The sequence below is a fragment of the Pelobates fuscus genome, chromosome 1 (genome assembly GCF_036172605.1).
Source record: "Pelobates fuscus isolate aPelFus1 chromosome 1, aPelFus1.pri, whole genome shotgun sequence".
In the NCBI taxonomy this organism is placed as follows: Eukaryota; Metazoa; Chordata; class Amphibia; order Anura; family Pelobatidae; genus Pelobates; species Pelobates fuscus.
The window spans coordinates 265,209,346-265,324,809 of record NC_086317.1 but is presented as its reverse complement, the minus strand read 5'-3'; the positions used below and the strand labels follow the sequence as shown (position 1 = coordinate 265,324,809).

Here is a 115,464-nt window from a genome sequence, read left to right as displayed (position 1 = left end):
TTGACTCGTTTTGTGGGGATTCACTGTATGCTGCTAGGGACTGATTGCCAGGAGTGTAAGCCGCTTGGGAGCTTTTCCTGTTCGTCTGCTAGTAGCTATTCGTGAGGTTCCAGTTTGGGAGTTTGGAGTGCTACCTTATTCCCTTGTATTCAGTTCGGGAGTTTGGTGCATTCACTTGTATCCAATTCGTGAGCTTTGGTTATTCTGCAGTAGCTGTGCCTTTCTTTGAAAAGGGGATTATCGCCTAAACGGATTTTAACCCCTTGTCTGCTGAAACGGTCCGTTACATATGGATTGACACCTGTCCTCAGGGACCCTGATACACGCTGACACAGAGCAGAATAGGGACTGTTCCCCCTACATAGGGTCACTTGGCAGATATGGATTGACACCTGTCCTCAGGGACCCTGATACACACTGGCACAGAGCAGAATAGGGACTTTTCCTCCTACATAGGGTCACCATTTTTAGCCCAAGGCAGCTCATCTCATCAGGCCTTTTTTAGTCGAATGTATCGCCCACTGTCAGTCCCTTCGGGATCCATCCCTCATTCATCTTAATAAAGGTGAGGTAATCTAGACTTTTTTGACCTAGGTGACTTCTCGTCTCAGTGACAATACCTCCTGCTGCACTGAAGGTCCTTTCTGACAGGACACTTGAAGCGGGGCAGGCCAGAAGTTCTATCGCAAATTGGGATAGCTCAGGCCACAGGTCAAGCCTGCACACCCAGTAGTCAAGGGGTTCATCGCTCCTCAGAGTGTCGATATCTGCAGTTAAGGCGAGGTAGTCTGCTACCTGTCGGTCGAGTCGTTCTCTGAGGGTGGATCCCGAAGGGCTGTGGCGATGCGTAGGACTTAAAAAGCTCCGCATGTCCTCCATCAACAACACGTCTGTAAAGCGTCCTGTCCTTGAGGGCGTGGTCGTTTGAGGAGGAGGATGACTTCCACCTCCTCCCCTGTTAGATTCCCGTTGTGCTGTGACATCAGCCTTATACGCTGTGTAAAGCATACTTTTTAATTTATTTTGCAAATGCTGCATCCTTTCCGACTTGTAATTCGGTAACATTTCTGCCACTGTCTGCTTATACCGGGGGTCTAGTAGCGTGGACACCCAGCACAGGTCGTTCTCCTTCAGCCTTTTTATACGAGGGTCACTCAACAGGCACGACAGCATGAAAGACCCCATTTGCACAAGGTTGGATGCCGAGCTACTCATTTCCCGTTCCTCCTCCTCACACAGAGCAGAATAGGGACTGTTCCCCCTACATAGGTTCACTTGGCAGATATGGATTGACACCTGTCCACAGAGACCATGATACACACTGACACAGAGCAGAATAGAGACTGTTCCCCGTCCTCAGAGCCCATGATACACACTGACAGAGCAGAATAGAGACTGTTCCCCCTACATAGGGTCACTTGTCAGATATGGATTGACACCTGTCCTAAGGATGCCTGTATTGGGGAACATTGTCACCCAAAATAATTTATATGCCCATCAATTCCGAGCTACACATCCAGACTCTTTTTTGGCAAAGATACACACTGTGCCAGAATTTAAAAGATTCTGGGCATTGACTATGCTGATGGGCACCATAAATAAGCCCTCCATCCGCTCCTACTGGAGCAGTAGCCCCATCTGCTCTACCCCCATTTACTCCCAATGTATGTCGAGGAAGAGGTATGAAATTATTCTGCATTTCATGCACTTCAGCGACAACAGCCTGTGTCCCCCTAGGGAGCATCCCCAGTTTGACAGGCTGTATAAAATCCACCCCCTGATTACCCACTTTGCTGCCAGGTTTGCAGAGGCTTATACAACTGGAAGGAATATATGCGTGGATGAATCCCTGATGAAGTATAAGGGAAGGCTGGGATTCAAGCAGTATGTTCCTTCCAAGCGCTCTAGGTATGGTGTAAAGATGTATAAGCTCTGTGATAGCGAGACTGGGTATACTCAGGCCTTCCGGGTGTACGAGGGAAAGGATAGCCACCTTGACCCTCCAGGTTGCCCAGAACATATGGGAACCAGTGGCAAGATTGTCTGGGACCTGATATTCCCCCTGATGAACAAAGGGTACCACTTGTATACTGACAATTTTTATACAAGTGTCCCTTTGTTCAAGCTACTGTACTGTTTTGATACAGTATCTTGCGGCACAATTAAAAAGAACAGCACAGGTTTCCCAGGACAACTTGCACGCACCCGGCTACGAAGGGGGGGACCTCAGCTCTGCGCCAAGAGGAGCTGTTGGCAGTTAAGTACAGAGACAAGAAGGACGTCCTGTAAACCTGTGTACTAAGTACAAAGCGTTGTTCGATCAGATTACACACATGTGCCATGCACGGCACATGTGTCAACTTGCCCAACTTCAATGCCGCCAACAAATTTGTTCCGTTGTCACAAACCACTTTGCCGATCGCCAGTTGCTGCGGAGTCAGCCACTTTTCCACCTGTGCGTTCAGGGCGGACAGGAGTGCTGGTCTGTTGTGACTCTCTGCTTTCAAGCAAGTCAAACCCAAGACGGCGTGACACTGCCGTATCTGGGATGTGGAATAGTACCTGGGGAGCTGGGGGGGGGGGTGCCGTTGATGTGGAGCAAGATGCAGCAGCAGAAGAGGACTCAGCCGAGGAGGTTATGGAAGAGGATGGAGTAGGAGGAGTAGAGGAGGTGGCAGCAGGCCTGCCTGCAAGTCGTGGCGGTGTCACCAACTCCTCTGCAGAGCCACGCTTTCCATGCTTGGCAGCCGTCAGCAGGTTTACCCAATGCGCAGTGTAGGTGATATACCTGCCCTGACCATGCTTTGCAGACCAGGTATCAGTGGTCAGATGGACCCTTGCCTCAACACTGTGTGCCAGGCATGCCATTACTTCCTTTTGCACAATCGAGTACAGGTTGGGGATTGCCTTTTGTGCAAAGAAATTTCGTCCGGGTACCTTCCACTGCGGTGTCCCAATAGCTACAAATTTTTTGAACGCCTCAGACTCCACCAGCTTGTATGGTAAAAGCTGGCGGGCTAATAGTACAGACAAGCCAGCTGTCAGACGCCGGGCAAGGGGGTGACTTTCTGACATTGGCTTCTTACGCTCAAACATGTCCTTCACAGACACCTGACTGTGGGCAGATGAGCAGGCCTGACACCCAGACGCTTGGAGACAACTAACTGCTATTCAATCTATAACAGTGAAAAAGTTTTTTTGTTTTAAATGCACGCTATTGTGACACCAGATATGAGTGGCAAAGTACACTGGCAGAGGTCTGCAGAGCACACGCTGAAGGCCTGACACCCTCTTTAAGGACACTGACTGCTATTAGCTTACACTGAAAAACTTTTTTTCTTTGTAAAATAATTTTTGGGGTTTTAAATGCACGCTATTGTGACACCAGATATGAGTGGCAATGTGCACTTGCAGAGGTTGGCAGAGTACACGCTGTAGGCCTTGAAGACAACTAACTGCAATTCAATCTATAACAGTGAAAAAAAAATTGGGGGTTTTAAATGCACGCTATTGTGACACCAGATATGAGTGGCAATGTGCAATGGCAGAGGTTGGCAGAGTACACGCTGTAGGCCTGACACCCGCTTGAAGACAAGTAACTGCTATTCAATCTATAACAGTGAAAAAGGTTTTTTGGTTTTAAATGCACGCTATTGTGACACCAGATATTAGTGGCAATGTGCACTTGCAGAGGTTGGCAGAGTACACACTGTAGGCCTGACATACGCTTGAAGACAACTAACTGCTATTCAATCTATAACAGTGAAAAAAGTTTTTGGGTTTTAAATGCACGCTATTGTGACACCAGATATTAGTGGCAATGTGCACTTGCAGAGGTTGGCAGAGTACACGCTGTAGGCCTGACACACCCGCTTGAAGACAACTAACTGCTATTAGCTTACAGTGAAACACTTTTTTTGTTTTTAAAGGCACGCTATTGTGACACCAGATATGAGTGGTGGCACTAGGCAAATGGGCACAGTATCCACTGAGCCTGACAGACCTGGCAGACAACTAACTGCTATTCAATCTATTACAGTGAAAAAAGTTTTTTGGTTTTAAATGCACGCTATAGAAACACCAGATATGAGTGGCAAATTACACTTGCTGAGGTTGGCAGAGCACACGCTGAAGGCCTGACACCCAGACGCTTGCAGACAACTAACTGCTATTAGCTTATAGTGAAACACTTTTTTGTTTTTAAAGGCACGCTATAGTCACACCAGATATGAGTGGTGGCACTTGGCAAATGGGCACAGTATGCACTGTGAGCCTGACACAGAAGCTGGCAGGCAGGCAACTGCAATTACATTACACAAAAAAGATAAAAAAAATTCTAGCCCTAAAAAGGGCTTTTTTGGGGTGCTGTTCTTACAGCAGAGATCAGATGAGTCCTTCAGGACTGTAGTGGACACTGAATACCCTAGCCTAGCTATCAATTTCCCTATCTAATGAACAGCAGCTAAACTTTCCCTCTTCTCACTAAGCATGCAGCTTCAGAATGAATCTTAAATGGATGCTCGGAGGGAGGTGGGAGGGTGTGGACGGGAGGGTCTGCTGCTAATTTGCTGGAATGTGTCTGCTGACCGTGAGGCATAGTGTCAAAGTTTGCTCAATGATGACGAATAGGGGGCGGATCGAACCGCCCATGTGTTCGCACGCGGTTGAACGCGAACACACTATGTTCGCCAGGAACTATTCGCCAGCGAACAGTTCGGTACATCACTACTATTCAATCTATAACAGTGAAAACATTTTTGGGGGTTTTAAATGCACGCTATTGTGACTCCAGATATGAGTGGCAATGTGCACTTGCAGAGGTTGGCAGAGTACACGCTGTAGGCCTGACACACCCGCTTGAAGACACGTAACTGCTATTCAATCTATAACAGTGAAAAAAGTTTTTGGGTTTTAAATGCACGCTATTGTGACACCAGATATGAGTGGCAATGTGCACTTGCAGAGGTTGGTAGAGTACACGCTGTAGGCCTTGAAGACAACTAACTGCAATTCAATCTATAACAGTGAAAAAAAATGTTGGGGTTTTAAATGCACGCTATTGTGACACCAGATATGAGTGGCAATGTGCACTTGCAGAGGTTGGCAGAGTACACGCTGTAGGCTTTGAAGACAACTAACTGCAATTCAATCAATAACAGTGAAAACTAATTTTGGGGTTTTAAATGCACGCTATTGTGACACCAGAAATGAGTGGCAATGTGCACTTGCAGAGGTTGGCAGAGTACACGCTGTAGGCCTGACACACCCGCTTGAAGACAAGTAACTGCTATTCAATCTATAACAGTGAAAAAAGTTTTTGGTTTTAAATGCACGCTATTGTGACACCAGATATTAGTGGCAATGTGCACTTGCAGAGGTTGGCAGAGTACACGCTGTAGGCCTGACACACCCGCTTGAAGACAACTAACTGCTATTCAATCTATAACAGTGAAAAAAGTTTTTTGGTTTTAAATGCACGCTATTGTGACACCAGATATGAGTGGAAATGTGCACTTGCAGAGGTTGGCAGAGTACACGCTGTAGGCCTGACAACCGCTTGAAGACAACTAACTGCTATTCAATCTATAACAGTGAAAAGGGTTTTTTGGTTTTAAATGCACACTATTGTGACACCAGATATGAGTGGCAATGTGCAATGGCAGAGGTTGGCAGAGTACACGCTGTAGGCCTGACACCCGCTTGAAGACAAGTAACTGCTATTCAATCTATAACAGTGAAAAAGGTTTTTTGGTTTTAAATGCACGCTATTGTGACACCAGATATTAGTGGCAATGTGCACTTGCAGAGGTTGGCAGAGTACACGCTGTAGGCCTGACATACGCTTGAAGACAACTAACTGCTATTCAATCTATAACAGTGAAAAAAGTTTTTGGGTTTTAAATGCACGCTATTGTGACACCAGATATTAGTGGCAATGTGCACTTGCAGAGGTTGGCAGAGTACACGCTGTAGGCCTGACACACCCGCTTGAAGACAACTAACTGCTATTAGCTTACAGTGAAACACTTTTTTTGTTTTTAAAGGCACGCTATTGTGACACCAGATATGAGTGGTGGCACTAGGCAAATGGGCACAGTATCCACTGAGCCTGACAGACCTGGCAGACAACTAACTGCTATTCAATCTATTACAGTGAAAAAAGTTTTTTGGTTTTAAATGCACGCTATAGAAACACCAGATATGAGTGGCAAATTACACTTGCTGAGATTGGCAGAGCACACGCTGAAGGCCTGACACCCAGACGCTTGCAGACAACTAACTGCTATTAGCTTATAGTGAAACACTTTTTTGTTTTTAAAGGCACGCTATAGTCACACCAGATATGAGTGGTGGCACTTGGCAAATGGGCACAGTATGCACTGTGAGCCTGACACAGAAGCTGGCAGGCAGGCAACTGCAATTACATTACACAAAAAAGATTAAAACAATTCTAGCCCTAAAAAGGGCTTTTTTGGGGTGCTGTTCTTACAGCAGAGATCAGATGAGTCCTTCAGGACTGTAGTGGACACTGAATACCCTAGCCTAGCTATCAATTTCCCTATCTAATGAACAGCAGCTAAACTTTCCCTCTTCTCACTAAGCATGCAGCTTCAGAATGAATCTTAAATGGATGCTCGGAGGGAGGTGGGAGGGTGTGGACGGGAGGGTCTGCTGCTAATTTGCTGGAATGTGTCTGCTGACCGTCAGGCATAGTGTCAAAGTTTGCTCAATGATGACGAATAGGGGGCGGATCGAACCGCCCATGTGTTCGCACGCGGTTGAACGCGAACACACTATGTTCGCCAGGAACTATTCGCCTGCGAACAGTTCGGTACATCACTACTATTCAATCTATAACAGTGAAAACATTTTTTGGGGTTTTAAATGCACGCTATTGTGACTCCAGATATGAGTGGCAATGTGCACTTGCAGAGGTTGGCAGAGTACACGCTGTAGGCCTGACACACCCGCTTGAAGACACGTAACTGCTATTCAATCTATAACAGTGAAAAAAGTTTTTGGGTTTTAAATGCACGCTATTGTGACACCAGATATGAGTGGCAATGTGCACTTGCAGAGGTTGGTAGAGTACACGCTGTAGGCCTTGAAGACAACTAACTGCAATTCAATCTATAACAGTGAAAAAAAATGTTGGGGTTTTAAATGCACGCTATTGTGACACCAGATATGAGTGGCAATGTGCACTTGCAGAGGTTGGCAGAGTACACGCTGTAGGCTTTGAAGACAACTAACTGCAATTCAATCAATAACAGTGAAAACAAATTTTGGGGTTTTAAATGCACGCTATTGTGACACCAGATATTAGTGGCAATGTGCACTTGCAGAGGTTGGCAGAGTACACGCTGTAGGCCTGACACACCCGCTTGAAGACAACTAACTGCTATTCAATCTATAACAGTGAAAAAAGTTTTTTGGTTTTAAATGCATGCTATTGTGACACCAGATATGAGTGGAAATGTGCACTTGCAGAGGTTGGCACAGTACACGCTGTAGGCCTGACACACCAGCTTGAAGACAACTAACTGCTATTCAATCTATAACAGTGAAAAAAGTTTTTTGGTTTTAAATGCACGCTATTGTGACACCAGATATGAGTGGCAATGTGCAATTGCAGAGGTTGGCAGAGTACACGCTGTAGGCCTGACACACCCGCTTGAAGACAACTAACTGCTATTCAATCTATAACAGTGAAAAGGGTTTTTTGGTTTTAAATGCACACTATTGTGACACCAGATATGAGTGGCAATGTGCAATGGCAGAGGTTGGCAGAGTACACGCTGTAGGCCTGACACCCGCTTGAAGACAAGTAACTGCTATTCAATCTATAACAGTGAAAAAGGTTTTTTGGTTTTAAATGCACGCTATTGTGACACCAGATATTAGTGGCAATGTGCACTTGCAGAGGTTGGCAGAGTACACGCTGTAGGCCTGACATACGCTTGAAGACAACTAACTGCTATTCAATCTATAACAGTGAAAAAAGTTTTTGGGTTTTAAATGCACGCTATTGTGACACCAGATATTAGTGGCAATGTGCACTTGCAGAGGTTGGCAGAGTACACGCTGTAGGCCTGACACACCCGCTTGAAGACAACTAACTGCTATTAGCTTACAGTGAAACACTTTTTTTGTTTTTAAAGGCACGCTATTGTGACACCAGATATGAGTGGTGGCACTAGGCAAATGGGCACAGTATCCACTGAGCCTGACAGACCTGGCAGACAACTAACTGCTATTCAATCTATTACAGTGAAAAAAGTTTTTTGGTTTTAAATGCACGCTATAGAAACACCAGATATGAGTGGCAAATTACACTTGCTGAGGTTGGCAGAGCACACGCTGAAGGCCTGACACCCAGACGCTTGCAGACAACTAACTGCTATTAGCTTATAGTGAAACACTATTTTGTTTTTAAAGGCACGCTATAGTCACACCAGATATGAGTGGTGGCACTTGGCAAATGGGCACAGTATGCACTGTGAGCCTGACACAGAAGCTGGCAGGCAGGCAACTGCAATTACATTACACAAAAAAGATTAAAAAAATTCTAGCCCTAAAAAGGGCTTTTTTGGGGTGCTGTTCTTACAGCAGAGATCAGATGAGTCCTTCAGGACTGTAGTGGACACTGAATACCCTAGCCTAGCTATCAATTTCCCTATCTAATGAACAGCAGCTAAACTTTCCCTCTTCTCACTAAGCATGCAGCTTCAGAAAGAATCTTAAATGGATGCTCGGAGGGAGGTGGGAGGGTGTGGACGGGAGGGTCTGCTGCTAATTTGCTGGAATGTGTCTGCTGACCGTGAGGCATAGTGTCAAAGTTTGCTCAATGATGACGAATAGGGGGCGGATCGAACCGCCCATGTGTTCGCACGCGGTTGAACGCGAACACACTATGTTCGCCAGGAACTATTCGCCAGCGAACAGTTCGGTACATCACTACTATTCAATCTATAACAGTGAAAACATTTTTTGGGGTTTTAAATGCACGCTATTGTGACTCCAGATATGAGTGGCAATGTGCACTTGCAGAGGTTGGCAGAGTACACGCTGTAGGCCTGACACACCCGCTTGAAGACACGTAACTGCTATTCAATCTATAACAGTGAAAAAAGTTTTTGGGTTTTAAATGCACGCTATTGTGACACCAGATATGAGTGGCAATGTGCACTTGCAGAGGTTGGTAGAGTACACGCTGTAGGCCTTGAAGACAACTAACTGCAATTCAATCTATAACAGTGAAAAAAAATGTTGGGGTTTTAAATGCACGCTATTGTGACACCAGATATGAGTGGCAATGTGCACTTGCAGAGGTTGGCAGAGTACACGCTGTAGGCTTTGAAGACAACTAACTGCAATTCAATCAATAACAGTGAAAACAAATTTTGGGGTTTTAAATGCACGCTATTGTGACACCAGAAATGAGTGGCAATGTGCACTTGCAGAGGTTGGCAGAGTACACGCTGTAGGCCTGACACACCCGCTTGAAGACAAGTAACTGCTATTCAATCTATAACAGTGAAAAAAGTTTTTGGTTTTAAATGCACGCTATTGTGACACCAGATATTAGTGGCAATGTGCACTTGCAGAGGTTGGCAGAGTACACGCTGTAGGCCTGACACACCCGCTTGAAGACAACTAACTGCTATTCAATCTATAACAGTGAAAAAAGTTTTTTGGTTTTAAATGCATGCTATTGTGACACCAGCTATGAGTGGAAATGTGCACTTGCAGAGGTTGGCAGAGTACACGCTGTAGGCCTGACAACCGCTTGAAGACAACTAACTGCTATTCAATCTATAACAGTGAAAAAAGTTTTTGGTTTTAAATGCACGCTATTGTGACACCAGATATTAGTGGCAATGTGCACTTGCAGAGGTTGGCAGAGTACACGCTGTAGGCCTGACACACCCGCTTGAAGACAACTAACTGCTATTCAATCTATAACAGTGAAAAAAGTTTTTTGGTTTTAAATGCATGCTATTGTGACACCAGATATGAGTGGAAATGTGCACTTGCAGAGGTTGGCACAGTACACGCTGTAGGCCTGACACACCAGCTTGAAGACAACTAACTGCTATTCAATCTATAACAGTGAAAAAAGTTTTTTGGTTTTAAATGCACGCTATTGTGACACCAGATATGAGTGGCAATGTGCACTTGCAGAGGTTGGCAGAGTACACGCTGTAGGCCTGACACACCCACTTGAAGACAACTAACTGCTATTCAATCTATAACAGTGAAAAGGGTTTTTTGGTTTTAAATGCACACTATTGTGACACCAGATATGAGTGGCACTGTGCACTGGCAGAGGTTGGCAGAGTACACGCTGTAGGCCTGACACACAGTTGCTTGCAGACAACTAACTGCTATTCAATCTATTACGGTGAAAAAATTTTTTTTGTTTTTAAATGCAAGCTATTGTGACACCAGATATGAGTGGTGGCACTGGGCAAGTGGGCACAGTATCCACTGTGAGCTGGCAGGCAGGCAAGCAACTGCAATTAGATTACACAAAAAAAAATCAGACTGATGTTCTAGCCCTAAAAAGGGCTTTTTGGGGTGCTGTCCTTACAGCAGAGATAGGATGAGTCCTTCAGTACTGTAGTGGACACTGAATACACTAGCCTAGCTATACATTTCCCTATCAAGTGAGCAGCAGCTACACTTTCCCTCCTCTATCTAAGAATGCAGCTTCAGAATTAATCTAAAATGGATGCTGTACAGGAGGTGGGAGGGTCTGGAAGGGAGGGTCTGCTGCTGATTGGCTGGAATGTGTCTGCTGACTGTGAGGCACAGGGTCAAAGTTTAGTCAATGATGACGAATAGGGGGCGTATCGAACCGCGCATGTGTTCGCCCACCGTGGCGAACGTGAACACGCTATGTTCGCCGGGAACTATTCGCCAGAAAACAGTTCGGTACATCACTAGACCTAAACTTACATAATTCATCTAACCAGTTACCCGCATACACAATATTATGAATTTAGCCCACGACTCCTTGCCTCTGATAAAAATTGGATTTTTCCTTGACAGATTAGTTAAATTGTACACTGTTGCACTTTAACATATTTTGTTTCATTATCCTAGTTGCAGGTTTTTGAGCTCATAAGTTAAAAAAGGTTTACCTGCTGTTTATTTTACAAACCAACCAAACAGGACTCTTGTCTTAAACTTGCTTTAAAATGAAAACCAGAGGCATACATAGGGTATTTGGCACTAAAAGCAGAATTGTCTGTTGATATACCTTCTCACCCCTGAACCTTAAACGTCTTGTATGTCTGTGTGTGTTTCTGCTCTTACTGCATTTTTTTACTTCTCCTTATTCCTTTTAGTGTGTCTCTCTGCAACACCCTCACCGCTCGAGTGTATTTCCACCCCACTTGTGTGCTTTGCTAGGCCCCTTCACCACCTCTACACCACCAACTACCACCTTGTCTGTAATTCTTTATAACACCTTAACCCGTGACATTGCATATCTTCCACAAACTTGGATTGTCTCAGAGTCAAGTAGGAGTGCCGCAGATGGTTAGCAAGTTTGTATCTCTGGCCTGTCATTGAAACTGTGAGCAAATAGCACTATGTGAGTAAATCAAAGACTGATTATAGCATTAAAGGGACATTATAGTCATGAGAACACGAGTTTAAAGGGACACTATAGTCACCCAGACCACTTCAGCTCAATGAAGTGGTCTGGGTGCCAGGTCCCTCAGGTTTTAACCCTTCAGATGCAAACATAGCAGTTTCAGAGAAACTGCTATGTTTACATTTGGGGTTAATCCAGCCTCTAGTGGCTGTCTTCTGGACAGCCACTAGAGGCACATCTGCGATGCTGGAGGCACATTTCACCTCCATCGCGCAGAGCGTCTATAGGAAAGCATTGAGAAATCTTAAAGGAACACTCCCACCACCAACCCAACATAATCTAAATGAAGTTGTTATTGTGTTCTGGTGAGTACAGTCCTTCCCTGCAGAATTTTTATATAAACACTATCTTTTCAGAGAAAATGAAGTGTTTATATTGCTAATCCAAAGAACAATATTCCTGTGTTATTTTTTATTATACTTTTGATGTTTAATAAAAAATGCATTTTACTATTAAGGTGTGCAGTTGGTATTCTTTGTTCATTGGATTGTCTATGTGTGTCCAGAAGGGGGAGTGGTTATTCCAGTCTTTTAGCACCGTAAACTGTTTTAGAGGTAGTAACACCTTTAGTGGCCGTCACTCAGATGGCCACAAGAGGTGCTTCCTGGGGCAGTGCTGCACAATTTTATTGTAGTTATTTGGCCTAATATTCATTAATTATAAGGGGAAAATGGAAAATCCTGAGAAGCAGCAGTTTTTTTTTTACTATTGCAATAAATGTAATACTGTGTATTTCAATACAACTGCTACATCTCTGCATGTAACTGGCCCCTGTGTTTCATTAGCGCTACATTTGTGCTGTAAAAATTAAGTTTGTGCTGGTTTTATTAAGATAATTACCAAATAAATAAAGGTCACCCAGTCCCCTACAACAGCCGAATAACGTGAAACCAGGCTGGTTGGTTAATTTTGCATTTGTGCTGATTTGTGCCAATTGAAGATCCTTTCAATCTCATTTCATTTTTGAGTTATTAATGTTTATTAAATATCACAATAAGTCAACAGCCCCTCTACAACAGCCAAACAACATGAAACCGAGCTGGTCAGTTAGTGCTGTGTTTGTACTGTTTCAATTTTTATTTGAATTGCTTTGTTTTTTTAGATATAACAGGTTTTTTTTTGACAGGGAAAATTATGTATTTTGTAGGGGGTATGGGTGTCCTTTATTTAATCAGTAATTACAGTAATTACCTTAATAATAAACGCAGCACAAATGTAACAAGTACACATTGGATTTTTTATTAGTGCCATTTGTGCTGAGCGTAGCTTCACACAGGTGCAGTATTCTTGTTTAGGATGTGCAATTCATAAAAATCATAATAGGCTGTCATATACTAATTCAGTCAAACACCCAACACATTTTACATAGCAAGGTGCATCCTTCTGACATTTGACACTGACAAAGTATGTATACTGGAACAATCATTTCAGTCAATTAACTTACTAAACCTGTACTATTAGGGGCGGAGATTCACAACCTGTAGATTTACCTGCCCGAGGATAGTATGTACTATGAAAACTGTGAAGTAAGATATTGTAATGAAGAGTTTGAAGAAACACAGTAAAGGGGGCTGGCAGTCCCTGGAAGAGAGCTCCCCTCTAAAAAAAAAAAAAAACATGTGGCTCTACCAGAGAGTTTGCCAACTGCTGTCCCCTGGCTTTCTGGATGAATTGAAGGAGCAGTGTGTGCTGGCTGGGCCTGTGGTAAAGGAAGAAAGTGGTTTATATGCATGTAACACATTACTGAACAAAGCATTTGTAAAACCAGTACATGTATATATGTTTGTCTGTAAATAGTATTGAATTTGTATTGAAATATTGGACTACTGTTGGAAAATCAAGAATAGGACAATTGCACAAAAAGAGGGAAAAGAATTTACATGGTCATTTACTGTTATCCTAACTTCCCTCACCTGCATTTTTATTTATCAAAAACATTTAGATTTAAAAGGGCTTTTGAAAACGTTTATGTAGTTCTGTAAGTGATCATTATATCGATTGGATCAAGGAAAAATGTCAGCCGGGGAATTTTTGAGAAATTCATACACCTTTTGCTGCATTTCCTTTGCTGTTAATCCCTTCAGGATGGAAGTAGATGCAGTGTCTAATGACTATATTACAAATCCGCATCAATAGCCATATCAATAATGTTTTCTGACCAGGATCCTTAGTTCTTAAGGGAATAGCTATCCAAATTTTTCAGGTTATTGTCAGTTTGTTGTGATATAGACTTTGCTGTTATATTGTTGTGACAGTGTGTTACAGGGATTATGGACTATGGGTATTCCGGCACAGGTGAAATGGTTAAAAACGCGTATGGAGTTGACTTAAGAGTTGTTTTTATTTCTAATGAAATGTCTGAGTGTTAACTATCAGTGTGAATAGATATGCAACATATGTTGATAGTGTGAGAATAGCATAACTTTCAGTTCTTAAGGGAACAGCTATCCAAATTTTTGAGGTTATTGTCAGTTTGAGTAGTGTGAGAATAGCATAACCAAAATATTAAAGCATTGATACCAGTGGTGGCTCATTCACTGGGGTACTTAGGGCAGGCCCCCACCAGATAATGTTGTCATAATAAAGAAAACAATCTTTTGCCAGTTGTAAAAGATTGAATTACTGATATTGTTTCCTTTTGGGAAAGTGTTCACTTACATATAGCACTGTGGTGTTATATAAACGCCTCACACTTTTCCACTATAGCACAAACTGACTCACAGATAATGAATGATGTTTGTATGGATGCATCTTACAGCTGCTTAGTAGATAACTTCCAAAACGTATACCCTTGTGGGTTTCCATATATAAGGGTACTAATTAGACCAGGGTTTCCCAGTCCTCAAGTACCCCCTATCAGTCCAGGATTTAGTGATTAGTGATGTCCCGAACGGTTCGCTGGCGAATAGTTCCTGGCGAACATAGCTTGTTCGCGTTTGCCACGGATGGCGAACATATGCAATGTTCGGTCCGCCCCCTATTCGTCATCATTGAGTAAACTTTGACCCTGTACCTCACAGTCAGCAGACACATTCCAGCCAATCAGCAGCAGACCCTCCCACCTCCTAGACAGCATGCAATTTAGATTAATTCTGAAGCTGCATTCATTTTTATTTTTTTGTGTTTGTGTTTATTATACATTATCCTCAATAGCCAGTAACCTGTGTTTATTATACATTATCCCCCTATAGCCAGTAACCTGTGTTTATTATAAATTATCCCCCCATAGCCAGTAACCTGTGTTTATTATACATTATCCCCATAGCCAGTAACCTGTGTTTATTATACATTATCCCTCCCATAGCCAGTAACCTGTGTTTATTATACATTATCCCCCCATAGCCAGTTACCTGTGTTTATTATACATTATCCCCCCCATAGCCAGTAACCTGTGTTTATTATACATTATCCCTCCCATAGCCAGTAACCTGTGTTTATTATACATGATCCCTCCTATAGCCAGTAACCTGTGTTTATTATACATTATCCCCCATAGCCAGTAACCTGTGTTTATTATACATTATCCCTCCCATAGCCAGTAACCTGTGTTTATTATGCATTATCCTCCCATAGCCAGTAACCTGTGCTTATTATACATTACCCCCCATTGCCAGTAACCTGTGTTTATTATACATTATCCTCCCATAGCCAGTAACCTGTGTTTATTATATATTATCCCTCCCATAGCCAGTAACCTGTGTTTATTATACATTATCCCCCCATAGCCAGTAACCTGTGTTTATTATACATTATCCTCCCGTAGCCAGTAACCTGTGTTTATTATATATTATCCCCCCATAGCCAGTAACCTGTGTTTAGTATACATTATCCCTCCCATAGCCAGTAACCTGTGTTTATTATACATTATCCCTCCCATAGCCAGTAACCTGTGTTTATTGTACATTATCCCCCCCATAGCCAGTATCCCTCCCATAGCCAGTAACCTGTGTTTATTATACATTATCCTCCCATAGCCAGTAACCTGTGTTTATTATATATTATCCCCCCATAGCCAGTAACCTGTGTTTAGTATACATTATCCTCCCATAGCCAGTAACCTGTGTTTATTATACATTATCCCCCCCATAGCCAGTAACCTGTGCTTATTATACATTATCCTCCCATAGCCAGTAACCTGTGTTTATTATACATTATCCCTCCCATAGCCAGTAACCTGTGTTTATTATACATTATCCCCCCCATAGCCAGTAACCTGTGTTTATTATACATTATCCCCCCCCCCATAGCCAGTAACCTGTGTTTATTATACATTATCCCCCATAGTCATTTATCGTTGGACCTAGGCAGCATGATGTCTTAGGCCGGCCCAGAGAGTGAGTGAGTGAATAATATAATATATATGTTCAGAAACATATTAGTAATATATGTAAATCGGGTTCATGCAAAGAGGGTGAAAAGGTATTAAAGAAAAACACACTTATTGCATCAAATTTACAAAGCCAAACTTTTAAAAGCTTTCCTCATTTCTTTCACGGGATGAGGAATATATCGGTTGTAGACTGAGGATTTCCATCTGCCCAATCTTTTAATAATATGCACTGGAGTGTCAGTGTTGAAGGAGACCGAAGCTGCCCCTATTCTAAATGAAAGACCCGAGACATGGATACAACCCAATCTTAGGAGTAGTGTTCTGATGTAGAAGATGAATTTAGCCATAGTCAGAGGGATTCAGTGAGAGTAGTGGTGAAATGTGTGTGGCCTGACTGAGTGTGGGTAAGTAAGAGTCAAGTATTTTAACTGGGCACTAGTTCTAGGTGGGATAAAGTGGTATAGCGGATGGATGAGTAGTTTGGTTCGTTTTAGAGGTTTGTAGAGACAGTATATAGTGATCATGATTTTTAGCGATATCCAATATTTTTAAGGTGGTCTCAAACAAACATAAAATGCTATATAAAATTTGTGGGAATATCGAATAGTCGTGTACAGTAAATCAGAGAGGGCTCAGAATATCGAACCATCGATCGGTAACCTGGATGAAGTAGGGGGTCTATCTGTTTTATTAAATACGCGGTAATATCCTTTTAATGGGATAGGACGTTAGGAAAGGTGTGTGATTGGGATAAGTGGTTGTGGCTGTATTTACCTTATACTGGGACTGACCTGGCTCCTAAGCTTCAGCCGCGCGTGGCTGGATCACTCCTGCCTCCACACAAGCCGCATGCGGCTTGATCTCCTCTTCAGACTTAGCCGCATGCACTGACCGCAGTGATCAGTCACGTGGCCCGCCTGGCACTATTAGCACGGCTCGAGTCACGAGCTTGCTCTTAAAGGGGCAGTGGGAGCCAAAAGTTGATTCAGGCTCCCATTGGCCCACGTCATTCCAGCACCCCCACACACAACGTTTTGGGGGCACAATAGCTTGCATTTGCGTTTCAGGGCCTGCCCAGTGACACCACTCACTCACTGGTGTCCCAATAGCTTGGATTTAAAAAAAAAAAAAAACTTTTTTGACTGTAAGATAATAGCAGTCAGTTTCCTTCACACGTGTGCGTTACAGTGCCTGCCAGGGCACAGTGTCACACCAGTGCAACTCATATCTGGTGTAACAGTAGTGTACATTTAAAAAAAAAATACAGGGGGCTTGTTGTCATCTTTCGGGGACCCTTGGAGTTGTATGTGGCTGGGTGGAGGAAGAGACCTTCAGTGAGAATGACATCAGTGAGGTCAAGGAACGGGACATGGCTAGCTTGGTATCCAAACTTGTGCAAATGGGGAGTTTGCGGTTGTGCAAATGGGCTGTTTGCGGTTGTTTGCGGTGCGTTAAACGAGGAGTTTGGTCTGTCACTGTGAAGCGGGCGTAACCCTTACACTACCTGATCGATACAACATCATACCTGATGTTTTAAAGCACGTTATTCCAAACAATTTAGGAATGTTAGGTGATTTATGCTCTTTATGGATTAAAACCAGACTCTGCATTAACTATGTAATTTACTATGGGAGTTTTGCCATGGATCCCCCTCCGGCATGCCACAGTCCAGGTGTTAATCCCCTTGAAACAACTTTTCCATCACTATTGTGGCCAGAAAGAGTCCCTGTGGGTTTTAAAATTCGCCTGCCTATTGAAGTCTATGGCGGTTCGCCGGGTTCACCCGATCGCGAACATTTGCGGAAGTTCGCGTTCGCCGTATGCGAACGGAAAATTTTATGTTCGCAAATCAGTATTAGGAATTACTCTGTTGTCTCCAACGTGTTTTTTTTTTTTTTTTTTGACACAACTGGGTAATCCCTAAATCATGAGCTGTTAGGTGGTACTTGAGGATTGGGTTGGAACCACTGAATTTCTTTATTATGACAACAATTATCTGGTGGGGACCTGCCCTAAGTACCCCAATAAATGAACCACCACTGGGCTCAATAGATACATATTTAACAGATATCTCCCTAATTATCATGTGGAATTGCCCTAAGTATACAAAACAAGGGAGCTATCTATTAAGAAGCTGGAAGCCCATCTTTTTCTTATTCTGAGTCTTTCAGCTAATTTACTAATTCTAAGTGAATATCACCCATTTATTATCTGGAGCACCCATTCACCACTAATGGGTGAGGGCTGGGGGTACCATAGGTTCCATACTACTATATTTAGAGCCCACACCCACTGCCAATAGGCAGGTGCTGGTGGCAGGTAGGGTCTCTAAGTATAATACCATTTGTTTATCATTTAGAGCTCCCACCTGCTGGCCAACCAATATATCACTTTATTAAATGGACAATATAGTTACAATTGTGTTGGCTATTTCTGCTCCTTCTTTATATAGCCCCTGTAACCCCCCACTACAGCCCCTGCCCCTCCCCACTACAACCCCTGCCCCCCACTACAGCCTCTAACTTCCCACTATAGCTCCTATACCCTTTTTTTTTTAAAAAGCTGCTCCTTCCCCTGAACAAAAACATAACCGCCAACCGCCAAAGTTTCAAAATATATACCACAGCCTCTGTCCTCCCAATAGAACCAATATCCCCTCCCCTTTCCCCCTCCACAGACATTGTCCTGAGAACAGTCATGATCACCTCCACTACAGCCCCTATCACCTCCACTACAATCCCTGCTTCCCAACAACAGCTTCCCACCACTGCCCCTGTACTCCCACCACTGGGCTCAATTACCCTGTTCCCCCACCAAAGTTCCTATTTTAACACCACAGCTCATACCCCCCTATTATAGCTGCTATTTCTCCACTACAACCCTTATACCCTCTTTTCCACAACCACAGCTCATCCTCCCCTCAGCAGACACATGACAACTATTGTCTCCTCCAACACACACCACAGTCCCTATCAACCCAAAACACTACAGCTACTATCCCACACATACATCACAGACCTAATCCCAACACACGTTCTCTAAAAACCCAATTTCCCAGCACACACAACAGCTCCAATATTCCCCCCACACACACACTCTGCAGTCCAATTTTTCTTCCCAAACAAACACTATAGCCCCTATTCCATCTTGCTGTCCCAACACACAAACACTACAGCCTCTATCCACATACAGCGTATATTTACATGTTCACACATGACAAACAGCACAATCCAACAATCACACAACCCCACAAGCAACATCCCCCCACCCCCAATAAAAGAAAACAGCACCACAAGTAGCCTACTGTCAAGACTGTGGCCCAACACGCAGAACCAAGTTAAACACGGAGAATAGACTAAAATAGATTAATGTATTATCAGGCCTTTGAATGGCCAGATTTAATGTAGAAATAATAGTCAAGGTCACCAACACAGATGGATAGTCAGGAATAATAAGATAAGATTAGATCAAATAACCAGATAAACTCACAGAATGCACTCTGGGATAACTAGTATTTTGAAACCACGACAGGGCACTGAAAACAAGCATGTTTGTGTTTAAATAACCATAAAACCCAGAATCACTAATTACAGTGGAACTGGGTGCTGCAGCAGACGCAGCTTGAGTAGAGAGTCGCTGGGAACTAGGTGAGTAGCTTCACCAGGGCCAGATTAACATAGGGGCTGATGGAGCTGCAGCTCCAGGCCCAGGCCCATGGAATAGGCCCATTTAAAAAAATATATATATTATTATTATTATTTTTTTTTACACACTACTCTTGGGTTTGCCACCTGACTGGTATTTTACCAGTACAGCCGTTATTTGAGGCTGCCTGGCCATGCCAGTATTGCAGTAATACCGGTAATACAAATGCAGATATTTTTCTCAGTATAAATGGAGATTACTCTGCAATACCAGCACCAGTCACTGTGTGTGGAGAGAGGCAGGGATAGGAAGTTACAGCATATCCCTCCCTGCCTCTCTCTACTCACTGATCCGCAGGGGAGCAGCTACACAGCACAGAGAGTTCAGACTGCAGCTCCCAGTCTGCAGAGACAGCCTACAGCTCAGGTATGTGAAGGATGGGGGGAAAGGCAGCAGGGAAACATGGGACACTGAGACACTAGGGGACACAGACACTAGGGGACACTGAGACACTAGGGGACACTGTGAGACATGGGGATGCTGAGACACATCGGGACACTGAGACACATGGGGACGCTGTGAGACATAGGGACATTGGGAGACACATTGGGACATGGAGACACTAGGGACATAGTGTCTCCATGTCTCCCAGTGTCCCCATGTCTCCTAGACCGTGTCCCTAGTGTCTCAGTGTCCCCACGGCTCCCAGTGTCCCCTAGTCTCCCAGTGTCTGTGTCCTCATGTCTCTGTGGCCCTAGTGTCTGAGTGTCCCCATGTCTCCCCAAATATCTGTCTCCCAGTGTCCACGTGTCTTCCAGCCAGTGTCCCTAGTGTCTGTGTCCGCATGTCTCCCAGCCAGTGTCCCTAGTGTTTGTGTCCCCATGTCTCCCAGTGTCCCCAAAGTTGTCAGTGTCCCCGAGTCTCCCAGTGTACCCATGTCTATGTCCACAAGTGCCCCCATGCCTCCCAACCAGTGTCCATAGTGTCTCAGTGTCCCCATGTCTCCCAGCCAGTGTCCCTAGTGTGTGTCCCCATGTCTCCAAGTGCCCCCATGTTTCCCAACCAGTGTCCCTAGTATCTCAGTGTCCCCATGTCTCCCAGTGTATGTGTCCCCATGTCTCCCAGTGTCTGTGTCCCCATGTCTCTGTGTCCCTAGTGTCTGTGTCCCCATGTCTCCCAGTGTTTCCATGTCTCCCAGTGTCCCCCTGTCTGTATCCACAAGTGCCCCTATGTCTCCCAGTGTCCCCAAGTGTCTCAGTGTCCCCTGGTGTCTCTCTGTGTCCACATGTCTCACTATGTCCACATGTCTCTCAGTGTCCACATGTCTCTCAGTGTCCCCTAGTATTCTAGTGACACGGGAAACACTAAGACATGGGGACACGGGGAGAAATGAGGACACTGAGACACTGGGAGACTAGGGGACTGGGTACACTGACACTGTGATACATAGGGATAACGATGCCAGGATGGCCTTCCAATTCTTTGGACAGACATGCCCCCTTTTTTGGCATGTTTGCCCATTTGGCAGTTCCGGTCACGTGATTCACATCAGTGGCCCACCCTTTAACCCACCCATTGACTTCCTGCTTCACTGGACACTGCTGTTAGGGGGTATGGATTTACTTGAAAGATGAAAGTATAAATTAGAGAGAGATTAGCATAGAGTATGTGTTTTCTTATAGCTGCATACTTTGAGTTTCCCTCCAACACCATCTCCATCAGATAAATGATGCTTGGGAGGTATGACTGTTTTAGTGTTTTTGGTCGATAAGATTCTGTAATTAGGCCCCACCATAATTGCCAGCACCAGGCCCACTGGGCTCTTAATCTGGCCCTGCACATACATAGGGCAAACTCGGTGCTGCCCTGAATCCTATTTTAATAGCCTTGAAGTATACTTAGTAACCTTCTTCTCAGAAGAAAAAAAAAACAAATCTGGGGTTCTAATTCCAGAAAAATATACTTTCATCTTTTCAAACAGATTACTAAACTTTGAGTTAATGCAGAACAAAGTTGAATTGCAGGTTTAAACACCACTATAGAAACTGTTCATTGTGTATTACATTGTAATAGATATGCAATGTATATTACAATGTAGTCTTTGATTGCACTAGATATTTATTTCTAATTATTCTCTGTTCCAGTGTTGTCAGAGTTGGCGTGCTGTATGTATTCATCCCCCTGTGCTTTGGGTTAAACCCCATTAACTCATGAAATGATCATTGTATATTCTTCATCTGCAGGTGGGAGGGAGTTATGACCAATAGATCGCAGTTACGATTTGTAATTTTAAGCCTTAAACAGTAATACATGGGGATACTATAGTAACGAGTGCAACTTTCTGCTTTAAAGGCAGATGATAAAGATAGAATATATAAATGTATAAATATAAAGGAAAATGATTTGCATGGAGATAAATGGAGAAAGAAGAAAGAAATTGAAGATACAATGATATATAGTTTGGTGTCAATGTATTTTGTATATTAAAACTATATTTAAATTGGGAATCTATAACCTAATTTTTTGAAAGCATACTATTTTTTTTCTCTCTTTTTCAGTTCTTATCCCAAATTATGGTATTCCTGGTCAATATTGTGAGCTGTATTTTTTGTGGACATTTGGGCAAAATTGAACTTGACTCTGTGATACTCGCAATTGCTGTATGTATTAACCAATACTTATTATCCACCTTTTTTATGGAAAATATTTTTAAAATTTGTTTTTGTAACTGTCAAGGGTTACATTTATTTTATAAAAGAATTTAAATATTTTAAAATGATGTATAAATAATATATATATATATATATATATATATATATATATATATATATATATATATATATTAGCTAGCTGGGGTGGGTGGAATTCAGTGGGGAATTGGGGAATTTGGTGTTAGGCTAGTTAGTGGTTAATGTTAAAAAATCTTTAAAAAGTAAAAAAAAAAAAAAAAAAGTTAAACAAATGTTTTAGTAACGTTTAGAAAAAGTAAAAAAAATTCCACCCCCCCTTACCCAGTCCAAATAAAAATGAACCTCTTCCATGCCAGTTGACCACTGCCTACAGTAATCAAAATACAGATCACAGTATTATACTTTTATTTATTTTTTTAACCCTCAGGGGTTCAATTTCTTTCATTAATTAATTTAAATATTTTAAAATGTATATATTTTGCTTGCTGGCATGTTTTTGTATGGAGTATGTTTGTGTGAATGTCTGGGTGTGTTTGTATGTGGATATGGCATTTGAATGCAAACATGCATTTATATGTAGTGTTTGTTTATGAATGCACTGGTGTGTTTATATATAATTTTGTTGTTTAAAAAAAAGAGGTGTGTTTATATGTAGTGTTGAAGTTTGAATGCAGGTGTGTATTTGCGTGTAGTGTATATGTATGGGGACATATATTTTGTAATACACATTTTCACACCCTTTTGGTTCATCTGATGCATTTTCCTGAATCTTTTTCTGTGCACTGATGACCAAACCACCACATGCATGAGAGTTCGTTTTTCAGAATTTTTTATTTTTGGAAGTAATGGTTCAGCTGAAACACATTTTTTTTGCTTAAAAAAAGAAAAGGAAGCGAGCAACAAGCCAAAAATACTAAAAAAAAATTGAAGCACAGACATTTTTGAAAATCACTTGAAGCAATAGTTTAAACTGTTGTATAACCTTAATCTACATTTGGTTTCAGATCATAAATGTAACTGCAATATCCATTGGAACAGGTTTAACCTATTCTTGTGATACACTCATATCTCAGGTATGGTTACAACAAATTAAGACTATTTTATACTATGGGATCATTTTCTGAACTGACTGTCAGTGATGTAGGCAGTGGCAGACTCAACTAATGTAAAGTGGGTAAAATATAAAAATAGATACCGCACTCAAAATGTATATACTGAGAATACATTTTATTTAGGTAATATATGTGTGATTCTACCCATCCCATAAATGTAATAACTTTAAATCAATATAGTAATCTTTGTACAATGAAAGGGAAAAAAAAGGAGAGACAAGAAAGGAAAAATGTATATATAAAAAATGGGGGATAATGCACTTCATTCCAAACCCTGGAGAGTAAATGTATCCTGTCCCAGACAACCAGCACTTGAGTTTTATACAAGACAACCAATGAGATTAATGAGTCCTTATTAGAGTTGATCCACTGAGGATTTGCTTTCAAAAACAGTCCATAAATATATATATATATATATATATATATATATATATATATATATATATATATATATATACAGGGAGTGCAGAATTATTAGGCAAATGAGTATTTTGACCACATCATCCTCTTTATGCACGTTGTCTTACTCCAAGCTGTATAGGCTCGAAAGCCTACTACCAATTAAGCATATTAGGTGATGTGCATCTCTGTAATGAGAAGGGGTGTGGTCTAATGACATCAACACCCTATATCAGGTGTGCATAATTATTAGGCAACTTCCTTTCCTTTGGCAAAATGGGTCAAAAGAAGGACTTGACAGGCTCAGAAAAGTCAAAAATAGTGAGATATCTTGCAGAGGGATGCAGCACTCTTAAAATTGCAAAGCTTCTGAAGCGTGATCATCGAACAATCAAGCGTTTCATTCAAAATAGTCAACAGGGTCGCAAGAAGCGTGTGGAGAAACCAAGGCGCAAAATAACTGCCCATGAACTGAGAAAAGTCAAGCGTGCAGCTGCCAAGATGCCACTTGCCACCAGTTTGGCCATATTTCAGAGCTGCAACATCACTGGAGTGCCCAAAAGCACAAGGTGTGCAATACTCAGAGACATGGCCAAGGTAAGAAAGGCTGAAAGACGACCACCACTGAACAAGACACACAAGCTGAAACGTCAAGACTGGGCCAAGAAATATCTCAAGACTGATTTTTCTAAGGTTTTATGGACTGATGAAATGAGAGTGAGTCTTGATGGGCCAGATGGATGGGCCCGTGGCTGGATTGGTAAAGGGCAGAGAGCTCCAGTCCGACTCAGACGCCAGCAAGGTGGAGGTGGAGTACTGGTTTGGGCTGGTATCATCAAAGATGAGCTTGTGGGGCATTTTCGGGTTGAGGATGTAACCAAGCTCAACTCCCAGTCCTACTGCCAGTTTCTGGAAGACACCTTCTTCAAGCAGTGGTACAGGAAGAAGTCTGCATCCTTCAAGAAAAACATGATTTTCATGCAGGACAATGCTCCATCACACGCGTCCAAGTACTCCACAGCGTGGCTGGCAAGAAAGGGTATAAAAGAAGAAAATCTAATGACATGGCCTCCTTGTTCACCTGATCTGAACCCCATTGAGAACCTGTGGTCCATCATCAAATGTGAGATTTACAAGGAGGGAAAACAGTACACCTCTCTGAACAGTGTATGGGAGGCTGTGGTTGCTGCTGCACGCAATGTTGATGGTGAACAGATCAAAACACTGACAGAATCCATGGATGGCAGGCTTTTGAGTGTCCTTGCAAAGAAAGGTGGCTATATTGGTCACTGATTTGTGTTTGTTATGTTTTTGAATGTCAGAAATGTATATTTGTGAATGTTGAGATGTTATATTGGTTTTACTGGTAAAAATAAATAATTGAAATGGGTATATATTTGTTTTTTGTTAAGTTGCCTAATAATTATGCACAGTAATAGTCACCTGCACACACAGATATCCCCCTAAAATAGCTATAACTAAAAACAAACTAAAAACTACTTCCAAAAATATTCAGCTTTGATAGTTTTTTGGGTTCATTGAGAACATGGTTGTTGTTCAATAATAAAATTAATCCTCAAATATACAACTTGCCTAATAATTCTGCACTCCCTGTATATATATATATATATATAAAAAAAGGGAAAAAATGAAAAAAAATACTCAGTGAAAACAATTTCTATCTGGATAGGTCTCACTCATTAAGTTGTCAAGGTATAAGAGTTCCTTAAGATCCTGCAAAGGGAATCCAACTGGTTTGCTATAAACTTGTAATCCAAACGTGCAGTTGTTAAAGACTTCCTTGACTTCATCTGGTTCAGGCATCCATTCTCCACAATAGTCGTGTTGCCATGCCTGGGTGCAGGTCACCATGGGCTGCGCTCTCAGACTACCATCCCTTCAAAGGTTCTGGTGGTAAGTGGCAACACAATGATTGTGGCGAATAGATGCCTGAACCAGGTGAAGTCAGAGGAAGTCTTTAGTATTTCCCCATAGGAAAACTTGTATAATGGTTTCCTATGGGGTGTTACATGCATAGTGTGAGGATGATCTCCAGCATCAGTTAGGCAGCAAAAATAGTTGCCCATCCCATGTGTTCCTTATTAGGGTTTAATAAGCATGTAGGGGTGTGTATATATATATATATATATATATATATATATATATATATATATATATATATATATATATATATATATATATATATATATATATATATATATATATATATATATATATATATAAACCCTTTCTGTCTCATTAGAGATATATTTGCTAGAAGCTCAATGAAGCAAGGTGAAAGGTTCGTGTAGGACCCACCTGAGAGGTGGGCTAAAGTCTGTCATGGCCATTGGAGAAACGTAGTAACCTCCATTTGTTTAAATATGCATAGGGATTTGGGAAGAGCACAGATAACTTTTTTTTCTTTGTTTTTTACAGCAAAAATAATTACCTTTGCAGGGTTCCGAGACCAGAGCCCCCAGACCACTTCAATGAACTGAAGTGGTCTAGGTGCCTATAGTGTCCCTTTAAGGTTAAAAAAATAGTACCATAATTAGATGAAGCACATATCCTTATTGTATGTAGATGCTAGGTTAGATATCACATCAAGGGACTTTCTCCCTTAAGTTTTTAGCCCTGGAAGAGGAGCAAAGAAATATCTCCCCTACCTGGGGCACAGCTATTGTAATTGGACAAAATAAACTTATAGAGGATTTTAAGGATCCAGGTGCCACACCACCCACACAGCTCTAGTTCTTATGCTATCAGTGACCCAGCTACAGTTTGTTTGTATTTATTCATTTTATCTGTGTTACATTTTTGCTCTTTCATTTTTATTTCCCATATTTAGACATACGGAGGTAGAAACATGAAACGCATTGGAACTATATTACAGAGAGGAATTCTGATCCTGTTACTGTTCTGTTTCCCATGCTGGGCCATCTTCATTAATACTGAACATATTCTGCTGCTATTCAGACAGAACCCGGAAATTGCCAGGTTAAACATTTAATATTTATGCTTGCATCGACAAATACAATTTAATTAATGTAATCATGGACAGGCATAATCAGCCTACCTACCAACATAGGGAGACACACATGCTATTAATGTTGACAATGTAATTATCGTTAATTTTATTAACTAATATTTTCTTACCTAATCTTACAGTTCTAACCATTCTTCCTGTTCACTGTCTGGATCAAATTGAGGGAATTGAGAGAAAACAAGTAGTGTGTATGGTGAGATGGAGAAAATGAAAATAATACAAAAAATAGATAACACACAAAAGCAATATTACAAATAAATGAAGAGGCGTGATGAAGGAATAAGAGTAACACTAATTAATTTAATTGAAAGTAATTACCCAAAGGGTAAATTCAAGGTACACATATTTTTGCGTTCCAATCACCAAACAATACCTAGAGAACTTGTCCCCAATTCCAGCATATGTGATAATCAGACTCTAATAGAATTTTGAGACAGCCAGCACCACACTTTTTGGCCATGATGTCTCATATTTCTAAGTGGGAAATTCTGAGAGTAGTGATGTCTAATCTTGAGGATGCAATGTCGCGTACAAGCCTTGTAAATTGGAAAGAACATATTTGGAAAGTAGAATTATTTAAGAGTCATATTATTTTCTACATTGTGCCTGTTAAAGGACCACTTTAGGCACCCAGACCACTTCAGCTTAATGAATTGGTCTGGGTGCCAGGTCCATCTAGGGTTAACCCTGCCTGCTCTAAACATAGCAGTTTCAAAGAAACTGCCATGTTTATATTAGGGTTAATCCAGCCTCTAGTGGCTGCCTCATTGACAGCCGCTAGAGGCGCATGCGTGCTTCTCACTGTGAAAATCACAGTGAGAAGACACCAGCGTCCATAGGAAAGCATTGTAAATGCTTTCCTATGAGACTGGCTGAATGCGCGCGCGGCTCTAGCCGCGCATGCGCATTCAGCCGAGGAGGCGGAGAGGAGGAGGAGAGCTACCCGCCCGGCGCTGGAGAAAGAGGTAAATTTAACCCCTTCATCCCCCTAGAGCCCGGCGGGAGAAGGACCCTGAGGGTGGGGGCACCCTCAGGGCACTAGAGTGCCAGGAAAACGAGTATGTTTTCCTGGCACTATAGTGGTCCTTTAAATAAAACTCCCAGTGCTGCTAGTACTCTTTCACACATGCCCCTTTGCTTTATTCGTATGTGAGAAACATTAAAGGACCACTCTAGGCACCCAGACGACTTCAGCTTAATGAAGTGGTCTGGGTGCCAGGTACCTCTAGGATTAACCCTTTTTTTTATAAACATAGCAGTTTCAGAGAAACTGCTATATTTATAATAAGGGTTAATCCAGCCTCCAAATCCTCTAGTGGCTGTCTCATTGACAGCCGCTAGAGGCGCTTGCGTGATTCTCACTGTGAAAATCACAGTGAGAGCACGCAAGCGTCCATAGGAAAGCATTGTAAATGCTTTCCTATGCGACCGGCTGAATGCGAGCGCGGCTCCTGCCGCGCATGCGCATTCAGCCGATGACGTCGCGATCAAGATGGAGAGGAGGAGGAAAGCTCCCCGCCCGGCGCTGGAAAAAGAGGTAAGTTTAACCCCTTCCTCTCTCCAGAGCCCGGCGGGAGGGGGTCCCTGAGGGTGGGGGCACCCTCAGGGTACTCTAGTGCCAGGAAAACGAGTATGTTTTCCTGGCACTAGAGTGGTCCTTTAAGGAGGTTCAGGGTTTTGTCCTTTGTCTCTGCAGGCCCTGGGGCATTTAACGATAGAGAGAAAAAGCTTAATACATAGTTTTTCTTCTATTAGAAAAAGCTCACCACTGGATATCATGACTGGTCCAGCAAGATTTTCTTGCTTTTTAAAAATATCTCTAGTTTCATTGTTGCTTTTAACAATTTATGCTCCTGGGTGCAGAGTTAATTTTTAGTTTAATCTTGATCAGTCACTAGGTAGAATAAGTTTATCCTCTTTTATATAGCCACTAGAGTTTGTTTTAAATATATAAAAAATGCTTTGGGGTCCTTAGAAGTGATTTAATATAGATAATATATGGCTTTGCGCAATTAGTCTCTACTCTATAGAGTCCTATACCCTGGCTTCTCACACTGTCCTAGAAAGGGTAACCAGCATTAAGCCCTTCCTCCAACAACATCCGTATATATGGAAACATTTTTATTGCACTGGAAAGTAATGCATACAAAAATAGTTAGTCTATATTTGCTCCAGCTCTGGTTTTCATACTACAGGGAAGCACGTTTCTCCATGTGGACTTCACCATGTACCTCTGCCTGTCCGTTTCTCTATTTGTATATCTAGAGTAGACTGTGATTTTATGAAAAGTATGCTTGATTGTGTAACAATTTAATTTTCTTCTAGGTTAACACATGCATATATGATGATTTACATCCCAGCACTTCCTGTAAGTTACTATGTTGGTTTTGTGAATAAGTTCACCCTGCTTTGTATGTCAATATTTAGAAATAAATCACAATCCAGCATTTGCTCAATGACGTTTTCTGACTTTCAGACAGTATTGCATAAGTATTTTCAACATCTCTGCTCTCTTACATTGTGACAGGGCTTGATAGCTTCATAGGCTGTTATCCCAAGGTTTAAGACAAAAATACCCCATTTTGGGCTTTTATATTACATCGTAATAGTAAGGTTACACATAGATTCGGCTAGAGCCATAACTCGTGACAAATCTTAGAATATGAAATGTATCCTTATTGTTTTTAACATGTACGTACGAGTTCTACTTGCAGCAGTGGTGTTTTACATACTTTATGGTGATATTTAATTATGATAGGACTAATTATGGCATTATGAAGACAGAACACTAAGCACAGTGGTGGTAGCTGGGAGGCAGGTGGCACACTGGTGTTAGCTGGGGAAACAGAGGTAGTGTATTTGTAGGTAGGTGAGCAGTGGCGGAGGGTGGTGGAGCAGGGGTAGTGTAGTGGTAGGTGAGGTACCAGGGGGCACAGTGGTGGTAGGTGGGGGAGCAGAAGGCACAGTGGTGATAGGTGGGGGAGCAAGAGGCACAATGGGTAGGTGGGGGAGCGGGGCACAGTGGTGGTAGCTGGGGGAACAGGGTAGCGTATTGGTAGGTAGGGGAGCAGGAGCACATTGGCGGAGGGTGGGGGAGCAGGGGTAATGTAGTGGTAGGTGGGGGTACAGGGGGCACGGTGGTAGGTAGGGGAGCAAGGGGCACGATTGGGAAAAAGGGGCACAGTGGGTAGGTAAGGGAGCAAGGGGCACAGTGGTGGTAGCTGGGGGAGCAGGGGCACAGTGGGTAGATGGGGGAGCAAGGGACGCAGTGGTGGTAAGTGGGAGAGCAGGGGGCTCACTAGTGTTAGCTGGGGGAACAGGGGTAATGCATTGGTAGATAGGGGAGCAGGGGCACAGTGGCAGAGGTTGGGGAGCAGGGGTAGTGTACTGATAGGTGGGGGAGCAGAGGGCACAGTGGTCGTAGGTGGGGGATCAAGGGGCACAGTGTTGGTAGGTGGGGGAGTGGGGCACAGTGGAGGAGGGTCGGAGAGCAGGGTCTTTTCCCTGCTTCTATTCACTTACCAGGAAGAGGGTTTGGCTGCATTTAACTCTGCCCTCGCCTGCCACTTAACTCCATCCTCTTTACCCTCATTGATAGACCCAAGTGAAGAATAATGTTGTAACCAAGTCTCATATCCTTGTGCAAAACTGTCATTTGTCAGTGCCTATTCATGTACACGCTAATGCCCATCAAAAATAAAGAATGTAAAAAAATAAATTAATAATAAAAAAAAAAAAAACAACAAAAAAGTAATGCTGGCTATTATAGAAAGGTGTCCAAACACACGGTGAATTGTAATTTGATGGATATGAGGCTGCATAGCCACAGACCGGTCAGAGTACCCATGATGACCCTGGTCTACCGCCCAAGCACCTCAGACTTCAATAAGGTCATAAGCATCAGAACTGGTCCATGGAACAATGGAAGGAGACAGTGTTATACTGTGGGAAACCTTGAGTCCTGGTATTCATGTACCATCTACCTAGAGATTTTTGCAGACCACATGCACCCCTTCATGGCACTGGTGTTACCTGATGGCAGTGGCCTCAGTCAGCAAGAAAATACAGCCTGCCACATTGCAAAAATTGTTCACGAATGGTTTGAGGAACATGTCAGAGTTCAAGGTGTTACATTGGTCTCAAAATTTCGCAGAACTCCGATTGAGCATCTGTGGGATGTGCTGGCACAACAAATCAGATACATGGTGTTCCCACCTTGCAACTTGCAGGACTTAAAGGATCTGCTGCGAATATCTAGGTGCCAAATATTGAAGGACACATTCAGAGATCTTGTGGAGTCCATGCCTCAATGCACCAGAGCTGTTTTGGCTGCACGATGGGCATCTACACGATATTAGGCAGGTGGTTTTCATGTTGTGGCTGATCAGTGTATAGCATCAATCTGAGAGTGTGTTTATTCTATAGAAAAATATTTTATGCTTAACATTCTGAAGTAATTGTGATATGATGTAGGCAACAGAAATAGTACAAATACAGGATTGTGTGGTTTATTCCTGTGTATATTTCCTTTATTTCAGGCTGCTTTCCTTTATCAACTACAGATGAGGTATTTGATCAACCAGGTAATTATCTACACAATTATTTACAGCATTGTTATTAACATTACCTAAATTTTGTAACATTTAGTCTTCTTAATGTTGGGAGAGCTAGGAAAGGGCATGGGGCATGAAGTAATTGTCTCCTCCACCAAGGCAGATAACAGAGCTTATCAGCTACCACTTCAGAGCATCATTCTTGTGCTGATTAAAAGAACATTCCAAGCACCATAACCACTATAGTGTACAGTATTGGTTATGGTTCTGGGAGTGTTCTTTTAATCAGCAAAAGAATGTGGCTCTGAAGTAGCATTGATATGACCAGTACAGTATGCTATGGTGGTTATGGTTCCAGGAGAGCCTGGTGCCCACCAATTGTAAATAGTTTTAGTATGATTTGGCTTCTTACTTACCTCCTTCTTAAAGCGGCACTGTCATGGCCGAATCCCGTTTTTTTTTAACCCTCCTGACTCCACTACATCTAACTGACCCCCTAGTCACCCCCAAATGCCCCTAAGTCCCCCATATTACCTATTTTTAATCTTTATTTTCTGCCCGATCTATATTCAGTGCGCCACCATCTTTGTGTGGGTAGAGGAAGTCCCTGTGGGACACGTCATCTGCCCACACTAGATAGCACTGAGATGCCCGCACATGCCCAGTTAAACACTTGGGCATGCAAACGGGAATTTCATCTATTTATTCATTCATCAGAAAGACGAATGAATGAATGGATATTTCAGACGAACAAACAAACACTGAGTATCTGGGGGGGTGGGTGGGGGCCCTAAATAACAATAAGGGGGAGACCTATTGTCCTCCCCCGGCCCTCACCCCTGCGCGGCAGGTGGGGGCCCTAAATAACAATAAGGGGGGGTACCTAAATAACAATAAGGGGGGGACCTATTTTCCTCCCCCCCCGGCCCCCGGCCCCACCCCTGATAAGAATGTAAGGGGGGACCTACTGTCCTCCCTCCCGGCCCCCACCCCTGCACGGCAGGTGGGGGCCATAAATAACAATAAGGGGGGGACCTATTGCCCTCCCCCCTAGCCCACACCCCTGCGCATCCCCCCACATTGTGATTTATGGCCCCCACCCACCACATGGGGGTTGGGGGGAGGACAGTAGGTCTTCCCCCTTCTCATTATCTTTACGGCCCCCACCCACCTCTCAGGGGTGGGGGACCAAGGGGAGGACAGTAGGTCCCCCCCATTGTTATGTAGGCCCCCCACCCACCGCACAGTGGTCGGGGCCGGGGGGAGGACAATAGGTGGGGGCCGTGGGGGGGCAATAGTTTTTTTTTGTTTGATTGTTTTTGTTGGCTGCTCACTGTTTACTAGACATGCCCCTACTCGCGGTATAGCAAGTAGGGGCAGAATTTACTAATACTAAGTAATCTTTTCTTAGTATTAGTAAATGTGGCTGAAAGACCAATTTAGGTCTTTCAGCCTTTTGGTAGATAGCTATATACAAAAAATGAGAATGCAGCTGTAGATCTACAAAAAACCCCAAATAAAACAATAGTGCAACACTGTATAATAAAGTATAAGTGCGCTGTGTAGAATATAACTCACAAGATTGATGAATGGTTAGCGCCCAAGGGTGCCTCCCCTGATGTAGATGGGGGGCATTAACACTGCTCCTGCTCCAAGGAAGGCGAAATACGACTCAGGATGTGGAGTAAAAAAAGGTTTCTTCTTTATTTAAAAGAATAAAAAGTACAAAAGTACAAATGAGCTGTTTTAGTACCAGGTCCTACACGTTTCGTCTGATGGACTTCCTTCCTGCACATTCTGTGTAAGTGACAGGAAGTTCGGCAATACTGACAAGAAGCATCGTGGGAACAGGGAGGAAAGCTAAGGATCATGGGAAAATTGCTCTGACCACCGGAAACGAAGCACACTTTGCTCCTCCGCTAGTCATAGCTGGTCGTGGCGTAGGAAACCTCCAGAAGAGAAATAGTCCTTACTTTGTCTTAATTTTTAAAGAAAACTTGAGCAGACAAGAAGAAATGAAGAACAGATCATGAGAGAGGGAGAGGAGAGGAATCAATTCTTTCTGCATTGGTTGCTGCTGTGAATTCTTCCATTTTGTCTTTAAGGTGTGCAGATATGCAGTTAAAAGAAATTGGTATATTTATAAAGAGAGAATTGGCCAAATTGTTAAAAAAAAAAAAAAAATCTTTAAAATTCCTGACATGAAAGTATATGAGCATTTTAGGAACATCTCAAGATATCCATGATGGGGGAGATAAACTGGCAGAACTAATCATGGCACACACACAACATCTTTAGTCTTTATTATTAGTCCTTGTTAATCCAGTAGATTTTTCTTATTTATTTTTTATTTTTTTTATTTTTTTTGTATAAGAACAAAAACTTGTAGGACCATTTGCCTATGTGATCCTACAAATCTTGCTTTTCTTCTGCACAAAAACTGAAGTAAAACCTTTAAGTGTCATTTAGTTATTTATTGCTAGTTTTATTGGTCAGTTAAGTGTCCCCAGCAGCTTTGTTTTCATTATTCAAACCTGCAGAATATAAGTTCAAAGTAAAACAACATCAAACAGAGACAGTAAAATTGTCAAAATTGTGTTTGTTTATGAATGTATTAATTAACCTTTTTATAATACATGTTGTATTTCTAGGGTATAATATGGCCTCAAGTGTTCACTGGTATTGCAGTAAACATTATAAATGCTGCTGCTCATGCTATATTGCTGTACGTGCTTAATCTGGGAATAGTGTAAGTAAATTTATGTTTTTACGTATTGTAGAGTATTCATATTGGTAATGAATAACATACCTGTTAAAATTGCATATTGAATGCTTTATGAAGTGTTTTTTTTTATTATCGCTGTAAAATGTTTATATGTTGCTTCGACTTGATGGGGGGTTTGCCTTGAATTTTGGTGATCCTGTTGCAGGAGGTGTTCTTTTGGCGCATGTGAATAGACAGCCACTCATTAAATAGGCATAGAGCAGAAGAGGAATCAAAGAAACATAATCGATCATAAAAAGGCATGTGAAAATAATAAGGGATGCCAGTCAGACTGTTACTCCAGAACTTTGAAAAATTCATGCTACATGTACATGTATGTCCTCCTTGTATGCTTGCCTAATAGCCTACTTTCATTGGAAGTAGCCAGTTCCCAGCATGGTCTGGAGGAAATGTAGAAGCATTCAAACTGCTGGTCCCTATGCATCAGATGTGCTCACATCATATGGTTCCTGCAGTTTTCTTAAAGGGACACTGCCTGCACCGAAATAACCTTAATAAGCCCTTTCAGTTTATAGATGTCACTGTGTCAGTATGGCGGATTCCAATACAGCATGACATTTCTTTATGCACTCTATTTACGCCTCTTAGCGACTCGTGTTGCAATGTTGTTAAGTCGGATGCTGGCCACTACAGTTCCTAGTCCTTACATGGCTCCATACCCTCCTGTGGCATTAATGCACAGGAATTATGCCAACTTATCACATGGTTATTCTATGGTTATTATAGTCCATTATACACAGATTATTGTGCCCTGTCTTGGTTTTCCCTTAGTTGTGACCAAAGAGCGTGTTAATTTTGGTTTCTGTGTTTTGGCTAGTTTTGACCCCCCAGCTAGTACCTTGACCATTCTCCAAACTGTTTTCCCTGAAGTTTGGCTTGTCTATTTGATTACGATTCTCTCTGTCTCCCTGACATTGCCGTGTTCACTACTATTCTGGCATGCGTCAAGCCCGGTCACTCAAAGGTCTGGTAATGCACTTTAACCTACTATTCCATGCTACCTTACATTACTAGAGAGTCATACAATCTCACTGCTCATTTCTATGCCATTCAGGAGTTAAATTAGCTTTTTGATGCATCCCTAGGTAGATCTCTCCTGGCTGACTCACACAGCCTACATGAAAAATGATTTTACTTTCAATACCTTAGAAGTTTTCTACAGTTTTTTCCTGTTCTGTTTTTTAATGGAACTTTACTCACACACAGGAAGCAGGAGATAAGTAATTCTAAATTAAAGAAAATGTGCAATAAAGGAAGCTTATCAATCTCTTTACAGGAAGTATTTCGGAAGGCTGTGTAAGTCACATGCAGGGAGGTGTGACCAGGGCTATATAAACAAAGTGATTTAACTCTTAAATGACAGAGAATTGAGTAGTGAGACTGTAGGGGCATAGTCAACACACCAAAACCACAAAACCACTCAATTAAGCTAAAGTTATTTTGATGCTAATAGTGTCGTTTTAATCATGATCCTGACTATATATAAAGATCTGTTCTGTTTCAATATATGGTCACTTTGTGATCGTATAATTAATGCACAATCTGGCTACTATATTGCTACAGTTGTATCTCCTGCTGTGACCCTGATTGCTCTTATGTTAATCATATGTTCAGTCTGCTATTAGAACTAAGCTTGGTTGCTTTGCTATACTGGGTGGTAATGTATCCAGCGAAACCAAGTGGATCATTAGTATGTTACATGGCCCCTCAAATCCAAAAATTTTATTGAGTGGAAACTGTTTGAAGCTGTGGCGGAACTAATAAAAGATGGCCCTAGTGGAAGAAAATATTTGGTCCTTCTAAAACACAAGGTTGGCCAAAAGGTAGATTCATCAGCTATCACACAGCTTTCTCAATGCTCTGCCAGGTGGAACTCGATAATGTGTCTATCCATTCAGTGTAGTATTGTTTGCAGTTTCTGTGAGTTTAAATGTTAGTGTGTCTTTGTATGTAGATACATAGATTTAAATTTAGAGGTGTATGTTTGAGCATTGGGCAAATGCTTAAAATCCAAATCTGACAGTGATGATCAATAGGTCATCATCTACACCCTGTGACATTAATAGTTATCATGCTCAGCTTCCTGGTGAACATACTCATTGTCATTTTCTGCTTGATTTAAGTTATACCTCATCACATGCATTTATTGCTAAAGTTGGTCAATGTCTTCTTTAGGGATTCGGTGGGTCTAATCATAGTTTTGAAGTAAGAGTGTATGAGAGAGTTCTGAGTCATAATTATCTATCATGATTTATTTTTATATTAGAGGCTCTGCTGTGGCAAACACTATTTCTCAGATCATGATGTGTTTTCTGCTTTGTTCCTACATATATTGGAGAAAACTGCACTTGGAGACTTGGAAAGGTAAGCTGTTAGTAAAGGGACACTCTAGGCACCATAACAACTTTAAATATAAAATATGGCGTATACTGCGCCCAAAATATTATACGTACATACACCTCTGCGAGGAATAGTTGGTAAAATACCTCGAAATAATAAAACAGAAAAAAATAATAGTGCAATTCAGTATATAACAGTGTAAATATTTGTGCTCGGTAACTGTAAGAAAAACACTCACATACGGTAGAGCTATATAAGAGCTCTACTTTTTTCAGCGTGGACGGTATAATCCCCGTCTAAGGATACAGCATGGTAAAGATGGTATTGGTCCTCCAAATGCGCAATGGGGATAAAAGAGAAAAACGCTCTGATGGTGTAGTAAGTACTATAAAATCAGGGTAATAGGATAAAGTAATGTACTTACAATTTCTAGAGCAAGGACCTGCTCTAGTTTTCACAGCATGGGTGGTACTATCCCCACCTAAGGATATGATGGCACCAGGTAGTTAACAGGACATAAAAAAGTAATAGTATAAAATAATAAAAGATAAAAGTCTAAATGTATTAAAATAGACTATTTATTATAAAATATAGCATATATATATATATAGGTACAAATGTCCAAAAGAAGGGGGTCCCACTTGACGCGTTTCGCCTCTCCAGAGGCTTTATCAAAAGTGTGGGGTGGTTCCTCAATGTCCTGTATATGTATGGGTGAGTTGATTGCAGAACGCTACCTGGTGAGTCTTTCTTCCGGTTTCGTGATGCGTACCGGAAGTGATGTGGCAGAAGAGGAGGCGATCAGTGAGTGCTGGCCTCGATTTGCGTATCACTGTGGACCGCACGCGTCATAACCGGAAGTGACGCGGCATGTTCAGAGTCTTTGCGGTCACATGTCTTCTGTTTGGAACGCACGCATCAAAACGGCGTGCGTTGCGTTCCAAATGTAAAAAACCTATATCTCCCATATAAAAACATAGGGAGATAATACAAAAGGGCGAAATAAGTATAAATAAGCTAATCTGTTGTTAAAACCAAGTCCTAGTTGAAAGACATGATTGACCTTATTAAAAAACTAGAAGCAATAACATGGCAAGAAAATTACACTCTAATGACTTGTGACGTTAAATCACTTTATACAATCATCCAGCATGACAAAGGATGTAATGCAGTGAGAACAATACTAGAAAAGGATAACTATATGCCTCAAGAACAGATAGACTTTGTAATAGAGGGGATAGACCTGATTCTGAAAAACAATTTCTTTTGGTTCAAGGACGGGTTCTACCTACAAAATACTGGTACAGCCATGGGCACCAGGTTTGCACCCAGCTATGCCAACCTCTACATGGCCGATTGGGAAGATCGCATGGTCTGGAGTGGGCATGGCTGGGTGGATAGCCTGGTAGCCTATGTGAGATACATTGACGATCTCCTCTTCATATGGAAAGGCCCTGTGTCCTCAACACATGAGTTCATATCCTTCCTTAACACCAACAACGAGGGCATCAGTCTAACAGCTAATATTAGCACCTCAACAGTGACATATCTTGACCTAGACATATATATCAAAAATAATGAAATACATACTAAAACCCATTTCAAGGATGTTCATGTTAATAACTATATAAAGACCAATAGCTGCCACAATAAAGTTTGGCTCGATAACATACCTAAGAGCCAAATGTTAAGACTCAGAAGGAACTGCTCTGAGACCCCGATTTTTAACAAACAGGCATATGAGCTAAAGAGAAGATTTATACAAAAAGGTTATAAGGATATTAAAGTAGAAGAGACTATTAAGGAGACTTTGGTTTTAAATAGGAAAGAATTGGTGCACAGAAAGAAGAAAGACGCTAAACAAAGTTTTACACTACCTATTGTAATGGATTTTAACAATAAAAACAAACAACTTAGATATATTTTAAATAAACACTAGCACCTTTTAAAAGAAGATGAGGTATTAGGTAATATTATACCCGACAAACCAAAAATAATTTTTAGAGGTGCCCCCAATCTAAAGATGCACATTACAAAAAATTTTACAAAAACAGACACAAAGAAAACAGATAACTTTATGACAACAAAAAAAAGGCTTTTTTAAATGCAATTGTTGTTAAGCATGCAAGAAAACTAAATTAACATCTAAAGTAACTACCGATTTTAGATCCAGTAACACCGGAAAAATTTACAATATTAAAAACATTATTACCTGCAATAGCAAAAATTTAATTTACTTGTTAGAATGCCCATGCGGGCTTCAATATATCGGTAGAACTATCAGACCCCTTAAAGTTAGAATAGCAGAGCATTGCCGAAACATAGAAAAGGGCTTTGCCAACCACGCTGTTTCTTCTCACTTTTGCATGCATAATAATAACCCTAAACTGCTTACTTTCACGGGCATTGCAATTGTCAATAAACACTGGAGAGGCGGCGATATCATTAAACAGATTGGAAAGACAGAGATGAAATGGGTATACTATTTAGATACCCTGCACCCTAAAGGATTAAATATTGATTTTGATTTATATAACTTTTTATAACTTCTACAAATTTACTAAATATATTTTTACCTTTTTACCAAAAGCCCCTTACTATATATATTAATCCCTCCCCCTTTTTTAATTACTCCCCTTTTATCCATATTATTATCATGATCATTGCTATATTCATATATTCATTTTTATATTCATTTTTATAATCTCTTTATACCCTTAGGGTTAAACCTCCCCTCTCCTTTGTGCAATATATCTCCTCCTCTCTTACCACAATATACCCACCATATCTATTTGCACTGTATATCTGCTGCTAGTTTGTCCCTCTGTTTTATATATTTATATATCAGACATAATGATGTATCTTATTGTATATATTCCTATCTCATTTATAGCCCATATATATGGCTTCATATACCAATAGACATTCTAGATATGTGTTATGATTATTGTGTATCTGTTACTCTCCCCAGATCATGTTTGTATATGATGTTTCATATCATCCCCATGTTATACCAACACAAAGATTAGCTTATTTATACTTATTTCGCCCTTTTGTATTATCTCCCTATGTTTTTATATGGGAGATATAGGTTCTTTACATTTGGAACGCAACACACGCCGTTTTGATGCGTGCGTTCCAAACAGAAGACATGTGACCGCAAAGACTCTGAACATGCCGCGTCACTTCCGGTTATGACGCGTGCGGTCCACAGTGATACGCAAATCGAGGCCAGCACTCACTGATCGCCTCCTCTTCTGCCACATCACTTCCGGGACGCATCACGAAACCGGAAGAAAGACTCACCAGGTAGCGTTCTGCAATCAACTCACCCATACATATACAGGACATTGAGGAACCACCCCACACTTTTGATAAAGCCTCTGGAGAGGCGAAACGCGTCAAGTGGGACCCCCTTCTTTTGGACATTTGTACCTATATATATATATATATATGCTATATTTTATAATAAATAGTCTATTTTAATACATTTAGACTTTTATCTTTTATTATTTTATACTATTACTTTTTTATGTCCTGTTAACTACCTGGTGCCATCATATCCTTAGGTGGGGATAGTACCACCCATGCTGTGAAAACTAGAGCAGGTCCTTGCTCTAGAAATTGTAAGTACATTACTTTATCCTATTACCCTGATTTTATAGTACTTTCTACACCATCAGAGCGTTTTTCCCTTTTATCCCCATTGCGCATTTGGAGGACCAATACCATCTTTACCATCCTGTATCCTTAGACGGGGATTATACCGTCCACGCTGAAAAAAGTAGAGCTCTTATATAGCTCTACCGTATGTGAGTGTTTTTCTTACAGTTACCGAGCACAAATATTTACACTGTTATATACTGTATTGCACTATTATTTTTTTCTGTTTTATTATTTCGAGGTATTTTACCAACTATTCCTCGCAGAGGTGTATGTACGTATAATATTTTGGGCGCAGTATACGCCATATTTTATATTTTCTGTTTCACCATAACACAAGGTTTGGGAATCCTTGTATTGTATACAGCAGCCCCTATTGTTATTTTATGTTATAGCGAGCGCCTATATACCCTGTTTTTTCTTCACCATAACAACTTTATTGTAATGCAGTTATTATGGTGCAAGGAGATCCCTAAACATGACTTACCTTAAGGGGTTCAGCCGTTAACAAAAGGTTTAACCCCAACATCTTGAATCCAGCATCCTTTTATTTTCCCCATGAACATCCACGGTAGTCCGAAGGCTTGAATCTACCCATTCACAAAACAAAGTGAACAACCTTCTTGTGAATGGCGAGCTGCTGATAGGGATAAGCTTCTATGGAGAGGGAAATATTCCCACAATCTGGTGTCACAGAGAGACCAAACGTTCTTCTGCAGCACTGTATGGGAAACAGAACCAAGAGCACACCAATGGCACAGTATAAAAGGATATATTTATTATAAAACAATTAAAACTGCTTACTCAGCAAGTTGTGGACTTGTGATATACAAGTTCCCACAGAAAACGCTAGCTTAAAAGTCAATATCTCCACTTACTTCCTTTTTCTGGATCCTGGCTCCTCCCCCTCATTACATAACGCGTTTTACCCACATGATTTTGGCTTCCTCAGATGTAACCCTCCCCCCACCCCCCCTTCCCTGGTCATTGGCTAATGGGAAGGAATGTGTACTAACAATGACTAACCAGTATATGGAATATGTTCAGAGCTGCTGCAGAACCTCTTTAATGGGCAGGCTAATATCTGCTCCCTGTAACCCCCCCTTCCCTGGTCATTGGCTATTGGGAAGGAATGTGTACCAACAGTGACTAACCAGTATTTGGTATATGTAGAGAACTGCTGTGTAAATTGTCTGTAAACATGTCTTATAGCTTTATAGAGATTTTAGTATACTGGAAAGTCTACATCTACATCCAGCATCTTTACATTTATTGAGGATTAGCACATGAAGAGTGCTGCCCAGCAGTGTGTACATATTAGATGTTGCACATAGGAAAAACATCCATTCATTAGTGGAAAAATTAGTAATCAATATTCTTTTTTCCTTTTTACGACCGGTCCAAAATGGCGCCCGCATTTCTCGCACCACAGCGGTCAATGCGGCATCTAGGTATTATATGTCTATGTCTATACTGATCTCCTGACTGCCTAGGAGATCAGAAAGCATCGAACTAGGGCAAAGCAATTGAGAACAGATATATTCCTCAATAGGAGCAAAAAGAAAAGCTTAAAAAGTCATATAAACATTAAATTGGTGTAAGCCCTATTATAATGCAATAAGAAAGTAGCTCAAAATATAATCAAGTACATAATATAATATAATATAATAAAGTAAAATACTGAGAACGAAAAAGAATTATAACTAGGCATGAGAGGGAATCCAAATACACAGTGCACAAAAATAGTAATAACAAAATACAGAAAATATATGCAAAAAGTATATACAGAGAGTCTAGCCCTACCCAGAGTGGAAATAAGTAGGGTCTAAGCAAAGAATCCCCCACAAAGTAGTGGGGGATAGATGGAGCTCAACTTGTAGAAAGAAAAAGACTGATGTTAACACAGGACATTTAAAGAGACAGGAGTACTGTAACAGAGAGGAATGCTCTACATAAAATAGCCAAGTAGACCATAGGGAGAAACCTAAGGTAAACATAAAAAAAAAATAATGCATGGCCCCATGTTGCAAGGATCTGTACACAATTCCTGAAAGCTGAAAACATCCCAGTTCTTGCATGGGCAGTATGCTCACCGAACATGTCACCCATTGAGCATGTTTGGGATGCTCTGGATCGGCATATACGACATGGTGTTCCAGGTCCTGCCAATATCCAGCAACTTCGAACAGCCATTGAAGAGGAGTGGACCAACATTCCACAGGCCATAATCAACAACCTGATCAACTCTATGCGAAGGAGATGTATTGCACTGTGTGAGGCAAATGGGGGATCACACAAGATACTGAATGGTTTTCGAACCCCCCGGACCCTCCCTATACAGTAAAACTGCACATTTTAGAGTGGCCTTTTATTGTGGCCAGCTTAAGGCACACCTTTGCAATAATCATGCTGTCTAATCAGGATCTTGATATGCCACACCTGTGAGGTGGATGAATTATATCGGCAAAGGAGATTATCCATCTCCATCACAATCTAACACAGATTTGAGAAAAATATTTGAGAGAAGTAGGCCATTTGTGTACCTAGAAAAAAGTCTTAGATCTTTGAGTTTTACTCATGAAAAATGAGGGAAAAAGCAAAAGTGTTGCATTTATAATTTTGTTCAATGTAGATGAGGCCTAAAAATTTGTAGTAATCCAAACTTCAAGCTCTGTCCTTTGCAGACAGTGAGCACAGATAAAGCATGCGGAGAAGGTGGCACAATGTTTCTATTTCTTCTCTACATTTGCAGTGGTTTTCCTGGCTCTGTATTGTATGGAGATGTAATTTGCTAAACTATTAATAAAATTTTAAAAGGAAACCGAGCATCTCGTGAAAAACATTGACACGTTACAGGTAATTTTTTAGATTTTATGCAACAGTTTAAACTCTAGAGAATTGATAGTTCCCCTTTAAAGTGCCACAAGACATAAGTTTATGGTGAGAGTAAAAAACATTAAAATGAAGCAAGATCAATGTATTGAAGCACATATTCTGTCAATAACTGTGGAAATGGGACAAACAATAATTCTATTAATAAATTTTTATGGTATCATTGATAAAATCTGAACAATATAAAATATGCTCTCCGTACATGAGAGTACACTTGAGTTTGTGGGTGACTTGTGTTTTTTTTTCTAGTCTTTGAGTCTACATCAGCAATATATACTGTCTCAAAACTTTTTCTCGAATATACACTAATTGTAATTAGGTATGTGCATGGGCAAAAAATTTGGTTCGGCACTTCCGAAATTCGGGAATTCGGGACTTCGGTTTGGCAATCCGAAATTCGGGACTTTGGCAATTCGGGACTTTGGCAATTCCCTAAGCCTAACCCTACACCCTAACCCTACCCCTTAACCCTACCCCTGCTAGGGTTTGGGGTTGAAGTTAGGGGTAGGGTGAGGGTTAGATTCCTGTCATCATTCCTTTAATTTTCCCTCCCTCTCCTGTTTTGCCACGTTTCAGTAATCCGAAGCACTTCGGCAATTCGGTACTTTGGCAGTTTTGTTTGGCACTTCCGCAATTCGGAAGCATCCGAATGTCCGAATTGCCGAATTTAAATTAGTACCGAAACGAATTGCACATTATCTAATTGTAATACACAAACCATTTAGAACATACGCTGCTGACGCCAACTTCACTTTTACAAACCATTTCCCATTCTTTTGTTTCTTCTTTCTATATTTGCGGCATAGCATCAGTCTTTTTCTTTTGTTGTAACTTTATGATTATGCAAGTAGTGTAACATACATAAGAAACTGAAGGCATTTAAAGTGAGTAAATGGGCTACTAAACATGTAAAATGTTTTATACATAAATACAAAATACACCTCTATATTGAGCTGATGTCTTTTGTAAATTACTATAGGTCAAGCACACACTTTAATGCATAAGTACAGATTTTAATGAATTGTATTGTAAAAGATTTTCCTGATTTTCTTTTTCTCACTGCATTATTTTCCTTTTTTCAGGATGGTCCATAGATTGTCTCCAAGAATGGGGAGCTTTTATGCGTCTGGCGATTCCATGCCTGCTGATGTTGTGTGTAGAATGGTTGAGTTACGAAGTTGGAGGTTTCCTTGCAGGTTAGAATCTAGACAATGATTTTTTTTTTTTTTTTAGTTAAATAATGATAATAAGGATTCATCAGATATAGCTCAACTAGAATCTCTATGGCAGTGGTTTTTAAACTGCGTACCTTGTCTCGAGCTATCCTAAAGTGTGCCACAAGCACATTGATTTCAGGACTTTAGTAGGTTAAATGAAGTCCTTAAATGTATTTTTTTTTTTCAATTTGACAATTTTTATTTTGCGGTAATATGGGGTACAGAAAAGAAAAAGGGGTAACGGTAGGAACATTATGGTATAGTATACATATCATACATCTTAATCAAACATTGTTTCTTCAGTATTTGTCTCAGTTCACATAAGTGTTACCATATTTGTGCAGGGACTTGGGTGGGGTGGGGTAGGGGGTGTGGGGTGGTTGCCCTCAGTTACTTAACATTATATAAAGAATAAGTCTTTCAAACCCTTCTTGAGCTATGCCCTTCTGTATTTACACTCGATTTGGTCTCCCCAAATCAATGTACACTGCCTTTATGAGTTGTGATTAAGCCTCCCTTAGACCAGTAGTTCTGCATGTTTTGTGTTCTTAGTTTGTGTGTGCTCCCAGTATTCTTTCCACATCAAGTTAGCTTTTACCATAGTTTGGTTCATTCCTTTTTGTTGTGCAAACATCGTTTCGTATCGCCAGTTAGTGTTAATTTGATTGAGAAGAGCGTGGTGGGTTGGTGGTGTAGGTGATTTCCATAGCCTGGCTATCACTGTTGCTGCTGATATTAGTATGTGGTAGGTTACTGCCCATTGGGCCCGAGATAGGTCCTCTGGGGGAATAAATAAGATGTACGTCTCAACAGTGGGCTCTGTTTCAGTGTTTGTGGATTGTTGAATGAGTTGCGTGACTTTGCGCCAAAAGGGGATCAATTTATTACATGTCCACCATGTGTGTAACATCGTTCCCACCTCGTCTTTGCACCTCCAGCATTTATTATCGGATGTTTGGGGCCATATTTTGTGTATTCTATCAGGTACCAGGTACCAGCGATATAATATTTTTCTTTGGAGTTCTAAGTGGCCAGTGCATGATGTGATACCTCGGTGCGATGAATAAGCTTTCTCCCATTTATCCTCATTAATTGTGCGGTTGAGTTCCTTGTGCCAAGCCTGTTTATATGTAAGTTTTGTTTTTGGTTGTGATTGCATCAGGGCTTTATAGCACATTGAGATCACTTTTTTGGGTGGTAGCGCGTTTGTGCATGTTTTCTCAAAGCTAGAGAGTGTCAGGGGTTGCGTATGGGCATGTGGTTGAGGTTTGGTACCTGCTAGATAAGATTTAAGCTGTAAGTATGGAAATAGCATTCGGTTCGGGAGATTGTATGTTTTCTGTAATACTGGAAACTGCATGAGCTCTCCCTTGTCATACAGCTGTGCAATATACTTAATGTTGTGTTCTAGCCACTGCTTGTGATCTAGTGTAGGTATTGTCTTTGACATTACTTCCATTGGGGTCGCTAAAGGAAATGGGTGATAGGCTGTTACCCTTTTATACACTGAGTCCCATATTTCGAGTAGCAGTTGGGATGTGGGGAGCAAGTGGTGCGTCGGGGGTCTACACTGTCTTGGAGTCCATAGATATGAATATATTGTGGAGTTTTGAGCCCAGTGAGTTTCAATTTGGAGCCATTGCGGCTGGTCGGGTCGTGGTGATAGTTGCGAGATTGTGTGAAGTATTGCTGCATTATAATACATTTGTATGTCAGGGAATCCCAGGCCTCCTTCGATTGTGTCCCTCTGTAAGATCTTTGTGGCTATTCTCAGTTTTTTGTTTTGCCATACGAATCTAAGGAGTAAGGTTTGGATCGTACGAAAAAAACTATCGGGCAGTGGTATTTGTAGAGTCCTATAGAGATATTGGAGTTTCGGTAACAGTGTCATTTTGACCGCCGCTATGCGGCCCACCCATGAGATGTATTTGCCTTCCCAAGTTTTTAGAGTATCTTTAAAGTTCGAAAGAATGTTTAAATAGTTGAGTTTATATAAATCCATCGGGTTTTTTGCTATTTTCAGGCCTAGGAAGGTTAGGAAGTCTGTGCGCCAGTCCAATGTAAATTTCTCTTTTAGTATCTCCATTTGCTGTGTTCTAATATTAATTCCCATAGCCTGCGTTTTGGTCAGGTTGAGTTTATAATAAGAATACTTCCCATATTGTTCTATATGTTTCATGAGGTTGGGGAGTGAGATGTACGGCTCTGTCAATGTCAGAAAGATATCGTCCGCAAATAGGCTTAATTTGTATTCATTGGTTCCCAACCGGACCCCTTTTATGGATATTTCTTCTCTAATTTTGGCTGCTAGCGGCTCTAGAGCCAGAACATATAATAGAGGCGACAGCGGGCACCCCTGTCTCGTTCCATTGGTGATCTGAATGGTATCTGAACAAAATCCGGCTGTCACCACTTTAGCTGTTGGGTGGTTATATAAGGCTTTGATCACTTTGATAAATTGTTGCGGGAATGCGAATTTGTTTAATACCTCCTGCAGGAAGGACCAGCTCAGGCGATCAAAGGCCTTCTCAGCATCTAGGGACACCAGGAGGCCTCCGATCCCCCGTCTTCTCATGCTGTGCACCAGGTTCAATACCTTACGTGTGTTATCTGATCCCTGCCTCCCAGCTACAAAGCCCACCTGATCTGTATGTATCAGGTGGGGCAATATGTTACTTAACCTTTGTGCATGCACTTTGGCGTACAGTTTAGCATCGGTGTTAAGGAGCGAAATTGGTCTGAAGTTAGGGCAGTGTGTTGGAGGTTTGCCCGGTTTAGGGAGGGTGATAATATGTGCCATGAGTAGTTCTTCTGGGAGCATACCTGTTTGTGTGGCCCGATTAAACAGCAGTGTGAGGTAAGGTGATAGGATATGTTGGAATTTTTGATAGTATATGTTAGAGAAGCCGTCCGGGCCTGGTGCCTTGTTTTTCGGTAGCGCTCTAATTGCGGCTGTGACTTCTTGTGATGTTATGGGAGCTGTTAGATCTCCTATCTGTATGGGTGTTAGAGTAGGTAACGGAGTGGTTTCTAGGTATGAGCGGATATCTTCCTCCCTTTGTTTTAAGTGGGTTTCGTTCTCTAAGTTATAGAGTCCTCCATAGTAAGAGGCGAAGGCATTGCTTATATCCACCGGGGACAGAAGTTTTCTGTTATTTTGATCTATTATGTATGGTATTCTACTATTGGTTACTCTTTGTTTAAGTCTAGACGCTAGTAGCTTACTGGCTCTGTTACCCTGTGTGTATTGTTGTTGTTTGAGTCTATGTATGTTGTAGCTCACTCTTTTTAGGGTGTGTTCCTTAAGTTTATCCTGTATGTCTTTGATTTGGGCTTGTAGTGTGTCTGTCGGTGACGTTTTGTTTTTAGTGGTAAGGTCGGTCAATTGAGTGTTCCACTGTATCCATTGTGCTTGGGTGCTTCGTTTGATTTGCGCTGCTTTTCGTATTAGCAAGCCCCTAACAACTGATTTGTGTGCCTGCCATGCTATATTTATTTCAGTCTGCTCAGTGTAGTTTGTGTCGAAATACTGTGTCATTTCTTCCTCCAGATGCCTGGTAAAAGTTTGGTCCTGTAATAAGGATTCATTGAGTCTCCATGGGCTCCTATGTTTGTAGTCATATTGGTCTTTAACTGTGAGTGTTATAGCCGCATGATCTGACCAGCTAATTGTGTTGATGTTGCTATCAAGTATCTGGTCTAGGTATGCTCTGTGGACATGGAATCTATCAATGCGTGTGTATGTCTTATGTGGGGCTGAGTAGTATGTGTAGTCTTTTATTTGCAGGTTAAGTATTCTCCATGTATCGTACAGTTGGTGGCCCTCCAGCAGTTTTTGATAAGTCTTGCATGTCTGAGCCTGTTTCTTCTTTGCTTTTGAGCCCAACTGTGCTGTGGTGTCCAGTTTGGGATCTAAAATGTGATTAAAGTCCCCGCATAGGATTAACATCCCTTTCTGTAAGTGCGTGATCTTGTGTAGTAGCTGATGTAGGAAGTTTCTTTGACCTGCGTTAGGTGCATAGGCCGAGACAATGGTGTATAAACTATTGTTTATGGTGCACACTAAGATAATGTACCTGCCCAAAGGGTCTACAATTGAGTCATGGTGTGTGTATGCTATTTTACTGCTGATTAGTATTGTTACTCCTTTGGATTTGTGTCCTGTGGTCGCGTGGTATTGATGGGGGAATAGATCTGGTCTCAGATTCGGGCTTATTTTAAAGTGTGTTTCTTGGAGGCATATAATGTCGGCTGCCTCTTGTTTTAATGCTCGGAAGAGGCAATGGCGTTTGTACGGCGTGTTTAAGCCTTTTACGTTATGGGAATATATTTTCATATTGGGGTTTCATTGTGTGGGAGCTGTCTATCCCGCAGAGTCTATTCTTACGGTTTTTGGGTGTGGTTGTGGTTGGGAGGCTGGTGCTCCTATACCTTTTATCTCTGAGTTTCACATTATCCTGTGCTACGTTCGCTTGCATGTGAACAAGTTCATGGGCATATTTAGAACAGTTTACTGAGGCTGTAAGGGTGTTGGATACTGGTTTGAGGGTTGTGGGGGGGTAACTGGGAAGAAACATAACGGTGGTTGTCACCACTAATACCCAAACTCGGGTTTGGTTACTAATCCACGTAACCTTGTGGGGGTGGGATTTCTGTCCCATCTTCAGTGTGTCAACTTTCGACTATGCCCTTGTTATTATGGTGACTCAAAAATTAATCTTTTAACTGTCAGATACTGGCCGAGGCTGGTATCTTCCAAATCTAAGGTCTCCTACTATCCTCCTCCTTTACACTTTGTGCTAGGGGTCCCTCTTTGTAGGTTATGCGGGCTTTTGTCAAGGCATGATGTCATCGGTACAGTGTGTTTTATCTGCTTCTCCCGCTCCCCTGTAGATTAATATTGTTTCCTCTAGCGTACATGCATGTATCATTGCACCTCTGTAACAATTTTATCACATTCAGCCATATCAAATATAATTTACATATTTTCTACATTCAACATTTAACGGTTCTATCGCGGCTCCCCAGAAGTTTGGGTGGTAGCTCGCGTTACTATAATCACCTCCTAATAACCTATTGTTTCAAACAGTATTAAGTTATACGTGTAGTCCTTTCTACGGTCTGTTTTGCCGCTCCATTTAACTTCCTCACTTAACTAAAGTCATCCTGCTACCAGCATTGGTGCATTAGTGACTCCTGGTCTATAACCTGCATTATAAATCATTGTCCTCATGAGTTTTATGTCAGCCGGTGGGCCTGTATGTAATAGATGCCCTTATGTCTTGTATCTTCTCACAGTTAATATATAATGATTCTACCTGGTACTTTTCTCTTGCAACCTGTGCTAGTTAACTGCTCTCAGGCTGATAATCGAGGTGAGCCTGCGCCCCCATTAGCAGGTCTGTGTTCGTGCTGGCAACTATCTCGGAGCAAATTCTGGCAATTACAGGTCCTATCCGCATGTTAACATAAACTTATAATACCTAACGACAAAATCAACAATACATTTGTGTATATGCATATTATCAAACCCTTTCGATATAATAGTTGCTGCGGTGATCAGGTGTGCCCGGGGAAGGCTCACTTGCGCTGCCGCTTCCATTCTGGCGATAACCTCGGAGTTGTGGAGTTTTTTCCGGGTTGTTGGGGTATTGCCATCCCCCAGGATCTGAGAATTTTTCTGCCCTCGTCCGGGGACATAATTGTAGTGATCGCTCCGTTCCTCTGGATCATGAGGCGGACCGGGTGGCCCCACCGGTACGGTACTTGTTGTGTTCTGAGTGTCTCTGTGATGTCTCTAAATTCCCTGCGTTTTTGAAGTGTCATAGCAGATAAGTCTGAATAGAGCTGGATGGATTTGTACTTGTCCGGCATGTCTCTGCGTTTCCTTGAGGCCTGCATTATTTCCTCTTTGATATGGTAGTAATGCAATTTAGCTAGTACATCCCTGGGTGCTTCGGCTGGTAGGAATTTTGGCTTTGCCACCCTATGTGCTCTGTCTATTAGCAGCATGGCGGCTGGTAAGTCCGGTGACATGGTTTGAAAAATATCCGTCAGGTATGCTACCAAGTCCTGATATTTAACATCTTCAGGGATGCCCCTGAATCTTATGTTTTGTCGCCGTGAGCGGTCTTCTAGATCCATTACCTTCAATTGAAGTTGGTGCTGTTGTTGTTCCAAGCTCTGCACGTGGTCCGCCATATCGTTGTGGGCCTCTGCATATTCGTCCATTTTGTTTTCCACTTTGGCAGTGCGGTCACCCAAATCGCGCATTTCTTTTCTGATCTCTGCTAGCGCCCTGTTTAGATTGTCCAGGAACTTGTTGGACATTGCATCTAGGCACTTTTGCAGTATGTCTTGTGTGACCGGTAGATTCCCCGCCGGATCAGTGTGGAGAGGCAGTGTATCGTCGCCCTCGCCATCTTGGTCGCTCTCGTGTGCAGCGGCCTGTTTGGACATCCTCGGTTTTGTTCCAAAGAACGCGTTTTTGTCTCCTTTATCCTGGGGCTTTTGTTTTACCTTCATTTGGGACATCTTGTCTGAGGTTTGTTGAGGAGTACTGGTTAGTTTCGCTAGTCAATAACGCTGTTTTGGGCCTTTTGGAACGGAGCACTAGTTACATGCGACCGTCCGCGCCATGAGCTTGGCCACGCCCCCTTAAATGTATTTTTAATAAGTGGCACCATTAAATCTGGGATTTTTCTCTGGCAATTAAAACTAATAAGTCAGTTTAGATAGATGTATATTTCTCTATTAAGGTTTCAGGTAAATGTGACATTTGAAAGCTGATTATGATTTAAAAGTGCTGAAGCACGAAACTGACTAGACCTATGTAAAGCATGGGCTAAGAGTTCTCAATTTTTTGTCAATAGAAAATAGTAACTGAAATGTCCAAAGATTTTCATTAAAGTGCATTGCAGAAGTCTCACATCCATCAAACATGGTGGTCTCACAATTACATAATGCAATGGAGTACCATTATTCATGGAAGCTTGCAATGCATTTTTCTCAAAATGAGTCCTATATCGGCACCTGGCATCACAGCAAGATGCGCGAGAGAGCAGAGCAAGAAGAGCAAAGATTGCAGCTCCTTCGCCACCCAGCTTCATTCTCACATAGCCCACCACCTCCACTATCCCTCAGCTGACTGGCTCCATTATCCCTCCCCGCTGAATGGGCTGACAAATTCCAGACACCAGGACAAAAATTCCTAGACTCCATGACAACCTGGCGCCTCGGATATGTGTATGCCCTGTATATGTATACATATGTATTTCTACATGTAACAATGTAGCATTTATTTTTCATTTAGGTCTTATAAGTGTGGTTGAGCTTGGAGCCCAGGCTGTAATGCTGCAGGTGTCCACTGCATGTTTCACGGTGAGAGCTCTAATAAAAGTATGACTAGCTTTTTTTAGTGCTAGTAATATTGTAATGCCTAGACACATTTCAACAATCAAAAAAAGTATTTTGCAATCAATCAGATTTACTGGATAATTGGATACTCATATATGCTGTACTTTTATTGATGCCAAATACTTTTCCCAGCTCAAGTCTATATCCATAGTTCTCGTTAAAAAATGTTTGCTTATGCAGCCCTGGTCACACAAACCCTGGCTGTGACTCAGATGCAGGTGTTTTATCTCCTGCTCTAAAAAATGAACTTTAATCTCAAATAAGGTTTAGAGGGCTATTAACCGAGCAGGAGATGAAAAAATTCCAGATTAAACAGACTGTGCAATAAAGGAAGTTTAAACACTGGATCTTACTTTACATGAATTGTTTAGGAAGGCTGTGCTTTTTTATTCATATACAGGGAGGTGTGACTAGAGCTAAAGTGATTTAACTCTAAATACATTGCAGAGAATTGAGCTGTGAGACTGCAGGGGCATGGTCTGTACCCCAAAACTGCTTCATTAAGCTAAAGTTGTTTTGGTGACTATAGTGTCCCTTTAATAATAGATTTGCCATGGGTTTACTAAAATAAATAGAGATGTAAATAACTTTGCAATTAGATATTATTTTATTAAGCTCATTGCATGCATACTTATGTTGTTGACTACATTACTACCTTCTTGAAAACCATAAATTGGAATCAGACTAATGTTTGTGAGCTGATCATTGTCTTTTCCTTAACAGATTTTAAATGGATTTTCGTCAGCTGCTAGTGTCAGAGTGGGAAATGCTTTAGGAGCCGGAGATATTGACCAAGCTAAGCTTGCTACTAAAGTTTCTTATATATGCACAGGTAGGAGATTATATCAAAGTTTGCAGATGTAAAGTTTTGTAGTATATAGCAGCGGTTCCCAAACTGTGTGCACACAGGGGGCAGCAAGATATTTCCCCAGTGCTATGATCATAGCACTGGGAACTGAGGACCCTGGGGAGCTCTAACTTGCAGCTCTACCAGGTTCTCCTCTTGCGAGTTCGGAGTTTTGGCGCGATTACCAAGGCAATGCTCTGAATCGCGCAAGCGTGAACTCTAGCCTGAGCTGCAGGCTAGAGTTCACTCTCACCACTAGGACTGCCAGAGCTTCCCCACTGGACCACCAGGGATTAGTACTGCCACCATCCCAGGTAAAGGTAAGCAGGGAGAGGGGAAATATGAAAATAATTATTTTTAATAAAAAAATATACACACACACCACATCCTTCACAAAGACAATGCACCCATGTACACTCACTGAACCCCACACACACTGCAACCATCACACACACACACTACACCCCTCACACACACTCCACTACTCACACACATATTGCACCCCTCACACACACTACTGCTGCTATCCCCTACTGCAGCCCCAATCCCAGCAGATCCAAGGTAAGTTAACAAACTGTTCTTAAAAAGTTTTACTACTTATTCTGGGAGTAGTGGTTATTGTGCCTGCATTGTTTCTTTAAATAATATACCAGTGCCCCTCCCAAGATTAGCTTCTGTAACTGCGCTACAACCTAGAAAATTGTTTTGACTTGGGGCGCTTTGGAAAATATTGAAATATTAAGGGTGCCTTCAACATAAAGTTTAGGAACCAGTGGTATATAGTTAAAACAGCATTTTACTCCAAGTGTTGTGATTTTCACTGCATATATTTTAGATAAAAATTAAACTGAAACTCCTGAGGGATTTTGAGAAAAACCTGAAAAATATTTATAGCCGTTTTTGTTTTGTTTTGTGTTTTGTATTCTGCAAGCACAGTATTCCCTGTAGCTGGGTTTGTTACAAAATAGTATTCTCGATTTTCCCCGGATGGATAAGATACAGTGAAAATGTTCTGACTAGAATGGCATTTCCCATATTTCTTAAACAAACGAAGCTTCAGATGCAGGGGCATGTCCAGGACGTGAATGCGAGTGTTAGGATGTGTTGGCTCCACAGAAAATTGGCCCTCCCGCAGCTTAGAGACCTGCTAACACACAGCAAGAGCTATCCCAAACCTGTCCCATTGCAAGGGCAAGAGAGTCGACCGAAAAGCAAGACAAACTGAACTTTTTTGAAAACAGGGACACTCAAAATCCCTTCAACAATGTGAAGACTCCCAAGATGGTGCTGACACGGACTTGGAGCAGGCCTCAAACCCGGAATCACCAGGCCTAATACTTACTCCAGAACACCTACAGGCCGTGTTTGATGATATGGCACCTAAACTACAGATGACACTGCAGCAATCATTCACGGTAGTCCGGTCCGACGTCCAGGCGTTGGAAACCCGCACCTCAGTGTTCGAAAACAAAATGGAGGAACGCGCGGAGGCCCACAATAGTCTCGCCACTCGCGTGGAAGATTTATTGGTACGGATGGACAAGTATGAAGCAAAATTGGTGGACATGGAGGATTGAGCACGCTGCAGCAACTTACGCTTGAGAAATGTGCCAGAATCAATAGGCCCTCTAGATTTGCCAGCGTACGCCAATGCTCTCTTCCATCTGCTGATGCCAGGTCTACCCCGAGATATGATACTGGTAGACCGCATACACAGAGTGGCAAAACAGCAGTATCTACCCAATGAAATACCCCAAAACATTGTGCTTAAAATGCACTATTACCACGCCAAGGAGCTGATCCTAAAGTCCAGCAGCACGAGGAAGGACTTGCCTCCCACCTACCAGAAAATTTTAATTTCTGCCAACATCTCCACCACTATGCTTAGGAAACAGAAACCATTCAATGCAGTTAATAAACTGCTCCGAGAAAACAACGTGGCATACAGTTGGGGGTATCGGACCAAACTCCTGGTCCAACGCAATGGAACTCTCAACGCTTTCAATACCCCTGAGTATAGCATACGAGTGCTGAACGAATTGGGGATCAAGAAGCCGGTCAAGCAACCAGGGACTCATAACAATGTCCGCCTACCTCAGGAGTGATAAAAAGCACGCAAATGAAAATGAACACTTCAAAGCACATCATCACAAACTGCTCTCTGGAGTTCACAAATATTAGTTGTAATTGAGGATTTATTCTGTACATATTTATAGGTATGGTTTATGCTCCCTTCCCGACATTAGTCACTAAGAGTAAGTTACACAATGTAATGTATAGCCCTACCGGGCACCTCCTAGCGCAGCATAATTCACTACCTCATCCCATGAGGTAGTGAATTATGTGTTGGCGAGACAATGAGAACGAAGGGAAGGGATGCATGTGTTGCATAAAAAGCAGCTTGATGTGAGGGGGGGTGGTGCGGGTTTTACATAAACACTTTCCATACCTGACACCATAAAATAAAAATCTATAGCCACAATGTAAGGGGATTAAGCCTTCCAGTGCAGTGACACCTTCTGGGGAGAGATCGAAGACACAGTGATGCTGACATTGTGTGCCTCCAGGAGACACACTTCAAAAAGAATGTCCACCCTCACATCCTCTCAGCAAACTTCCCACATCCCAGTATCACTCTACCTGACAAACGAAGTACAAAGGAGTTTCCATCTTTATAAGCAAAAACATAGCATTTGAATTACTACAAGAGGATATAAGCCTTTTCGCGGATGATATAGTTCTGACCCTGACGCAGCCACAAGTTTCCTTAGCCAACCAATTAGACTGCATACAAGACTACAACATATCTTACTACAAACTCAATTTAACGGAGACACAGGCCATGGTGATCAATATACCTGGGCATATCATGGGACCACTGAGATCATCCTTTCATTTTGACCGGATGGAGGACCTTGTCACCTTCCTAGGGATACACATCACTAAATTGACACAACAACTATTCAAACATTATTAAATTATGAGAAATGTCACGACGAGTTCACACAAACGTTCCAATCATGGGAGAAGGACTTTCTGTCCTGGCATGGGCGGATTGCAGCATTTAAAATGTCCCTACTCCCAAAATTGCTATATCTATTGAGAACTCTTCAAATCCCCATCCCTAAACAATATCTGACGACTCTGCAGAAAACCATAATACGGTTTGTATGGGCAAACAAAAAAGCCAGTGTAGCGAATCACATACATAAGAAACCTATTTCAATAGGGGGGGTTTGAACTTTCCGGATGTCAGTCTGTACCATAAGGCTGCAATTTTCTCTACAGTGGTAACAGCACACATCACACACCCCTGTGGATGGCCATATAATACCACTGGTCTAGTAAAGCTGGACTACACCACTTATTTTGGATACCAAAAACACTGAGACCGGGGACACCACATATGTTAGAACCTACTAAGCTGTTACTGACAACTTGGGATACATACCATGACGGTATAGGATGGCCTAACAAAGTATCGCAGGCCGGGGCGTGGCCTGACTGCCGATGGAGTGAGACGCATCTCTGCACAGCTCCTAGGCCCCAACCTGTTAAACCCAGCACAATAGCACAAAAAAGCGATTAAAATGGGGAGAACAAGGAAACCCAACAATGCTGACACCTCCGGGATGACACCGGCGAAACACAACCCTGGCCCGATGGACGGATTTCTACTGGCTTCTCAAGACCTATCCACGATAACCCTGGATGCCCGTAGAGCGCTCCGACCGTTAACCAGGCTTTTGCAGGAGCGGAGGATAACGTACAAGTGGGGGTTCCCCTTTAGCCTCCAGGCGAGAGTAGGCAATGTATGGCACATCATCCGCTGGCCGAATGAAGTTCCCCGCTTTCTTCAGGCGGCGGGCCTGCCAGCAACACAGATTCCGAATTGGATCCTGGAGGGTCCCCCAGCCAGGGCCTCGGGCCCTTTGGAAGTGGTGCATAACCTCAGGGCGGGCCCTACCCCGACACAACGCAGAGGAGGCCCGGAGTCTCCAGAAGAATAATCAGAAACAGACTCCGGCAGATGGCCTGGATACCCACTCCGAATGTCCCAGTTGACTGACATCTTGCCCCGGATGCCTTCCACGGGGACCCCTTGCACCGGCCCCCACCGCACGCCGCCTTACCAGGGGTATGTACTTTCTTTATGCACTGCACACTAGTATTAGTTTGGGATACAGGGGGGGAACTACTTAGGTGGGGAGGGGGGACAACCCGGGGAATTGAATATCGGAGCAAGGTAGCCTACGAGGCAGTTTTCTGACAGGGGGGATCCCAGCCAGGTTGGGGGGGTTAGGCCCTTTATGGGGGTATGAGGGGAAGCAGTGGATGGACTCATCTAATGGTAATCGGACACATTACGAATGATGGTCCCCTGTACACGAACATTACCCATGGACACCCGATGGACCACAGTCTGTTTCAGGGGGGGGTGGTGTGGGGGGTATCGGGGGGGCATGGGTGGACGGGGGCTTATAGGAGGGAGGTTACTGGGCTGTATGCTGGGATATGGATCTGATTCGGGGGGATACTGTGCAGCAAAATGTTTTTTCTTCGCTTAGACATGTTAAAGTTGATCGTAGAAGTAGAAGGACATATAGACCGAAACACTCCATTGGTTACGACAGACTCGACCTCACTGAGACTGACCCATTTATAAATATCACCGGGGATCCGGGTAGGACTGACCGCCGACCTATAGGATCCACGACAAACCGGTGCAGGGTCGTTGTCACACTAACGAAAATCCCACCCACGGGACTGACTGGACACCCCAACCCCCTAGAACTCACTTCCCTGACAAATCTTATCCCAGTAACTTTCCGGTGCGGCGGCAGGTGGGTCGTTCCCCGCCCCTTGCTTCTCCAGTGGAATGACCGCCGCACGGGGGTTTATCCCGGCTCAGTTGAAATATTGGTCCAATAATGTCCAGGGCCTCAACACCCCAGAAAAACGGGCCCACCTGCGCCGCCGTCTATGGCACGCCAAGACATCAGTAGCCTTCCTCCAAGAAACCCACCTCAAAGGTGGGAACGCACCAAAATTGGAAAATCAGCGCTTCCCATTGGGTTACTATGCGAACCACTCTGACGCCAAAAGGGCCGGAGTCGCGATTCTGTTCTCGCACACTGTCCCATTCCAATGTACACAATCTCAGGCGGACCCGAACGGGAGATATCTCTTCCTGAAAGGCACTATAGCTGATCATGTATACACCTTCGCTTGCCTCTATGGCCCAAACAGGAAACAACACTCTTTCCTTAGCCGAACACTGGCCAAACTGGAGAGGTTCAGGGAAGGCTTACTGATCATGGCGGGAGATCTAAACATGCCACTGGACCCATTACGGGATACGTCTAGGGGCCAAAGCTCGATCCCCTCGCACTGTCTGAGAGCAGCACAACGCTCCCTACGTAGGCTGGGGCTAGTGGACTGCTGGAGGGCGTTTCACCCAGAGGGCCGAGACTACACCCATTATTCCTCTGTACACTCGCACTATAGTCGCATAGATTATTTCTTTATAGCACAAGAGTACCTCAACTTGCTGATCGGTGCTGACATAGACATCGTGGACCACTCGGACCATGCGCCGGTGCATATTCGCACTCGCTCGCCTCTCTTTAAACCGCGAGAGAGGCAGTGGAAGCTGAATGAATCTTTGTTGGAAGACCTGGAGTTCACCACCGCGATGACCCAAACTTTGACCGATTATTTTGAGACGAACGAAAGCCCAGATATGCAACCTCTGACACTATGGGAAGCCCATAAGTGCGTGATACGGGGACACCTCATAACTGCAAGCACCAGACGGAAACGGCAGAGGATGGCGCAAATTGCCGATCTAACGAATAGAATTGCCGAACTGGAACAGGCCCATAAGGTCTCCCTGGACGATTGCATCTACCTCCGCCTCACGGAGGCCCGTAGAGAGCTCAGGGATATCTTATCGCAGGGCCTGATTCACACGGCAAGGAAATCGTCAAGGTATTTCTACGAGCACTCGAATAAAAGTGGGAGACTACTAGCGAAGATGCTACAAGAAAAACGGAGATCTCGGCACGTTCACAAGATACACACAAAAACGGGGGATATCACACAGCTCCCTGAGGGCATTCTATCGGCCTTCCGCGAATACTACGCGGCATTATATGCCCAAACGCAGGCTAAAAAGGGGCAGGGGGAAAAAATCCAGCAGTTACGGATCACGGCGTACTTAGAGGAACATGTCACACGCAAACTGACCCCAGAACAAACGGCCGTCCTGGAGCAGCCCATGTCAATTGAGGAACTGGCGGGAGCACTGAAGACGACCAAACCGCACAAAGCCCCTGGACCCGATGGTCTTCCAGTTACCTACCTTCGTACGTTTAAAGACATCCTCTTGCCCAGACTCCTATTGGGACTCAACTCCATTCAAGAAGGGGGATGCTTTCCTAAAGACTCCCTGAGGGCAACGATCGCGATCCTGCCGAAGGAAGGTAAAGACCCGACCAACTGTTCCAGCTACCGGCCGATTTCGTTGCTTAACGCGGACGTAAAACTTTTCGCCAAGGCCATGGCTGCCAGGGTGGCACAGACGCTCCCGGACTTGGTCCACGCGGATCAAGTAGGGTTCATACCCGGGAGAGAGGCGAGGGACAATACCATCCGGGCCCTTAACATCATACACAACGCGGCAGCAGGCAAACGAGACATGGTGCTCCTCTCTACCGACGCCGAAAAGGCGTTCGATAGAGTGGACTGGCATTATATGGCCGCTACCCTGGACCACATGGGATTTGGGCCGCGCCTGCGAACTTGGGTGGCGGCGCTATACACCGCACCCTCAGCACGCATAAGGGTCAACGGAGTGTTGACAGACTCGTTTGATATCGGCAACGGCACGAGGCAGGGATGCCCCCTGTCCCCTCTACTGTTCGCCCTTACACTCGAACCCTTTTTGGAAGCAGTCCGGCAACACGGAGGGATCACGGGACACCACATAGGGGGGAAGGAGCATAGAGTGGCGGCGTACGCCGACGATATGCTCTTCTTCCTAGAACAGCCGAGAATCTCGACACCGAATCTCCTGGAAGCGTTTCGTATTTACGGTGAAATATCCAATCTGAAGCTCAACCTGGACAAATCTGAGGCTATGCCTCTCACCAGGGACCAGGCGCTCAGACATCACCTCCAAACGCAATTCCCATTCAAAATATGCACCACCAAACTGCGCTACCTCGGCATCTGGCTGCCAGAGGACACAAAGGACATATACCAACTTAACTTCGCGCCCCTCTTAGCAACCATACAGCAAGACATCAAAAGGTGGACGGCCCTCTATGTCTCGTGGTTTGGGAGGATAAATGCCGTAAAAATGAATGTCTTGCCTCGCATTTTGTACCTCTTCCAGACATTGCCAACAGCAATCCCAAGGAGCTTTTTTCAATCGGTGTCGACCACCATACGGCAGTTTGTCTGGAACCACAAACCTTCACGTGTGAAAAGGTCCACACTGGAACGCCCAAAGACTGAGGGGGGAGCGGGACTGCTATCCATCGTTATGTACTACCAGGCTACCCACCTCCATAGATTGGTCGACTGGCATGCCAGCCCGTGCACAAAGCAATGGGTTCACATTGAAATACAACAGGCCCGAGGCAAGATCCCTGCACAGTTATGGCTTGGTGACGCGTCGCTTGGGGAACTGCGCACAGGTAACCCAATGATAGATGCTACGCTGCGGGTCTGGTGCGGTGTGCGCTATAACAAAAACCTCATGACATCCCCCAACCCGCTCACGCCCATCACCAACAACCCGAAACTGGCAGGGGGGCTTAACCCGTCTGACCTGCGGAACCTAGGTGCACAAGACTGGGTATATATTAACCAGTGGTATGTTGGACCGACTCTGAAACCGATAGCGGAATTGCTAAATGACCGTAGACCTAGCGGACTGGATGAATTCCGATACCACCAGGTTAAACACTATGTCACTTCAGTGGCGGGCAAAAACCACCTACATCGCCCACTGTTCCACCTGGAGAAACTTTGTGCGGCAAGGCACCACCTTTCACATGGAGTCTCGACCTTATACACATTGCTCCAAAACAACGGTGGCAAAACACCCCTAGGATTCACGGAAAAATGGGAAAGAGATGCAGAGGTAGAACTTACGGAGGAAGACTGGGGAAAAATTTTCCAACTGACGCACAAAGGGACTATCTGCACCAAATACCAAGAATGTAACTACAAAATCTTGACACATTGGTACAGAACACCAGACGTTCTTCGCCATGTACATGATTCGATCTCAGGTGTATGTTGGAGATGTGGCACAGAGGAAGGGACAGGGATACACATATGGTGGAAGTGCACGCACATCATACCATACTGGCGAATGGTGCAAAGGACAATCAAAGATATCACGGGAACGTAGGTCCCCTTTCAACCGTTACCTATGCTGCTAAATCACACGACCACGCCGACAAAAATATACAAGAAAGGTCTAGTTATACACCTGCTGACGGCGGCGAAAACGCTTATACCAACGATGTGGAAGAGCCCGGCAGTGCCCACGTACCAACAATGGATAGCCAGAGTGGAATCTATATATGATATGGAGATGATGACGGCATCCCTACAGGGCCGCTCGGACAATTGCGCCCGGACGTGGTTCCCGTGGATGGATTATATTTCTAGGAGAGCAGCGGAGGCCAACACGGAAGGGGACGGGGACACCAGTGCCGCCGCACGGGAAAACACGACGGGCTGACTTGCACCCACTGACTCTATTACACCCGACTGACCTCTCCTGCGACAGGACTCCCCCACGCTTCCCCTTATTCCTTTTTCCCTACTCAGGACGGTTTGACGTCAGACGGACCATGACTCCGGCCAGGTGCTCGACAGGTTAAAAGAGAAACGGACACTATGTAGACATCACAAGGCGACTTCAACGACTGGCGAGGTTAGACGGGATATATAGGACACCCTTGGTTAACACGACCACGCACTGGCGCAAGCGGGGACCCCTGGCAGAGGGGCTGCCCCGGTTCGATCACAACTATCAGAGACTGGCAAAGGCTACTAGCACCCACACCATGATAGGAAAACAGACACTGGCAGAACAATGAGACATAGGCAAATGTCAGATACACACTCGCATTCGCTACATGACAATGCTACACACCACCAAACACGCTCCTCCCCACCATAACCCAGACACCTGCTAGCAAATATACACGGACCTACACCATTCATGCCACCCCGACAGACCCCTCACGGAACAGGACGGGAACTTGTAACCACCTGACTTAAAACTGATTGAGATTAGGTAGAAGAAAACACGAACGTAGACCGCAACGACAACCCACCTAACCCTTGACCCTAACTTCTCTCATAAATTCGAATAATCAACCACACTCTCACTGCCATCGCCCTTAGCACTTAAAGACACGGAAGGGGATAGAAGGAGGATTAGTAATAAAACACCTAACGCTAGCGACCGCTAAGACAGTATAGCAGGAGAACAATCGTGAACAGCCATAACACGAAATACGCCCGACAAAGGAAGCAGACATTGAGGTAATTTAATACACCACATGAAAGTTGAGATCAGTAGAAAATGCGCCCACGCGGGTTGGAGGACACAATAACACCCACCCAGGTATGACACTCCCCGCGTTCTCCGCCCGCAAACTAAACTTTCGAGTACGGGGAAACGCCAAATTAGACAAAACCCACCTGCTTACCGAAGTACCTGTTATTGTCACCGCCTAGAGTTTTAACAAACACCCACACATAGCGTGTTGTGATGTTTAATCGGGCTGTTGGGTAATGAAACTCTTACAATGCGAAACGTTGCCTAATTTAACTAAACAGTAACAGTCAGGATACTGTATAACCGCCTAAGAACCAGGCCACTGGCCCTTGGGCTGGGAGATTCCTATGTGAGCCTAACCAAGTCACGATACTTTTTTACTGTCATACGTGTGTATCTCACTGCGGTAACTGTTAACCTTAACTGAACCAATGTCCCTGTATATGATTGTTATTAACTAATGTCATGAATATGTACGCCTGACTGGAGACTGGAGTGAAGTACTACTGTATTATCATAAACAAATATGAATACCGCACTCAAAAAGACCTTTGGGCAATAAAGCTTATTGCTAATCACGCTTTTAATTCAAAATATTTATTGTGTAAGTTTTAAATAAATTCATAAAGGTAATAGTATATCCTCATAGTGACACTCATTTCAAACTATTTACATATATACACACACACAGGACCCTCCTTCGTCTGTAATAAAGTTCATAGTATATACACGTCAATGTACAATAGGTAATGATCCAAAAAAACTAAGAAAAAATATAAGAAAAAATTATGAAAATGATGAATAATAAAAAAGGAGAAACAAAATGAAAAAATGAAAAAATAGAAAAAATCTAAAAAGTAGAAAAAAATAGAAAAAAGTAGTGATGAAACGAAAAATTGATGAAACAATCAAAATAGAGAAAAAAATAGAAAAAAATAGAAAAAATAATGCAGTCCTAACAAGATAGTAGTCCAGAATATAGTGCACTATATATATCACTTTATAATGGATGGATCTCACCAATGTGTCAGTAACTGTATGGTGTCCGTGGTAGGAGGATGCTGTAGATTGCAGATAGTAATGTCGGAGAGAACAGGGGCCATCGAAGGGACACGTACGTCCCGAGCGCGCAGCCCATTCAAACCCATCCACAGGATTACCCGCCCATTCAAAGATTACCCAGTGACCTGCCTATCTGACCGGATCACACAGCAGTACATTCAAAGGAGTACCTAGTGACCTGACTGGCTGACCACTGATGCCGGAGTGATTACTGTGCATCGAACAGGAAACTTTCAACACCTTTTTTTCATCCCCTTTCAGGACATTACTATCTGCAATCTACAGCATCCTCCTACCACGGACACCATACAGTTACTGACACATTGGTGAGATCCATCCATTATAAAGTGATATATATAGTGCACTATATTCTGGACTACTATCTTGTTAGGACTGCATTATTTTTTCTATTTTTTTCTATTTTTTTCTCTATTTTGATTGTTTCATCAATTTTTCGTTTCATCACTACTTTTTTCTATTTTTTTCTACTTTTTAGATTTTTTCTATTTTTTCATTTTTTCATTTTGTTTCTCCTTTTTTATTATTCATCATTTTCATAATTTTTTCTTATATTTTTTCTTAGTTTTTTTGGATCATTACCTATTGTACATTGACGTGTATATACTATGAACTTTATTACAGACGAAGGAGGGTCCTGTGTGTGTGTATATATGTAAATAGTTTGAAATGAGTGTCACTATGAGGATATACTATTACCTTTATGAATTTATTTAAAACTTACACAATAAATATTTTGAATTAAAAGCGTGATTAGCAATAAGCTTTATTGCCCAAAGGTCTTTTTGAGTGCGGTATTCATATTTGTTTATGATTATGATTAGGAGGTTGTTGTGGGGTTAAGCCTCGAATACCTGCACCTTGCGTAATTGAGTGCCAGCACACAGTGTGCTTTTGTACTACTGTATTATCCACTATATTAAGGATGTTCACTTTACCAATATACTTGTATACTGAAAAACTACAAATAAAGAATGTCAAAAAAAAAAAAAAAAGTATCGCAGGCCACGACATCGTATAGCATATATGTGAGGAATCCGAACTTTAACTACTCTACATGGACGACAGTGGGAAACCATCTATACAATGAGACAACCTTGAAACCGTTCCCAGAACTACAATCACAATTTAACCTCCCCCAAAGGGCTATCTTTGCAGCTCAAGTCCCTCCTGCAGCCAATGACGCACCGGCTCACGACACCCACACATCCAAATATGACTCACTCTGTCTAATGGGACCCCACAAAAGAAAACCCTTTCGATTATATACGCACTACTGATTGGGAATAAAACAGTGAAATATGAAAAATACATGCAAGCTTGGCAGGAGGATATCTGCTCCGCTTTCTCTACAAATCAGTGAAGCAGGGCATTCGCAGTGCACAGAGGCAACACAGCATGCACCACACACCTGGAACTGATAAGGAAAATACAATATAGGTGGTACCTGGTACAAACGAGGCTAGCACATATCTACCCTGGCACATCCAAGATATGTCGGAGATGCAAATCTGACACAGGTTCGATGTACCACATATGGTGGACGTGCAAAATCATCCACCCATATTGGACAATGGTCGGAGAAATACTCACCCACATACTACCCACACCCCCGACATTAAAGGGACACTCCAGGCGCCCAGACCACTTCTGCTCATTGAAGTGGTCTGGGTGCCAACTCCCACTACTCCTAACCCTGCAAGTGTAAGTATTGCAGTTTTTTATAAACTGCAATAATTACCTTGCAGGGTTAACTCCACCTCTAGTGGCTGTCTACTAGACAGCCACTAGAGGTCACTTCCTGATTTGTAGCAAGGATATTCCTTGCTAGAGCGTCGCTGGACGTCCTCACGCTGTGTGAGGACCTCCAGCGTCGCTCAAATCCCCATAGGAAAGCATTGAAATTCGTTTTCAATGCTTGCCTATGGGGAGCGCTAACGGAATCACAGGGAGGAGCGGCGCGGAGGAGGAGGCAGCGATGAGGGACATCGCCGCTGCCTCAGGTAAGTGACTGAAGGGGTTTTCACCCCTTCAGTAACTGGATATTGGTCGGTGGGAGGGAGAGGGACCCTCCAGTGCCAGGAAAACAGATTGTTTTCCTGGCACTGGAGTTTCCCTTTAACTTCTGAACTATGTCTTCTGTTTGTCTGGCCAGAGAACATCTCAAAGATTGACACAAAGCTTTTGTTCCACACATTGATAGCCGCTAACACCCTCATAGCCAGGGCATGGAAAACATTAGCAGCTCCCTCCAAACACGTGTTAATGCGACAAATACAAACAAACTGGGATTATGAAAGTTTTGGCAAACCAGCATATCAGGAAAAGTAAGGTTACAGAGTTGTCAGGACAAATCTAGGAAAAATATTGGCTTACACTAGCAAACGCCCAGGGTTATTGAGAAAACAAACACATCATGCCATCAAATGCTAAAGCCGAGGTCCAGGCTTGTAAGCCAGAATAGGGACATTGGCTATTGAGGTGTATATAGCATTTATACATGTTTTATATAGGTTCACCATCTCCCCACTCCCCCCCCCAACTCTCCGCCCCCCCCCCCCCCCAACTCTCTGTACTGGTATGGTAACTCTATGCAAATCCTGAAGAAACACCCATGTGGTGGTTGCCCACTCAGAGAAATAATTGACTATCATAATGATATGCGTGTCTTGTTGATGGATACTAGTATGATATACGGCATTGACGAATACTGTATTGTGCATCGATTTACTTTTTTAATCCCACTAACTACCCTTTTCTTTTATTATGTATCCCTGAAAAATGTAAAACAATTAAAAATGTAAAATTAAAAAAAAAAGTTTTGGGTTGCCAAAGAAATTGGGCTGAGTGCTCTGTCTTAACACACACCCACGGGCTGTTTTACGGCATAGTCCAACCGTGCACGTTTCCCTGGCATCTTGTTACCCAGCAGAGATGTGACTCGTATCGTGGCATGCCCCTTGTCATAGCATGTGCACATGCTCAGGCAGTCACAGCTTGGAGGTGCAAAGAGAGAAGTGAGGGAGCAGAGGTCAGTAATGACAATTGAGAATTTTATGGGCGCACAAGTTTCTTAGTACACATATAGGTCACAAGGCCAACTGAGAATGTGGATTTGTTAAAGGCACAGTATTCACACCAATCTATAAATTGGTCTCAATACATGCACCTAAACACAAATCATCATGCATTCATTCATTCATTCGAAGTGATTGTAATGTTGCACTAGACCAAGAGGTAGACACCTCATTGGGACATAGCAGGATCATGCAAAGCAGTCCAAGACAAATTAATAGATGGGTATCAAATATCCATACGGTGGATGGCCAGTACCTGCTATATCTAGAAAACTTTTTTTTATTAATTTCTATTCAGTTGTTGATGGCTCTTATTAGTGGATGAGTTATGTTTTCATTTCACAACAGTATTTGTCTTCTTTGCCATCCACAGCCATGCTACTCGCCAAACATTCCCCTGTAGTTCTGCAATTTTTCTTCCCTGCTTAGTGACTGAGGTAGATGTGATGACGAATGAATTAATCTTATGTTCTTATTTTTCTTATTTAATCTTATTTTCACACCCATAAATTCTCAGTCAAAAATGTGATAAAAGCCTTTATAGTGGTTGAAATGTTCCTGCAGGGTTTCTAATAAAATTACTGTTCTGGGAATGTGTGTACCAGATCTTTTTTGCTTTTGTTCTCAAATTTCTGGATTGCTGTCCTGGTTGTATACATCACATGAAACATATCACTTCATATATGGTGAATATCATCTTATATTTTTTTGCAGAGGTCTGATTTGTGTCACATGGGATGCCTAAATAGCCAGGTCTGGCTGCCTGAAAAATGGTCACATCAGGCTAACAGACTTTCTGGTCAACCTTATTCAGGGTTGCAAATGCTCATAGCACTTTTGAAAGACTCTGATCATTGACTTTAATGGCACATTGCGAGCATGTCTACTGATGCACCTGAACTATGCAGTTTAGTGGCTGTTTATTAGTGTTCCCAGATTCAGGAACCATCCTGAGATGGTAGTACAGAAGTTTAAAATCAGTAGTTGGGATGAATGCAATTGTAAAGTGCAGAAACGGCCCTTATTTATTTATACTTCAATTTAAAAAAAAATAGTACAGTGTTCCTCTCGGGATTGGACTCCAGATGCAACTCTGTTACATTTATGCTAGTTACTGTTTAACATAACCCATTCTATCTACTTCTCTACTGTACCTGTTTGGTATATATGTTAACAAATTTGGAAAACGTTTAAAAAATATTATTTCACCAAGTTGTTTCCATCTTTCATGTCATTTAGTATTTGTTTCCTTCATGGTTGGAGTTATTGTTGCTGCATCAAGAGATTATGTTACCTACATATTTACATCAGACAAGTAAGTGAATGTTTTTTTATAAAGTTGAGTTGTTTGCATGACAAAGCAAAATATTGTCTTAAAATAGTGATAAAATAAAGTAAAAACCTTGCAGCACATTACCGCCATATAGCATATATCTGTAAATAACTTTCTGTATTTTGAAATTACAAGGATATCCCCCGAGATGTGTAAACTAACATTCTAAGTAAAAAAAAAAAAGAAATAGAAATACATAAAAAATAGACATAAGCAGGTCATTATCTAAACAGTGTATATGGCCATACTGCTGCTGTATTCAGTTACACTTGGAAGTCAAGTTTGAAGATCCGTGATATTTACTATCGCTCGTGGCAGCATCCGAGCGCAATTGGGATTATAGAAAAAAAAAATGCTAAAAAAGATTTACTCCATGGAAATAACAGGTATGACCCTGTCAGTTATAGCTGCAGACAATGACACTTTGTCACTTTCAAAAAAGGCATGCACATCATCCTTCGCATCCTTTGGGGCAGACTGAAGGGTAATTAAACTGGGCCAGGGAGATGCCCTGATTCTTGAGGCTTTATACTTACCCCAAATAAGTTCTTAGAGATAAAGAGAGAGTCAGTACCCAGCATAGAGAGAGGAAAAGGAAATGTTGTTTTTCCTTCTTTAAAACAATATTACTGGCTTTACTGGCTTTCCAATGACTAAACAGGATTGTGATGACAGTTACTGAAGAATCTTTAATATATTTAAGATCTATTTAAAATAGGTATCACATAGAGATGATACACAAGTTGAAGTTTTAACGTTTTTAGTGATTGAAAATGTAATAATGTCCAAGGCAAACAATCTAGAAAGGGCCAGGCAAAAGCAAGGTCAAGACAGTCAGAAGGTTTGAAATCCAGGCAGAAAGGTTCTAGAGCTATAAAACAAGCCAAGAGCTGGGTATCGAGGTAAATAAACAGGTGGTAGCCTAGTGTTCACTGAAGACAGCATATAACTGAGCAATGATAGAGTGCCTACCACGGGCCTCACCCCATCTGACATGCCTCCTTACTGCCTTACTGACATATGGGGAATTCACTAAAGTATGCACCTCCTCATATTGAATGGGGCAAAACCACCTGGCTGCATACAGCAACATTCACAATGAAAATTGTTTGCTGGCAAATTGTTTGCTGGCAGCGCTACTGGCCAGTGTTCATATAGTTAGAAACACTAAGTGGTACAGGGATTAATTATGTGGCACTTGGCCACCGTTTGATAGCCAGGCACCACATTAAAAAAAAAAGTAAATATAAAAAAAAAAGCCTATTGGGGTCAATAAGCCCCCCAAATTACAGTAGTGGAGATTTTAAACCTTCCTATGCCCCATCTGCCATGCAGCAAGTGAGCCACGGCTACAAACTGGTTAAAGCAAGCAACTGGGCAGGCATTGCTGTACACCCACTAGAAAAAGGTCCATCTAAATCTGACTGGTTGGCTTACTAGCTTGCCAACCAATCAGAGCGCTTTTATTCGTGTCACATTGAATGGAAAATTTTTCCAAACTTTGCAATGGCTGGGAATGCCTTTTTTAAAGGCTTTCCCTGCTTTTAGAGAACCCTCCATAGGTGAAGATGGAATTGTTTTATTATGTCATGTTTTTAAAAATGTCCTGAACTTATTCTTTATAATTTTTTTGCAAATCTTTTTTTTTTTTTTTTTCATTGGTTGCATTGTAAGTTATATATTTTTATTGGCCTTTTTTGGTGGCTAATGAACGGAAGAATTAGAAGAAAAAAAAAACGGATTCATTTTTCGCCCCCTCACTATAATTAGGGTGTTGGAAGGTAGGTAGTAACATTGATTTTTTTTTTTTTTTTATTTATTTAGTTTTTTATGGAGAGGTGCTTAAGATATTGAACCCTGGCCACCCAGAAGGGTAGAGGGAGATGGACATGCCATTATTTGCAGAGATGGACAATAGCATGTCCATCTAGAGAAGACCAACATTGGTCATTCAGTCAACTTTACTAATACGAAGTAAAAATTACTTAGTATTAGTAATTAATCTGCTATTCACTTAACTCCAAACTGCCATGGACTAAATTCCATACTGCAAAATGTAAGCAAACATAATTGATTTTTGTCATTAACCTTTAAATTTGGTACAATTTGTAGTTTAGCTAATAAACCCATATGTCATATATCCGCTTAGAGCAGTGGTTTAGGAAAAAAAACACTTTAGACACAGCAGGGTTATCCCTAAATCCTGGACTGGTGGGGGGTGCATGAAGACTGGGTTTGGAACCCCTGACTTAGAGGGTGGAGTTAATTTCCGTTGGTGTAGTCTAGTGCCTTACCATCTTAAAATGTCACCAATCTCCACTGATTATAAAGTACAATGACCCCTGAGTGGCGTTTCCTTTCTAAACATGATGACAATAAGATTAATGATAATTTCGTAAAAATTCCTATATGTTTTCTCCTTATTCCTCTTCCTCTGCCATCTCTCACCTACTGTGTTCCCTTCAGGGCCGGTGCAAGGATTTTTGGGTACATAGGCGAAGATGCATTTTTCCGCCCCCCCCCCTCTAAAATTAACATCTTCACCTATGTGCCTCCTAACCAGCCCCTCCCTCTTCCCTGTCCCTTAGTGTTCCTCTCCCCCCTCCCCTCTTTTCCCTGTCCCTTGGTGTTTCTCCCCTTCCTGGTGTCCCTCCTACATGTCTTGTAGTGTTGCGGAGCAGATCCTCTACAGGAGCTTCAGTTTTCTGTACCTGGCTGGACTGACAGGAAGTGCTCTCTCAGTGAGCACTTCCTGTCAGTCTGGCCGGGTACAGGAAACAGAAGCTCCTGTACTGCGCTCCGCTCCGCCACGCTACACTCAGTGGTGTATACACACTAACAGCCACACACACTCAATGACAAACACACAGACGTCACTGACAGACAGACTCACTGATCTGACACACACTCATTCATTGACAGACACACACTCAATCACAAACATACTCTCACTGATTTGACAGACACTCACAAACACACACTGATAGACACACTCACACTGACAAAACACACTCATACACTGACAGACACACACATTCATACAATCATTCACAGACACACACTCACAAATGCAAACACACACACACACTTACAGACACACAGTCACAGACAAACACATACACAGACACACACTCACAAACACAGACACTCACAGACAAACACACTCACAGACAAACACAGACACACACACTCACAGCCACACACATACACAGACACACACACACTCACAGCCACACACACTCACAGACTAACATACACTCACAGACAAAACACAGACACAGACACTCACAAACACATACACACACATACACAGACACACACACTCACAGACACACACATACACAGACACACACATACACACACACACACACACTCACAGACACACACACTCTCAGACTAACACAGACACTCACAGACAAACACATACACAGACACACACACTCACAGACAAACACAGACACTCACAAACACATACACACACTCACAGACAAACACATACACAGACAAACACATACACAGACACACACACTCACAGACAAACACATACACAGACACACACACTCACAGACAAACACATACACTCACAGACAAACACATACACATACACACACACTCACACTTTCAAACACACACAAATTATTAATAATATCCACCCAGCCTCCTTACCTGGAGAGCTGGCGTGGATCCGTCCCTGGGGTCCAGTGGGGCTGCTGGGCGGCGTGCGGCAGTGTTCTAATGAGAGGCGGCGAGGGAGCTCTAACCTGTCTGCTCTGCTCCCTCGCGGGCTGTCTGTTGATGCTGCGGGAGCCGGAATATGATGTCATATTCCGGCTCCCGCAGAATCAGCAAACGGCGCGCGAGGGAGCAGAGCAGACAGGTTAGAGCTCCCTCGCCGCCTCTCATTAGAACACTGCCGCACGCTGGGGGTCCAGGAGGTGACCTGGCAGGAGGGAGCGCTTCCCTCCTGCCGGTCACTGGAATCTTGCACCCCCAGAGCCGGTGTGCCCTAAGGCCTTATGGACGCGCCGGCCCTGGTTCCCTTCCCAACCCAACCCCTTACATCCTCCGGTACATTTAAATCACTAGATGTAAGCTCATTTGGAAGGGCCTTCTTTCCCTACTATTCCTGTATGTAAAACTTGTTTTGTTAGACTTGGGTCTAGTCAAATAGTTTTTTTTATTTATTTTTTAACATACAACAAAACATAACAAAATACAAAACAATCAAAAGAAAAAAAGGGAGAAAAATCCAACCAACAAACCGTATCAAACAATATAAATATGACAAACTGAAAATAATGCACTCATAAAACAAGACATTTATTCTACATGCTTAACATAAAACAGTGATGCACACAATATTATGTGTTTCAAGACTTGTCTTGTTTCTTATTGTACATCGCTGCAGAATATGTTGGCACTATATAAATAATTGTAATTAGTTTTCCATTTATCTTTCTATATAACTGTAAACAAAAGTAAAAAAACAAAAAGTTAGCATTTAGTAAATATAAATAAGACCAGAGTGTGGAAGATGGACGAGCTACTAGATTAGGCAGAAAGAGGCTAAGCAAGTTTTAAGAGCTTCCAAATCACACACAGAAGAGAAAATAGCACAGTCAGTAGAAAAAGGGGGGACAAAATATTTTTAGATACATAAATGAGAAAAGGAAAGTAAAACAAGGATTAATTAGATTAAAAACAAAAGAAGGAAGGTATGTAGAAGAGGATAAAGGTCTAGCTGACTGCCTCAAAAAATATTTTTATTCAGTATTTACAGATGAAAATGAAGGAAAGGGACCTCTGTTAGGAAAAAGGACAAATGAGCAATTTGTTACATGTGAGTTTACAGAGGAAGAGGTTCTATTTCAACTGTCAAAAGTAAAGACAAGTCAATGGGGCCTGATGGAATACACCAAAATGTATCAAAATAGCTTAGTGGTGTACTAGCAAAACCATTAACAGATTTATTTAACCAATCATAGTTAACAGGAGTAGCCCCAGAAGATTGGAAGTTAGCGAATGTTGTTCCCATTCACAAGGTAGTAGGGAGGAGTCGGGTAACTTTAGGCCAGTAAGCCTTACTTCAGTAGTGGGGAAAGTAATGGATGTTAAACCATGTTACAGGATAGGATTGTTGAGCATCTAAAATCACATGGATTTCAAGATCAGAGACAATGTGGATTTACAGTGAGATCATGCCAAACTAATTTTATTGATTTTTTTTTTTGATTGGGTAACTAAAATAATAGATCAGGGTGGTGCCGTAGACCTTGCTTACCTTGAGACTGTTGACACTGTTGCACATAGAAGGCTAATCAATAAACTGCAATCTTTAAGTTTGGATTCCAATATTGTTGAATGGGTAAGGCAGGGACTAAGTGACAGGCAACAGAGGGTTGTAGTCAAGGGAGTATATTCGAAGCATGGTGTAATGATATTGATGTTACAAAGTTTTGGAGTCCAGTAGCCAGATCAGCAATGTTTTCTGCCAGAGGTAGCCACTCGTTACCCAGGTGGTTGAGCCCCTGAGCCTTGAGTGGCCTTCTGGTCTTAAGCAGAGATGGGAGACTGGAACAGAGAGATGATAATCGTAGTGAGGCAAGCCGAGGTCAGTGGGAAGGAGAAGCAGCAAAGTCAAAACGGTCCAAAATCAGCAACAGGTAGGAGAAACAGGAACAAGCTTGATTAGAGAGTACAGGAACCACAATAATCTGGCAAAGGTACAGAGACAGGAAGTGGCTTTTATAGGCCAAGAACCAGACACATGACCAGACACAGCTGAAGAGACTTGTCACTGATACCAATGCTTATAGAGTCAAGGTTACCAGATCTCAGGTACATTTGCAAAAGGCAGGCTGGTGTAGTGGTAAGCATGTAAACCAGGGTTCGAAACCCAGCAGAGTCAGTTCCTCACACATGGTCTTGTCACCAGTGGGGTACCTCAGGGATCTGTATTTGGACCCATTCTCTTTTTTATTTTTATTAGTGATATTGCAGAAGGTCTTGATGGTAAGGTGTGTCTTTTTGCTGATGATACTAAGATATGTAACAGGGTTGATGTTCCAGGAGGGATACACCAAATGGCAAATGATTTAGGTAAACTAGAAAAATGGTCAGAGTTGTGGGTCATGGGGTAATTATTTCAGATGACTTAAAGGTAGGCAGACAATGTAATACGCAACAGGAAATGCTAGAAAAATACTTGGTTGTATAGAGAGAGGTATTAGCAGTAGAAAGAGGGAAGTGCTCATGCCATTGTACAGAACACTGGTGAGACCTCACTTGGAGTATTGTACGCAGTACCGGGGACCGTATCTCCAGAAGGATATTGATACCTTAGAGAGAGTTCAGAGAAGGGCTACTAAACTGGTTCATGGATTGCAGGATAAAACTTACAAGGAAAGGTTAAAGGGTCTTAACATGTATAGCTTGGAGAAAAGATGAGACAGGGGGATATCATAGAACCATTTAAATGCATAAAGGGAATCAACACAGTAAAGGAGGAGACTATATTTAAAAGAATAAAAACTACCACAACAAGAGGATATAGTCTTAAATTAGAGGGGCAAAGGTTTAAAAATAATTTTAAGAAGTATTACTTTACAGAGAGGGTAGTGGATGCATGGAATAGCCTTCAAGCTGAAGTGGTAGAGGTTAACACAGTAAAGGAGTTTAAGCATGCGTGGGATAGACATAAGGCTATCCTAACTATAAGATAAGGCCAGGGACTAATTAAAGTATTTAGAAAACTGGGTAGACCAGATGGGCCGAATGGTTCTTATCTGCCGTCACATTCTATGTTTCTATGTTTCTGAGTAAAATTGTGTTTTTTCTTTTTCAGAGAAATTGTTCTCTTAGTGTCCCAAATGTTGCTAATCTTTGCTCCATACCATATATTTGATTCCCTCACTGTAAGTAACTCATTTAACTTCTAGCTTAATTAATATTATCAACAGGTTGCATATTAGGTTATTTAATGCTTGTGGTTGATTTGTAGTCCACAGGTGCTGCAGTGTTACGAGGAGTGGGAAAGCAAAAGTTTGGTGCAGTTATAATCACAGTTGGATTTAATGCCATTGGTTTGCCAGTTGGAATCGTATTAATGTTTGCTGGAAAACTTGGTGTAATAGGTAAAAACTAGATTTTATACAAAATAAACGTAACGGTGTATTACTAGCAAGAGAAAAATAAAAAATGTTTAGTACAAATGTCTCAGGAATTGACTGACAATGTGTATATTGTACGTTCTCCACTAGTTGTACAACGCTGTGGAATATGTTGGCACTTTGATAAATACCATTAATAAATAAATAAATAAACAAACACATACGTTTAGAAAAGAAAAAAAAAACACTTTGGACACAACTGGATAATTCCTAAATCCTGGATTGTAGGGGTGCCTTGAGGACTGGCTTGGGAACCACTCTTACAGAAAATATGTGTGTTTTTTTAAATTGAAAAGCAGCCTTTCCTATAAAAAATAATTAGATAGGAGCTTAAAAATTATTTCTGCATTTAAATGTTTAACAGATTTTACTCGGTTTCAGTGATTTTTTTTGATTTTTTTTACTTGATGTTTTAAACAAATAAATAATTTAGCCACCTACCTTTCTTTACTAGATACAAGACACAAATAATAAATAAGTCCTTACTCGAATCATTATACAAATTGAACTTTTTACTGAAAAATATATTATTATTGATTGGCATAAGGCTATCCTAGGCTTAAAAGGACACTATAGTCACCTGAACAACTTTAGCTTAATGAAGCAGTTTTGGTGTATAGAACATGCCCCTGCAGCCTCATTGCTCAATCCTCTGCCATTTAGGAGTTAAATCCCTATGTTTATGAACCCTAGTCACACCTCCCTGCATGTGACTTGCACAACCTTCCATAAACACTTCCTGTAAAGAGAGCCCTATTTAGGCTTTCTTTATTGCAAGTTCTGTTTAATTAAGATTTTCTTATCCCCTGCTATGTTAATAGCTTGCTAGACCCTGCAGGAGCCTCCTGTATGTGATTAAAGTTCAATTTAGAGATTGATATACAATTATTTAAGGTAAATTACATCTGTTTGAAAGTGAAACCAGTTTTTTTTTCATGCAGGCTCTGTCAATCATAGCCAGGGGAGGTGTGGCTAGGGCTGCATAAACAGAAACAAAGTGGTTTAACTCCTAAATGACAGTGAAATTGCAGGGGAATGATCTATACACTAAAACTGCTTTATTTAGCTAAAGTCATTTAGGTGACTATAGTGTTCCTTTAACATAAGGCCAGAGACTAATGAGAGTATTTAGAAAATTGGGCAGACTAGATGGGCCAAACGGTTCTTAACCCCTTAAGGACCAAACTTCTGGAATAAAAGGGAATCATGACGTGTCACACACGTCATGTGTCCTTAAGGGGTTAAATGCCATCACATTACATGTTTCTATTATTCATATATTTTCTTTTTCAAGGATTGTGGTCTGGACTTGCTGCAGGTCTCATTGTGCAAGCCATCGCATTTTTAGTATTTATTTTACATTTGAATTGGGACAAAGCACTTGATGAGGTAATTCTTAATTCTTCTTTGCATTATTTCGAATAAGTCTTTGGTCAATATTTTAGTACTTTTGTACTGTTTTTGTGAAAGGATGTTTATTGGAATTTAAAAGGAAAATAATTGTAAAAATAGGAACAGTGGAAAATATAACAACCGATAAAAGACAATCTGGGAATATGGCTTCAAATCTAAATGAAATCAAGAAGTATATATAACTAGGGCATAAGTTACATGGCAGATGTCTGTAGGTACATTACTCCAATGCAGTCATTCTCCCCCAAACATTAAGATAAAGTGGGCTTAATTAATTTATCGACTGGACATTGCAAGCATAAAAATATCTAAAAAAAATATATATTCCTATAAGATGACTACAAAGTGTATGCATATAGGCACATAGTTATTCTTGTGATGTATTGTGTTTGAATCTGTGGGTATAGTGAGTGCATACAGTTGTGTCCAAGCAAAAGGGAAACTGTAACATTAGATATGCAAACACCTACTTCTAATCTTAGGGTTTCTTCCTAATGTTGTAGATATAAACCTCTGAATGATAAAAATAAATAAGATTTACATACTAATAATCCCAGCCATTCAAAGGCTATGGAGAACATCTTCATGCTGAGTGTGGCATGTAGAGTTCGAAGGGTTATTTGTAAAGTACTCACACCACTGTGATTGATAATAGAGTTGTATAACCCGTCCTATACTCTTTCTGCTTTTCTTAGTGAGCAGCCACTTCCCTTCAGCTTTCGGCTCTCTGAGAAGCAGGGAGGGGTGCCAATGAACCCCAGGAAAGAACTCGTACCTAACAATTTGACTGTTTACATTGTGGTGATCCAGGGCCACGATATCTATTTATACTATTTAATTTTTTGATTGGTGGAGTCAAATTCAGTCATACGAAAACATAAATTTTGAGCCTGTTTTGACACCTGACCTGGTCTTTTTTATACTTTCCATTGCCACAATTGATTTAGTTCTGACAACTAACGTGGTCTTTTTCTATACTTTTACTCCCATGATTTATGAGTTAGAAAAGCAAAAAAATAAATAAAAATACAATGATCAGTATTAGCGCATAGCTCTTGAACCAATTTGAGTCTGTAGAAATTGTCCTCCGCAATATAAGATGTCACCTATAAAACTCTGGAGCGTGATATATCACTTGACAGCTCCATAGCCAAACCCTTTGAATAGCGTTACCGGGTTACTTATTGCTGTAACACAGGATCACAATGACAATATGGCTTCCTCCACCAAGGAAGATATCAAAGCCATATTTAATTAATTCAAATCAAAGATCCAAACAAAATTTGGAGACCTATAGCAACAAGAGATTTATCCCAGTGTAACACACCCTGGAAGCAGGAAAAATAGCAGATGAAGGAGGTAGATGGGGTAATTAGGGAAGTTTTGGAGAGGCTGTATGGTTTGGAGCTCACAGTGGAGGCCCTCTTAATCTTAAAGAAAGAATGTATTTTTTGTCTGTCACTAATTGACTTATAGTGGTAATAAGATGAAGGGGTTTTGGCCCTTAGATAAATTTAAATAGAAGATAGTGGTGAAACATAAGTAAAAAGAAACTTTTATTTCTAAAATGAAAAATAATTCCCTAGTGTTGGGATACTGAGACAATAGTTCACAATAATATTAAAAAATAAAATAAAAAAATAGTAGTACTAATAGTAATAATAATGATATTTAAATAGAAAATAAAACTTAAAATACATTGGTTACTCCTAACGTGGATGCTGCATATATGGGAGAAAAGAACGTTCAGAAACACAAGCTCTCCAAAAATAACTTGCTAACAATATATGAATACCAATGTATTCGATGAGCCACTAGATGTCACTAGATAAGAGTGAAAAAAATTACTATCTACTTGCTTAAGTTCTGCAAGAGAAATCAAATTTTTATGGTGTAATTCCTGGAGGTCTATTGAGTATCCAGAGATCTAATGGAAATATAAATATAAATCAATGAATCTTGGGCAGCAGGGAGGGTGCATGTGCCGGTTGGTCCCTATTATAATCTGAAAGCTAATCAACAAACTCGTCCCTACATATTTTTTAGCCGGCACATGTTCCCTCCATGTTATAAGCCCCAAACTGCTGTAGTAAACAATTGATTTAATAAATAGATAAATGGATCCCCCTATACACCCCACCATAAACAGAGTCTGTAGGAAAGCCTGATAGGAGATAGTCAAAGAAAAATAGTTCTAGTATCCCCTAAGCCGGAGGCTGAAATTCTTAGAAGTTTAGCGAGAGGGTTTAAGTCAAGTCTAGGAGCCTTCTGATCTAGGAGACACACCGATCTGCACTTGACGCGCGTTTCACCTGGCAGCCGTTGCCGGGATCATCAGGAGTACCTCTTACTCTTATCTCATATTAGCATAATTCAAGATTACCCGAAAGCATAAACCTTAAAAAGTTGTTTTATTGGAAAGGACGAACAACAGATCGTGACACTTTGCTTTATCTCCTTCAAATTTCAAAGCCTTCTTCCACCTCTTAACTTCTTTTGTTAATTTGTTAATTTCCTATTGGTGTTCCCCCCCCCCCCTTTTTTTCCTTTCTCGTTTCCTATATATATATATATATATATATATATATATATATATATATATATATACACATATATATATATAGCAATAGAAAAAATATACCAGCACTCCTAGGATTTTCAAATGAAGTTTTCCTTTTATTCCAAAGTACAATATCGACGTTTCAGCTCTCCCTCAGAGCTTTCATCAGGACATATACAAAATTCTAAAACATAAACAGACTTATATAGGGAGCTAAAATCAAGGTAAGTACTCACTTTTACAGCTCTCCAAGCTACAAAGGTCCATCAATTGAGTTTGCTTTGGAATTGCTTATGATTGCTTTACAGAACAATTATTTTCGTTTTGAATCACAATGGTACCTCCAGATAGCGGGAACATCCATGGGGGCAGCGATGGCCCCCATGTATGCTAACGCGTATATGTATGAATACGAGATGAAACACATCTTTCAACAATATGGCCATTCAATTGTTAAATATTTTAGATTCATCGACGATATTTTGATTCTGTGGCGAGGCTCTAAAAATGAAGCAATACAGTTTGTACAAAACCTCAACGAGCTACCTACACCGGTAAGACTGACCGCCAACATTGATGAGAGGAGTGTCCAATTTTTGGATGTGGAAATTATGAACATCAATAAGAAGTTGGAATTTAAACTGTTTACTAAATCCACGGATCGCAACACTTTGCTGCGATTTGAAAGTGCTCATCCAAAGCATCTTAAAGAGTCTTTGCCCTATACACAATTTCTAAGGGTATTACGTAACAACTCTCAAAGCTTCCAAGGTGACCTACAATTGGGGGACATGTATAAGAAATTCCAGGCACGCGGGTACCCTAGGAGTATCCTTGATAAGGCTGTATTGAAGGCTAAAACGACGTTGTCCTCACCAACATCTTCTAATAAAAAAATGGTTAACACCAGACCCATTTTTCCTATGAATTTTAACACTGCATCTAAGGAACTGACATCATCCATACGTCGAAATTGGAATATAATTGAAGTTGATCCCACTCTCCCAGATGAGTTACGTCAAAAACCGTTATTCTGTTATAGACGGAACAAAAACCTGCGCGATCTGTTGGTGCGAACTGATCCGCAACATTGCTATAATCCTGCAGCTAAAGAGAGTAAGAATGTTGGGTGCGTTAGGTGCTTGGGATGTGTCACTTGTGGGCACATCATTCCTTGCAAAACCTTCAGTCACCCATACACTGGTAAAATCTATAAAATCAGACAACGAATTCATTGCAGGACGGATCATGTTATCTATAAGTTGACATGCCCTTGTGGCCTCAACTATATAGGTAAAACAGAGACGGCACTCTGCGAGAGAATTAGGGGCCACAGATCTAGTATCCGGCTTGCCTATCGTGATGGCAAGTCGGACAAACCTGTGGCCCGACATTTTTTGGAACACCAACATCAACTATCTTCCCTAAGATATGTGGCAATTGAACATATACCTATATCGGCCCGAGGAGGGGACAGAGGCAGATTCCTGATGCAACGCGAAATATATTGGATAACACAACTGAACACCTTGGCACCCAAGGGCCTGAACGAAAAATACTCCTTAACAGTTTTTTTGGGGTGATTTAATATGTGACGTGATTTAGACTTATTTGTATACTACTACTACTGCTAACTAAGAATTCCATATTAATAATGTTTTTAGATAATGATTCAAGGTGGGCTCGCAAAAGCAGGATTTCTTGGAATATAATAATGACTCATTCATAGAGGTAACATCAGACACTTAATTGTTAATATGGGGATTGTAAAATAGTTTGTGGCACTTGCAATTTTTTCACATAGTAATTCCTCATATTTAATATAATCACATTTATCAACAACTCATGCAACATTTCTTAAACACGTTTTTTTCACATATTTACATTTGCTAAGTGATTTAGCATATTTTCACTAATTTATTATAATATATTTACATACTTTGATTGTTTCTCATTTATTTGTATGAGCAGATTAAAATTTGCACTTTATGTATAAGACACACTACTGTGCACAGTTAAGTAGATAATCCTTACTAATATGCACATTCTAGGAATAGATTTCACACAGCCCTAGTATATTAACATATAAATAAGTGTGTTCCCCCTTTGTTTATGTTTCTTTGTACATTTCCCTTCCCAGAAAATCAGCCCGGCTGCGATCAGGTTACCATGGTGACGTGTAAATAGGAAGTCCGTGGCAATGATGTATTTTGAGCCTTGACAGCACCAGTACACGGGGGATTAACCAATGAGGTAATATGCCCATGGTTGCCCAGGAAACGTGATGTGCTCGGCGAATCGGAACTCCTTATGGTGGTCACATGACCATACCCGGAAGTACATGCACAGGCAACCTGAGCAATCGGGCGGGAATGGGAAATGACAATCAGCTGTAAAAGTGAGTACTTACCTTGATTTTAGCTCCCTATATAAGTCTGTTTATGTTTTAGAATTTTGTATATGTCCTGATGAAAGCTCTGAGGGAGAGCTGAAACGTCGATATTGTACTTTGGAATAAAAGGAAAACTTCATTTGAAAATCCTAGGAGTGCTGGTATATTTTTTCTATTGCTGTGCATGAGCTACCAGAGCACCAGGTACTTTACAAATAGTGAAGAGTGCAAGAGCTGTCTGCATTTATTTTATCATATATATATATATATATATATATATATATATATATATATCTTCACTCTCACTGCTTTTCTCACCTTACTAAAAGAGTTAAAGTTTTATATAGCTAACTACCCGTCAAGGGAGCAAAGGGGACCGAAGTTTGAGAGGAGAGAAATAAAAAACAAGAAATAGGCACTGTTCAATATTGTATGTTAAAAAAAAAAGGCAAAATGGCAATTTGATTCTGCTTTTATTTTTGGGGGGAGCATACAGCTCACTCACGTGCCCTTAATGTAAGGCAGGGGACCCCTTTCTTAAGATCGAGTCTGCTGGCTGTGTAAAATTATTTCCACCAAGCATGGTCCAGCATTCTACTGTTGCTTCATTCGAGACATTTTGAGATTTTATAAAATTGATATACCTCACACTAAGACAATAACACACGAAACACTGTAAGTATAACAAACCAATGTGCAATATAGAAAGGAATTGTATTTAAGAACACTATGAAGCAAAAGGGAATCGATACACAAATATTAAGATAAAAAGTAATACACACTGTGACCAAGAATTGTATATAGAGAATAACATTTTGGAAAATAATTAATAATAACGACATGTTAATTTGTTGTACCTGTAATAAGGAATATTTAATGCTATGTGCTTCTAATTTTTTATATATATATATTTTTAAGAAATTGTATTATACAATTACTGTTGTGATTCTCTCTCTTTCTCTTTCCTTTCCATCTATTCTCTCCTCCTCCCTTTCATAAACTATGTTTACAAAACCAATTCCTTCCATCATTTATTCTTTGGCTCCATAGTCTGATTTTCGGAATTACCACTGGGGTGGTAAGTCGACTTTTTTGTGAGTCCTCCCATCGGTGTGTATTGGGAACACATGATAGGGATGTTAGTACTTTTCCAGTACCAGTAGTTAGAGTTCATCTCTGAGATAGGTTTTAGAACCTATAAATGTATGTTTTTAGTATTTTATGTTTTTTTTGTTCTTTATCCTCTTGATGTATTTGAGAGGAGCGGGGAGGTATGTGTAGGTTACAAATCATGGTTACGTTTGCTTCTTTGAATGTGAGGGGATTAAATTCCCCCCACAAACTTTCTATTCTCATCCAATTATTTAAAAAACACAAAATAGATATTTGTGCTATACAAGAGACACATTGAAAGAGTCTAGACACTTTTTTTCCAAAATTCAAAAGACTTCCCTAAGATTATCACATCCTCATTACAAGAGAAAAGGAAATGTGGGGTTGCTTTCCTCTTTTCACGGCATATAGAGTTGTGTATAAAACATTCCGAACAGGATACGGAAGGGAGATACATAATAACGATATGCACAATAAATAATATTCTTTACACACTAGTTAATACTTATTAATCAAATGCTGCACCAATTAAATTTAAATCAAGATTTTGGAAAGATTGAATAAGATAAAACAGGGACATACCATCTGGATGGGGGATTTCAATTGTATGATGGACCCCAAGATGGATAAACAGACAATGAAAGACAGACATAATAATATCCATATACAAGCAGGGGTGGACTGACCACTAGTTTGAGACCTGGCAGCATACCTGCTCTCACTGCCAGGTCCCCTGTCTCTCCCTGCAGTGCTCCGTGTGAGGATGGGAGGCGGGACAGGAAGTGACATCACACCCCCTGCTTCCCTCTCACGCGGAGCACACTTACAACCGGATGAATGGTGAGAAGAGGATCCTGGGCTCCCCAGTGCTGTTTGAGGAGATGGAGGGAGGAAAAACGTCAGGCTGTATAGGTAAGCAGGCTAGGGGTGAAAGGAGCACATGTGGAATGAAGGGGTGAGACAGGGCAGGAGCACACAGGGAATTTTGGTAGAGACGTGGGGTAGATGGGGAGACACAAATGAATGAGTGGGTTAAAGAATTGAGTGAGATGGAATGTGAGGGACAGCTAAGACACAAGTGGGGTATTGGAAAGCAGAAGTGTGAAGTGAAGCAGGGAAACATTTGAGTGGGAGGTGAGGGGGAAAGAAGCTGGTCAGATGAGTGTTAGAGAAATGGGAGACAATGGGTGACAGATAAAAGAGGGAAATAATTGGAAGATGTATTGAAAGAGACAGAAAGTCAGAAGGAGGTTGGGCAGTAAAAAAAAAAAAAAATTTGCAGAATATAAATATACCTCATGCACACACATGCTGACACTGATTTCAAATGCACTCCTCATTCACACACGCTTACAGATTTCAAATACAACTCTTGTTCACACACACAGTCTTCAAATACAAATCTCATTTACACACTGACATTTTTTTAGATACATCCCTCTTTCACGCATACACACACTGACAGATGTGATACACCCCTTATTCACACATGCTTACACAGTGCACACATACATACACACTCCTGCAATCACATATACACTTCTCAAACATACCACATTCACCCACAGATAATCCATACAAATCTATCCCTGCATTCATACACATGATTTCCATACACCAATACTCCCCGTGTTCATAAACACAAGTCCTTCACTAAAATACACCACTGCATTAACATTCAACATGAAAACACCCTTACATTTACACATTAACATACAATACTTATTCACTCCTGCTTTTACAACCATCTACACTACTCACTCATAGACCATTGCACTTACACATTTACACTACGTGCCTTTTTTCTGCCTTTTATACTCTGTGGCACTACACTAATTGTACGATAGTATTTACACACATCAACATTACATACACATACACTTGTATTTTGACACAATGAATGAAAGCAATGACGGAACTACCATTGTCGCAGGGTCATAGCTGCGACTGGGCCCATCACTCCAGGGAACCAAGCTTCTCTGTCGACCCCTGCTGATGCATCTTCTACATTGGCGGAACTACCAGGATTGCAACTATTGCTATTGCGACTGGGCCCTGGAGTTCCGCTTATTAAGGGTTGCACTTACCAGCTTGGGAGCCCTCATTACTGATATTTTGCACATTGCTGATTCAGCAATGTACTAAAGAATTATTAAGTTACTGACAGTTGGGGGGGGGGGGGGGGGGAGAGGGGGCAGTACCGTGAAAGCTGACAGCACACTAACCGCACACTAACACATGGAAACTCTTTTCTATCTCCTCACTCTGTATTAGACACTGAGGGAGAGGTTTGCAGGCAGCTGCTGGTGCTGCTTTCAGGTAGGGAAAATGTAAAAATATTTTTTTATAGTGAGCCATTTTTGTATATGTGTACCTGTTTGTGTGTGTGTGTCTGGGTGTAAGTCTGTGCCTCAAACTGTAGTTTTGTCTATGCCTGTTTATGTATGCTTGTCTGTTGATGACTGTGTCTGTGTCTATACCTGCATCTGTGTGTACCTGTTATTTAATGCCAGTGTCTGTGTATCCTCTGTTTGCCTGCACACGCATGTGTCCCTGTATGCATGTGTCTGTGTTTAAGACTTATTCAGTGTATGCTTGTCTGTTTATGGCTGTGTTTGAGTCTATGCCTGCATCTGTGTGCACCTTTCAATGCCTGTGTATCCAGTCAATGTGCCTGTGTTTGCCTGTCTGTGCCTGCCTGTGTATGTGTCTGTGTGTACCTGTGTGGTCTTTGTGCACCTGTGTCTGTTTTTGTAATTATAGTTCATTATTATTACACACACAGCCCCCACACAAGCACACTCAGCCAACTGCAACACGCACTCACATTCAGCCTAGTCCCACGCATCATACTCTACCAACCCTTGCACAATCACACAGTGACCACAGATAACCCACTTACGTCTGTTGCTTAGAGATGAGCAAGGAGGGGCAAAGAGAGGGTCCTTCTTTGAATCTTGCACTGGGGCCCAGCTCATCCTAGTTAAGCCCCTGAATGATAATATGAAATTATCACTGGAATGTACACAGGGTTACTCATTAAAGAACAAATTGCGAGAAGTTCGAAGTAAATGTCAACTGAAATGCCTAAATAATCAAAATGAAGAACAAAATTGACTTGGAGAATTGTTCTAATACAGCTATTTAAGCCTGTATTTTAAAATGCACTTTTCCCAGCAATTCTCACTTCATGGAATAACCCAGAAAGTGTTTAACATATAGTATATGTTAATACTTAATACTAAATATTTTTGTCTTCGAAAAGGGCCCGGATCTAATTTTGTCCAGGGCCCCAGAGGGCTGTCAGTCCATCCCTGTATACAAGAATCAGAATTTCGTTCCTTTGCCCAGGGGAATTTCCTCTATGATACCTGGCGTATATTTCATACCAATGAACAAGATTATACATGTTTTTCCAAAACATACCTTGCTTATTCGAGAATTTACTACATTTTGACATTGATAATCGAAAATCGATATTGATGAGATTACATGGTCAGATCACAACATAGTCGTTTTGGAACTAAAAGATAAATGTATCAACAAAATGACCAGAATGGAAACTCAAAGAATTTTTATTAGAAGCTCCACAAAAAGAGAGTATATAAAAACAAATTGTAATCTTTATTTTCTTTTTTTTTTTTAATTTGACAATTTTTATTGTTTTCAGTTGTAAGGGGGTACAGAAGAGAGAGGGGGAGGGGAACAAGCAATATTATTACGTTTTCAACATTCTCGAGGTTTAGGGAGGGTACAGAAGAGAAAGGGGAAGGGAAGTAGGGGAGCCCTACATTTCCACCAATGTGTTACCCTCTTAGTTTTCTTCTGTTTGTGCCTGTGTTTGGTAGTGGGAGAGAGGTATGTTCAGAGAGATTATAAGTTAGAGTAATTATCTATCTCACTTCCCTATGTTTGTGTCTTGGTATATGTTTGAATGCATTCAACTCGTGGCTTGTAAGTGTTCGTGTAGCCTTGTTGCGGTCCATTCGGTGGCTATGGCATTCCATGAGTGGTATTGCGGGGAGTACGTTTGGCAATTGGAGATTTGGGTCCTGGGGGGGAGGGGTGACGGTTTAGCGTTATGTCATGGCAATGTGGATAATGGTAAGGTGGGTCGTGGAAGCAGTGGTTGGAGAGTTAGTGGTGGTTCGGTTGTATTGCATGAGCTACCTTGTTGGGTAGGGCTCATCTTTGAGGAGTAGGGTGGACAAGGCGTTTCGTGCCTCTAGACGATGAGGCATATTTCAGTAGTTTGGAATGTGTCCGCGTGTCCTATGGGGCCGGTCTATTTTGGTCTCATATCTTCCAGGCTTCGGACCATTGGGGGCCGTTACTGTGTGTTCTTCTAGCCATGATTTCATAAGTTTTGTTACTTTCTATAGTTGCGATGCATTGCTGGATTGTGGGGGGAGTGTCTTGCTTCCATTTCCTGCTTATGCTGGTTAGTGCAGCTACAATGATGTAATAGTTGAGGTATCTATGATGTTTGTGTGGTGTGTGGGGCAGGGAGAGGAGTAAGTAAATTGCTGGCTGAAGCGGTAACTTAGAACCCGTGCAGTTGGTAATTAAGTTTGCTACCTGTTGCCAAAATTGTTGGATTTTTGTGCAGCTCCACCATATATGTAGCATGGTGCCTCTATCATTTTGGCATCTCCAGCATAGATCTGACGTGGTTGGATAACTGTGTTTGAGGCGTGTAGGGACCAGGTACCATCTATATAAGATCTTGCAGGTCAGTTCGAAGTGGTTCGTGCAGAGGGTGAATTGCTTATGTGCCTTAAAGATTGTGTTCCATTGTTCTTCGGATATCTTGTGGCCAATGTCTTTCTCCCACGCTTCCATGAAGGAAGGGGGGTGCCTTTGGGGTAAAGTCAGTGCCGATGCGTAGATTGTGGAGATCAGTTTCTTAACTGGTTTGGTTGATGTGCAGATTTGTTCTATTTTTTGCCAGCGTGTGTCATTTTTATCGGTTGGTTCTGGTATTGGGTGTGTGGCATGCCAAGATAGCAGTTGCCTGTAGGAGAACAGTGCCGTGGTGGGTAGGTTATATTCTGTTTTGAGGTCTAAGAACGATTTTAGGTGAGAGTCCGCTAGTAATTGTGATAGTGTTTTTATTCCGTGCCTGTTACAGATTTTGTAGTTGAAGTCTGGTATGAGGAGTCTCAGTGCTTCAAGTGGGAGGGCCGGGGAGGGCAGTGTCTTGTTTCCGAGGCGTTCCCGGTATTTGTCCCATACTGCTAAAGTGAGCTTGGTGGTGGGTAATATTCCATTTGTTATTGGTCTATGCGGTTTTGGTAGCCAGGCTAGTACTGAGATGGGAAGGCCATTTGCATAGTTAGCCTCTATTTCTGTCCACGCTAATGGTTCACGTTGGTGAGGTGCCGCCAGCAGGGGAGCTATGTGAGCTGCCAGCAGGGGAGCTATGGGAGCCAGTATATCCGGTAAGCCCATCCCTCCTCTGGCAGGTGTTTTGTGCATTGTGGTTTTTGCTACTCTGGGTCTTTTGTCTTCCCATACATAGTTGTTTATGGTGTCTTGTAGATTTCGTATATAATTTTGTGGGAGTTTTAGTGGTAACGTCCTGAATAGATATTGAATTTTGGGTAGAGCTACCATCTTTACCGAGGCTATTCTACCCGTCCAAGAGATGAATTTCCCTTTCCAGCTTTGCAGGAGCGTTCTAAGTTCGCTAAGTAGTTTAGTATAGTTTGCTTTAAATAGTGAGTGTGGTGTGGGGGTAAAGTTAATACCTAAAAATTTTATATGGTCTCGTCTCCAGTCATATGTGTAGTTGGCTTTCAATTGTGTTAAGTCTTGGGCCGGGACATTGATACCTAAGGCTAATGTTTTAGCTACATTTAATTTATAATATGAACAGCGCCTGTACTGGGTGAGGATTCTGTGGAAGTTCGGGAGGGATATGTGGGGTTGCTCTAATGTGAGAAGGATGTCGTCAGCGAATACTGTCAGTTTGTATTCCCGTCCCTTGAGTTTAACTCCATGAATGTCTGGATTGTCTCTTATAATCTGGTTTAGGGGTTCCAGTGCCAGGATATCGAGTAGGGGCGAGGGTGGGCATCCTTGTCGAGAGCCGTTAGAGATAGTGAACGGTTTAGAGATGAAACCCCCCTTTACTACTCGGGCCGTTGGGGCTGAGTATATTGCTTCGATTAGTTTTAAGAATTGGGGTGGGAAGTTAAATTTCCGGAGGACCGCAAGGAGAAAGGGCCAGTGAAGCCTATCGAAACCTTTTTCAGCGTCTAAAGAGAGCAGTACAGCTGGGACCCTCCCTCCCTGCAGTCCGTGTAGCATGTTTAGTACTTTACGCGTGCCATCAGCTCCCTGCCTGCCTCCCACAAAGCCCACCTGGTCCTATTTAACTAAGGTCGGTATAATGGGTGCAAGCCTGTTTGAGAATATTTTTGCAAGGAGCTTCACGTCTGTATTTAATAGGGATATTGGTCGCATGTTTTGACATCTATCCGGTGGTTTCCCTGGTTTCGGGAGTGTAGCAACATGTGCCATCAGCATTTCTTGCGGCATATTGCCAGTAGTTAGTATTTGGGTAAACATAGTTCTCAGGCTAGGGGCCAGTTGTGATGCGAATTTTTTATAATATAGGTTGGTTAGACCATCCGGGCCTGGCGATTTCCCGGGTGGGAGAGCTTGTATGGCTTCCACGATTTCCTGAATGGTTATTTCATCTTGTACGGAGCGCACTTGATTTGGCGATAGGGTTGGTAGTTGTGCTCCTTGGAGGAATATGTCTATTTCTCTATCAGTGGGTTGATGTACCGTGGTGTCGGTTTTTAAGTTATACAGGTTTTGGTAATAGTCGGCCATTGTATCATTTATGGTTTGTGGGTTTAGTAGTTTGCCTCCTGTTGTAGCTATCAGGTAAGGGATTTTGGAGTTTGCTTGTCGCTGTTTGAGTAGTGTTGCTAGGTATTTTCCCATCCTATTTCCTTGGGTGTACGTCTTCATTTTCAATTTGTTAAGCACGTAGGCCGTTTTGTCGAGATTCAGTCGGTTGATGTGGTCGGTTATGGTTTTGATGGCATCTCTGTGTGCGTCGGTAGGGTTCATGAGGTGTGCGGTTGATGCGTCCCGGAGTGTTTTTAGTAGGCGTAATAGTTCACTATCTCGTTTGCGTTTCAGGTAGGATGCTCGGCTGACCAATGTCCCTCTCATTACCGCTTTATGAGCTTGCCAGAGGGTTGTAGCGGTAACTTCTTTAGTGTCATTTAAGTCAAAATAATCTTGCAGTTGTCGAGTGAGTGTTTGTACAAAAGTTTGGTCGTTCAGAAGCGTATCGTTGAGGCGCCAAGGTGGCTTGCCCCTATGTTGGTAGGTGTCCTCTAGCGCCAGTAACACGGGCGCGTGGTCTGACCACACTATGTTGCCTATCGAGCAATCCTGAGTTTGTTGAAGCATTGGTCCCGATGCAAGAATGTGGTCTATTCTGGAGTACGTTTTGTGGACGTGGGAGTAAAAAGTGTATTCTCTGGCTGTCGGGTGGAGTGTTCTCCAGAGGTCATAGAGACCATGGGTGTGTAGTAGTTTAGCAAGAGCTTTGTTGTTGCGTTTAAGTGTGGCATGTCTGTCTGAGGCGTCGGAGAGCGTGGAGTCTATGTGTGAGTCCATTGTGAGGTTCAGATCGCCACAGATTAGGATTGGCAGTGAGACCCCCCTCGATTTGGAGGTATGGGTTGCGTGGAGCTGGAAGGGATATTCTTTTGCCGCAAAGGTGGGGATGCGGCCCGTTACGAAATGCGTTTCCTGAATGCAGACTATGTCGGCTTTATCGCGATTCAAATCTTCCAGTAATATGCGCCTCTTGTGAGGGGTATTGAGTCCTTTGACATTGTGCGTGTATATTTTCATGTTGGTGGGCGTTAGAGCGAGGAGGAAGGAGTGTTGAGCGTAATCGAGGTTCGGTGGTGTGGTTGAGCTTGTTGTCGCTGTGGGTTGGGCAGTGGTTGGGGGTGGTTGGGGGGGGGGGTAATAACGGGGAAGCGGAGAGAAGGAAACTAGGACCCTAGAGGTCCGGTGTGTCTGACACACCTGTGGGGATGGGAGCTTGAGCTTCCTAACGTTGGCTGTTTGGGCTCCACTGTGGAGAACGAAAACTTGTGAACAGATCAGCATATAACATAGTAAATAACATGTAACCATTTTAACCTTACATTCCAGGTAATACATAGCATGTGGTACATCTTAGATAATGGTATGTCCTCGTGTTTAAGAGAGGCTACATAAGGGGTGCCTAAGATCATGTGTTGCATTTTCCGCTACGATTTTGCCGGCATTGTGCATAAACCTTGAATCGGTACAAATTAAACATATTTTCAACATTTAACCCCAATTATATGTAGGTGTGTTGCGTCTAGTGCTGGTAAACTAAGTTGAGTGTTACAGTTCAGATCATCACTTTTTTTTTTTTAATTATTATTATTTTTATTTTTTTTGCTCATTTGGGGGGGTATCAGTACCTTGTGATACATTTAACCCCTTAAGGACCAAACCTCTGGAATAAAAGGGAATCATGACATGTCACACATGTCATGTGTCCTTAAGGTGTTAAACAAGTGATAGTTAAACAAGGTGTAGGCAGGTATCTAAACCTTTAGTGTGTGCAGTCGCCAGCATATAATTAAACATGTGTAAACATTGGTTTTGCAGGGTTACTTATCGTATGTGTTCAAGGTAGAGTATCCATCATAGGGAATCGCAGCAGATGTAAGACACACAGTTCGTTCAGTTCTTTAGGGGCCGACGAATCGGCCTGGCAGTAGGTTGTGGATTTTTGTCAGTTAAGGCGGGTATTCCCCATTCCCTGAACGCTTTCAAACCGTCCTCTGGGGAGGTGAAGGATTTCGTTTCTCCGTTGCATGTGAGGATAATCTTTGTAGGGTAGCCCCATCCCATTCCTTGTTCTTGGAGCGTTGCTGTGATTTGGTGGAAGTCTCGCCTTTTTCTGAGCGTAGCCGCGGAGAGGTCCGCCATGATGCGTACCGTGGGGTAGTCCTCGTGCGGGTCCGTCATGCTGCGGTAGGTCTTGAGCACTATTTCCTTTATATGGAAATAGTGTGCCCGGAGGAGGATGTCTCGAGGGGTTGAGTCTGGAAGGTGTCACGAACGCACCCTACTCCAAGAGTGTGCGTGACGTAGTTGTGGTGGTGAAAGGGTTAAAGTACACTATTTGTCTGCACTAGACCGGAAATAATGACAAAATACCCCTTTTTAACACCACCCACACTTAAACATAATAATATAACTATTACTATCTTAACGCTGCCACCACCAAGACAATTTATAAATGGGGTGCCTTGGTCCCCCAGGTAAATCAACAATAAAACCCACCAAATATTACTTAGCACAATATCTATGTAATTACAAAAATACTAACTAGTCTCTTCAGGTAACGTGATTCTTAACCAGACAAAGGCAGAACTTAATAAATGAATGTTTATTATGAGCAAAAATAGTCACCAGTGCATATAACAATATATAATAAACAAATTATTTACACCAACAACAGATACAAACAAAAAGGATAAAATAACAGAAGTCCTAATTACTCACTTAGGTTTTTCAAAGTACAACTTCTGTCCAGGGGGTCTCTGGCAAGGAAGGATGATGGTGACTCACTCAAAATTAGATCTTGGCCCCAAGCAAGTACACACCACCCTTCAGGATTACAGGAGATATACCCTGTGGAATTATCACACCCCACCCAGGGGCGTACCTATAGTGATTCCAAGTGACCACCTCCTTTGTTCCAGAAACAGCAAGCCAAATATAAACTTTTTGGTTTTATCTCCTCTACTGTACCTGCCACAGAAATAATAATTGCCTCTATGAATTTGTTATTGTTTTCCCATTCCACAGACATGTTGCACGCCCCACCTGCGATCCAATAGGACAGACATCACAATTCCTGCCACACGGTTTAAGTTGTGCAACTCATGTTTAGGCTTAATTAAAAGATTGGGCTTGTCCCATTCCAAATATAATAAAAATTAGGCTTTATTATTATTCTGTGGGGTAAATATTAATGTTTTTGTCCTTCCTTTGGGTATGATACTGGAGCAAAGCTAAAATTGCATTTACATTTCAAAGAGTTTTACTCAGCACTTAATGGCACAGGCCAAATGGATGAAGAGACATTCAGACTTTTCCCAAGTGTAGAACCTCACACCTTGCAGAGCCTTGATTACTCCACATCCATATTAGTAAAACCCTTTCAACCTTGCTATGCCATCCACACTTCCCCTTCTGTTATCCAACCTCTGTGGGGGTCCCAGCTTCAAAAGATGTAACCCCTGTTGACCTCAGCAATAGCATCCTTTTGTGCCATTTACTACACAAATGGCATTAAAGGATAATATTTCATAATGTAATACTAAATTATGCACCCTTGCCGTGACAGAAGGTACCTTGGTTTCGGCACTTGGTGCACTCTATCAACCAGGAGCATGTCTGCCGGTATACTTGGGGCGTATGAGTGGAGGAGGCCTCTCACGTAAACTTGAAGGTCATCTGGAAGTACCGTTTCTGGGACTCCCCTCAGCCGCAGGTTATTACGTCTTGCCCTGTCCTCATAGTCTGCCATGCGTGCCTCCATCCCCTCCATTTGTTTCTGTAGGCTGTGCAGATGCTCAGTCGTTTCCTGCTGCTGGGAGGTAAGTTTTTGGCATTTCTGCTCCACATGCGAGGTTCTGGAGGAGAGATCACGTACCTCCTGTTTGATTTGATCAGCTGTGGATTTCCAGGTGGATATTAGTTTGGTCGCCATAGCCTCCATGGCCCTTTCAAAATAATCCTTTGTGAGGCTCTCTGGGGAATGGGGTTCCTCCACAGTATGTTGAGCGCAGTCCGCGATGTTATATTCGGCGCCATCTTGCGCGGAAAGCCGCGTGGTTTCATGTGCCGCCGCTCCTTTCTGGCCGAAAAAGTTTGTTTTGTCCGCTTTCGCGGCGGTCTTCTTTGCCTTGGGTTGGGACATCATATATGCTCAGGTAAGGGTGGTTTGGGGCCGATTTTGTTCCGATATGGTTAATTATTTGGAGCCCATGTGCCGGAGCAGCGATTTACATGTCCATCCTGCTCGCCGGCTAGCCACACCCCCGTAATCTTTATTTTCAAGAAAACTTTTCTAATGATCTATCTCCAGTCACAATATGGGCTGCTTTAAATATGTGATTCGGGGTCATTTTATAAAACTAGCCTCTCAAAATAAAGATATTAGAGAGAAAAATCTTTCCGAACTATATATTATTTGGAAAATTTAACTTGAAGCACTAAAATCAATCCTTCAAAAAAATATGTCAAATCAGATTGGTGACCTTAAAAATACCAGTAATGAAAAAATAATTATGGGAACATCTAAGAAGTTTATATAGATTGAAATCTTTCCAATATTACAAGACCAACAAAGCAGATAAGATGTTAACTAACAATATGAAAAACATCCAAAAAGCTAAATTTGTAAAGTAATTTATAATAATGACACACACTCTTATTCCCTGACAAAATAGCTAAAACTTTTGAAAAATATTATTACTAGTTTATTTATTATTAATCCTAAGGATCCCTTACAAAATGCTGAATCGTATTTTCAAGAGAAGGAATTTAAACAACCAACTACTTCACAACTAGAAAAACTTAATTAACCCTTCACATCGAAATAGATTATAGATAATATTGATTATTCAAAATCTCATAAAGCAACAGGACCTGATGGCCTGACAGCTATGTTTTATAAATCCTTAAAAAAAAGAAATGGCGCCTTACCTACAGATTACCTTTAATGAGTTTGCAAAAAAAGTCTTACAGAAGATCTCTTAAGAGGGAACATAGTCACTATATAAAGCAAGAGAACAATCCTTATGATGCTAAGAGCTACATACCTATTTCTCTTTTAAATGAAGATCTAAAATTGTATGCTGGTATTATGGCACATAGACTTAAATCTGTTATAACTAAATTAATAGATATAGACCAGGTGGGATGTATCCCAGGATGATCATCAACAAGTCACATACGAACATTGTCAAATATCTTTGAGATGGCTAAGCGTAAAAGGGTCCCAATGCTGGTCCTGTCATTGGATGCTGAAAAAGCATTTGACAGCTAGGATTTCCTTTCAAATACCTTAAAAGCTTTTGGCTTTATGGGTAGGTTCCACCAAGCATTATTGCCTCTATATTTGAACTCTACAGGAAAAGTAATAGGCCAGTGCATTTCCTCCAACTCATTTAAATTGAATAATGGTACTAGACAAGGCTGTCCCCTTTTTTCTCTTCTTTATGTTATGACCATTGAGGTATTGGCATCTGAGATAAGAAATGACAACAAAATAGAAGGTTTTAAAGATCAAGTGGAAATTAAAATAAAGTTGTATGCTGACAATGTACTCATTGTGCTGGAAGATCCAGTAAATTCAATTAAGGAACTAACGGAAGTGATACAAAGATAGTCGATTTTCGAATTACAAACTAAACACTTCTAAAACAACTGCACTCTCGTTCTTTTTAACACCTCAGATGAAAGTAGGGATTGTGGATTAGTTTGATTTCCTCAAGGCAAGGGAGCATTTTTCTTCTTTGGGTTAAAATTTTCAGCAAACCCACAGAAATGAATGAAGATTAACTTGCTCCCCCTGTTAAGGGAAATTTATATTAAGTTAAATACCTGGGCAAAAAATAAGTATCATAGTGGGGCAAGATTAATACTATAAAATCATACTTCTTGCCTAAACATATATCTTGAGCTTAATCCCAAGCAAAATTCCTTTAAACTGGATCAACTTCTTATTTACTAAATTTATATGGTAAAAAAAAAAAAATACCTGGAATTAGTGCTAAATTATTGTCAAAGAAAATAGAAGATGGAGGATTAGGGATTCCATTCCTGACAAGGCTGGTTCAGGCTACTCTTAACCCATGCTATAGAAATCTTTCAGGAGCCATCTCAAGAGGAAAGCTGGCACAAACTTGAAGCTAAGAGAATTGGCCCTTTTAAAAATATTTCTTTAATTTTCTGGTTATCTAATCAAGAAATTAGAAAATTTTACTTTTTTGGGGAAAGTTTAGCTTTAAATCATATATTGAAAAATTGGTTTGAAACATGGTGGACACATTTTTTCCGTCTGAAAAAGGTATTAAAACCATTGATGATGTAATTATATGAGGAAAATGTAGAACTTTCAGTGACCTCAAAATAACTTCAGGTTTTATGAACAAAGATGTTTTTGATTATATGAAAGTAAGATCATATATAATGAAAAGACTAAAACTACCTTACGAAGAAACTTTAAATTATTTTGCGCAAATTAATTCAACGGACACTAAAAAAATTATTTCTAAAACCAATCTTCTGCTATTTAAAATAGAAAAGGAAAACTTTCCAACAGCAATATTGAAATGGAGTAAAGATCTGGGTTTGCAAATCTCCCATAAAGAGTGGTGTAGCTCAATCCAGTTTTTAAATAAAAATCTTCATTGTTTGAATCTGAATGAGCTACACTTTAAGATCTTAAACAGATGGTGTTTGGTTCCTAAAAAGATCAATAAAATATTTCCTAATAAATCTTCAGAATGTTGGAGATGTAAGGTAAAGGAGGCAGATGTTTTACATATATGGTACGAGTGTTCGATTATTAAAGAACTATGGCAGGATGTCGAAAGAAAGATAAACAAAATATTAAACAGCATGATATCCCTAAGACCAGATCTGATGCTTCTACATATCAATGTACCCAGTATGGGAAAAAAAGATTTGATCTTATTAATCCACATGTTGACAGCAGCTAAAATAACTATAGCTAGAAATTGGAAAAGTCCATTAAAACCTGACTGGTGTCTAATTAAATATCAATTATGTCATCAATTAAATATGGAAAAATATATTCCGATCCCTAATAATAAAATACTTCGATATACTGTTTTTTGCGATAAATCAGTAAGAACAATTAATATGCTTTAATGAAACACCCTTATAAATCTAAGGGAAGTCTAAGAAAAAGCACAAAGAACCATCCCCTCTCCTCCTAGGTTTAGGTTTGAGATGGGTTGAGTTGGACCACACCACGGAACAATGTGCCTGAGCATATTTTGTATAAGTGTAGCACTATTTTCCTCTATACATCTCTTTATATATGTCCCTATCTGTTACGATAGTATACATTTGCAAACTATCCTGCATTGTTATTGCTGGTTAAAATTTGTATTTTATAATGATCAGGCTCAGGACCGAGCAGGACTGAAACCAACTTCCAAGAAAATGTACTTCAGTTCGACCACTCCAAAATTAGAAAGCAAATTTACTGACCCAGAAAAAAATGGTAAGTGGACAGGGAAGATATTTTTCCTATATAATTCATCATATATCATATAACCTGTAATAAATATAAACCGAAAGGCATATTTCAGATGACTAAAAGGTAGGAAGACAATGGAATAGAGCAGCTGGAAATGCTAGCAGAATGATTGGTTGTATAGAGAGAGGTATTAGCAGTAGAAAGAGAGAAATGCTCATACCATTGTACAGAACACTGGTGAGACCTCACTTGGAGTACAGTATGCAGTACTGGAGATCGTATCTTCAGAAGGATATTGATACTTTAGAAAGAGTTCAGAGAAGGGCTACTAAACTGGTTCATGGATTGCAGGATAAGACTAACAAGGAATGGTTAAAGGATCTTAAGATGTATAGCTTGGAGGAAAGACGAGACAGCGGGGATATGATAGAAACATTTAAATACATAAAGGGAATTAACACAGTAAAGGAGGAGACTATATTTAAAAGAAGAAAAACTACCAAAACAAGAGGACATAGTCTTAAATTAGAGGGGCAAAGGTTTAAAAATAATATCAGGAAGTATTACTTTACTGAGAGGGTAGTGGACACATGGAATAGCCTTCCAGCTGAAGTGGTAGAGATTAACACAGTGAGGGAGTTTAAGCATGCATTGGATAGGCATAAGGCTATCCTAGACTTAAGATAAGGCCAGGGACTAATTAAAAGTATTTCGAAATATTGGGCAGACTAGATGGGCCGAATGGTTCTTATCTGTCGTCATATTCTATGAAACCCACAAGTGAAATTTGTTTGTGTAAATCCCTACCAGTCATAATGATTTGTTATTTTATTTGGACAGAAAGATTTACTCCTTTACTCCATTGGCCATTATTCGTTTTTATTTTTGAAAATATTGTAGTCTACTTTTTTAATGAGTTCACTGAAGAAACAGTAGTTCAGATTTTTTTCAGCGATATTAAACTTGCATTTTTTTTAAATGAAACAAATTACTTTTATTAGCTAATTTATGAAGTAAATTAATCCCGCAAATAGAGAAAAATTCTATAGCTGTGCGGTTCGTTTCATCATAGTTTACTTTTATTAAATGCATGATATTTGTTAATCTAAAATTATCAACTACGATTTTAGCACATTTCTACAAATGTTGTCACATTCAATTGTACCAGTATGACGTAAAGTTTTCATGTTGTTACAGGTGGGTATTGTATCGTACCAGATGATGACTATGTTGAAATGTGTACCCATATGTCAGAGTCGGAAGAAGATCCCATAAAGGATACTCAAAACACTTTAGCACAGGAGAAAGATTCCATTACTGGAGCAAGAAACGTTGTTGGAGAAGTTCTTTCTATGAAGCAATTGGTTGTTTGGCGTGGGATGGCTATGGTTTCGGCTGTGATGACACTGATTATTGGTATAATGGTAAAATTTCTGTGTGGCAGTGGATAAAGAATTGCAAACTAATTTAAATATCATAACACTCAGAATAGGAATACCATTTAATATATACATACACATATTGTCAACATCTGCTGCAGCACTTGACAATAGGAATATAAAATAACAAATGGCAAATAAATTAAGGCGAATCGTAGATAAGCAGAATAAACCAAAAGGGCCCTAGCAGTTTCAAAGGCATTTGCACACGCTGGTTCTATGTGTTGTCAAATGACAACATTTCAGTTTTTGTGCCTAGGCTTTACAAAATATGGAATGCTTTGCTGTTACTACCATAACAGGTAAAATCAAACACAATATTCAGCGCAGTGGAATATATTAATCCTTTATAACTTGTGTAAGAGAGCAGGAGCAGCCTTGCAGATCACATTGTAAATTGAATCTGCTTTTTTTATGCCACAAATAATAGTCATGACAGATATCATATTTTTTTAAAATTATTATTATACAAATATATAAACATACAATTTGTTCTGGAGGAGAGGTTATGCCCACAGGTGACTGTAGTCAGCAGTGCTGCAGATTAAAACTACAGCATGTGTTTGTTTGCAGCAATATTTTCATTGAGATCCCAGAGAGCACCCTCATTCTGTTCACGGGTAGAGAAAGGTGGACATAAGGTGCATCTTTGGTCAATTTGCACAGTGCTAATTTAATGAGTTCTTAATATAATACTGTGACGAGACCAATCTCGCCACATTGCATTGGAGGAGCCTGGTTGCCCGCCTGTTGCCTTTGGATTATGTACCGGCAGTTAAAGGGTTAATTTTACTGTGCAGAAGATTTATTTCTTCCTTTCTGCACAGCCGTTCGGTAGATTCTATCTACCGAACAAACAGCCTTTTTTCAACCTCCCCAGAGCCGTGGGAAGCCGGCCGGCACTGTTAATGGGCCACCCAGAGGCTGGCGTGTGCCCTCCATCTACCTCCCTGAAGCCGCGGTTAACCGCGGCTTAACAAGCGTGTGCCGGCAATTGACCACCAAGTAGCTGCGGTTAACCGCAGCTTAATTGATTGTTACTGGGTGGTCGCGGTTACACCTAGCCGCCACACGATGGCGGTGTTCTGGAGCTTCCCGGGCAGCCAGCGCTTTTCTGCCTGGTTTTCCTACGCCAAACCCGGACACTGTGTCAGTTAAGCACCGCTGAGCCTTCAGCCCCTGGTGCTAATTCGTACTGATTTAACGAATGTATGTAAAATCGGTATTTTATGTTGGAGGAATGTTTTAACCCAGATAGCTATGCCATGGAGCATATTAGTGTAATTAAAGACTTTGGCTCCATGGCGATTAAACTGTATTCATGTGGTCTGAGTGCCATTCACCTAATAATGTGCACTCAGACCTGAGCTATCTGGGGATATGTTACATGTATATATTTACTGTACCATTTGTCCCATTATATATTTTAAAGTGATAGTCTGTCTTTGTGTCCCCACGTGCATAATGGCGATTTGCCTTTGTCCTGGGAGATAATTGAATTACTTCTCAATTATCTCCAGGGCAGAGGAGAGGAAACCAGGATGCATTGTGGGGATGTTTTACTGCTGTATGTCTGTAATTGGTACTTGTCTGTCCGTTGTTACAGTCTTCCATCTGGTCCCCTAGGGGAGTGTCCACCATGTGGGAGACCTGCATAAATACAGGGGCAGGTAACCCTCAATAAACAGACCACTGCTTAACCCTCAACACGGAGCCTTGTCTCGTTCTTGGGGGGATTCACTGTATGCTGATAGAGACTGATTGCCAGGAGTGTAAGCCGCTTGGGAGCTTTTCCTGTTCGTCTGCTAGCAGCTATTCGTGAGGTTCCAGTTCGGGAGTTTGGAGTGCTACCTGATTCCCTTGTATGCAGTTCGGGAGTTTGGTGCATTCACTTATATCCAATTCATGAGTTTTGGTGATTCTACAGTAGCTGTGCCTGTCTTTGAAAAGGGGATTATCGCCTAAACGATTTTAACCCCTTGTCTGCTGAAACGGTCCGTTACAAATACCCTCTTATCTATTACTGCTCCTTCAATAGCCTGAACTACTAAACTGCTGTCTTCGTATAGGGGCTACTCTGATTTAAAAGTGTGCTTTGAGTTATCTTTTCACGTTGTCAAACTGAAATAGAACATATGCAACTTTGCTCATTTCATTTGTTTAGGAATCTCAAATTATCCTATCCTTCCTTTCTCCCACAGTAGAAATGTAAATAGCTCATCCACATGACTGGTGTCACAGACAGTATCATATGATCTTCCCGCAAATCACATGTCTTACTTATTTTAAGATTGCTTCTACTGAATCTTGTCCTTGATAAAATGGTATTAAAAAGAAGCAAACATTATTTCAGTTGCATTTGTCCGAAGTGAATATGCATTTAAAATTTGATCTTTAAACCGCTCACAATTACTTCTGAAATTAACTGACAACTAGACTTGGGCACCGACAAAATTTTCACTTTACTCAAACCAGATTTTGTTTGTTAGTTTTCGGACGAAATTCAGCCAGTATTTATGTTTTCAAAATTTCATTCAGACAAACGAAATTCGAATCCATGGTGCATCTAGGATGGCAGATAATGCCATAAACTGGTGCCAAATTAGAGAGCTGTTTAGTAGAACTACCTCTGGTGCAGCTGCACTTGGACCCACACCCTCATCAAGTGACCCATGCCTGATAGGTATTGCTGAATAGGGGCCCGGTCAGGCTATTAAAGGGCCACTGCACTCAGCCAGGCCACTATTCAGCAATACTCACCAGGCATGGGCCACCTGATTGGCTCCCATTATCAGGCGAGTCCCAGTGCTGCCGCACCACCTGCACCCTCTACAGCCCCTGACCCACCTCTACATCCAGTACAGCCGTGCGACTACCTTCTAATATGATTTAGCGGTGTAAATTATTAGTGCCCACCACAGCAGCGATACTGTCACCAGTGCAGCCAGTGTTGCTGCACTCTGGTCAAAGCACGGAGGGGGCCCATATCTGATGGGTATTGTGGAATAGGGGCCAAGTCAGATGCAGTGGCCCTTTAACAGCATGATCGAGTTCCTTTCACATTACTTCTGCTGGGAGGAAGCAAGTTAACATCACTTCCTCTCAGCTAACAGGAGGAAAGCAAGGAAAGAAAAAGCTCCAGACCCAAGCACATAAAAGGTATGTTAAAAAGAGGGCGGCTAAACATATAACTATTCTGACATATTTATGTATCTATATATGTCAGTGTGTGTATCTGTGTGTCGAGGTGTGTATATGTTGATGTCTGTGTGTGTAAGTGTGTATGTATATCTCTGTAAGTATGTTTGTGGCAGTGTATGTGTGTATATCCATTCATCCCAGCTATCAAACTCCAACACAACATGCAAACACACCACTTCAAATGCAAACATTACATACAAACACACCCCTGTATTAAAATGTCAAAATTATATACAAACACACCCTTTCATTCACATACCAACACTACACACAACTGTATACCTGCATATAAAAGTCAACACTACATACAAACACACCATACATTAAAACGCAAACACTACCCACATGTACACCACTGCATTCCAAAATGCTTGAAAAGTGTTTTACAAAAGCCATAGGGTCTGTTAAAGAGACACTCCAGGCACCCAGACCACTTCTGCCCATTGAAGTGGTCTGGGTGCTAACTCCCATCACCGCTAATCCTGCAAGTGTAATTATTGCAGTTTTTATAAACTGCAATAATTACCTTGCAGGGTTAAGTCCATTGCCGCCCACGCGCATTAGGTCTTCCTCGCCAGCTGTTGTCGTTGGTGGAGGAGCGTGCCCGGAGCCTGACCCAGCGCCGAGGGACATCGGCGCTGGATTCACGTAAGCCACTGATACCCATTCAGCAACATGGGATGGGGGATGGGAGGGAGGGGGCACTGCAGGATCTTGCAGTGCCAGGAAAAAGGATTTGTTTTCCTGGCACTGGAGAGTCCCTCTTTAAGCATGGTGCAGGGAACCTAGTCTCACAAAATCAACAGTGCCAAGGAACAAAAATAGATCCAGCACACTTCTTCTTAAAATGTTTAAACTTCCATGTTTATTGGGTCATACGGAAGGTGAGTTTTGAACATTTAATCCGTGACAATGCTCTGATTGGTTTAAGCTCAAGGTACAGCTACTCTTCTTCTGCACCCAGTGGCAGTACAGACCATAGATTGCTGGGCTCCCTTCCCTTGCATTAGAGGTAGCAGACTGAGTGGAGGGGGCCCACACACCTGGTGGCACACTGGCCAAGCTGCCAGGCCCCTCCTAGTGTCAGTTCGTTAGTCTGTGACCAAGTGCTTGATTTGATGGGTCGGTCTGTTCACTGGAACGCAAAACTCTTATATTGCACTATCAATTATTTAACTCAAGGGGTGCAGAGATTTGCACCTGGAAGAGTACTTATTTTCTGTACCTTGATGCTGAGGTACAAATATTTTTTAACAATCATTGTTTTATTTTGTGAAATCAATATAGACTTTAAACATTGAACCAGTATCCTTGACTTTAGTATGATATATTTGTCTATAGCAACACAAAAGTGATAACTAGAAGATGCTCTAATACAAAAAGAGTGGAGAAAACTATGTAAAGCTACAAAAATTACTTGTTCCTCCTTCCACCAGACAAAACCACATAGAAGTACACAAAAAGGAGGTCTACATCTGAATTAATACTTATCAAAACCTGTGTACAGAATTTGAAAATAGAAAAATAAAAGGCATACATGTAAAAGAAAAAATATATATATATAGTTTCCATTTAAATCAGTATAATTTTGAAACAAAGCATTTCAGGAGCCTAATGCATAATAGGCTCGTGATGTTCAGGGAGGGTAAAGAGATCCAATAAACTGAAAGGTTTACATTATTTTTTATGTGATTGCCATGCTACAGTTTAAGCATCTCAGCACAGCATATTTACCCAACTATTGCATGATCCTAAAGAAACTAACACTGCATTAAAGAGATGCCAGAATTGTACACCCTCTGGCATATGTTATATTTATGGAGTGCATAAAAGGTGCAAACAAAGTCAAATGACTGAATGTAAAGATATGTTCCACATTTCTGTACACTGTAAATCTACATTAACAGAATACAACGTCTGTCTAGCCTAATTTGCCTTGCTAAAGTCCCTGCTTTGTTTTCTGTTGTTATCCTTTCCAAGTTGGTTAAGTCTGCCATGTTTGGAAATGTGTGTATTATGTAGAGCAGAGCTTTCCAAACTGTGTGTTGTGAGATGTTAGTGTGTTGACTGCAGTGTTTAGGTGTGCTGCGCGAATGACGCACTGATTAGTATGGTGCAACAGTCGGATCACGGTGTACATAAACAGATATGATGCAAAGAGAATGCACTGCACAGCGCTCCACCCCTGCTGGTCACTTCATGTAGCGTGGCCGAGTAGGTGGACTGTGGTAAAGGAACTTCTGTATCCTCTACCTGGTCTGACAGGAAGTGCTTACTGAGAGAAACAAACTGTTTCTGTTGGACTGGGTACAGGAAATAGAGGCTCCTATGCCGCAGACTGCATGCTCGGCCACACTACGTGGAGAGAGGCGAGGCTATGCAGGTAGGCGGAAGGAGGACAAAAGAAGGGCACAGGAGAAGACGGGGAAATATTAAGGTCATAGGAAGGAAGGAGGGGAAAAACAAGGGCACAGACAAGGAGGTGTACAAAAGAAGGGCACAGGAGGTGAAAGGGACAAAGGAAGGGCTCAGGAGGAGGTGTCACAAAGACACATAGAGGGGCTGGAGACACAAAGAAACACAGTGAGTGGCATATGGGGTACAAAGAGATACGCAGAAGGGCTAGGGGTAAGAGACACACACAGGGGAAAGGGAAAAAGAGGCATACAGATGTGAAGGGGGAAAAGAGACACATAAAGGGGTTGGAGGAGAAGCAGATGCACAAAGGGGCCTAGGGAAGAAAGAAGACTGCCAGCCAGCCTCACCAGTCTGCCAGCCACAGCCAGTCTGCATGCCAAGCAGCCACAGCAACCTACCAGCTTGCCAGCCGCAGCCAGCGGCCACAGCTGCCATCCAGCCACAGCAGTCAGTCAGCCAGCAACAGTAATTTTTTATTTTTTTGTAATTCTTTATTTTTATTGTGCAAAGATTGACATACAGATTTGAAATGCCATGACGGCAGTAATAATCATTCTAGGAAAATACCGTGTGTGGCATAGCGTGGTGGGAGGCCTGTGGCAGGGTATGGCACTGTGTTTGCAGCTACCCGATGCCTCTCAGTATTCCCACATACAGTTCATGCTTGTCTGACCCCCGATCTACTAAGCCTTCGGCTTGACAAGAGTGGGTCCAGCATAATTAGGATGAGTCCATCATATCGCTTGGTAATAGGAGTGAGTGTGTATATTCCCCTGCTGCTGCCCATTCCTCCACAGGAGCTAGCTGGAGCACAGGAGTGTCTGTCTGGGCGGCAGGGTTGCGTGGTGAGGGGTCGGGAAGCAGACTCCGACTGTTCGTCGCCGCTAGATCTGGGATTCCCGCACGTTTGAAGGTCGGTAAGCTTAGGTGCGTTTGTGTTGGGGAACCCCTCTGCCTCACCTCCGTCCGTGCTTCCCCGATAGTTTCAGTCAGATGAGCCTTCATGGTTCCTGGCTTTGCCGCCATTTCGGTTTTGCCCGCCAATACCCGCCATTTGGAAATGGAGGGTCTTCCTCGCTGCAGGCGCCTGGGTGTTGTGGGAACTGTCTCCTGGGACCGGGATGACCCCCCCACCTGTCCAAAGGGGGGGGGGATACGGGGCCCTTACCATGTAGGCACCTTATCTTTTTTGTCATTGGCTGCAGTCTTGCACAACTTTGACATAGAAGATGGTGGTTCCACAAACTTGGTGTCCGAGCCCGTCTCCATAAGACCACTACACTCAGGGCCCGAGCCTGTCTCCATCAAACCACAACACTTGGTGCCTGAGCATGTCTCCACAGCACCACTACACTCAGTGCCTGTCACCACAACACCACTACACTCAATGCCCGAGTATGTCTCCACAACACCACTGCACTCTGTGCCTGAGCCTGTCTCCAGAACACAACTACACTCGGTGCCTGAGCATATCAAAACCATCTATGAAAATTAACACTTAAAAACCTGAAATTGCCACGTCTCTTTTACAGCACTGTAACTTCACAAAATAGCGTCTATGTCATACATTGGGCATATTGTTTTACTCAGAAGAGGTAACGGAGCATAATTTGATCTCATGACACTTGCACATATCAAATGTACAATATACCCAGCAAAAATGCAACATGTATGTTAAAATTAAAATGAAAAAAATCCTCACCAGAAAATTTGACATAAATTGGTAAAAAAAAATGCCCACAAGTTAAGGTACCATATATGTCATATAAGATACCCTGGAGTGTCTGCTTTCTCAAGTGGAAGGCCTTTGTGGGATTATTTGATCAGTCAAACTGCTACAATGCAACACAATCACACATAGGACCATCAAATCCATCCATGAAAATTCTAACTATAGAAATTGAAATAGCCAGGTCATCACAGAATAGTGGCAAAGGCATACAATAGGGGTATCATTGTACTCAGCACATGTAGCTGAACACAATATGGTTTTGTACAGAAATAGCACACACACAGCTTCATGAAACACACATTAAAAAAAACTTGTTATATGTGTGTGTCAAAAAACAAAAAAGACACAATTTTACTACAATATTTAGAAGAGATTAGCAGTGAAATGGCTGTGTAAAAACTTTAAAAATAACTTTACTTAAACAGCCTGTGATTTTTACTTTATATAAATATATGTTTTTATTTGGCAATTTTGTCTTCTGTGATGGCTATTAAACTTACAAGACAAACATAACAACTTCTAAAATACTGTTACATTGAAATTCTGTTTAAGTTCTTGTATTTTGTGACCTGCAACTTTAAAAATAAACCAAGTTCCTACACATATTATGTATTCTATAAATCATGACACATAAATTACTTTATTTTGAATTACTTTTCCTAAGATGGACATTATTGCACATATTATTGCCAAACTTTGCTTTTTTTTTTTTTTTTATAATAAATGAGAATTTATATATGTGTATGTCACGTCAATATAAAGTCCATTTTGTCTGTAGCGGGATCTGGGGAACTCGGCTGGTTATCCCCTAATGATAGGTCAGACCTATTTCCCCAGTACCCTAGTACAGTTCCAGGATACCATGTTTGACAATGTTTATTTGGGCACACAGCTTTTTATGCACAGACCTCATGCAGGAGGGGGCTGTTGAACAGATAACCATCTCCTGCTCTGGGAGATAGTAACAGGACACAGGGACAGGCATGAGTACACATTACATACAGGGCGGTGACTTTGGGGCTCGGCGCCCTGGGATGGGAAGCGGGTATAGGGCTACAGTTTATACAGATGAATAGGCCCACGTTCCCCTAGGATCCCTGCAAAAAGCGGGGCGATCGGATGTACTGAGTCATAGATATCAGCGTCAAAAGTCTGGGCTCAAGGCTCTTTACATCCCCGAAATTAGTTCCTGCTTGGTTTAGTCCGGCGAATTCAAACTTTGCGCCTAAACCAAGCAACAACCAATCAGCTGGAAGGGCGTAAACCAAATCGCACCAATCAGCATTCGGGGGAGGCAGGAGTTTCGCCACCCAATTCGAAGAAAGGTCGCAAAACTCGGCTGCACCAATCGGTGCTCGTGGAGGGGGAGGAGAGGGGTTTCACGTCCCAATCAGAAGATTGGCATAGTTGTGGCACAGTTGTGTTTGCTGTAGTTCTACCCACCAACTGTAAATAAAAAATAAAAAAAACAGAGCAGAAAAGGTAGTATTGGGCTGGGAGTTTGTGGGGAAGAGCCCCGTTGACGTCGCAAAAACGCCATCTGTTGGACCTGTAGATTGGGTCTCCACTGCCCTTGGTCTCTGCAGTGGACATATATTCTTCTCCATAGAGAAGTATTAGTATCTGCTGGGTATATCCTGTTGTGCCTGTTTGTGATATATTTCATGTATTCATTTGATATTTTTAAATCTTTTGTATGAATATTTCACAAGATAACAGTGTATGTAACCAACAAATGTATCTTTTCTACTGGTTTGAACCATTAGATTGTTGAAAGAAATCATTGATTACAGCTAAGGACATTTAACAGAGGGGCCAGTCAGCAGACACTGAGTTGATTTAAACACTTTCTTTTTTTTATCTCTGTAAATAGCCACGGTTAAGCATGATCTCTGAAACATGTGATATTTGCAGTGACAGTGAAGGCTCTGGTTTTCTGTATTTTTTATAAGAAGATTTACAGTGTTACAGTAACACTACAATCAATATAACCAGTTATGGTACCAGTAGTGCCCTGGAGCACTCTCATTGTAAAAGGTCAATCCTTTTGAATCGTTGAATTGCTTGCCTCGTGTTTGCCAGACATGGCTCTGCAACTAATGCTGGACGTCCCTAAGCAGTGCCGTACAGAGCTTAGACCATGGATGAGAATGTCAGCTGATTGCTCTCAGACAATAAACTAAGGCTTAGCCCAAGACGGCTAAGGAATTTCTGTCTATCTAGCATTAGTAGTGGAGGTGAGTAACAAATTAGGGAGTTATGAAATAAACAGTCAAAAGATCAAAACTAAGAAAAGTTATTTTCTTAAAGGACCACTATAGGCACCCAGACCACTTCAGCTTAATGAAGTGGTCTGGGTGCCAGGTCCAGCTAGGGTTAACCCATTTTTTTTATAAACATAGCAGTTTCAGAGAAACTGCTATGTTTATAAATGGGTTAATCCAGCCCTCAAAGCCGCTAGAGGCGCTTGCGTGATTCTCACTGTGAAAATCACAGTGAGAGCACGCAAGCGTCCATAGGAAAGCATGGATAATGCTTTCCTATGAGACCGGCTGAATGCGCGCGCAGCTCTTGCCGCACGTGCGCATTCAGCCGCATGGGAGGAGAGGAGGAGGATCGGAGGAGGAGAGCTCCCCACCCGGCGCTGGAGAAAGGTAAGTTTTAACCCCTTTCCTCTCCCCAGAGCCCGGCGGGAGGGGGTCCCTGAGGGTGGAGGCACCCTCAGGGCACTATAGTGCCAGGAAAACGAGTATGTTTTCCCGGCACTATAGTGGTCCTTTAATGTTGATCTTTCAGCTGCTTGTCATAGATCTCCCTTATCTGCTATCCTTACATGAGATTGCCATTAGGAAAAGTAAAAAGTTAGGGAACTATTTACTATGCTACTGAACGTGAAAAAGTAAAAAAAAAAAAAGTACTTTAATTAATGTTTTTTCAGCAGTTTAGAAGATAACTCTCTACTGTAAATAGGTAATATTTAATATCCTTATGCAGGATATTAGTTAGCCAAATTACGAGACAATTTAGCAAAGAGCTCCCTTATTTGATCATTGTTATCCTAATGGCAAGTAAGGATAGCACATTAATTAGGGAATAATAGATGGTCAAGTTTATAAAATTATTGAAATTTTGGAATGAAATTAGATTCTTCCAAATTAATATTTTTCAAGTTTCAAACTAACCAAAATTGGAAAGTTAATGAACCAAACTTAAACATTTTTCCACACACACGTATTTATACGTATTACCTATAACTGGACACAAGGAATAGGCATCATCAATATTTAGCACCTTTCTATTTATCATGTTTTAGATAACATTGCCTCCCAGTGTTGTTTCCAGGATTCATATTTAGGGGAAGGCACACGGAGGGACAGGGTCAAACCTAAGGGGGCAGTTCTAAAATGTGTATGCATGTGCAGGGCCAATCCTGGGCGGGTGCACCGTGCCCAGGTGCCAGGAGGTGGGGGGCGCAGTGCGGAGCAGGCCGATGGGCTGTCACAGGGAGCCCAGCAGGTGGCCAGCTGGTCACCTAAGGGTGCCCCCGAAGCAGCGTTTTTTTAGCAATGCAGGGTCGGCACCTTCTTATCCAAGAGGGCAGGTGCCTACTCTGCAGCAATATGCCGGGCCATGCCATAGACACCAGAAGTACTACATTAAGCTGTAATGGTTCTTGGGACCAGGGATGAAGAAGGATGCAGGCGGCGGTGAGGGAGCACTCTGTGGTAATGCCAGGAGCCGGAATATGACGTCATTCCGGCACTGCATCACTAAACAGTGCCAGGAAGGAGAGAGGAGCAGGAAGATCATGAAAGCCACTTGACCCCGGGGAGAGGACCCAGACGACTCCTAAAGGTAGGAGCAACAATTAATACAAGTGTGTACACTAAGTGTGTGTCTGTCAGTGAGAGTGTGTGTGTCTGTCAGTGAGTGTGTATATATACAGTTATGCTCAAAAGCTTGCATACCCTGGCAGTAATTGTGAAATTTTGGCATTGATTTTGAAAATATGACTAATCATGCAAAAAAAATATTTTATTTAAGGATAGTGATCATATGAAGCCATTTATTATCACGTAGTTGTTTGGCTCCTTTGTAAATCATAATAACAAAAATCACCCAAATGGACCTAATCAAAAGTTTACATACCATTGAATTTTTGGCACACAGGTTAAAATAGCAATTAAAGGCTAATTTACCACACCTGCGGCTTTTTAAATTGCAATTAGTGTCTAAATAGTCAATAAGTTTGTTAGCTCTCATGTGGATGCACTGAGCAGGCTAGATACTGAGCCATGGGGAACAGAAAATCATTTTTGAAAGACCTGTGTAACAAGGTAATGGAACTTTTTACAGATGGAAAAGGAATAAAAAGATATCCAAAGCCTTGAAAATGTTGGTCAGTACTGTTCAATAACTTATTAACAAGTGGAAAATTCAGGGATCTCTTAAAACCAGGCAAAGGTCAGGTAGACCAAGAAAGATTTCAGCCACAACTGAGAGAAGAATTATTTGGGATACAAAGAAAAATCCACAGGTAACCTAAATACAGGCTGCTCTGGAAAAAGACAGTGTGGTTGTTTCAAGGAGCACAATACAACAATACTTGAAGAAAAATTAGCTGCATGTGTGAGTTGCAAGAAATTGCTGCAGCTAACCCCACCTCCATATTGGAGATCCACAATCTTGAGGATCTCAGTCAATCCAATGCTCTGCTATAGGAAAGCATTGAAAAAGTGCACCAATCAGAATCTCCTCATTATATTTGGTTCATTGTATTTGAGTCAATGAATCTCTTTCCTTGCAGAGTGTGGAGACACTGAACATGGGTGCTGCATGCAGGGCAGAACTGACATAGGAAGCACCTCTAGTGGTCATCTGAGTGACTATCACTAGAGGTTTTCCTAGGCAGCAATGTAAACACTGTATTTTGTCTGAAAAGGCAGTGTTTACATTGAAAACCCTGCAGGGACATGCTATAGATACCACAAGTACTGCATTAAGCTGTAATGGTTTTAGTGTCCCTTTTAAATTTGAAACTTACTTTGAATTCACTTTGATCCCGAAGATTATTTTTCCAGAGTTCACATATAGCCATAGAATAGAATAGAGTGACATTGCATGAATATGTATCCTCACTTGACTGAACTGGCACTTTAAATTGTTTGCATTTCTGGCTGCACAGTGGTGCTGTACATGAAAACTTGATGCAACACAGGCACTTTATTTTTCAGCACTTTTATCACTTTAACACATAATGTTTATAGTCTAATACTTGGCACTTTTCTTAAATTAGTTTTATTACACTGGCCTTTATGGCCCTTTTCTTTTTTTGATAGTTGAATAATGTGTATTTTTTGCACAGTATTTTCATGATCCAATTTCTATGTGTTCTAATTTAAATTTCTTCTAAATGTAATAAGATTAGGTTATTTAGGATGATCTTTTATTATTCTGTACACTGATTATTTCAACAATACATGTGAGAGTTTTGCAAATTATTGTCACATATGTTTTAACTTTGATTATCACGTTACTCATTATTGTTATTTGGGATGGTATTTCTATGGGTGTTTATCAAGTCTAACTAAACCAGTTTAACCCCTTAAGGACACATGACATGTCTGACACGTCATGATTCCCTTTTATTCCAGAAGTTTGGTCCTTAAGGGGTTAAAGGCTCAGAGAGGAGCCAAAACATTGTCTCTAGAGTTGAGCGGACACCTGGATGTTCGGGTCTGGGTGGGTTCGTCCGAACTTGACCCCGAACTTGACCACAAACCCCATTGAAGTCAATGGGGACCCGAACTTTTGGCCACAAAAAATGCCTCTAAAAAAGTCCTGGAAAGGGCTAGAGGGCTGCAAAAGGAAGTAAAATGGGGGTAAGAGTAGGACAAGTACCCTGCAATCAAATGATAGGGAAATCACTTAAAATAACATAAAATTAAAAATACAGCTGAGCCATAAAATAGCACTAGATGGAATCTTTGATTTTAGCTTTGGAAGAACATAAATCAAAATCTAAAGCATGGCTGCCAGGAGGATCAACATAATTATCCATTTGATAGAGGGTTGGAGTGCAAGGTATTCTCTTTCATTGTTCAAACTGAGCTCAACTCCTGATGCATGGAGAAAAGGCCTTCACAAGCCTCTGCTATTGTGTACATAGTTTATACTAAGTGACCCATAGGTTGAGGAGGCGGTGACCGTGGCGGTGTAGGTGGAAGCGCCGGTGGAGGAGGAGGAGGTAGCCAACACTGTTTATATATATTTTTATTTTTTATTTTAATTGAGGTAGCCCCCAAAATATTGGGACATATAAAAAAAGAAAACTGTTCCGCAGAGCGACTGACCCGTGCGTGCTGCATCTGAAACTCCACTATCTCCTGCTGCTGCTCGCACAGTCTCATGAGGCGGTGAGCAAGAAGGCCGAAGTTACGCTGCAGCGCAGACAGGCGAGCAGCAGCTGTGATATATCTGGGTATACACCGTGGCATCACAAGGGCCACCCAGAATTGTCTCAACTCCCATCAAGCCAAGTTCCTGGAGGAGATGACCCAGCTCGTCATCCTAGAGCACTTTTTTTTGTGCTCCCCAACGAGAAGGTGACGACGCATTCGTATGTCAATCCATATCAACTTTCGATGCCATTGACAGCACCTACCATGTTGACCACAGGTAACGGGGAATCAGGGTTCGATTCCGTACAGGGACCCTGACAAACGGCTACCACATGCAAGGAAGGCAGCAGGCGCACAAATGCCCCACTCCCAACGTGGGAAGGTAGTGACGACAAATAACAATACAGGACTCTTTAGAGGCCCTATAATTGTAATGAGTCCACTTAAAATCCATTAACTCTGATCAATTGGAGGAAAGTCTGGTGCAGAGCCACTGACCTGTGCGTGCTGCAGCTGAAACTCCACTATCACCTGCTGCTGCTCAAACAGTCTCTCCAGTATGTGCAAGGTGGACGTCGCATATGAGGCAGTGAGTGGGAAGGCCAAAGTTACGCTGCAGCGCAGACAGGCGAGCAGCAGCAGAGTGAGAACACAGAAAGCGAGCACAGCCGCTACAGTGAATGTCTCATCATTTTCCAAGTTGCGAATCAGTCTGGTGATGGCTTCTGGTATCCAGTACTCTTTTTATTGAAGCTGCATCAGGGTCCTGGTATGTGGCCGCACAAACACTGGTGCTCAACACCAGGGGGCGTGCGCTTACCCTGCACCAGACCCTGTAATCCATTCCACATTGTGACTCCTAACTTCTGCATCAGGCATACTGGGTCCCGGTCGTCCGACCACCACCCAGACAGTATATGAGTCCCGGTCAGCGGACTGCGAAACTGCTAGATGGTTTAATCTGTTATGGTTCTTTTTATCGCTTCAACTGTTACTTGGATAACTGTGGGAATTCTAAAGATAATACATGCCGACGAACGCTAGGGGACGGCCGCTCCACTTTTGCACCCTGCTCCCTCTTATGCTGTGCTGGTGCCTCTGTGCGACCAGCGCCTCTTCCTCCAAACTGCACACGTCACTCGCATGACCTTGATTCCATGTGGGGTCTAGGACCTCATCATCCTCCACATCATCTTCCACCCACTCCTCAACCCTGCCCTCCTTGCCGGTATGCACACTGCAGAAAGCCACAGCAGTTGGCACCTGTGTTTTTCCAGCATGTAAAGTCTGCAAAGGACATATGGAAATTCTTTTAGAATTGTATCCAGGCAACAGTTTTCCCTATAAACTGACCTCTCAGTTTGACTTGTGAGGGTATTGCCCCAGAATTACAATATTGTTTAAGTACCTCTTAGCTATTGATAACTGGTTTAAATATAGCAGCTTGTTATCTGGTAGTTTCTAGTGTAGAAAATATCAATCTGTTTTCTATCACTTAGATCTGTGTAACAAGTGTTGTAGGTGTGAAACAATATTACAAGTGACCGATGTAGTAAATTTGAATCAAAGTTACGCTGTGATTTGACTCTCAGATATGAAGAGCAGGCCCCAGAATGTACTATTTAGCAGATTAGCACCCAGAAAATAAGAATGTTTACAACTGCGCTGTAAGCGCACTATTAGACGCTTCGATTTGACTCTCAGATATGAAGAGCAGGCTCCAAAATGTACTATTTAGCAGATTAGCAGCAAAACAATTAGAATGTTTACAAGTGCGCTGTAAGCGCACTATTAGACGCTTCAATTTGACTCTCAGATATAAAGTACACGCCCCAAAATGTACTATTTAGCAGATTAGCACCCAGAAAATTAGAATTTTTACAAGTGCGCTGTAAGCCATTCAAGACCATTCAAACCTGTCCCAATTTGGGGTAGGAATTATTGAAAGGCCTTTATTTAGTAAGGCAAGGTAATGGGCATTTAATTCAAAGTTGGATAAGTTTATTACTCTGTTGATTGGTGGATTTAATATTTCTGATTGCTTTTGTATGCCCATTTGTCGCAGTTCTGAAGTTTCACTCTGTGCTGTTTTGGTACATCTTGGTCTAAAAAAGTTGAAGAGGAGGGGGGATTTTGGGATGTAAGGTTGTTGTTAGTTGTCAGTAATTTCTCCTGTTGTTGGAATGTCTAAAAGGAAGACATTTTTATCAGTGTTTCATAAGATGCTCTTATTAGTCGGTGATTGAGGAGATCTGTTGCGGGACAGTGTTCTTTTTTTTTTATATCCTTTATTTTTATTGTGCATGGTGTTTGCAGAGCATATCAATGACGCCACAACAGCGTAAACATTTATCATTGCGGTATGAACAGTGGCATTGAAAATGGTGCACATTTTATAGTAAATGAATCTTAAACTATTAAACATATCATTTGTTTTACGGATTAAACTGAACAATATACAGGTGGGTAAGGGAATTTCTAGCATCATAAGTTTGAGCTCTAGACATTTTCATAGTACTTTACATCGAGAGCGTAATACTAGTTTAGATATAGTATGTAAGTTCACGGTCAGACCCGTTGCTTTTAGTAAGATGGGCTTCTGCCTTGTTAAGAGCAGCGCAGGGTGCGCAGCGAGTGTAGCGTAATGGGATACGAACATACAACATGTTTGAGGGGTGACAGTGTGTGGGAGAAGGGTGACAGTGTGTGTGGAGGGGTGACAGTGTGTTTGGGAGGAGGATGGCAGTGTGTGTGGGGGGCTGCCAGTGTGTGCGTGGGTAGACAGTGTGTGGGGGTTGTAGCGTATGCGGGATCGATGGCAGTGTGTGGGTGGTAGGGTGGCAGTCTGTTTGAGGGGTGCATTGTGTGTGATTGTTGATAGATATTGTGGGAGGGAGGAGAGACAATATATTATATATATTTTTTTGTTTGTTACAAAATATACTGTATATCCTTTCTTACCTTTGCCATTGGAATGGGGGATATTACCAGCAAGCACTGGTGGTCCAGTGGGGAATTCATGGTGGTCCGGTGGTGAGTGAACTCTAGCCAGTAGCTCCTCACTTTTAACCGCGGCAATGCTCCAACCTCATGAGAGGAGAATCCAGCAGAGTTGCAAGATAAAGCTCCTGGGTCTCCTCTCTCCCTTCATATGCAGCCTGCTAGATAGAGATAGAAGCTCCGCCGATCATAAAGCCTCCAGACCCGGCTATACGGAGCCCAGACAAAGCACCTGTTACCACAGAGGTACTTAAATCCCTCCTAGCGGACCTTCAGAAGACCATATTGTCAGACCTAGCGACGATCCGCACGGACATCAAAGGCCTATCAAGCAGGCTAGGAGTGCAGGAAACCACTGCGGGAGAACACACAACACAAATCGCCTCCCTGCAGCAGGCAATAATGGGCCTGCAAAAGCAAAACGATTCCCACAACCGCCGCTTTGCAGAACTGGAGGACCTAAGGCGCAAAAAGAATATAAAAATACGTGGAATAAGCGAAGACATGCCAGCAGCGGAACTACCGCACTTTCTTAGGCGCCTACTGGCAGCGCTCCTGACACCAAGACAGAGCAAGACAATGGAGCTGGAGGGCATATTCTGCATTCCCAAGCCACCCAAG

The 115,464-nt window shown here is 41.8% G+C and overlaps 1 protein-coding gene across 1 annotated transcript; it reads left to right on the top strand.

Annotated features, from left to right (window-relative positions):
• The first annotated feature begins 13,197 nt into the window (after positions 1-13,197).
• On the top strand, positions 13,198-98,118 carry LOC134612698 (multidrug and toxin extrusion protein 2-like). The gene is made up of 17 exons (XM_063457126.1): positions 13,198-13,369; positions 22,199-22,300; positions 23,335-23,403; positions 26,693-26,841; positions 29,216-29,258; positions 31,429-31,473; positions 34,095-34,192; positions 36,495-36,592; positions 44,206-44,319; positions 51,653-51,720; positions 52,480-52,588; positions 67,589-67,664; positions 74,527-74,596; positions 74,683-74,815; positions 76,146-76,240; positions 96,577-96,676; positions 97,850-98,118. The coding sequence occupies exons 1-17, from the start codon at positions 13,205-13,207 to the stop codon at positions 98,101-98,103; spliced, it is 1,788 nt and encodes a 595-aa protein (XP_063313196.1). The 5' UTR covers positions 13,198-13,204; the 3' UTR covers positions 98,104-98,118.
• Positions 98,119-115,464: the final 17,346 nt, after the last annotated feature.

Bases quoted from the DNA above. Each gene is read 5' to 3' on its own strand.
- LOC134612698 (XM_063457126.1), top strand. From the start codon at position 13,205: ATGAAGAGTTTGAAGAAACACAGTAAAGGGGGCTGGCAGTCCCTGGAA. The intron at 44,320-51,652 runs GTTAGAATCTAG...TTTTTCATTTAG, and splicing joins AGTTGGAGGTTTCCTTGCAG to GTCTTATAAGTGTGGTTGAG. The intron at 52,589-67,588 runs GTAGGAGATTAT...CATGTCATTTAG, and splicing joins AGTTTCTTATATATGCACAG to TATTTGTTTCCTTCATGGTT.